Source organism: Pagrus major, chromosome 12 (assembly GCF_040436345.1).
Source record: "Pagrus major chromosome 12, Pma_NU_1.0".
Lineage (NCBI taxonomy): Eukaryota > Metazoa > Chordata > Actinopteri > Spariformes > Sparidae > Pagrus > Pagrus major.
In genome coordinates, this window is record NC_133226.1 from 21,401,508 (window position 1) to 21,545,213 (window position 143,706).

Sequence of the window (143,706 nt, forward strand, 5' to 3'; positions counted from 1 at the left end):
AGAAACCACACCACAATCCTACACACTGTACCTTTAAATGAAAACCACTCCGTGTATCTCTCACTTCTGACGATCATAAAAAAGTACACATTGGAAAAGTGTTTTTTTTCCCCCCGTTATTTAAAGTTAAACATTTGCTCACTCAGTTTTCTCGTAATTGTTATGTTATATTTCTGTAACACGAGGTGTATCTCCTCTTACTTACCATTTTCTTCTTTTTTTGTTTGTTTTTATTAATTTAATGTTTGCATATTTATTCGTTTTTATTGTCTGCTGTAAATCCCACTACCTCCCCTTAATTAAAAATAAAAAATGTACCGGAGGATGAAGTCCTCAAAGTACTCCTGTCTAACACCGCAGTGTAGAAATAAAAGAGTAACAGTACAACAGTACAATTAGTGGGAATAATCCTATTAAAGTCATGATGGTGATGTGACATTTTCTTGGAGTAAGTACCAGCAGACATGTTTTCTGACATCTGGAGAACAAGACATCCAGAGAGTACTTTACCTTTATTTAAAAAAAATGCCATTTTGATCATATATTTAAAAATAAATATATATTAGCATTGGATAATAATTTGATGCATTACTCTGTTCGTGACTTTAATATTGCAGCTGGTAAAGGTGGGGCTCATTTTAATTAATGCAGGGCAGCTTGTCAAATCCATACAGTTTAACTCAACCTGTAATAATAAACATCAGGGTTTATTATTCATCTGAATCTGCTAAATTAAGTTCAATCAAATCAAATAAATATAATTGAGTAGAAATTGCAATATGTCCCTCTGAACTGAAGTATGACTTGACAGAAAATAAAAAATACTGACGTAAAGTACTTGAGTAAATGTACTTAGTTACTTTCCACCACTGGGATGATAATGCTACTTGGTGGTGATGCTCCTGCGAGGCAGAGATCAGGGCAGTCCGCCCCGCGGCGCAGGCGTCACGGCCCGGAGCGGTCTCGTTGCGCCGCCTAGCGTCCACCAGCAGCACGCAGCGATAAGTGACACTCTGGGAGGGGAAGCAGAACAAACTGTAAGCTGCTGTCGGATCCATCTTGCTCGAAAAAGAGGCGAGGGTGAAGGCTGTTTTTTTCCTTCCAGTTTAGTATCTCAAAGACTGTATCGTTCCCCGTTAACCGCGCTGGGGAGCCCGAGGAGGGGCTGCGCCGCTGTTTGTAGGATGTCCCGACATGAGGGTGAGTTGATAAACAGGTCCACGGCGCCTGGGTCGGTGGCTACATTACCTGAGCAGCTAGCTCCCCTTAGCTAGCTTCGCTAAGTGCTTATTCAAGTCAGTGGGGGGGGGGGAGTGTTGCGTTTTTCGCGGCTTGTTTTCAGACTTGTCCCGACACACACGCATTTCCTATCTGCGGCTCCGGTGTACGCACATCGCTAGTGTGCCTTAATTTGAGGCACGATGTTGAAACTTCTCTTAACCTGCTCGCAATGATACGGCAACATTGCGGAGCTTAGCAGTTAGCCCATGCTAGGTACTGCGTTACCTTACGTTAGCTAGGGCTAGCGAGCATGCTAATGTATGCTAACATAAGAAATCGTTGCAGTAGCTGCGACTTAATGCTGACAAACGCTGACTCTCCTAACACTACTAGTTGTACGCTACCATAACAGTATGCCCGAGTTTAGCTATTAACAATATTTTGCTTATATTTTGTATTGCGTGCTGATTTAAGAGCCCCGCGATGCTAATGTTAGCGCCACACTGTCCCGTCTGGTCACATAACCTAATGTTGTTAGCGAATGCACTGTCATCAAGAAGAAGACAGAAAGTCTGAGGCCTCTGACCATAAACCAGTCACTAAGTTAGCTAGCTGGCAAGCTACTAGCTAGCTAGGGTTATGTTACGGTATGTTTTCAACAGCAAACCAGACGGAGGGTGTAAATTTGGCTCACTTCAGTCCCCACATTATGTTTAGTTGTAGCAGGCCAGACAGGAGGGTCGTCATGTTGGATCACCTCAGAAGTTGCTATGGTGTCCTGTAATGCAAACAGGAGCACAGTGCAGCCAGGTAGCCCCAGCTGGGCCGAGGAGTGGGGATACTGAAGTAGCTTGGTTTAAGGAGGACGACGAGGTACTTGTTAACTTGTTCCCTGGTGGGCAGGCTAGTTTTTGAGATGAAGACACTCAATTATTTTCGTGGAAGTGGGTTGTATGATCACGTGAGGAGGGCACACACACTTTAAATCACTCAGGGGGGGATAAATACCTCTGTGCACCCTGCTGTGGTGCAGCCAACCTTTAATCAACACTGATACCTGCCAGCTGATTTGTTTGTTCAGGCCTGGGTTCGGTTAATAAATGTTACTTTTTGTGGCAATTTTCTCTTTTTATATTTTGAAGCTTTCGGTTTCAAGGCGTCAGCTCGGTCTCAACAAAGGAAATGCCCTAAATACTTAATACTAGCCAACGTTCACCAAACAAGGCTTTTTTCCCTTTAAAGGAAATGTCAGTGAGTCAGAAGTTGGAGTATTGTGTATAATGATATAACTATGATGTCTCATAGAAAATAACCGGTTGTGTCTGCAGAGCAGTCGGCCAGTGCTTGAATAGATCTCCGCTGTAATCATGTAGCAAAGGGCAGAAAAAGCAGAACGATGCAACGATATTCGATATATGGATTTGTAACAATAGTGATAATCTATTTGGAGATTATAGAAAATCGCTGACATTTAGTCCGGTGCTTTAGTTTGTTTCAGCTCTACCTCCTGTCCCTCCTGACCGATACAGCTCATATAGATCCACATATGCTACCTGAGAAGGTGTGGACAGTGCTATTAAAGAGTAAGAAACGCTGTAATGAAAACAGCGTTCAGTTGTTTTGTGTGTTTGTGGCGTCTCTCTGAGACTTTGCCTACTGGAATGCCAGAGTTCTTCATTGCTGGCACTTGTGGGTTGGTGCCACTCCAAAACACATGCTCATGTAAGTGAGACTGGCCCGCAGATAGAGATTGCTTTCTCACAGTCGGCCTTCGCAGACGCAGTTATAAGGAATTTGTAACTTTATTGTCAAGTCCGCTCGTTTGACTTTACGTTTTCCCCTTTTTCTCTGTTGCAGGTGTGAGCTGCGATGCATGTTTAAAAGGGAACTTTAGAGGAAGGCGGTTCAAGTGTTTAATTTGCTACGACTACGACCTGTGTGCATCGTGCTACGAGAGCGGAGCTACGACGACAAGACACACCACAGAGCACCCCATGCAGTGTATATTAACCAGGGTAGACTATGGTAAGGAGCTGTCTGAAAGCCCAGACAGATACTTTTGTCTCACCATGATTGCTACATATTTCATGAGTTGACTGTCACCTGCTGTGTGATTACAAATCATTGAGTGTATTTTTAGTCCTGATTCATGTCATTTGTTGAGTTTAACTTTGTACAGAGGCTCTTATATTTGTGTTATTAGTCTAAGTATTGATTTACAATAACGGTTGCTCTGTTTACTGTGTTCTTGCAGACCTGTATTATGGAGGAGACACTTTTTCAGTAGAGCAACCCCAGTCATTCACATGTCCTTACTGTGGCAAGATGGGCTTTACAGAGACGTCCCTACAGGAGCATGTCACCTCAGAACATGCAGAGACTTCCACAGAGGTGGTGAGTATCCTGCACACATTAAGGGGATCATGATTACAGATTTTGAACAGTCATTCTGACCCAATGCCATTTCCAATTTTACCCCTACCTTTGTTTTCAAGTGCACTTTTGAGTTACATCATCAGTCATCAGTTGTCATCGATAGTGTAGAAAAGTGTTTCCTTTATACTGGCCATTTACATTAGCTAACATTAGCAACCATGCTCCTATCCTGCCAGCCTGCACTGATATTAATGGAGCAGCACAAAGTGCAGTAACCTTGCCTTCGGACTTAAGTTAAATTTCAGGCGTCATATGCCATTAAAGAGGGAGCATGCAGCATTTAACTACTTTAAAATGCTGGACTGTCGTGCACAAATCAGCAGTAACACATGTCACATTAGCTAGCTAGCAAGTTATGATGGAGCTATACTTTTTTTTACTCTCGTCTGTCGGCATCAATACAGTTCAGACTGCTTCCCAGAACACAGAGGACATTTATGGATAACTTGTTTTCAGTGCAGGATTTTTATAAGCGTTGTCCACTGCTGATAATCTGAGCAAAGCAACGCAGAGGGTCAGGCTGCTTCTGACACTGCCTGACTGGCTAGCAGGTAGATTGTGGGACAACTGCAGCTCCGCTAGCAGTGGTAGATAAAAAAAGAGACCCTTGTAGACCCAATTGGTCTGTTAGTGAAACCAAGTCGCTACAGTGAAAAGACTGTTTTGTTGGATTTTGTTGCAAAGTCAACAGCAGAGAGAGCGTCACTACTTAAAAGTGAGGGGCTTTGATGGATAAGGCTGGTGTTCCCAAACCTGTCTGCACTTGGCCCCAAGGCCATGTGTTCATACTAAGGTGTATATCTTTAAATACTTATCATGAATATATAATTTAACTTTCTAAAACAGCTGGCTGCTGTAGTTAACAGCAAATTTTACTCAAGCAGCAATAAACGGTGCATTTGTTTGGGACTATTTACAGCGATGGGATGAATACAGATGCAGTGATGAGTATTTACAGCAGCAGGATGTTGTACGTGGGATTGACTCAAAATAGAGTACAGTGGCCGTGTTCATCGTAACGTAGAAACATGCCACCCAGTGCAACAATGCTTCTCATTCATATATTTTTTAGACAAGAATAGAGCACTATGGCACAGAGGATTGGATACACAGACAGGACTTGTTACTAGGATCAGTTGATTGATGGTTTTGGCCTTTTTAATTGGATTCATTGACAGTTAAGGAAATACAGAACAATGTCATTCTTTTAATGTAGATAATTTTTCTCAAACCAAAAGTAAAAAAGCAGCTGTGAGAGAGGAAGTGTTTCTTGAACTTGCTGCTGTGCTTCTGAATGTCAGTTGAGGATGTGATGCACTGGCGTCTGTGTGCTGTGATGCAGGCTGTGTGAACAAAACGACGTGATGTGTAGTAATTAGCCTGAATGGGGTCGTTTGTGGCGAAATATTCTGTATGAATAAAGGTTGGTGGTCTGCACTGTGGTGTCTGCTGACATCTGATACAGGATGGGGTTCACTGCCTTTACAACTTTTTTCCAATGTGTTTCATTTTGAGCCGTAATTGATTTGAATTTTTGATTAATCTGACACTTATTTTCTCAATTAATTGTCTTGTTTATGTACGAAACAATGAAAAATTCCCATCATAATTTCTCACAGCCCACAGCGATGTATTCAGATTTCATCAACAGTCTAAAACGTAAAGTTATTTGTTTACTTTCATGACTGACAAAGTAAGTAGGCAGTGTTTGGTATTTCTGACCCACTACCAAAATATTTGCTGATTTAATTTTCAGTCAATCAACTGATCAACTAACTGTCCAGTCATTGAAGTACTTGTTGATTTTATTGTGTTGAGTGTTGCTGGATTTATATCCATTTATCCATCGATTTATATATACACCAGTTATCCTACTACCTCCACAGAGAGACCAGGGGCTGTACTTCTTCTTTAAGGAATTCCTCAGTCAAAATTGCTCAGCCAGAAAACATGTCCCGATTGTCCCATGTGCAGTGTATTAATTAGTACATCTGCTCATATATCGGTACATTAAGCATTACTCATGATTCATTTAGTCTTAAAGGGGAACTACACTGAGTCTACGCACCAAAGTCTGCTCCAGAGAGAGCGACATGAAGTAGATGAATTGCCTCAAGTGATGTCACTTGAGTCGGTGTTCGTTGGGTCTGAAAACTACTAAGTTGAGGGGGCTGTGGAGTTGGTAAGAAGATTGTAAGCTGTCTCAGCTCGAGGCTAGTATCAGAATCAGAAGGCAACTTAAGCAATGCACCTGAATGTCCAGTTTGTGGCTTCTCCATGCACATGTGTTGGCTCGGTTTGACCCTGTCTGACTCGGCACATCAGACCAGTGTGGCAGGGCTTTGCATTTCCATTACAACAGGACTACCTGCTTGAAGGTGTGTTTTCAGCTGATAAAGCGCTTGTCTTGCTGCTGTAATTACTCATCCTCCCTGCAGTATTACTGAACAAAGCTCTCCTAATTTGGTGATTAACACGTTTCATTTCCGATAAATTCTTTATGATAAAACTCCCCTATTTATTGAGTTATTTAAAAGCATTTACAATGGGGCAGTAAAATCAGGAAATGTTGAGTTTTCACCAGCAGAAACTTAACACAACTTCCGAAACAGCCGAAAACAAACACGGTGAAACAGTAAGGCGGGGTTGCAGTTACAAGATGTCCCGTCTCTGGTTCTGCTGCCTTGGTTTTGCTTAATTCCAATGTTGTGCTGAATTTTACGTTCCTTTGTGAGTGTGACAATGTTGTAGGAGCTGTTTTAACTGACTTTATTGGATTTTATGTAAATAGCCCTGAACAATAGCTGCTCTCAGACCTGCCTTTCGTTACAACGCTGCACACTAACGACATTTAGTGTCGGTGTAAAACGTTACTCTAAAAAAGTGACAGTGCTGCTTGGTACTTCTCTGATGTTTCACTGTAAGATCTCAAACAGAAACCTCTCTCTCATTTCAGATCTGTCCAATATGTGCTGCCCTGCCTGGAGGGGACCCCAACCACGTCACAGATGACTTTACAGCTCACCTCACACTTGAACACAGAGCGCCAAGAGATTTAATATCCTTTCTGTGTCTCCATACACTGAGTGTCTACATGAATATGTGTTTACATAGAAATGTGTATAACAAAAAAAAAAATACTGTCACATTACGGCATTTACCCTTAACAGTGCTTGTGTACGATGAGTCCAGCAGTGTTCGACACGTACGCAGGATGTTTCACCCTGGACGTGGACTCGGCGGTCCCAGAGCACGACGGACAAATATGCACTTTACTAGCGGCTCCACAGGGGGACTTTCATCCTCCTCATCACAGAGCTCCACCTACACCCCGAGTAACAGAGAAGCAATGGACCCAATCGCAGGTGAGAATCGGAGGTATACTGATGTACTCACTGGTGTACCGGAAGGCTCATCACTGCCACATGGGAAGAGTTGGATCTTTGACCAGTCCCGAAACTAATTATATACCACCAGAATCCATTTTATAGATGAATATGAACATTTTTAGCCATTTGTAGCATCACTTTTTCATAGTTGCTTTTGGTGAATTTAAGCCAAAATTGCTAAAATGTTTTGTTATAACGTAGATGACTTGTAACATATGTATTGCCAGCATTCTTATTTATTTTATTAATTAAACTACTCGGTAATGATAAGTAATGCTACAAACTACCTGTTTAACATCAGAGCTATATTTTACAGTGGCAAATGACAAAGAGTGTCAAACAAGAGGTTCAATCTAAAGTGCTTTTTGCATGGAAACTGGTCCCTTAAGTGTCGAGCAGAGTCGTTAATATACATGCAAACAGATGGACGTGTCCGACTTTACACATTTTTTTGTTGTCACCCTGTAATTACTGGGTCAAGACAGTTTTGTAAAGTCTGTGTGGAAATCATATGAATATTTGGCACTTCTTCACATGTTAAAAACAGTGACTGTATTTAATCTGTGTTTGCCAGGACAGAATTTAATATTAATAGTCTAGAATATTTTTAAAGTCAGGTTATATAATCTCTTTAAATGGGTTATGGTTCAAAGTCTAATAAATAAATGAATCTTTTCTTCTGTCTTTCTCCGACCGTCCACAGTGTCGTTTTTTTAAATCCTGACTTATTTAGAAACAGCCGTCAGTGAAGCCTGTTTTTGTTGTCTCTCCTGCAGAGTTATTGTCTCAGCTGTCAGGTGTGCGGCGTGCAGCAGGGGGGCAAATCAACTCGTCAGGGCCTTCAGCCTCCCAGCTCCAGCAGCTCCAGATGCAACTGCAGTTGGAGCGACAGCAGGCTCAGGCAGCACGACAGCAAGTGGAGACGGGACGCCACGCGACACGACGCAGCAACAACCCAGGCAACACTGGCACCACCATCCCTCCACCCAGCACAGCAACTGCCAACACTGCCACTGTGGGTGAAAGCAATCCCTCATCCTCGTCCCACAACTCCCAGTTCCTATTAGCACGGTGAGTGTGGCCAGCTGGATGGTTTCACAGTGTGGTTTACAGCACTTAGTGAACACAATTAAAGATGATGTTTACTGGGAAATCGATGATTTTTGCACATCTGTGATAGGCTTATGCAGATAGAGGATTGGGTTATTTATTGACGTTATTAAGGCGTTTTCAATTAACTAAGATGTTCGAAAAATAATCTTAAGAATATTCCCCGCATCACCTATCTCCAAATGCCTGTGCACCATAACTTTGCTCTGTCCTCTATGAGTGTAGTTACCATTATGGAAATGTTTTGGATTGTGATATTAAAGATAATTAGGGATGCACAATATATACCATACGGCAAAGTTATTGGCCCAGTATTGGAAAAATTATATTAAAAACAGAGTGGATAATACGAAGCCAAAGTGCTTTCATTGTGACGTGTCGTCATTGGGTTAAAAAATGATCTTAGAGACGGGAAAGTCTGCTCATCTTGTGACAGTTCTGTTTGTAAGTTTCTCTGTTGAGCTTAAAGGACAGTCGACGATAGTCTGAATTTTTGTAATTCTCAACAAATCCCATCCAAAGACCAAAAGCCCCTTTGGTTCCAACAGGCTGTAAATATGTGCTCACTTCTTTTATGTAAGACTGAATAATTTCCATAAACAGCTGTGAACTGTAGTTTCCAGTAGAGCATTCATTGGGGACTATTTTCAGTGCACGAGCAAGGATTTACAACAATAGGACGTTGTTTGTGGGATTGACTTAAAATAAACCACAATGTCCACGTTCATCATAATGAAGCAGCCTGTAAAACAGTGTGGTTCACTAATGTGTTTTTAATAGTCTGTGGACCACAGAGGCAGACACTATCAGGCTACGGGTAAACGGACGATACATGTCTGTGGATCAGTTCATTATGGGATTTGATCTGTTCTTTGGATTTTTTATCAATAAGAAAAGTAAAGAAAATCACCACCCTCACCCTTTTAACGTGACCTGCAATAGTAAAAGAAGGCAGGCTTACACGGTACATTTATGGGAATACAATAGAAATAGAAAGAAAAAAGGAAAAGCAACTAATAAGTGTATCATCTGAATATATTAAAATCTAATGTTTCCTCTTCTCCCAGGTTGAATGAACCTAAGATGTCCGAAGCAGAGCGTCAGTTTCTAGAAGGAGAGCGCGCAGACCGCAGCCTGTTTGTCCAGGAGCTGCTTCTGTCCACGCTGATGCACGAGGAGAGCTCCTCTTCCGACGAGGACGAGCGCCGAGACTTCGCCGACTTCGGAGCCATGGGCTGCGTGGATATCATGCCTTTAGATGTGGCGCTGGAGAACCTCCAGCTCAGAGAGCGCAGCTCCACGGGGAAGGAGCCTCCGCCGCCTCCTCTTTGATGTCCGAGCATCAAGCAGACTGTGTCCTCTCTGCTGCAACTGTCAGTGATGGGCAGCAAACAGCAGCAGTCCTCCCTGGCCTCACCCTCCTTTCTCCCTCCTCAATTTTCTGAGTTTGTTTTTTTTGTTTTATTTTTTGTTTTGTTTTTGTTGGTGATTGTAATTTCAGGCCTGTCACCATTTTTGTTACATTGTAAACAAAAATAAATGAGAGCAAGTGGGATAAATGTGCGAGTGCGCAATAGCAACTGAGTGAGCGAGCGAGAGAAGAGAAATATATAAATATATATAAAATATATATGAAGTTGATAATCAATCCACATAACTTTTCTTTATCAGGTAAATGTTACAGGCAGCTGTGGCAGACCTTTGCTTCCTGTGACATGCAAACGGCTCTCCGTATAAATACTCCACATTCAAAAGTCAAGAGGGCATAGGCTCCTCTGATGAAGCTGCTGTGTGTGTTTATGACTATTAATAAATAAAAAGTGCTTGGATGGGTTACCATAACTACTGCATGCAGTTATTTGCAGCGTGCATGACTTTTAATGACCTTGTCATTAAAACCCTTTTTTTAAAAATATCCCAAAGCTTTCAACTGTTCTTAAATGGTTCTTTCAAACATGGTTAAATAAGTACTGGAAATGTACAAATCTGACATGCAGAATTTGAACTCTAACAATATATTGTGTTAGGTTTTCGTTTGAATGATGAGAAAACGATTGGGTTCAGCAGTAGCTTCTGAGGAAAATGCTGCTGTGTGTGTCTCTCAGCTCCAGAATGCCTTTTCTCTCTGTCTGAATATGTCGATTACGACCACATGCATCAGATGAATACTAGGAACAGAAGAAGAGTTTTTCCTAGTTGTTAATGTGTAGTGATAAGCTGTTTAGGTACAGTATACTTTATAATTTATAGATAAGTACAGACGCCCAACTACAGTATGTCCATTGCTCTCTCTCACACTAGCATTCACTCTGCTTAGCGTCAGTCCACGTGCTTTAGATGGCTTGTTTTAATTTCTTTGCTGGGTAACAGGAGCTTGAGACTTTCCACACTGCAGTTTTGTTTTGTTTTTTAAGAGAAGAAATTCTTATTTTTTTTTCTGCTAAGGTTAGCACTTTCTATTTATTCATGTTTGTTTTTCTGATTCTTTTGAGCCTTGATATGAATCATGCCACCTTCATGCCTATACTTTTACCCTCTATGTAAAATACAATGAGATGTGCTATATTGAACTTGTGCGTTAACTTTCATAATGGTTCTAAGACATGGGCGGACATTTTTTTTAAAAATGTAAATTTAGAATACAATAAATATAAACTGCGCACAGCTTTTGATGAAACCAAGAGACCATCACACCGTTGCACCTTGTGTCGTTGTTGTGACTCCACAGATGTTTGTGTTCGGCTGGCTTAAAAGAACACCTGCAGCTCCTCGGCCTCTAAAATGGCTTTTTAAGCCCCGGTATTTAGCATTCATAAATATATAAACATTGAATAAATAGCTCAAATTACACTATAATGTAGTTGTGAGCCCATACAATTGTTTATCAATGTATTTGTCAACATTCATAACGCCTCCTGTGGGAATCTATAAACGGAGGCTGGCGTATAAACAAATCATTAATGAAAATATATGTTTAAAACTATATTATGGTGTCTCATAAGCCATTTAGCAAATATTTATATGCCTAAAAATGTTGGTAAAGTTTGGCTTGAATGATAAAACAAGATAAATAAAACAATTTACAGACTGAAATTAGACACTAAGACACATCATGCAGTCAGTTAGATAAAACCAGAAAAGCAAGAACATTGAAGTACACATATGCGCAGTATTAAGTCCTGCAGGGCTGTTTTTTTAATGAATAAGAGACAAAATGAGGGTTGTTGTGTTTAATCCTGGAGCAGACACACTGAAGCCTCTCTCAGAGGGCAGTAGGTGACCCCCCCACTCATGAAAGACATGAGGTAAATCTGTTGAGGAGGACGACCTTGATGGATTGACTCAGCAACTGAGTGTGGAGAGGAGCTTCTCACCAATAACATTACAAAACAAAAAACAGGTAGGTTACACACCATGCAGGATAAGAATCCCTCAGTTTATGTGTAAAAACTGTGACAATATACTTTGCCAAGAGCATCTAAGAAGCTGTTTGCATTGGTCAGTCCTGTGTGTGTGTGTGTGTGTGTGTGTCTGTCTGTCTGTCTGAGGCCATTTAGGGCAGCTGTCCGTGTCACTCCTCAGTAGTTATTGTTAGAAACAAATGGTGCCTGCGGGATACCTTTCATGACACATGTTGGATTCTTTTTAAAGTAGCCCACCACCAAAAGCAATGGAGAAACAGATTAAATGTCTATCACACCTTAACAGACAGTCTGCGTGGTGCTCAGACTGTCTAAAGCCTCCACAGGACAAGTTAACGGGTCAGTAGCTGGCTGACTGGAGCGGTCAGTCCTATAAGATGTACAAGGTCATTTATTAGTCATTATGCAACACAGGGTTATTATAGTATATCTGGTTGGAGGCCATATATTGTATAATAACCCAACAAGGCCAACTGCAAGAAAAGAAAAATAGATTATCGACTGATTATCTACCAATACATTTATTTGACACCTTTAATTACTGATTACGTCACAGATTAAGATTTTTGCACACAATAAAATACTATGCTTTTTAAAAAAATATAAATCAAGCTCATAAAATGTGAAAATGTCTGGGGGCACGAGGGGTCCCCCAATCAAACCAATGACAACAAAAGACAAAGGAAAAGATTTAAGATTAAAAGTGAGTCTCATATCCAGGTCAGTACAGACGCTCTGGCACCTTGTAACAGGACAATTATGAATGATTTAAAGGTGCATTATGTAGTTTTGGGGATGTTATTTTAATCAGATGAGAAAGATCTTCATTGACAGATTTTTTTTTTAAAACAAGCTAAATAAACAAACTCTCTTTGTTTTCATGGCTGAATAAACAAATTGACCTTAAAGGGCAACACAGTTTCATACTATTTTACTTTGTTTATATTTGGCGGACCCTGCCACAGTTGTCAGAGAGAACCACTGGTTTTATCTTTAACAATGTGTGTATATTATGAGCTCAATATGTTTTCAAATATGCACTTCACTCTGCGCAAGAAAGCATACAAGCATATTTACCAAAACGCTGAACGCTTCCTTTGAGTCGTGCATATCGAGACAAGAAGGATCGTGAGGGCACACGAGCGTATTGTAAGACATACCACCTTTATTAAATGCACAGTATCACAAGGAACATTTCCATTAATTGTGGATAAGCTACTCACATGATGCACAAAGCATTGAATTGATTGATAGAACTGGCTGATTAAAGCAGGATTAAATCTGCCAGGAGAGCACACACACACACACACACACACGCTCTGAAACACACACACACACACACTCTTGCATACGGATGTCAGCCATCTTGGCGACATTAGGCACACACACACAAACACATACGCACTCTCTCTTTGTATTCACACAGTAAGTAAAATTTGTTATCTGCACAGGAATGAAAACTGTAATCTTTTTTTCTTTTACCATATATTTACAAAAAAATCCTTAACCCCCCCTCCCCTCGAGATAGATTACATTCAAAAAAGGTCCCGACCCTTCTAGATTACATTCAAAATAATATACTATTCATGATGCAAAGTCACAGTTATTCATCTGAAAGAGGATCAAAATAGGCTACAGTCAGTCAGAGGTTGAGTGGTGGGGTTGTTCTGGCCGAGAGGCGACCTTTGGCCTCCTCGCCGCTCGGCCACACGTCTGCTGGGGGGCGCCTGTCAGCGAGGAGAGATCCTGATGTGTTTGTTTTTTTTGTTTGTTTTTTCAAATCAAATCCAGAGTCTATGGTCCTCCTGCAGACAGACAGCTTCTCAAACAGCCTCTGTGTAAGCTCCCCATCACAGTGGAGAGGACAGAGGAGATCTTTTTTCTTTTTCTTTTTTTTTTCTTCAGAGAAAAAAAAACACATTGTTCAAATCAAGTCCTCTGCAGATCAAAAGTTGCCCAAAAAAAAGGATTGTATTCTCACTGGTATCATGAACGAGCACAAAGAAATTATACAATGTAGCACAAATAAAATCGTATTTACATATAGTATGTATTGCCAGTGGCCCATAACACGTTGTCTTCAATAGATGTCACACAGTTTTGACATGATACCTGCTTTAAAACAGATTATACTATTAAACATAGCCTACTATTGATATAGACAAATATCAGAACTGTACAGAATGGACAGCGAGTTATGTACAGCAGACACGTGACTATTATACAGAACTGACAAACGCTGTAATAAAAACATAGAGGGACATTTTTATCCAGGACAGTGTGTCAGAGTTTTGCTTCGTTCATGGCCGGCGTAGCACGGGCGACATGTTTTTGTTTTGTTATTAAGTGCAGTTGAGGTCGAGGCGGAGAGTGCTGAGCACAGCCGCTCAGGTTGTGCATTTAGGGGGGTTGGGGTTGGAGGGGGGGGGGTTAGTTACGCTACAAAGTGCACTTAACTTATTGTCTCAGCAAAGAGGCGCACTGCTTTATGCCTCTATATGGAAATACATGACACTCATTATCAAGCTTAAGATTAATACAGAAGTTCGTACTAGACACTCGGACCACCAGACTTAGTTTAATATTTTAGCCTCTTTTTAATCTCAGGAAACAACACTATCGAGGATAATTTGGAAAATAAACTTCAAGGATGCATTAAAGGGCAATTCCAGTATTTTTAAACCAAGACTCTATGGTGTGTAAATGATTCATACTTACCAAAAGTTTTGGAGTCAGTCCAGTAGATCGTCTCAGCAGACAGCTGTGACACAGCTGCAAAGGCTGCAATGTAATTCTTTGGGGCAACTGCAACTGTCAAAGTTGAGAGTGTCAGACAACGTGACGGAAACTGTTCCTACAGAATTAGACCTTTTGTTAAAGAGTAACAGTGTGTTTGAGATCGCTATTCATAATAACGATGATGTGAAATTGAGTATGTAGTGCGTTTCACTGTCAGATAGCAGTTCGTTCAAGCACCACACTGGAGTTTAATTACAGTTTTGGAGTCTATTTCATCACTAACTTTGCCTTTGAGAATTTTTTACGCGAGCAATGAACTGTGTAGATTTCAAATATGGGCCATTTTATGAAAACAGATGGCGAATGGATAATATGCTCCAGCATTTTTCGGAGTTGAGAATCTCCACGAAGTGCCTGCGAGGGTAGCTAGCTAGCCAGCTGGCTAACTGCCTCGCTGGTCACCTTACAAAGATCCTTTTTGTTAACCAGAAACACAGTGTTGTTCAAGGAGAGGTGTCGCTCTGAAATCTTGCAGGGTGAGTTGATGCAGCTGTTGCCTCGGCTAGATTGTCAAAATCAGTTAAATACTCAGCCATGACTTTGGAAATAACTCCAATCAGTCTCCTCTCTCCAACTCTGACTCCCGTTTCCATCATCGTCTTCCTGCAACACCTCACCTCTTGCGAGATTTCAGAGCGGGACTCGTGTTTCTGGCTACAAAAGGATCTTAAAAAGGTCTACGTCTGTCGGAATCATTTCTGTGATATAGTCAGTCACTTACAATAACAACACTTTTAGTCGATGTAACTTTGACAGTCGAAGGGATTACAATGCAGCCGTTGGATCCCTGCTGTGTGCTGAGGTGAACTGCTGGAGCGATTCCAAAACCTTTGGTAACATTTACACTCCCAATACATTTAAATATAGGACTCAGGTTTAAAAATACCAGAATTCCACTTAAAGGTCCTCAGCCTGTACAAATGTGCTTTACCGATGCCCAAAGTGAGGAGCTGTGGGGCAGCTCAGAGCGATGAAAGCACCCCTGGGACACTTTAAGGCCAATCAGACTCTTAATTAACCCTTTTTACTGTGGTCTCTTACCCTTTTATGTAGCATTTAAGATTAGATCTTTAAAGTACACTCTTGTTATGTCAATAAATGACAAATAAACAACTTCAATACATACAAAACCAAAGTGCTGAAAACAAAGAAATCCTCAAGATTTTCGATCTACATTAGTGCACAGTAAACTGCATCGAAATGCCCTGACAATCTCTCTGAGAGAAGATCCCGAAGTTCATCTTCTCTCGTCAAACCATGAACACAATCTCATCACGACGTTTGAAAACCTGCTTCTGAAGATGCATACAAAACCACATCACTTACAGATATGGGCCACCGAACAACAACGATTTGCTAAATGGCATTGCTGGTGAATGAAAAAAACAAAACAAAACAAAAAACTGTGCTCACTTTTTTTTTTTTTTTAAGGGGGGGATAGGCACAGCTCAACACCGCCGAGTCCTCATTCTCTGTGCTTTAGATACATCAAATGAAAAGGCTGTGAGATGAGGAGAGCACTCCAACAACGTTTAAAAACACCACTTCGTTAACAAAAGTGACCTTTTGTAACAGATATTTACATAAAATATGACAAATGTTGACGTTATTGAAAAATTAAAAAAAACTCAAAAAAAGCTGTTTGCCCTTGAGTTTTTACAACCTCAACACTGATTTTACATCGGGAAGTCCTTCAGCGGACTAGAGTAGGTTATATATGACAGACAGGCATTAACGAGAATCTATCTGGGTTTCACACTGATTTTTTTTAAACATACGTGTATAATAGTCGGCCCAATTTGAGTACAAACAACATGACTTTAGTCTCTCAAATAGCACCAATTTAGCGTGCGGATGATACACCAATCGTTTCAGTTATGCATCCAAATTTCACACTTAAAAAATGAAGTTAATGGAAAGGATCGGTGTATCATCTGCAGGGAAAATTGAACTTTGACGTATGCACTGCACTTCATTTGAAAGCGTAAAGTCCTTTTATTTATATGCAGATTGACGAGACCAGTTTGATGATATTATACATGTAGGTTTAAAGTTTCCGCAGACAACTCAAAAAACAAATCAGCTGCTTGGTATGAAAACAGAAACGAGATTTATAAACACAAATATTAATCCGTGACATATAAAAGAAAAAAAGCTTGAGGAGAAACCTAATGAGTCGCTTTCTCCTCCTGCAGAATATGTTGCTCTGTGTGACAAAGAAGACGAAGCTCTATCTACAAAGTTGTGTCCATACACTGTCCATTATGGAGACACGTTATTTTCCCTTTGTTCGTTCCCAGCAGTGAGTGATTATTTTAATGCGATGACGACAGAATAACCCAGTGATCAATGTTTCTGATTATCGGGTTTCATTTCTTTTTATGCCTTTAACATATAGGAGTGTCGATGGTTTTGGATAAAGTTACATAATTCTGTATGCATTTTGGTTTCCATTTGTGAAACATGCCTCAGTTAACGTCTGCGAATGGATAAGAAACAAAAAAAAAAGCAAAAAGCAAATCACTCAAAATTTAAGGCTTTTTCTCGATGTGATGAGGACACGGACGATAGCATTTACAGTAACATTTACAGCCAGGTACTGTACACAGACGCAGGCGCTCACGCAGTCGCACGACCCTCATTTCCTCCTCTTCCCTCCGTCTCGTCATGTGCAGACAAACACACACTCTCCACATACCCAGCTCACACGCACACATGCACGCAAAGTACATACAAGAGGACCGGTGCATCAGCCCAGTATGTCCAGGTACACAGGCGAGGCCTTGGCGAGGCTCTGGAGCATGCTGTGGATCTCCTTGATGTTCAGCCTCATGTAGGGCTCCCTCTGCCAGCAGCCCAGCATCAGGTCGTACACCTCTTTAGGACAGGTGCGAGGCCGCTGCAGCACGCGGCCCTGGGTGATGCACTCGATCACCTGCAGGAGAAAGGGGGACAAAACAAAGTCTGCTGTTTGGCTAACAAAACGAAAATGATTTAAATACGATAATCATTAGGTTTTCTCATTTATGCAGTAGTAATTGGTTTTTTTTCCAGAAGAACACTGAGATAAAATAAGCTTTCAGAGCTGAGTGAAAAAAGCTGGTCCACATTATTATTTGGTTTAGACAGTTTGAAGCGTTGACATTCTGGTCTCAAACTGTTGTATCGGCATTTTTTGCTTCTTTGTTTGAATGTTAAACTATGAGAAAATGACAAAAACATTGTGGGAAGAAAGCTAACATGAGCGCTTTGATGAATATGATATAATAATGTCAGTGTAAATGGATATCATGAACTTAAGAAAGAGCCAGCGATGACCACAGTAACTGCAGAGCTCGTGTGACTCTGACCTCGTTGTTGGAGAGCTGGTACCAGGGCTGCTTGCCGTATGTGAAGATCTCCCACAGCACCACGCCGAGGCTCCACACGTCACTCTCTGTGGTGAACCGCCGGTACATGATGCTCTCTGGGGGCATCCAGCGGATTGGCAGCATCGTATGACCGCCCACCTACAGATAGAGAGGGAGAGAGAGAGAGAGAGTCTCCATCAGAGAATAAAAACATCTTCTGAACAGCCGCTGGTTGAACTGACTGTGCTTTATTTTTAGCCACATGTTAAAGTGGCACTATGTAGTTTTGGAGAAGAAATTCAAATACTACAATATCAATGAGGTAATAATACAAACTCCATAAGTGAATAAACAAGCTGTTGTCAGAGGAAAATAAGGTCACCAGAACACTGTTTGAAGCTAGAAAAGGTGGCAGGGTCCGCCACATATAAACAAATTAAAAAAGTATGAACTTGTGTTGTCCTTCAAGGTCAGTTTGTTTATTCAGTCATGAAAACAAAGAGTGTTTGTTTATTTAGTTTGTTTAGACATTAATCTCTCCTGATTAAAATTTCTTCCTTAACACTACACAGTGCACCTTTAAGCCAGCGCTCATTGATTTAAATTGGGTGGGAAAACACCTGTTTGTAGCCTATAAAACAACACATTTAAGCGAGCACACAGTTGAATCAACAATGTAAACAAATCTTAACATCATAACCGTCATACAAGGTGGATCTACTGCAGCACTGTTGTATTAAACTGCATTATTTTTTGCCTCGTGTACCTCATTAACTGGAAACTGAGTGTATACGCAGCAATTAAGTTGAGTCACCCGAGCATTCCTGTAACATGCCTGCCGTTGCTCATCCAATCAGTGTCTTTCTGTGCTCTTCCATCAGTTATTTCCTGTCTACTAAACGCATTTCCCTCCCTTCCCGTCGCCTCCTTTATCTAATCACCTTTACTGTATGTCCATCCCTTCACCACTTCACCTACATTAGCTCATATTCGACACCAATTACCCAATTTTGGAACAGAGAAGCGCAGAAACTATTGTTACGCGCTCCCTCTCTGCTGGCCAGGGTGTGTCACTGTGGCTGGTGATTGGCTTCTTGCCTTGCCAGGTGATAGCTGGCTGACTGGGAAAATCCAATAAGACGGGGTAGGGCACTAGGCTCTGGTCTCTCTCTGGCTGAGGTCTTATGTTTTTGATTTATGTTTATCTGATGGGTGCGGTAGTCCAGTTTTCGTGGCTTCATTTCAATTAGGTTTAGTTGTTCTGTTGTGTTAGGGTAGAGGGTTAGCCCCCAGTTCTGACGGCCCAGGTGGGTTGGTCTGGGAGGCTGCTCTTCTTTTGTGTATTTTGGCCAGCCCATCAGTTTGTTTTGTTTGACTGTTTAGTTTTTTTCCCCTTTTGTTTGTAATTTATTCAATAAATTGACCTTCCTTTAAAACTACAACTTGTTTGTCTCGTGTTAGACCTCATTTGGAGGGGGTCGTAACACTATATGACACTCTTTATGACCAATGACTGTAATTCTATATCCTATAATTCTAGTTTTATTCACAACTAAACTAATTGTTAACTGCAGTTATATTAGTTTTCCTGGTTGATCTAATTTACTGTAGCAGCTTACAGCAGACGAGATGGCCTCGTATTGTCAGCTGTGTGCATGCTTTTGATTTCACTTTGATAAAAACGTTTGATATCAGGAGTTGGTGACAGGCGCTGTTTATGGTGATCTTATCTGCCGCGGCAAATGCATCACTGAGATGATGTTTCTCGTGTGTGTGTTTGGATTTCTGACTCTGCTTCGGGCAGCAGAGGGCACTGTGGGATCTGAGACGGGGAATAAAATAATTCAATCTGCTCCTCAACGTGACAATTTCTTCTTCTTTTTTTATTTTATTTTATCCATCAAAGTGTGATATTTACATACAATATACTATAACTCTTCTATGGTTTAATATGATGCCGGTCATGCCGAGTGAAGGGAGGTTTAACTCATTGCCCTGGGAGAAAGAGACATGGCTGATGCATTTTTTTGCACTGTTGGCCGTTATTACCATCGAAACAGTAATTTTATGCAGATTATAGAATTTGCATTTAAATGGTATTAAAAATAGATAAAATACCTCTGGTTGAAATTGTCATTTCTGCAGCTACACAGCTATTTCAGGCCAAAACTGGAATAAAATTCTAATTACATATTTGAGACGATGTGGCCGCATTTCCATATTTCTGTGTGTATATCAGAGGGTGTGTGTGTGTGTGTGTGTGTTGCGTGAGTAAGATGAGGTGAGAATGGGGACAAAAATCAAAAATACTTTGGACTCACTCTGTAGTAATCTGTGCTGTAAACATCTCTGGACATGCCAAAGTCTCCTATCTTGACCAGCAGGTTTTCTCCTACCAGGCAGTTCCTGGTTGCCAAGTCTCTGTGGACGAAGTGCTGGGAGGCCAGGTAGACCATGCCAGCAGCAATCTGCTGGGCAATGTGCAGCATCTGGGACTGGGTGAGCTCCACCAGGATACTGTGTTGACCGTCTGCCATTAGCACTGCATCAGGACCGTGGGACCTGCACCCAGAAACACTTCGTCAGAGCTTCAATCACTGAAGAAAATGACGCATTGTGATGACCCCTTCCACTAGAAAATGCCGATTTTAAATACAACTTTCTACCATTTATATTCTGAGATTGTAAATTGAATGAAAATTGAATGAATTATCTTTGAGTTTTGTATTGTTAGTCAAATGAAACTTTGTTTCTTTCTGGTGATCCATTTTCAAGTTTTTGAAGATTTTTTTCTTCCATTAAATCAGGTGAAAAGAAAAGTTTAGGCAGGTAGAAAAAAATTTTTATATCACAATATTGGCCATCCGTAACTTCAGCTCACACTGGACGCTTCAAGGAATTTTTGGACATTTTGGAAACTAGGCTTACTCACTTTTTAGTTAGCTGAGAAGATTGACACCGCAGACAGTTATCTTAGCTTAGCATAGGGACTGAAAACAGGAGGATACAGCTAGCCTGGCTCTGTCCAACAATACTGCTGCTCCGGCATCATCTCACGTATGATCTGAGCTACTGAATTAAAGTCTCCCTTCTCCCTCACATACATCCTGTGGTGACGTTGCTGTGGTCATCCTCTCTCTGCAGATCCTCGTCAGGACATTCCTTCAGCACTCCTCTGGAACAAACACTCAGCATTTACAACCTTCAGTGTGCTTCACCGTTTTCATTGTAATAGTAAAGGATTGTAATACTTCTTCCATCAGGGGTTACCGGACAAACATGTTTACAGAGATAGTTGAAAATGCTGAGAGTTTGTTCCAGAGCAGAGCTGAAGGAATGTCCGGATGAGGATCTACAGCTGCACAGCCCAAGAGACAATGACCTCGACAGCATGCCAAGACACAGACCCGATCTTGCAAGACCAGGAGCAGAAATGCTCCCTTGCAAGGATGCTTTTCCACTCACATACTCTGCTCTGTGTGCTTGTATTGTATTATATTATGGTTTTTATGTGCGTGGGTTTTGCCACTAATTAAACATCATATCCAGTAAGTCACAGCTCGCAGCCAAGAAATGGGTTGGCAGCCACCAATCAGTCAGTTTATGACGACCTGGGAATGAGAATTAACAATCAACTATCTTTCTCAGAAATCCAAAAAACAGCCCGAACACAGCAAAATAATAAGAACGTAAGAAAGAAAATCCTGCTAAGCTAAGCTAAGCTATTAGGCTGCTCTAGCCACATATTGAACATACCGACATGTGAGCAGTGTCAGTATTCTCATCTAAGCAAGACGCATGTATCCCAAAATGTTGAACTCTTCCTTTAGCTCATGTGAAAATGAACCTACCTGAGGAACTTGTTTAGGTCACCATGTTTCATGTACTCAAACACCATGATGAGAGGGTCGCTCTCCACACACACTCCGTAGAAGGTGACGATGTGCTCGTGCTGCAGGTTGGTGAGAAGCTCGGCCTCTCTGTAGAAGTCTGCCCGGCCGCTCTCGTTGGCCTCTTTCAGAGTCTGACGAAAGGCAGAGACACAATGACAAGGGAGCCACAATCAGGAGCGTTGTCTACATTAATGTACATCTAGTCGATAGAAATCACTAACTGATTGACAAGTGCATTGATTATCTGAGAGAACGGCTTCCTGATCCGTACCTTGACTGCCACGTGGAGCTTCTCCTGGTCTGGTGTCAGGTTGTAGCACTCAGCAAGAAACACCTTCCCGAAGGCTCCCTCTCCCAGCTCCCGCTTCAGGACGATGTTGTGTCTCTTGATGTGCTGGACGACTGAAATGCAGAAATAAGACGAATTAGGCTCAAGGTCACAAGTGTCTCTTGATTATGTAGTGGGAATTTTGGTGTACGTAAAATGTCGGTCATCTTTACTGGAAGGAGTTTATATCCCTTTAAGTCTACAGGTCAAATTAAATTAGGCCAAAAATGATGAGCAATTTGATTTGGTAATTCATAAATTCACCTATAAAATATTAGGAAACAGAAAAAAAAAGCCAGACGCTGTCTTCTACAGCACAAGTGTACATCTTCAGATGGAATAATTTGTCTGATGAACAGTCCAAAACTAAAAGATATTCAAAAAAAACAAAAAAAACGACACGAAACAACTCGTTCGACTACATGGCAATAATTCTGTTGGAATTTCTTTATTACACCTTTGCAAAAACGACTTCTGGGAAGTGGCAGTAAATGTTAGCGACTGTGGGATAAATGACGCCAATCACTTTCAGATCTTGCCAGATTATTGTTCCCTTTTGGCAGGAAATTCATAAAAATGTAATCATGTATTTGGAGGCAACATCCTGTTCAGATGTGGTGCTGTAAACACGGGTGACATCTCATTTGAAGGATGGAATATCAATGATAAGACGCTGCTACAAAATACTTTCAGGCTGTCAGGGGGAAAAAAAGGGAAAAATTACTAGCTAACTGTAGCTGCAGTTAGCTAGTTGGCTCAGTTACAATGCAGCTAGCGGTTTAGACTGGAAGCTCGGGAACCAGGGGAGTGTTAGCATTTAGCACAAGAGCATTGGACCGGGCCTGGGCTAGCTGGATAGCATGCTAACTTCAGTAGATATCTCTGTAACACAACAGATAGAAACCTTAATGTCAAAACTGCTATTTATTCACATTCTCTTCATAATTTAAGTGAATTTATACATATTCGCCCTTTGAGGTCAGACTTTGAGTGAGAATATAATTAAATATATTATTTCATGGCATCTACCAGCTCGGTCTTGATTCCCTTTTCTTTTTTCATTTCCTTTTTGTTTGTAGTATCTCAGGAGAAAGCTTACTGTGTTCTATTGCTAATAATTGTGACCAGTGTTATAAAAGAAAACCTCTAGAAGAGTCAGGATGTAAAACGGATACTGAACATAATTCTACGTGGATTTATTTGCACTTGCACTGATACCATGTCAAGTGATGCATGTGAAATGAACAAAATACAAATGAAAATGTAAAAAAAAAAAAAATCACAATAAAAATAAAACAAAATCTACATATTTTAAAGGCTAAAACTAGCAAATGTTTAACATTTTTGCTCGATAAATTACTTAAACAGTTATCACAATTGCTGATTGTTATTTTTCAGCCAATCAACAAATTGAATCAGCTCCAAATAAAATTTGTCAGGAGTAAAATGAATCATGTGTGTCCGAGAATGAAAAAATATTTGATTCTACTGACTTGACCTTCTGTAAACAAGCTTGTGTGTCTGAACATCATGTGTAGGCTAAGTGTCCAGCTGCCCCCCCCCCCCCCCCAAGAGCAGGAGTCGCTATCACAATACAGCAGGATGCTGACAATAAATATGGCGTCGGGCAGTGACCCCTGCATGGATTTATCAGAAAAGGTCCGGGTTACCGGCCGTTTGCCGAGCGAGGCAGTAACTCACACGTGTCAGATTTCAGCATGCTGCCGGAGTTACGGAAGTACTGTGGGTTCTCAATGACAGGAATCTTTGTCATCCCAATGATCACTGCGTCTGGACCCATCTCCGAGGACGACGGGGTGTTGTTGCCATTGGAGACGTGATGAAGAGGGCTGGCAGAGTCATCGTCATTACTGATGACTGAGGAGGAGCCTGGGGAGCCACAGAGGAGGGGAGAGGAGAGGAGGGGAGAGGAGAGCGAAGAAGGATTGTGGTCACACAGGAGGAAGAGGAGGAGGGAGAAAAAAGAGAAAATACAAGTTGTATACAAAAACAATAATGTATCAGCAGATCACAGGCCGACTAAATCAACATGAGAACAAAATAGGACTTATAAATTCCTCTACAGTCATTGTGTCTCTGATTCAGCGGAAACTGCAATGAGCTTTGAGACAGTAGCACTTGATTTTAACCTATTTTCCACTTATAAGTACTATATAATCACTTCATTAATGGTTTAATGTAGTTGTAAGCAGACATAAGCAGACATAAGGATATTTAAGCGTTGTCATCAATGTATTTATCACATAAAACTCGCCTCATGAAGCATCCATAACTGTGCAGGATATGGCACATTTTCATTACATTAAATATCTTCATGAGTTTCGACCCCACTAAAAAGATTTTAAACCTGAGGATCAGAGGATTTCTTGACAAATCAAATGGAATATGTGCAACAAAATAACGTTAAACTATAACACACAGAATCACGGTGTGTTACATAGTCATAATTAACAAAAGAATAATTCGACATTTTGCGAAATTCTTTGTCTTGCTAAGAGTCAAATGAGAACCTTGATACCGCTCTCATGTGTATACAAGGCTGCAGCCAGCAGCTGGTTAGCTTAGCATAGCACTAAGACTGGAACTGAGCTAGCTCTTTGTGCTCAGCTAAGATAACGTCTGCTGGCTTTAGCCTCACACATATGAGAGTGTCACCTTGTAACTCTCGGCAAGAAATAAGTGATATAAGAATAGGTGTATTTCCCAAAATGTCGAACTACTCCTTTAAGAAAATTAGTTCACCTTTAATACCAAATTTGGAGTTTCTTCCATATTTCAGAATGATGACCATCAGAACGCAACCAGTCAAGGCAACTCCTGCGATTCCGACAACTACATACACCTGAAAAGACAACGAAAAGATTGTTAGAAACGTAACGGTCGACAAAACGTCCTTTAGATCAGTGGTTACTAATCTGGGGTTGGGATCCCGATAACGTGCTACAAACTAAAGGAGTAAAAAAAAACATATTTATCATACATAAAACACTAATACATATTATTTTTGGGCCTTTTTTCAAAAACAATTCAAACAAAACCAGGAAAAAGATTTATAAATAAATAAACAAGGTTTCTGTAAATGGTCAGGACTGATGAGGATCACTTACTGCGACGCTGTCATCCAAAGGAGGGAGCGGCGGGTCTGAAAAAATCAAAATCAAAATGCTTGTCAGAATATTTGAAAACAATAATAATAAAAGTTATTGATGACGAGTGCCATGTTACAGTATATATTACGGGCGGGGGGGAAATAGATACAGCATAGTATAAATGAAAAATATAAATGATTAACATTGCTGTAGGTTTTTAAGTCAATCTATCTGCTTGACATTTAGCTGCAATTAAAACTGATTGACGCGAGCGAAACAGAATGAAAATGTTATCTTATTCGATAAAACAGATGTTGACAAAGTTTTCCTACATGCGGACTTAATTTGCAGTTGAATAAAGGTAACAAATCGCAATATATCTATGAAAACAAAACAAAAGACATTTGTCGTATCAAAGCTGGCTAGTTCGGTGCGGAGTCTCTGGTGAGTGCTGAGTTCAGTCATTCACCTGAATCGTTGATGTTCATGGACGAGGTAATGTTTTAGTTTTATTCACGTTACGTTTTGTCACATTCGTGGACTTCCTTCCTCGCTCTATCCCGTAAGATATCGCGACCTTGAGTAAACTTGGAATAATGTAAGTTCACGACTTGAAGTCCTTGTCATTTTAATGCAAAGTCGTACATATTATATCTTTAGGAATTGCGATGATTTCTTATTATGAGGCTTCTGGTGATTCCCAATCCCGAGAATATATAGTGTAGATATAGTGTGAGCGCTCTAAAAGTTCAAACACCTACCTGTCGTGTCTGGGCAGAGGCGAGGTGCAAGAACAAGAACAAGAACAAGTAAGAGTTCATTTTAACTGTGTTTAAAGTTATTATAAAACTACCAAAAAGAAAAATTGCTGCTTTTAAAAAGCTGAATAATTACTTACAGTAGTAGTCAGGGTCATCTGTCAAAAAGGGGAACAAATCTATATGTTAGCTGTTGAAAGTACAAACTAGCCTCGGAAATGAACTGATTTCTAACAGAACGAATGACACCTGTATGGTCGTAAGGCGGGTCGATGAACTGGGCTGAGACCGTCTTCTCGTCACGGCCGTACTCATTTTTCGCCACCAGCCTGTACATGCCGTTGTGGATGTGCGTGGGGTTGACCAGCTGCAGGCAGCCATGGTACTCGCTCTCGGTGAACAGGTGGATCATGGTGCGGATGTAGTCCTGCTCTAGGAGAAGCTTGTTCTCGTGGTACCACTGCAGCTCAGGCTTGGGGTTCCCTGTCACGCTGAAGGGGATGCACCAGTGGTGGTCGCGCTCCGGCCCCAGCAGCTGCTGGATGGTGGGGGCAACTGACACGGAGGCAACAGTAGAGGAAGAGTAATAACGGGGTGATAGGAAAGTCAACACCAGGAGTAAAAGCCAGTAGGAAAAGCAACAGTTATGGACTTAGAAAGGAGGAGAGAGACTGATGACACAACATCTGAACACTGACATCAGGAAAACATGGATGAGGAAAATGAGGAGAAATGTGGCGGTGAACAAGCAGAGGAGTGTGGTCGGGCATGAGGAGCTTCACAGGAGGAAGAGTTATGGAAAGGAAACATGGAGAGTCAATAAGATTTCCCAAGAGACAGTAATGATAACAAACTGAGGAGCCTTGTGCTTCCACTGGAAATAACAAAGTCTTGAGGACACCATTTAAAAGATCATGAGAGGAAATTAGACGCATGCTATAGTTGGTTAACATTTACAGTCAGTGCTAACAGAAAAGTAGGAGTCCTTACAGAGAATATTGAGCTGAATTGTGGCCTCCGTCTGACCGACCATGTTCTCAGCGCTGCATATGATCACCCTGCCGTTATCATCAGGAGACAGGTCTGACAAGGTGAGGGTGCTCTTCATTTCTGAAGGATAAACCTGGAAACACAGCATCAATATTTACATTACACGTCCCATGTGTGTAAAATCGATTTGATGTTGATCTAAGAAAGTCACTAGTTCTTTTTTTTTAAAGGGTTACGCCATAATTTTACACATTAAAGTGTGTTTATAGGTCTGGGGGAGTACAACTGCATATGTGGAAAAAAGTAGTACAAAAGCCTTTGGTGGCTCCAGAGGAAGCTGCATGTAATCTGATAAATTGTCTCCAGTGATGTCACAAGTTGCATCGTGGGTAATGTAGGCACCAGGTTTTGAAAAGCAGTCAGCTGTTCATCATCATGCCCAGTTTAAAAGCAAATGATCGAAATCGATGCAACAGAACCAGAGATATCACCTTTTTTACTCCACACATTCTTCTTCCTTTTCAAAACCTGCCGCCTACATTACCCACAACCCACCACTGTCTCTAATACATGCATACAGTAAGCTACTTGCTATAACAGCCATCAACCCGAGACAGTCGTAACATATTTACACCACATATCGAGATTAAGGATACGTCTATTTTTCCTTATTGTCACAGATCCAAAAAGACCAACAATGAACTAGGCTATGTAAAGCGTGATTTTGTCAGAGGATGACGCGGTGTCGGCTACGTGGCTACGTCACGCGTGGATGTTGGACGTAAACAGAGGCTAGAGGCTAGACAAAATGGAGAGACGTCTTCAGGAATTACTCTCGATAGGGCAAGTTGTAATTGTTTTTTAGATGTCAGTCTGCATTGGCCATGTTGCATTCGGTCCGGAGACGACGAAGAAATGCAATGATTATAATGCAAGCGGTATTTGTATTTAACTTGAGTGTTTACATTTCCTGCTACTGTAAACTTGTATTTAGAGGGAAATCGCTTTTTCCTCGACTGATGTTAGGGATAAAAAAAATTCCGATATCAACATAACACCCGATATACACACACATTTTCTGCAATGATTGCTCAAATGTGGTTATCAAACACAACAAGACATTTTACAGTCTAACAATAAACTATTATTGTCTAAAATTACATCAGTGCAACAGTAAACTTCACTAAATGACCCATCCTGCACAAACAACTACTTCATATATATTTTAATGCTAATACTGTTATATAAGGATTCTTTACTTGTAACCAGTTGAGCATGATATATAGTTTAAGTAAGTAAGTAAGTACAAATTTGAGGTATTTGTATTTTACTTGAGTGATTTAATTTTATGCAACATTATGGTTGAACTATGAACTACTATCTTTAGTCACCAGGCTTCGGGAGTAACAGAATACATGTAACAGGATTGACGTTATTAGGATGCAAAAAAGGTAACAAAAAAGATGTAATTAGATTACAGATACATTCGCAGTAACTGGATTACAATTTAAGATAAACATATGCTTGGTATGGAGGTAAATCCAAAAGTAACGGAAAGTAATCGAGCTACATTACTTTTATATTGTCACACTTGGATTACGTTACCGACCACATTTTTTTAAAAGTAATTAGTAACTGTATCAGAAGACATTTTTAAAGAAAAACCCTTAAATAATAATAATAATAATAATAAAATATGAATTACAAATACATCATGATGTACCGTCAAAGGTTATGATGAGATAAAACATTATTGATCTCCAGGGTGGAAATTTACGAGGTAGTCAGCAGTGTATAAAGCAGTTAAAATTAGCTCCACCTTTACCAGCAGCAACATTAAGTGATGGACATTAATATTTATAATACAATCATTTAACAGGGAATATTCTATTCTAAAGGGGCCATTCTGCACAATGAGTACTTTATTGTAAGTATATTTTGGTGCGAGTACTTTTGTACTTTTATTCAAGGAGTTTTACCTGTAACAGAGTGTTTTTACTCTTTCTCTCAAGAAGAGGAGTAAGCGACACACACGTTCTGGTAGGATTAAGTCTGTGTTGTGGTCTTTTCGTGGGATTTGTTAGTAAAATGAAATGAAAGAACATCACCAAACCTATATTTTACACGAGTCCTAGTCTCAAGTCTACGTCTCTATCCTATCATGACCTTCATCCTATTCTAGTTCACAGCTTCGAAACTTGAGCTCCTCTCAAAAGTAATATTTCCGGCCACAGGCGTCAAATTTCCCAAGATGTTTTCCGCTCCACTCAAAGACCAATAATAAAAAATAAAAAAAACAGGAGCCCAAAGTGGTGAACCTGTACCAAAGGTTTAAAGGGGAGGCTGTGTGGTAGCCCGGCTCACCTCGTGGTGGGTAGAGAGCATATCAAGGTTCCACAGGATCTCAGGAGGAGGGGAGCCTGAGGCGGTGCACTCAGCTTCCACATTACTCCCCTGCATCTGTGTCACGTTTCTTGGGGTGACCTCTACATTGGGAACCACTGTGTGAAATGACATGAAATATCTTTACATTGATTTGTCTGCAGATTCCTTTTCCGCTTTTGTTCCGACCTCTGTTTTTCTGTCCCTCTAAATGTTCGATATCTGCTTATTATAACACGGTTTCACATTACCACAGCCGGGTGGAGTGAGCCTGACGAAGGACCTCGGCTGTCCTCTGTCGTCCAAGCATTTCAGGTCTTGGCTGTCGGGGTCTTCTAGGAGCCTCAGTTTGATCCACAAGTTCTCACAAACACAATCCAGAGGGTTTCCGGACAGAAAGAGCCTGGAAAATACAAGCACACGAGCAGCGCATGAGAAACTTGTCGTCTTTGGGCGTGCACCACCGACAGTTTCGCGTACACTTACGGGAGTGACGAGTTAAAGTTCTGAAATGTTCTCCATGACAGCGTCGATAGGTTGTTGTCTCTGAGGTTTCTGAAATGAGAAAGCAAAGCAATGGAAGTCCAAACAAGGCTGTACGCACGTGTACGTCAATGAAATAACTCCAGAGGGGATTTAAAATGTTCTCTTACACGTATTGAAGTCTCGTATTGTTGTAAAATGCATCTGATGATATAGACGTCAATCTCGTTCTCATCACTGTTCTGTTGGAAGTTAAATTGTAGAGTTATCAGTTAGTGAAATACATCGTGACTCCGTGACAGGCACAGAAAAAACAAGAGTGGATGATACTTACAGGTTTCTGAGGTTTATGTAGTGCCTCAGACTGTTGTCATTGATGTCAAACAGTCTGTTTTGATTTGCAATGTATCTGTGAACAAAAATAGAAGAAGAAAAACACGTTATGACACAGGTTCTTAGCAAAGTCATGGATTTATTTAAAGGGGCTCAAGGTAACAATTTTCATGTATTAATCACTTTTTTATCGGCCATATGCGAGGAGATAGTAATGTTACCTTCCCCGTCCCTCTCGGTTTGCCTATAAAAGTTGTTTTTAAATGGTTTGTTCGTCTCAGTGTCTCTCGCTGCTCCGCTAACAGAGAGCAACAGTAGCTAACACAGCATAAACTAACAAACAGCTTCCAGCACGACACAGAAGTTTCACAGAGCCCCTTTAATGTAAAGTTTAAAGCCGAGATGATGATGATGTCAGCTGAATAAATTGATCTGAAACACTGTGTGTGTGATATAATCTTTTTAGTTACATATTATATTGGGCAGATTTTAAATGTAGAAGGGTCAGACATTTTTAGCAGCCCTTAAAACCTTTTTTAAACTTTTGGTAATGACACATTTTAAACAAATGCAAATTAATTTAGTTAAAATTAGCAATGTTAGCATACAGTGACTTATGTGAACATGACATCTATAAGCATATTTGTGTGAGACATATATGGACATGTTATATATAAAATCTGATTATTATATTATATTATATTATATGTACAGCCCTTTGAGCCATGTTTTGTGATATCGGGCTATAATAAACTTTGACTTGATTGGACAGTCATCAATCAGTAAATGTTGATTGTATTCAATAAAATAAAAACTCTAAAGTCCAAATCTTGCAATCTTTTCCTCAGTTTTCCGGGTAGACACATAAATTCATCAGTTTATCACCTTTGAAACGCACTATTGGCGATGCATGATATTATATTTTTCAGCCGATACCGATAACTGATAATCACCTGCTTTTCATGGCCGATACAGTTAAGGTAACAAAGATAGATAATCTCACAATTTTGTATTTTAAAGTTCCTAACGTGGAGTTTATGCACACCTGAAAGTAAGAAAGGCTAAGATGTAGTGAGCAAAGATATCCCAGAGCTCTGAGAGTAAGATTTAATGTGTTAAAACTTGCTGACTTTTTTCCTTTCCTCTGTGAATCCTCGTGGATCATGTGCTGCAAATTGCAATCATGTTGTCTTCCTGTAAAGAAGTAAGTCAATGAAAGCACTTTTGCTTCACAGAATTGAACAGACACCAATAAATAGCTGATAATATACATTTCCCAGTATTGGTCTGATATATATCATGCATCCCTTCGTACAAGGGCATCACTTTGTGTCAAAAAGTGGTGGAGACGTAAGGACTCAGATTAAATTATGTTTGTTAAATAGTCTTCAACATATGTGATTTAGACGCTTCTTAAGCAAGCTACACTGTAACCTCCTGTGTAGGCTATAGTTGATCTAATTACGTACTGTAAATGACTGCAAACCCTCGGCTTTTCTAGCTAGCTTGCTATCAGCCCATCCAGTATATCATACTGTGATTCTACAGTATGCTGATCACACCTATTATCTATTATCTAATAAACAAGAGCGGTTTTCCTGCACTTGTTGTAGGCCGTTGCTTAGGATTAGTTTAGAGTGCACTGCATGTATTTATTAGGCCCTGGGTTCAAATCTTTAACATTAATATGTAACATCTTTTTCACAAACTATGCTCTAATAGTGATGGGGACAAAATCAGCCGTTTATACATAACATAGCTACAAAATGACATAAAAACTTCAGTCAAGACTGTTGAGCTTCTCAGCACCTTCCTCAAAATCTCAAAACCTCAAAATAAAGACAAATCTCCTGAAGCAGCACTGCCCCTGTTGATTTCTGAAGATACTTTATTGTACGATATTGATTTATATTGAAATTGTATTGTGATTCTACGGTATGCTGATCACACCTTTTATCTAATAAATAAGAGCAGTTTTTCTACAGTTGTTGTAGGCTGTTGCTTAGGCTTAGTTTAGAGTGTACTGCATGTACATATTAGACCGTGTTAATGTTATTTGGTCATAATTTCCCACCATTAGAAGGCTTTTTTACAAATTAAGCTTTAAAAAGTGATGTGGACGAAATCAGCCATTTCATAAAGTGGTACATGGCACCTTTGTCTACATAATATAGCTACAAAATACAATAAAAACTTCAATCAAGACTGTTGGGCATCTCCACCTAGGATTTAAAAATTCCTCTCTCCCATTTGTAATCCTTGGGAATAAAGACAAAACTCCTGAAGCAGCACTGACCCTGTAGATTTCTGAAGATACTTTTAACTTGTAATAAACAAAAGTGTCTCCTCCCCACCCATCACCAAAAATCTTAAACAAACTCCAACTTAGTGCATTGTTTTAAGGGGCAACGTCTAATCTTTCCTGATGCTGTGAAGGGTTTGTTTACTTCAGCAATGCAGTTGTACACTTGTGCGGGCTTGTAGCAGCCGACACAATCCTACACACACTGACGCAGATGAGGCTACATAACTATCGCCGGCTGTATACAACTGATGTGATCTCATGTGTAATGTGGTCATTTGGAGACGCTGGCTCTGTTTCTCGTCTCACCGCCGCCACCCCCCCTCAGCAAAAAGAGCCGAATTAACACCTCGGAGGCTGCGCTGGGGCCTAACACACATTTTTTTTTTTACTCCATCAGTGGCTCTGGAGCTGTTTTGTAAAGGAAACACCGAGTATAGTCCAAATAAGCCTGACGCGCACTCTCACCACCATTACGCACATACACACACACACATACACACACACACACACACACCGTCGTCGTTAGTCAGCCACACACACAACCACAAGTGCGCGCACATACACTAGGCTACATGATCTGACAAACCCATATGAGACTAAAATCACACGTTTTTGGGTTTGACATTAAGCGCAGAAGACAGATCTCTGTCCATCCACAAGGGTTGGACATGAAATATATGATACCAGGCCTGCTGTTATTAATATTGCTCCTGATGTTATTATTATTAGTAGTATTATTTTTAATCCCAGCCCTTGGGTATTATTGCGACCTACGATCGAAGGTAGTTCTTTACGCATTGCATCCTAATAAGTTCATACGCCGCCTGTCTGCACGATCATTTTCATACACTTACATCTCGGTGATGTTTTCCATGTCATCTAACGTGAGGACAGGGAAATCCTCGATCCCTGGTACAGAATCAATACAAACAATCCTTGAGATGCTGCAAGAGCAGGATGCGGGGCAAGCATCGCTAAATCTCCACAGCCCCATCAAAACCAAAAACAATCCAAGACGAGCCATGCCATATTCCCCCGCGCTGGAGTCCATCGCAGGTCCAATGATATCCCCCACGAATCCCCCAAAACAGAATCTGCTCAAATTGAATTAATGTTAAGATTTCCTCCCTCGCCGCCTTTATCTGGCCAAGTTAATCCTTTTCGACTCCGCAGGAAAGAAAGAAAAAAAAAAGAGAGACTACGCCGTCGGTGAGGAATGCGCAGAGCCCACGGTTTTAATATCAAGATGCCATGGACTGGCCTTCCTGTCTCCGCAGAGCTGGTATCACACTACTGCATATCGATGTCGTGAAGCAAGGTGTCAAGTGGTCCGTCCTGGTGCTGCTGCTGCTGCTGCTGCTGCTGCTGTCTCACTCCTCTATCTCGGGCACAGACTGTTCGCCTCTGCCTTGTAAAACAAATATGAGGTGTTCCAGATGTTTATAGATCAATAGGCACGGCCCCCACGAGCGATTTCTCATATGTGTGGCGATGGGGGAGAAAATAGGAGAGACTGCACAGTGGAGTAAGGATGCGTGGTGATGCTGCGTGTGTAGGGAGGAAGGCTACCTGCATGCGTCTATCGATTATCGCCGAGGACGAGCGCATCTCCCCCCAGCCATCACCGGGATTGGGTTTACAGAGGGGAGATGGTGGCGATGATGATACCCCGGAGATCTCATTTCTGACAAGTTGTATTTATAGGAATGTGTTTTAGAGAAGAAAAAAAAATTATATATATATATATTTATATTTTTAACATGCAACAAAAAAACCCAAAACATCAGATGCTGCAGTCTCATTAGGCTGCAGCTGTGGGTCAAATGCCAGCTGTTTGTGGTGGGCACAACAACAATATGGATGTAAACTCTTGTGTTGTAGTTACTCTGAAGCCATGCATTGGATGAAAGCAGCGCTTTTTTTCCCTCTCTCTCCACACCAACACTGTTGTACGGTTGGCCATTAGGCCTATAGTGTGACGTACGGTTGACGCACAAGACGGGGTGCATCTATGAAAAATAATTACCTATACTATGTCTGCAAGCTTCAAATGGGTCTCACTCCAATCACTGATCAGTGCACGATAGAGCAGGAATAAGAGGGGATCATTTAGGATAAAGATTGTATCTGTTAATTTTGACACATTACATCAACATATAAATTACAACCCACTGTAATCATTTGTAAAGGTTGTAATTGTAGCACTAAAAGGAACAGACTATGGCACATTTTGGTTTTTAATGACTCACTCATGTATATATTTTATTTTGATTGTTACATCATCAATAATTTGGACATTAATTGCAACTTACCTTTTCCGTAACAGTCTTATTGATAGTTTTTATGTCAGTAAATTATTTAAAAAATAAAGCATCTATAGAGTTGTTAGAAAGGTGCACAATTAATGCTTCAAAATGATCAAACTAAATGTCATATAATATATACGAGTATTAGGATACATCAATAATTTAGACACAAATTTCAACTTACCTTTCCCTTTAACAGTCTTATTGACAACATTATGTTACGTTATGTAGGCAAATGATTAAAAATAATGTACATCTACAGAACTCTTAGAAAGGTGCAGAATAAAAGAGACACTTTTCCGGAAAAAAAATATATGATAGTGGATTAATGTTCCAAACTAAGCAATTTAAATGTCATATAAATCCTTTATTTTTCAGTCTTTTGAGAGTTACCGTGCAGTGCTGAACATCAAGGTGGTAACATGCTTGAAAATGACCTACAAGTATTGCTCTGACATTGGCCTCCACTCACTTATACACAGTATACATATGAATAATAGGCTACATCAATAATTTAGACACTACCTGCAACTTACCTTTCCTCAAAGGTCTTACTGATAACATTTTTATGTAGGCAAATAAAGTAAAACATTTTTTTTCATCTATAGAGCTTTTAGAAAGGTGGATCAAGGTAGTAACATGCTTAAAAATAACCTGCGAGTATTGCTCTGATGTTGGTGTCCACTCACCATTACACAGCATATACTGTATATGAATTACAGGCTACATCAATAATTTAGACATTAATTTCAACTATTGATAACATGTTTTATGTAGGCTAATAATTTAAAAAATAATTCATCCGTATAGCTTTTAGAAAGGTGCCGAAATAATGCTCCAAACTGAGCAAATTAAATGCCATATAAATCTTTTATTCTGTCTTTTGAGAGTTACCGAGCAGCGCTAAACCTCAGGGTGGTAACATGCTTGCAAGTATTTTGCTCTGACGTTGGTGCCTACTCACCAATACACAGTTTATAAAGGAATAATAGGCTACATCAATAATTTAAACATTAATAATTTATACACTAATTGCAACTTACCATTTTAACAGTATTATTGATAACGTTTGTACATAGACAAATAAGTATCTTGAGAGTTACCGTGCAGTGCTAAACATCTCGGTGGTAACATGCCTGAAAATAACCTGCAATTATTGCTCTGATGTTGGCCTCCACTCACCAATATAAATATGAATAATACATCAATAATTCAAACATATATTGCAGCTTACCTTTACCCTTAATAATTTAATTGATAACATTTTATATAGACAATTTTAAAAAATATATAGAGCTTTTAGAAGGGGCAGAATAAAAGTTTCACTTTACATTAAAAAAAATGTTATGATTATGAATAAATCCCTTTATTTTTCAGTCTTTTGAGTGTTACTGTGCAGTGCTAAACATCAAGGTGGTAACAAATGATTAAATAAATCCTGTTTATTCCTAAATTTCACTCATAATGAGGAGGCATACTCAGCCAGGACACATGATCTATGACACTGCTAGGATGGTTAGTGTCTCTATGGTGACTTGCTTTTTACAAATAGCGCTGACAATGTCAAGTGTCGCTATGGTTGCAGATGAAAATATGTACGCAGGCTTATTTTTTATGAGAAACATCAAGAACTGAATTATATCTGTCTCCATGGTAACCTCAGAGTATAGGAGAGGGAAGAGAGCTCTTTATTTTGCAATAGATCCTTGCCTATATCTGAAGGAGCATGACAACACTACGAGAAGAAAGGGGGGGTGTTAAAGTGGATCAAGTGTGGACATAATTCAGAATCCTGATTTTGCAATAAGTGGGCGGTGAGGCGGAGATGTGAGATTAATACGTCTGAACTTGTGTCCTTTTCATTTTAATGTGTTTGTGTTTATTCGGGCTATACACACATATTTTTGTGTGTTTTTATGGTGCGGTCAACTTTAGGTTATCCAAACCAAAGCTCCTCAAAATGTGCTTTATCCTTGCAATATGACGAAATTACATGAAAGATCACCACAAATCAGATTTTATAGTTTAGCTTTTCTTAAATGTTTTGTTGCTTGAGACCTTCATGATCCCTGCACTGGACTAGACACAGATCAGCTGTGGAGGATGTCAGACCAAGAGATCCTCCTCCTCTTGTACATTTAGTTTGGTGCCACTTCTGCATCATCCAACTCTGCAACTCCCTCCATCTCCGCTCCTACCTCCTCCTGAACCAGCTGGTGGCAGACTTGTCTTGAACCTTGCATGCAGTGAAGCAGCCGTGACTCAGCCCACTGATCTACATCCTGTACTATCCACTCTCAGTCTCTCAGTCTGAGGATTACCAACACTGTGAACACGTCTTATCTAAGTGATCTGAGTTATCTGATACAACTAATTTTACTTATCTAAGACCGTCATATAGGATTCATCAGTTATGTTTGTTTGGGAAATCAATATTTTTTTTATCCAATTAGACAAATCATGGTTGAACTTGCCTTCATCAATGTCTGACGTGAATATCATGATGATGAAATAGACCTGGTGGTAAAACAGGTGTGTTGGGGATCAGGATTAAGGATATTCAAGTCATTTGCTAGTTGTTCATTATTGCTGTTCTGGAGCTTCAAGTTCACACATAACTGTTAAAAGGCTTTTATCATCCAGAGTTTCATGTTTAGTTACTGATAAGAAGGTTGTCTTGACCTGGAGGATTAAAGACTTACTTTTATTGAAGTGCATGTTTGTTTGGTAAGAAATTATAATAAGTCATCACTTTGCATTAATGAGGAGTATTTGACAAATCTGACAACTTTGGCAGTGACTACACTGTGTAATTACAACGTCACGTGATGAACTGGTGCCCAAATAGACTTTATCTCATAAGCCTACATTGTGAGAACGAAGCGACTGTAAAACAGTGGATGCATTTTTTTTAATAGTCGCAACCCCCCTGAAATTATTATAATTTGAGCCATTCGTTCCAATAACGTTTGGAAAGTCTAGAAGAGTCGCAAGATTAAATAATTCTACTCTATTCAAGTTAGGCAGGCACTAAACCAGAAGTTAGCCGGCTCAGTCAGCAGGCTACACAACATGGCCAAATCCAGGTAACTTTATAGCTTGGAAGTCGAGCTTTTCTGGCTTCACGTGCCGCTGAGCAGCTTTCATATGAATGGCCTGTGATGCTGTATGTGGGTTTTAGGGTAGCAGCACACTGTCAGGACCATCCCTTCATGGAGTATATATATCACAGGCCCCCTGGGATATCCATGCAACACAATACATGGACATCATAACTTCCAAACTGTTATTTCTTCGCAATCTGATGATAATTTTAGTAATTTTCCAAGTAAAATCCTTACATATTGCACCTTTTAATTTAATCACTTTTTATTTTATACTCAAAATCTGGTTAAACGTGCAGTAATAAAGCCCTGAACTGTGGGATTCAAATAAACCTTGCACATATTTTAACAGCTAACCTGACAGTCTGAATTCAGGCACACAAAAACCCCTTTTCCTCAGAGTCAGACAGTGGTTGTTTATGGGAGCGTCTGCCTAAAAGGGGGGCGGGGCTGTAGGTAGCCTGTGAGCCTGAACTCGGGATAGAAACGCCCTCGGACGTCAGTGAGCGTTTGATAAATCCATCCCGCGCGGCCGGGCGGTACATCCACTCCTCTCGGTTGAATTGAACGTGTCTTATCTCCGCCCGCCTGCGCCGACCCGACGAGCGTAAGTAACAACCCAAAGGGTTGAGCGTCGTCGACGGCTCGAGCTGTGGTGTCCTCCTCTCCATGCTGAAAACGTGCGAGCGTTTCGGGGCGAGGGAACCGTGGACGACCGCAGTGAACGTGGTTTTGCTGCAGGTTTGTGTTTTTTTTTTCCCTAACCGTGATATGTTGTTATTCCCGGCACGCAGCGTCGCCTCGTTTGACCCGTGCGTTTAGCTGCGATACGTATAACGACATTTCACCGCTGACATTAACGCCAGTGAACCGGCCGCGCTTGTGTCATTTCTCTCGGCTGCGAGTGTTTTGTACAGTCGCAACGTGTACAGTGAAAGCTGCTGGACACGCCTCGACAACAAAAAAAACAAAAAAAAAAACACACAACTGGCTAGCTTAGCAAGAGCTGTTAGCTGGAGTCACGTCAACTTAGCCCCCACAGAAGCTAGCTAACTTCTGTTCGCGAGGCAAGCCGGATCAGGTGACAAAACACGTTGTCTTTTTTTTTTTTTAATGTGTGAGGGGGAATTGCGCAGTTTCCTTAATGTACAGTTGGGCTGCTTTTGGATTCAGAAGTTACAGTACGTGACGAGCTGTCTTTTACAAATGGCTAATTTTTTTTTATTGCATCCATGAATATGTGTGTTTTCTGGAGAGCCTTTCATCCAAAGGGGGCATGAGCTGTGTGTGAGTTAAAATGGCTAATTCCTAAACTATGTAGGCGTTGACTAGCATCTCCCCAAGCTTGGAGAAGTCCAAGTGTTCACCAACAACAGTGGGCAGTGCATGTAGGTGGCGGAGCTCATGCAGGGTAGTAACACGAAGGACACTTGTGGCTTTATTCAAGGTGTTCAATCCTGGAGTCTGACTAAACCACACAGACATCATTCATGCTGCTGCTGCACACATGTGTTTGAAGAGTGATCTGATTGGATTTGCCTGCATTAACCCGACTTGTCAGCTATTACAATTTAAAAAAAAAATCAAGTAGTCGAGCAAAAGAAGAAAAATCTGCAACTAGTTGAATAATCGATTGAATACTTTCAGTCGCTCACCAAGAAAATTGTCAAACATTCTCTGTTTCTCATATTATTTAAGAATTTGCTGCTTTTCCCCATTTTATGTGATGGTAAACAGAGCAGAGGGTTGATGCCCATATCGATATATCGGCCAACAAGCACATATTATTTAAAACGATCCCTCAATTTTCAAACACTTGTGACAAAGATATATCAGGGAGGCAGATATTTTACGATTGAACAATAAACATTGTCTAAAATAAAATGACATCATGGATTATTTGTTTTGGTCTTTTTGTAATAAAAATTGTCGACGAGTGATTGGATTCACCTGCATTAACCTCACTTGTCAACTATTACAATTAGAATAAAGTAGTTGATCAAAAGAAGAAAAATCTCCAACTAGTTGAATAATCGATTAATTGCTGCAAAGGATAAATTGTCAAACATTCTCTGTAGGATTTGCTGCTTTTCTTTCATTTTATGTGATGGTAAACAGAGCTTGACCGATACTCGAATTTTGGGGTTGATGCCTTTATCAGTATTGGGGAGAAAAAAATCTGATATCGATATATATGTTGGCTGATTAAAACACATTTTTGGCATCGATCCTTCAAATGTTATTATACTGCTCTAACAAAGATATAACAGAAGCAGGAAATTGTACAGTTCAACAATAAACATTATTGTCTAAAATGACATCAGTGCACAAAACCGTAAGGTTCACTGAGAATTTAGTAATAAATTATTCCAAGCATCTGGATTTCTGCATTGTAATCTCTAAAAAACAAATGTCACATCAGACTTTTGGACTACATATAAGATGATACTAGGGCTGGGTATTGAAATTTTAAACATCTATGGCACCAAAGGAATTGCCTCGATACTATTGAGTATCAACAAATGTCTTGTCATTTGATATCATCAAATCATTGTCATTTGATATCATCACCACTAAGTATTGAGTACTAAGAGTTAAACAATAATCCCCAGCCCTAGCCGGTACTGATTTATCTGTTCAGGTCTAATGGTAAACTGAATATCTTTGGGTTTTTGTACTGTTGTTTGGATAAAACAAGCGCCAGTATTTGACGACCTGGGGATGACACTCAACAATTAACCGTCCTCTCAAGGAAGTTACATTTTGCTGCCTAATCATCGTTAGTTGTTAGATGCAGCCCAATTAAGAGCATTTGAATAAAGGTATCTTTGCATGTCTATATGTAGTCAGGCTGATTGTCTTATTGCCCCCAATCTTTTAGCAGATCCAGGGAGAGGAGCCTGTTTGCATTCCAGTGCAGGTGCTAGACAATGGAGGTGAAAATCAAAGAGCAGGACGAAGACAGCACATTCAGCAACACTGACACGAATGGTAAGATCATACGCATCTTCATTCTGATCAAGGCAAAAGCAACCATTGATGACCTTAATGTAAACTGCATGAATTAACTTAAGCATTAAGTAGAAAATGAGCTGAGCCGGTGTGCAGATATACCAGCTAATTAGTTCACTCGAGGGAGGAAAAAAGAAAAAAATTGAACATTTCTGGCTGGCAGTTCATAGCATGTGGACATGTCAGATGGTTGAGGGGTTCTCCTGTCCAGGATACTGCTGTTCAGTGGGCCCTGAGCAGATCTTCCCATGTTTTAATCCAGGAAGGGTACATGGTGGTGCTGGACATAATCCAGCATACAGTTGGCTGCTGCATGAAACTCATGCATGGGGTGGAACGTACTGTAGACCTAGCACTCGCCATGTATTTATATTTTTGACACTTCAATTAATCCTTGAGTGAGTTATGCAAATCCAGCAATATTTTATTTTTAGAAAAGTGAGATCATCGGTTGAAATATGGAAAAATTTGAAGAATCAAAGATGGCGTTTTTATGTCTCCTCATCAGCAAAAGCTGTTGCCAGAGGCATTATGTTCTCAGGTTTTTCTTGGGCCCATTGTTGTGAAGGTGATATTTCAGGAATGCCTTGAGGGAATTTCTTCAAACTTGGTATAAATGTCCACTTGGATTACAAGGTTGCATAACAAGATGATAAAAATGTGTAACTCATAGTTACATAGAACATATATGCAGTGATTTAGGCCATAAACATATACACCAATCAGCCACAACATTAAAACCATGGACAGGTAAAGTGTATAACAACCATCACCAAGAGGGTGATGATAATATGGTCGGCATCTTTACGTTAAAAGTTCATCAGGTAAACAATGTCCGTCAGTTTGAGCACCAAGCATCAATAATGTAAACACAGTCCACCTCTCCTCATCCTGCACTCTGTTTGCTCACAACGTGGTCCGAAAGTCTTGGATTTGACCTGAATCGTCTTCCCTCTCAGGTAAACGCCCAGCAGAGGACATGGATGAGGAGCAGGCCTTCAAACGTTCTCGCAACGCAGACGAGATGGTGGAGCTGCGTGTGCTGCTTCAGAGCAAAGTAAAGACCCGGTGTTAGCTGTTAGGCCATGCTAATGATATTTTTTCCTATTAATCAAAGATCTGAATTATTTCTCAAGAAAACCTGCTCTTTCTTCACAGAATGCTGGTGCTGTTATTGGAAAAGGAGGCAAGAACATAAAAGCCCTACGCACAGACGTGAGTAAACGGATAAAATGCTGCTGACCTACCTGCAGCAGAGGAGAACTGTTAGTCAAAGATCACTTGTCAATAATGATGAAACCAAGTTGGCTCATGTGGAGGAAGGCCCTCTTAGTCAGATCTTGTGGATTTGTTTCCATTCTTCAGTTTCAACCTGATTCCAGTTCCCCCTCAGTGTTGAAGCTATGTGTGACCCTGAAGTGACGACAGGTGCCTGAAAGCCTGAGTCGAACTTTTTTTTTTCTCCAGGGACGTTAATCTGTAGTGCTCAAGACTGTTTTTTTTATACTTATCTCTGTCCAGATCACACTTCCTGTTCTTCTTCACTCACCACAATTTTTCTCATATCACTTTTGGGTCAAAGTTTAGCGTGTATTCAATTAAAAATGTATTCCTTCTCCCCCTCTTCCCTTCTCCTTTACTTTTTTTGCTTTTATTTTTGGCCACCTTCCTCCGTTGCCCATGTACTGGATCGACATGCCCCTCCTGCGTTGCCCACCTTGACGTTGGCCCAACCTTCGCCCGCCCCTGAACGCCCGCCCGCCCGCCCACCTGACACTCCCGGTTGGCCCCTTCCATAAACCGTGCCCCTCCTTAAACGGGCGCCTAACTTGACATCTTGTGATTGAATGCCCCTGCCCAATGCCAACTTCCTCCACAACCACAACCACCACCACAACCACCACCACCACCACCTCGGCCCATGCAGTACAATGCCAGTGTATCAGTCCCAGACAGCAGTGGCCCAGAGCGGTATGTCCCACCAGTTATTGCCTCACTGCCTGATTAGAACAGTGAAACACATGTCTTTTGATAACCTGCCTTCTGTTTCATTTTAACATTTTTATATACATGACAGAATACTCCCCCCCTTCCCCCAAACACCCCTCCCCCTCCACTTGTAAGAGACGTGTTTTGTTCCCTTATATTTTTCTGTCCATTTGAAGCATCTCCATTGAGTTGGACTTTTTGTCATTAAAGTTTATTGTCCATGCAGAGAATCACTGACAGCCCACTACCAAGTAGTTGGTATTTTTAATGGTTAGCGACACAGCTGTTGGATGTTGTTTTCCCTTGCTGTGATATTTAGTTTTACCATGAAACTTGTGGAAAGCAGACATCTTTTTCTCGCTCTGTCCTCTGTGGCCCACCTGGCCCCCTTACCTCCGGCCTCCCCTTTCCTCCACCCTCCCTCCCCCACTGTTGTCAGCATCACTGTCCATGATTTCTGAGCGAGCACTGGTTCTTGTCTGGAGGCTCCATCCCTGTCACTCATTAATGTCATCTGTTTATGGCCCCATTCAGACCTTGTATTAACATCTGTCCTGAGTATGCCGATCACAAGTGAACAGCTGGAGGTATAGGAGTGAATGCCTCCAAGACGCATTTGAGATCTGATCACTCAGACCACATTTGGAGATGGAAGTCCCCAGATTCTCTAAATTTGCGATTGGTTGAGCGAGGAGAAACTATGAAAAGCCGTCTATGACAAACTTAAATATTTGCGCCGTCTTGTACATTTGGCAACAAGGAACCTGATAACTTAATGAGGGAACTGAGAAGTTGGAGGTGGAGGAGGTGCAGCGTGTTGCCTGCAGGTCTTCATCTAGCAGCTCCTTCTCATTCCATTACTCCCTCAGATTGTATAAAACTACACCTTGACATATTTTAAACCGATCAGCTGTTCCAGTGACTGGCCTAATTCAAAAGACAGGTTAACTTGTGTTTCACCAGTCAAATGCTTTAATGTGAAGCTTCAGCTGTAGGAAGTGTTCAGTTTTCATTAGCACTACATTAACACAGCGTTCTACAGTTAGTGAGTGAGTGAGTCTTCTATTGTAAGTGTGTACCAGGTATTACCAGTGTTGTCGCGAGCTTATTAGTCAGTGGGAACATTTCGTCACTGCGTCAACCCTAGTGGTCACTCGAGACGCATGTTAGTGGCAGGTGCGACCAGACAGAATAAGAGAGCTGTCCATTTGTAATTGGGTCACCCAGGATGGATGTTAATACCAGGTCTGAGCCGGGCCTACTTTATGTGCTTCATCTCTTCTTTTACGTTTCTGCCAGGCCACATCAGATCACAACTGTCTGCCAAACCTTTCATTAACCCCCCGCCCCCCAAACCCTCCACCTCCAGTAGTTGGTAGCCACTCACATATCCTTCCCCACCTCAATCCCTCTGCTTTGTTTTCTACTGCCCACCTCGTCTCGTCACTTCAGCCCCAAGCCCTCTCCTCCCCACCCCTCCCCTCTTCTTCCCCAACCCCTGGTCACAATGAGAAGGTGTGCTGGTGGCGCAATTGTCATGGCAAGCCATTGTTTCAGTTTTTTACGTTCCTTATCCCCAACTTGCTGGTGGTGGGATGGTAATAGAAGATCTCTCTCTCTTTCTCTCGCACCCTTCTCCCCTCCAACTCTGTGTGGCCAGTCTCAAGTTAATTTTGAGCCGTTCTGAAGTTGCCCATCCTCCCAAGGCTTCTCTTACTTTGAAAAATCTTAGAAGTGCATGTCAGCTGGTTACTTAATCTGTCTAGTTTAGCCTGAAATGTTTCGTGAGTTTGTCCGTATCTATTTGCTGGACCGCTTCTCATGTTTTGTTTTTTTTTGTCAGGATTTGCTTTGTGTTCTACTTTTTGTCCCCCTTGTAACGCCTTGCTTTTGGCCAAAATGGTTCCTGACAGGATCCTGAGTGTGAACGCCAGCATCGACACGATTGGAGAGATTCTGCTGAAAATCATACCTACTCTAGAGGAGGTAAGGCACCATGTTAATTACCTTGTTAATAATGTGTACATGAACAGGGGGCAGTCCAGAATGATTGATGACATTGCATTTTATAATGTGCTGTCCTTTTATTAACAGTTGGTGGCAGAAATGTGTCAACAGACGTAGCAATGTGCCGAACAAAGGCAGTGAAGAAGAAGGCTGTTAGCATTTAAACATGGATGTAAACAATGCAAGATTCAAAATATGAAAAAATAAAAAAAGTTGATGTTTTTTGGCGATTTTTAAACTACTCAGTCGAATCTTGGTTTCTTTAATGAGCTCAGTCTTTTCCACCACTATTCCTATAAACCATAACTGTTTCCTGTTCTTGGCAAACGCTTTAATGATTTGAAACTTTCTTGATTGCCTGATGAAACAACAATTTGAGTGACAGTTTTTTTGGGTGTCATTTTAAGTCAGTCAGTTGCTACTTTTAAAAAAATGTCTTTCCTTAATAAATGAGATCTGAAATGATATTCCTGATCAGATCTTCTAAAACCAAGGATTCAAGCAGCGTGTATCAGGCAGAAGTGTGGTGCTAATCCTGAATAAAATATGGGTTTTGATGAATCTCAATATTCTTGTTTAGATGATATTTATAGATGGTGCAATGTATTTTAGCCTAAACATGTTTTCATTTTCCTTGCACACAGTAGGATGGCCATTTTGTCTCCACTATGGCTACATAGAATATCTAGAGGCTTTGTTGATTAACAATGGGAAGAGTTTCAGGCCCTACTGTCATCACTGATCTGGCTTTGTGTTTTTTGTAGTACCAGCATTACAGTGGGATTGATTTTGACAGTGAGCTTCGCCTGCTGATCCATCAGAGCTTGGCAGGGGGCATCATTGGGGTAAAAGGTGCCAAGATAAAAGAGCTGAGAGAGGTAGGACAGAGTTCAGATTGGCAGGAACCTCGCCATGATGTTAATGATGCAGTACATGTATGATGTTTGCTGATGTCATGTTCAAAATGTTCAAAAATGTAATGTTTTCATGCACTAGAACACCCAGACCACCATCAAGTTGTTCCAGGAGTGCTGTCCACACTCCACTGACAGAGTCGTCTTGGTGGGAGGAAAGCCAGAACGTGTCATTGAATGTATAAAAGTGATCCTGGAGCTGGTGTCAGAGGTAAGGTCTTGTGAGATCTGCAGATGTAGGAATAGTTATGAGACTGGAGGCTGAAGTCCATAATTATAATTTTGGTGTAAGTTACCATCGTTAAATGTTCAGTAGTGTTATCAGTTGTGTGCCTTTACAGCTAATTTTAGCAGCTATTCCAAACAGAGCAGAGCTTCAAGTGTTTTGTTTCTTTTGCAGGCGCCAATCAAAGGTCGTGCCCAGCCATATGACCCTAATTTCTACGATGAGACGTACGACTACGGCGGTTTCACCATGTTATTCGAGGAAAGAGGCAGACGACCCATCGGTGGCTTCCCCATTCGTGTGCGTGGGGGCTTTGAGCGCATGCCCCCTGTTCGTGGCAATAGACCCATGCCTCCTTCCAGACGGGACTACGACGATATGAGCCCCCGGCGGGGTCCCCCACCACCACTAGGCAGAGGTGGAAGAGGGGGCAGCCGAGCACGTAATCTGCCTCTTCCCCCACCACCGCCACCAAGAGGAGGGTGAGGAGAAGCGTGCTTACTGTGGGGTGTTTTCACGCCTAACCTGTTTGGTTCATTGAAATGAACTCTAGTCTGCTTTTGTAATGTTTTCCTTGGTCATGAACCAAACTCCTGGTGTGAAAACACCAATAGATGCCCAGTTGTTTAGTCAGACATTTCTGTTTTATTTTTCTGACACACTTTTCCTCGTCCGTCATTGTTCGCAGGGGAGACAGGTTCTCACACGGCAGCTATCATGGCAGCATGGATGACAGACCAAGGTGAATATGGAATAGGATTGTCAGCATTTTAATTTCTCTCACAAGCAGAGCGACAGATATCAGTGAAAGTGGCTCAGTGGTAGAATGTCAACCCACCAGCCCTGATTCAGAGTCTGGTCACAGGTCATCTGTTGAGTCTGCATGTCTTTTCACACTCACAGCTTTTTAAATACCAATCTCACAGCGCTGACCTGCTTCATACTGTAGTATTAAGTGTCTTCTAGACTAGAAACTATATTAATGAATACCTCTTTGTCCGTAGTGACAGAAGAGGACGAGGAGATCGTTATGACAGCATGGTGAGTGCCATCATGTTTAAAGGTGCTGCTGTATGTTTGTAGCTGTCTGACTGTGCAGTCGCCGTTTGTGGATTATTTTTCAGATGAGGTGATTGGAATGCCTTTTTCTGAGTGTAGTACAAGCGCTGAGCAGAGGCACGGACACTGTGCTGCTTTTTCACTGTGTATGCACACTGATCTAGGCCTGTTGTTGCCTGGCAACAGTTGTCTCCTTGGTTACCACAGAGCAGCTGAGTACGTGGTCCAGAGATCGACCAGGCGAGCAGATGAAACCAACGCACCTCCTGAATAGGTTCCCTTCAGGTCTTAGCTGCAAGCAGATGCTTTTATTGTGAAGCATCATATTCAAAAATAACAATACATGGTGTTAAATATTATACAAATAATACATTATAATTAAGTAATAATTGAATAATAGGTATAATAAAATAACAACTATTAATGAAGAAAGAATTAAAAAATAAATATTACGTTACATTACATATGATCAATTAAATACCAATAGATAATAGTCAGTTATTCTTGAGATGTAAGGTTAAACATGTTGTTCTCATCCAAAAGCTTTATCATCCAACATCTGGTGTAATGTATGTGGCAATGGAAAAAGGTTGCAAAGTGATTACAAGCTCAAATAACAGAAATGTTTCTATTTATTTTGGGTTTGAGTTTGCTCTAATTAATGCTGCTCTATTAACTCTTTGTATAGTCAATGTCTTTACTGGGTCGAGGCAAATTATCACTTTGTTTTTAAATGTCCTAAATGTGAGTAAAAAAAAGTAATGTCCCAGATTGTTCCTCAGTCCCTCTTCTTTAAAAAGGGTCAAGCACTAAATAAGTTTTGATATTTTGACTCAGTTTTAAGTTTCTTCTGAGTTGCCACCTGCGTCTACTTTAATGTAAAATAGTTCAGTGACATGTTTTCCTTTTCTAACCTTCATCTTTGCCCTTTGAATTATTGTATGTTTCCTTTTTTATGGCATCTGATGCTTTATCTTGGAATAAAACAATCTGTTGCACGAGGTACCAGACATGTTTAAATGTTTTATTTTACTGGCCCTTTTATCCTTATAGCCTAATAGAAATACTGTAGTCTACAAATAATCCTAACCCCTCCTCATGGGTGCTGCCATTGTTGTGACGTCAGACAGCTGCTCCCTCTCGAAGTCAGGATCGACGGATGTGACCTGAGTTTACAAGCGTTTTGACTTCTAGTACTGTTCCATTGTACTTTTTGTAGTAGGAGGTGGTGAATCTTCAAGTTCTGTCTTGTCTGCAACGCAGCATAAATGCTGACACTTTCACGTTCTTTGCATCAATGACGGTGTGTGTCCTTGTTAGAGTGAGGTTGTGTCCACATGTTAGCTTTAAGATACTGATACTTATTTTTCATTGCTATGGTCAGATGGTGGTTCAGATTAATGATTCCAGACTGATATTGACAAAGCAGTCATTATCTGAGGATGATTCCAACGTTACTTAAGATTGTTTCAGTGTCCGTCAGACCATGTATTGTTCATATAAAGTGGAATGGGATATCTGAAGCATTAATGTTGCTGAAAAATGGGACTGCTTAATGCTGTTGAATGAGCACAGACTTGTGGAAGACTTCCAGCACTCTGCTGAATCTGTGCCTCAGATAATTCAGACTGTTCTGGATACAAAAATGATCCTGCTGAGTTCTGGCCAGGCTGTCTGTAATATAATGCAGAATGGATACAGAGTGTGTGGTTTATTATAGTGCAGAAAATATTAAAATGTTCCGATAACAAAAGTCATTTTTGGGTCAGTAAAACAGTTTTATGTTTATCCTTTTGTTTTTTTTCTCCAATCGGTCCTGAAATGCAGAGTGGAGGCGGATATGGTGAGTGTTGATGAATACCCCCTTCCTTTTAATGTAATGCTCAGCTGTTTAAAACCTGTCTGGTTGCCTGATGACACATTAAACTCTATTAAAAAAGTGTGGCTACAGGTTTCAACATGTCCCCACACCTTCAGAATCACATCAATGAATAAACATTTCTGATGTAAACACAAAAACATAATTTTCAGCACTTTTCAACAAATATATCAGTCTTGTGCCTTTGCTGCGTTGTTTCTTTACTATCACACTATCTCTTGTCTCTGTCCCTGTGGTGTGTTTTCATTTTTCACTTTCCTGTTTCCTTTCAAAGACAACAACTCTTCCTGGGAGCACTTTCAGTCTGGTGAGTGGAGACGGATCATTACTGTCCTAGTGTCTTGTTTCCTAACCTAAAGGGATTGTTTCTTCTTGTTGCATGCTTTAGTTAAAGACAAAACTCACCCTAAATGTTCTTTCTCACCTCCTTCTCTAGGTGGGAGAGGCTCATACAGTGACATTGGAGGCCCAGTCATAACAACACAGGTCACCATCCCTAAAGATGTGAGTAAGACATCTATTCACGCTCCAGAAACATGACTGTTGCAGTTAGGAATGACAGAGAGGACATTTGACTCCTGTGTGCTTGTGTTGCAGCTGGCTGGCTCCATCATCGGTAAGGGTGGCCAGAGGATCAAGCAGATCCGCCATGAGTCCGGGGCATCCATCAAGATTGATGAACCACTAGAGGGCTCTGAGGACCGCATCATCACCATCACAGGAACACAGGACCAGATCCAGAACGCTCAGTACCTGCTGCAGAACAGGCATGTGCTCCTATGATTGCCCCCAGAAAGTCATCTCACAGTAGCAGTGTGGCCTCCTCTGATGGCCTGTGTGCTTATTCACTACTGTTTTTTTTTTTCATTTGCTGCATTAAATGGTTAACTTAAATTTCAAATTTACACGAAGTGTAAATGTAAATTTGTCTTGCAGGCAGGTGAAACACTCACAGTCTGATTAATAAAATACATAAACCATATAATACGTTATAATATGTTTGTTGACCATATTATGTTATCTTTATTGCACTTTACAACATGCGCTGCATTTACTGTTACTACTACTTCCTTGGTCGACAAGGAACCTAACAATAAAACCCAGCATATCTATGTCGTATGACTTCAGATGGAGAAATGCCTCTAGGAAATGCAAGAACACACTTTAGAGAGTAGGTTAACGACTGAATATTCTCCCAAATGATTGACTGGGCTAATAATGTGGTGACCAAACGGGGCTGGTCCGACCAAATATCGCTGATGAGTCTGCAATTACACTGCAAATGGGAGCCTTTCCCAAACACAATTGAGGGACAAACGCGTCGATAAAGAAATCAGTCGTTAAGCTACTGTCTGAAGTGTGTTCTTTTCATTTTCTGAAGCTGTAAATCTTCTCTGTGCTCAGTGAAAGTTGGATTTTAAGAGCAACAAATTGTCTAGAAGCCAATCTGGGTCCAATATTCAGCATACACAAGTGTGATGTGGAAACTTGAAGCCTTCAGCCCACATACACTGAGAATGGACTTTACAGTGAAGCAGGAGACATCTTGTGTCCAGCTCTTTAACTTGTGAAATTAAAAACAAATTAATATATTCTGGAATTTGTAATGAGGGTGCAGTAACAGGTGACATTTTAAGAAGTTTAATGTGATAAGTATACTTATTTGTCCTGCTTAATCCAGGTCATCACATGTTATAGATTTTTATGTCTTAACACGTGTTGAGGGGATCTTTTAAAGCAAATACAACAAGGTTACAAGGTGCAAGGACCATATATACAGTTATTTACAGTATAAACATGTATACACACAGGAAATAATTAAAATAATTGATGGTTTCAGGTTCTCTAATGAGAGGATCTGTTGCTTTAGCTGTTTTCACCTTTTACTACTTTTTTTCACTGTTCCCCTTTGTGTCACATTTTAAAGACAAAATTATTTGAGAAACTAATTTGCAGATAAATTGATAATGAAAATAATTTGTTGTAGGCCTAAATGCAATCAAATTCATGTTGAAACCTCATATTTTACTGAAAACACTGTGGGAAAGAACTTGTATTAAAAACTGTTGTACTGTCCCACAGGACTAGTATTATTTCGGGACTTCCACAGAGGTCATGTGATGATAATAGATCCATGCTAATCGGCATGTCTGTGATTTGGGGTTGTGTTTCCCTTAAACATCAGAAATAGGCTGTTTTGACTTTAAAAAGCAGAGTAGGCAAGTAAAAGTTCTGCTCTGAAATGTACTCTAAGTATAAAAGTATCCCTCTGAAGTACATTTCTAGCGGCCATTTCTGTACAAAGCTAATATAATTCAGACTATTAAACTTGATGTTAGAATCAGTAGGATTTGTCCCAGCTGTTCGTAAACGCACCAGAAAGATAGTTAATTATTGAGTCTCATTAAACATTTTAGATTGGTGAAGCGTTCTTAGCACAGCAAAAAAAATGATAAGATAAGAAAGTCCAGGCAGAGGGCTGCAGGCTCTCTGCAGATACGAGACACTAACGAGCCTTTTCTCCCCACTCTAGTCCCCCTCTCCGTCTGTTTCTGTCTGGTTCCGTCTTTTACATCGTTTCATCTTTCATCTGCCTTGCGTAATATGCACTGATGGGTTGAAATCTGTCTTGTGATGTTGGGAAGGCGGTGTGCAATGATGCAAAATAGTAATAATTAATAATTCCCCTCAAATGCATTAAAACTAAAGAAACTAACCTGTTTCGAAAATGATAAGAGTAGAAGGTAAAGATATTTGTAGTAAAATGTAGGGAGTAAAAGTTAAAAGTTGTCAGAAAAATAAATACTCAAGCACAGATACCTGAAAAATCTACTTTACTTACTTACTCTACAGAACACTAACAATATGAGGTTGTCATATTCAAGTACAGCCACTTGTAAAACATGTAGAAAGATTGAAACACCACTCTCAACTATATTGATAATGTGGCTGTTGAAGAACAGGCGCTTCGCTTCTGAAAGTTGACGTTACACAGAGCCTTGACATTAAATCCAGGAGATAATGTCAGTAGATACTAGTAAAACACTGATTTGGCTCGTCCTTTGCGAATGCGCCACATGAAACACAAACGTGTGGTGGCAATTTCTAAATCACACGAGGTCCCCTGGTAATACTAGTGCTGTGCAAACAGGGCTCAGGGCTATAGATAAAGGTAATGTTGCACATTATGCCAGAACATACGGGTGTTGAGCCTTTTTTTCTTGCACCAGTATTTCGTCTTGAAGAGCTTTCGGTTCACAGACACATCACTAAATGACTAAGCTGGTCCCAGCAGTCAAATTGCTTCTTGCAGACATAATTTATTTTCAGCCTTGACCTTGGCATACTTTTTATGACATACTGTTGAGCTCCACATGAAAAATCTCTACCTCTAGTATTGAAAGCGTGTGACCCATGTCACGGTCCTGTTCTGATAAATATTCCTCATGTTATCATGAAATGTACTTACTTTTATCTGTCTTGTTTCAGTGTGAGGCAGTACTCTGGTCGGTTCTTCTAGAAAGAAGGAAGTGAAGAAGATGATTGAAGCCATGCTGCCAAACTGTTTGCTCCTTCTATTCAGAGCCCACATTCCTCTGGTAGATGTGCCCCCTCCCCCTCATATCACACACTACACCATCGATCTATAAATGTTTATTTTGAGGAGATATCTGAAGCTGTCAAACAGCAAAACAAGGAGTCAACAACATGTTTCTGTGCTGGTGTTCATTATTTTTCAGGATATTCTTGTGCCGTCATTGGAGTAAACTCATCTGTGTGATAACTTTCGGTGTTGTGAGCCTCCCCCGGCCTTTATCTCCCTCATTTCAGTACAGCATGCAGAATGTAATCTTTTGTAAGGAGCATTATGTGATTTTTAATTTTGTTTTCCTTTTGTCCCCTCAAATGTTTAAGCACACTCTTCAAATGAAGATGCATGCTCTTAAAGAACCAGTTTAAAAAAAAAAAACAACTCTTAATTTTTACATCCAGCGTCCTTTTCCACTGTCAAAAAAAGTGCTTTTGTAAGATGGGCTTTAATGGAGTTGGTTGACATTTCGGGAAATATGCTAATTTGTGTCTGGTGGAGAGATGTAGCTAGATGAGAACATCTGTACCACTAATAAATCTTCTCTTCTAGCTAGCTTACTCTCCGCCAGAAACTGAATAGGTGTATTTTTCTTGCTTAAAGTTGGGATAAACGTGTCAGTGTGATATAGCAACAAGAAAATTTTAAGATTTTTTTGTTTTTCATTGAAAGACAAGGAGCTGTATAAAGTTTTGTGTGTATATATTTACATAGAAACAGTAATTTCACGAGTGGTTAAATTGGCCCAGGATACTTTGTACTTTCTTGAAAAGAAATGGTGCCATAAGAAAAGTTTGGTAATCTTTTTTTTTTTCCTCTCTCTATCTTTATTTGATTTATTTTCTGCCACTCAACATGATGGACTCACTGTAAAGCAACCTTAAAGGATAAGTTCACCCAAAAATGGAAATTCATTATCTCCGTTCCCGCTCGGCCGTTAGACGTCACATTGTGATGATGTCATGGTTTTTCAGCTCAAGTAAAATTTTACAAATATAAAACCTCCGTGGGTCAAAAATGTATAATAGGGTCATAATTGACGTCCAAAGTGTCTGATCAACTGTTTTAGAGACGTCTCTTTAATAATGGCGGTCGAGAATAAAAGTTTTAAAGGCTGCAGGGGAATTTTTTGTTGCAATACTGCAAGTGGCCACCGGGCAAAATTGGAAATAACAGTAATTTTGGGATCTTTAGCCTTCAACAGACTTGTATTACGTTTTTGTTTTTTACGTTTTTAAACAAGTCCCCATCTACTTCAGTTGCTTAGGAGAACACATCAACACCGTAGTCGTAGTTATAACTGTAATATTTATATTCTAATATTTATATTGTTATAATGTGATGGAAAGAAACACGTGAAAATACCTTGATATAAGTGAAAATACCTTGATATAACAAATATAGCTTGTCATAACGTAAAAAAAAAGATAATCTTGTTTTCAATTTCAGGTGATTACGTGATATTGATCCATTTTTCTTTCTCTGGTGTGGAAGCAGATATAATGACTGAATTCTCTTTTTTGGGTGAACTTGTCCTTTAATATCTAATCTGATAAATCATTTTTTTCTATCTTCCTTTCTTTCTTTTTTAAATTTTCTTTTGCCAGTTTTGAAGCATTTTTAAAGCTGCAGTTTGACGTGAGGAGTCCACCAGTGGCGTTTTTTTTCTTTCTGTCTGCTCATACCTGTATCTCTTGTGTCTGATATCTGTAGTCCCTGCAGGTGTTGAGTAAAATAAACTCTGTGTCACAGTTCACAAGTCTTTCTTTCTTTCTTTCTTTCTTTCTTTCAGCACAAGTAGACACATTAAGAGATAAGCCATAAACAACTGGCTCGTGTTTGGACAGTAATCGGAGGTGAAGATGTGTCAGCCCTGTTGCTCAAACTGTCACATGCATCCGTGGTTTACTATATAACACCGGAAATTAGTTCCCATAATGTAATAGTGAAAGCCCACACGGTTTCCCATCAGAGCACTGCCCTCCGTCACATGCGCACTGTTGGGTTGGTTTCCACGCAGGACGGGAGGCAGCAGGACAAACAAGAGCTGGACGGCAGAGGAGGATACACGCCGAGCTTCTCCTGTAGCGACAACAAAACGTGGCTTTGGAGCAGAGTCTCTTTTTGCTCTGGAGGGAATGACTTCTGCCACTTTTTGTTATTTTGCGGCGCTTTAAAGTGAAACTCCGCCATATTCAGTCCCACCACGCCCGGAGCTTCAGCTACCAGAGGAGGGAGAGGGTGGGAGGGGGGAGGGAGAGAAAGCCTCGGCTGCTTCACTTCAAATCCACTTAAAGTTGTTGCACAAACTTAATTTCCTCTTCACAAGAGAGGAACAAGGTAATACAAACAGCCTTAGAGATTAACTTCCTTTTAAAATTTACATTTTGTTTCCAGCTCAGGAGAGACAGAGAGAGAGAGAGAAAACACAGTTGGCGTACGCAGAGGAGGGACTCAGGAGGGGTTAATGAAAATAAATTGACTTTAGGATACTCGGGGCTTTTTCCTTCCTCTGTAACCGACATTATGTATGTGTGTGTGCCCTGGAGGGGGACGTGTTATCCAGGAGGAATGACTCTGAGCTCCGTGGGGGCTTGCTGCCTCAGCCCAGAGGCCAAAGAGGCTCGCAGGATCAACGATGAGATTGAGAGGCAGCTCCGCCGGGACAAGAGGGACTCCCGACGGGAATACAAGCTCCTTCTGCTGGGTAAGAGACGACACACACCAGCCTTAATGGGAAAACGTGTCTGGTAGGAGAAATAAGCGTTTAGATCTTATATTTAAGTTTAAAAAAATAAAAAAGTAAAATCATATTCTGCCTTCATAATATGTGGACTTGTCCTTTAATTGGCTTTAAAAGTACTGGTCAGTTTGTACTTTTGTAAAAGTATTAAAGGTGCACTATGTAGAAATGCTAATCAGAAGAGAAAGTAAAATAACTAACTAACTAACTAAAAACTAAATAAACAAACTCTCTTTGTTTTCATGACTGTATAATCTGAATGAACAAACTGACCTTAAAAGGACAACACAATCTCATACTGTTTTACTTTGTTTATATGTGGCGGACCCTGCCACCCCTGACCTCATTTCCCCCCGAGAACAGCTTGTTTATGCACTTATGGGAAAAAAAAATGTATTATCATCTCATTAGTATTGTAAATATTTAAATTCTGAGTTTTAATATCCTCTCTGAAGCTACATAGTGCCCCTTTAAAGTATCTGATATTAATTTTATTCTAGTATCAAAAGTACAAGTAAAAGTAAATTATACATATTTTTGCATTTATGTATACACTGCATACTATGAGTCAGTTGATTATTGATTATCAAGTTCAATAATCAGCATTTTTCTGCTTATTGGAATCAGTGTTTTAAAAACAAATAATCAAATTGTCGATTAAACAAGTTGAATTAAATATGCGCTCATTTAGCTCTCATGCAACATGTTATCTAATAATTAACTAGTGGCTAAATTTATTAGATTAATGTAGTACTAAATACAATATTTACCTCCACAAAGTATCAGTACTTGAGTAGATGTTCTTAGTTACACTCCATCACTGCTCATAATGCATTAGAGAGCATTTTTTAGCATTTTTAATAGTAGAGTTTGAAAGTAAACTTGCTTATTTACTCAAGTACTGTACTTGAGGACAATTTTGAGGTACTTGAACTCAAGTATTTCCATTATGTGCTGCTTCACACATTTATTCCACTAGAAATCAGCGAGACTTTCTGCTCCACTTCATTTATTTCACAGCTGTAGTTACTTTAAAGGTCAAGATTTTACAATTAAAACATCACTCGATAAAATAAAATACATTATAGCTCAAACGACTCCACAGCAGTAGTGAAAGAAATATTCAGTTCCTTTTACTCAAGTAAAAATACCAACGCAACAGTACGATACTTTTACTTCTTGGTATCCTACTGTAAAAATACTGTATTCAGAAGTAAAATAAAATTATCAAACGTGTGTGGATTGATGCATTAACATGTTCATCACTTTCATGTTGAAGCTGGTAAAGGTGCTTTAACTGCTCTATTTAGTTTGGTAGCTTGTAATCAATACAGTTTTATCCTAATCTGTAATATTACGTCATAATTTATTTGTTGATACAGCTATAATTTCTAAATCTGCAAAGTAACTAGAAAATAAAGTTTTAATTAGAAAGTTGAATGATGCTGTACTTTGTTACTTTCCACCACTGATCTTGTATCATTGGATTATTGTTATTAGGGCTGGGCGATTTAATATTTTTAGATTATATTGCATTACACAATATATATTTCTATTTTAAAATCTCTTCATAGCACTTCATACATTTTAGGACAGGGCAACAAAATCAAATATCACAATATTTCAGACCAAATACCTTTGATATCAATTCTGTATTGTAGGGATGAGTGTTGTTGCTTTCACAAGATATTAACAAAATGAGATTTTTGATAAATACTATATATATATTACAATATATTAATCAGTAATGTGGATATATTGGGTAAAGACAAGTATTAGAACAGGAACAACAGTCTGATAAGTTCAGAACTTTACTGTAATGCAGCCTTTAAAACCAGGAGAAGACAACACTTGTGCCAAATCACAAATCCAAAATCCAAAATCACAAATCCAAAATCTAAGATTATATATAGTCTCATATCACAATAAGGATATAAAAACTATATATTGCCCAATCCTAGTAATTATTAATGCATCAACACATATTAGTTACTTATTGTGTACATGTATTAGTTATTTATTAGTGTAATTAGTTACTATAGCTGTAAAATGTATGTAGGGAAGTAATAAGCACAATATTTTCCTCCTTAAAGTGGGGGAGAGGAAGTATTAAACAGCAGTGAATCACTTAAGTACCCAAAAACTGTGCTTCGGTGCAGTACTTGATGTGCATACTTTCCTTCATTAGCTATAAATTAACTAAAGTAAACCCAAAAAAATGACTAAATCCTTTAGCTAATTGGAAAATGCTTGGACTGCTACAGTAAACATCCATTTTCAGAAGTGAAAGTATCCATAATGCATTAGAGTGGCCCCCGTCAGAGTCACATTACATTATAGTGTTAGCTTATTATAACTGAAGCATCAGCTTGTAAATAGTCTGACTCAGCGGATGAAGGCTGTTGTGCTGTGTGTTCAGGCTCCATTCTCCTCTTTTCTTCTTTCTGCTTTGATACTGTTTTAAAAAAAAATAACTTTATTTAATTTAGCTTTAATTTAATTGTATTTTGCAGTGATCCCTCATTTATGGATATCAAACACTTGTGACAAAGACACGTAAGGGAGGCAGGATATTTTACAGTTTAACAATAAACTTTATGGGCTAAAATGACATCAGTCGTGAATGAGTAAAACTTAATTGGGAATTTAATGATTATAAATAACTCCGAGCACCGTTTCTGCATTATATTATTTATATAATGGTGCATATCGGACAGCATATACACCGATACTGATATATGGCCAATATCAACCAAAAATATTTGCCAAGCGATACATCGGTCAAGCTCTAGTTAAGTTACTCAAGTACTGTACTTAAGGACAATTTTGAGGTACTTTGTACTCAACTTCATTAATTATTATTCTTTATTAATTTCATAGCTGTTGTTGCTTTTCAGATTGAGACTTTAGGGTTAAAACATCAGTATCAGTTGATAAAATATGATGCATTATAGCTCAAACTACCCAAGTAGTCATGTAGCTGTTCAGATCCTTGACTCAAGTAAAAATACCAATGCAACAATATAAAAGTACTCCATTACTAGTGAAAGTCCTGCATTTGAACCCTACCTCAGATGCTTCGGTTGTCAAACGGTTAAAAAATGAAGCAATGGGAGAAGTTGAAGAGAGGAAATCACCTTTGGTGGAACTGAAAACAACAAGACGACATCTGTAACAAAGCATCATATGTTATAGACAGACGATGTATCTTTTGTAGGTCAAATCTGAATCTGTGAAATATTTAGAAACTATAGCTGTCAGATTAATGTTGTTGATTAAAAATGCAGATTGTTAATATTCAGATAAAGTACAAGTCTCTCAGAATTGTACCAAAGTGCACCGCAGCGCTGAAGTAAATGTAATAATACCATACATATACTTTTACTTAACTAAGATTTTTAATACACAACTTTTCCTTTTAGTTTTTTTATTCTGTGGCAACTTTTTCTTAAGTTGGGATCTCAATACTTCAGAAATGTATTAAAAGTTCCTCACAGTAAGTAAATAAATAAATAAATAGATGTACAAATCCTTGACTTAATTGGCCTTGAAAGTACTTGAGTGTGTAATGATGTGTTTGTAGCTAAATATGAACAGTTAATGTGCGCTGTATAAATGATGCAGCTGTGTCTGGTCACAGTACAGCAAACCACAGAAAACTCCAGAGCAATATCACAGTGGGTCCAAACACATTTTAATTATTATTACCGGGAGTGTGAGAAGGACTCTGAGCCTGTACTTTAATCTGACAACACGATGTATAAATACTCCATCACAAGTTGAAGCAGTGCAGTCAAAATGCCACAAAAGTATCAGACCTATAACTACTTAAAATTTAAAGGAAAGATACTCATGCAAGATTTCTTTAACCATATTATTGATTATTATTTCTGATGCATTGATGTGTAAGTTGATTTTTCTGTTGCAGCTGGTTGAGAGGGCTCTAACTTTAATTATTTCATAAAGGCCTAGTGCTTGAAAGTTATTTTTATAGTACTTACTATAGTAATCTTAATCTTTAAAGTAACTATACAGCTGTTAGATTAATGTAGTGGAGTAAAAGTACTTTTTTTGCCAAAGCAATGTCGAACAAAATAGCAAAGAATCGAACACTCAAGTAAATCATAAGCACCTCAAGTACAGTAAATGTGCTTCCATCACTGATTATAACTACCTATTGAGCAGACGCACAATAGTCTGAACTGGTGTGGTCTAGGATGGCCACATTTTATTTGTATTACTGATCAAAGGATGCTTCAGCAATATCTGTGAGTTAAGTATAAGGTGTAGTTGCTGACATGCTGGTTATTCTGCTTTCAGAAATGATTGACTCATGCTGACTGTGTAACAGCCCTGTAAGGTTCAAAAGTCGGATGTCTAGCTTCAGTGCTCTGAAAACAATGACTGCATACTTAAAAGAAGAGTAAAATATCTAGATTTAGATCAATCAGAATAATCATATGAAGTGTAAACCCTTAAATATATCCATCTGATGTTTAAAAGTTCTCCAAATTACATACCAAAGTGACATACTTTATTTTCAGTTCGCTCTGAATGTGGCTAACGAATGCTCTCATTTCTACTTCGTCAGCCACAGGAGAGGAAATGCTGCAACTTCTAGTTCAGCTTTTTCAAGAGACATGCAGTCACTGTTTGTAAAACTTGACTCAAAGAGTAAATACAAGACCCACAGGGCCCGAGAAGAAAATAAAACCCAGACTACTGTAATAAAACTACTTCCAAGATTGCATAAGAGTGCGATGTGAAAGTACTCAACACACAGTACGACAAACACTTGTTGCTTTTGCTTTTGTTAATTTAGACAGCAGCTTACATACAATTTTTGATTTGTCTTTTTTCATGATGTTATTTCTAAGTGTATACATCTAATTAATCTAAAATGCTTGTTTGATGCTATCATATCTTATTAATAACAACACTTTCACTAACATTAGTTTGGAGACCTAATTTACCTGATGGGCCACAGGCTAAATTACAGCTTGACTTTAACCAAAACTACCAGTTTGTGTGCCGTTAGCCGCTAGCATGGCTAATAATAAAACTATTAAAAATGCATCAATGAGCCAATCCCGCACACAACATCCTGCTGCCATAGATACTGTTGCACCAAAATCTAATGAGCTGAAAATAGTCCACAACAAATACACAATCTACTTATGTTTGAGGTGTTTGCTAAAAACAGGAAGAGTTTTACAGAACTGATTGCTGCAGACATGAAAGGGAAATCGTTTAGCATTGAAGGACAGACTGATGCAGTGCTTTGTTCTTTTAATGGTATTTGTTGGCAATAAAAAAAATCCATATAATAATATCAGCCATATCCATTAAGTCAGTATGAGTCTGTACAATAATGCTCTGTTTAAAGCAACCCAATCAGCAGAAGAAATGTCTGCCACATATGTGTCAAAACTTTGTATTTCAGTTTTATGTTGTGACACCGCTGTGCTTATGATCTGGTTAGGTTTAAGCACAAAAACCACTTGGAAAGGGTTAGGAAGAGATCACGTTTTGTCTTAAAATACCTGTTTTAGTTTACACAAGGTCTCCTTAAAAATATCCAGCGGTGTCACACTTCCAAACGCAGTCTTGAACTGTGGTCATTGGTTTGGCAGCCTTCTCACCTGTAACTGTACTACCATCCCCTCCACCCCTAGACATGAAAGTCAGGACATAAACAAGCTAGCGTGACACATTTTATAGAGATGTCGATACGTCTGGGCCGTCTAAATACATCTGTGCTGTCTGTTTAGGAACTGGTGAAAGCGGGAAGAGCACTTTCATCAAGCAGATGAGGATCATCCACGGCCGTGGGTACTCTGAAGAGGACAAGAGAGGCTTCACCAGGCTGGTCTACCAGAACATCTTCACAGCCATGCAGGCCATGATCCAGGCCATGAGCACGTTACAGATCCCCTACAAGTATGAAAAGAACAAGGTAGACCAGACTGTTGTCTCTCTGTCCTTTCTTTACTGCTTCACACAGACACAATGAGTAAGAGGATTTGCCACACTCACTGTCTCTTAGAAGCACGTACACGGTTTACATGTCTCAGACACTGACAGAGCCTGCAGTGTGTATTCAGGGTGAAGCACTTCTGGTAATTTGCAACGGTGTTTAGTTTTGCAATCCCGCTGCTGGAGAGTTTTGTCTATTTACGGAAAGTACATATGATGTTACATCGCGGGCATGTGAAGACAGGTACTCCTGAGCCAAACACAAGTAAGGGACAAAAGAGGAAGGGAGACCGAGAACTCCACATTAATCATACAGGAATCTGTTCCTTTCATACCAACAGTAGGAGCTTATTAATCACACAAAGGTGCTGGTGCACACAAACACATGAGTTAAAGTACCAGGTAATGGTGACACCCCAGCAGGAGTCCACATCCTGTGTCGTGTGACAGGAGAAAGAGGGAGGCGTCATGTGGCTTTCATGGACCATTGGTGGCATTAACCAAGTCTGAGTCAGCATTTTGTTTTGTTTTGTGGAAGCTCACAGGATGACACTGTTTGTCAATGAGCATGCAGTTATAAGTGCTCAAGAGCAGAGTGCAGGGCAGAGAGGTCGAGAAGCACTTCTCTAAACCCCTCCTCAAACAGAGAGTGTGCAAGTGTTGTTATGGCCCCGCAGTGAGAGAGACACTCAGAGTTTGGAGGGTGGTGTCTCCTTGGTACGCCTTTCCAAAGAAAAGAAGATACAGGCAAAAGTGTCAGAAATTAATTAGATTGTGTGTTTATCTGCTGTAATAAAGCCTAAGCATGTTTGGCTAACAAGCTAATTGTCTATAGTAGAACATTACCAAAGTCCTTTCAGGCACATCTTGTCACTCGACAGCCATCTCGGCAGTTATTTGTCGGACCGACCAACAGAGTGACCTATAGAGCTGCAGGTTGTAGCTAAAAAGTCCTATTCACAATATCACATCCACTATGTGTTATATCTCCATTGTGTGGAAGTTTGGGGACGCTGTGTTCATCAGACACAATCGTTAGTCTTCATCCAGAAAGCTTTTTCTCGTGACGGTAACCATAAATATCATAAATCTGACCTTTGTCTCGCTTGTACAAATATGCAGGCCATGCAGCCAGACCGACCTATGCTAAAATGAAATATTTATTTTGCCTGGGCCCTGCCTCTTTTTATTCTTTTGGCATGATATCCACTTGATGACCATCGAGTAAATAAAGGATAAGTACCACTTATACAGAGTCAACTGTAAACAATACAAAAAATCTCAGTAAGGGGGACAAGGCTTAGCTAACAGTCGGTTGGATGCATTGAATATTAGAGTTAGAGGTAAGAGTGAGTGAGCTTTTAGGAAACTGCTCTGAGTGTTTTAATTGCTCTCAGAGAGCACAAAGAAAAGAGTTAAAAACGACAAACAGACACTGACACAGCAGTTTCCAAGAATCCCTTTAATTTATCCCGAGGAGAAGGGCGGGAGCATGAAAACGGTGAAGCAGGAGCCGTTAAAATCAATTGTAAAAGATACATGAAAAGGGACAGGCCTTTGAGGGTACGGCTTTCCCCATAAATGTAACAAAAAAGTAATGAAACTTCTCAGGCCGTTTGAACACACAGGCTTACAAGCTCTGGTAGCAATTTGAATCAAGCTAACAACGGAAAAACAGGAAAATTACTTCCTACTACTTCTGTACTGTGTGTATTGGCTCATGCATTCGAGGGTGGCTTCCCCATAAATGTAAAAAACAAAACCAACCAAACTTCTCAGGCTGTTTTGAACACAGGCTCACAAGCTCTGGTAGCAATCTGAATCAGCCAAAAAGCAGAATAACAGGAAAATGACTTCCCTTTACTTCCCAAACAGCTGGAGATATGACTCAACAAGCAGCTTGGCAGATAGTATTGTTTTCATGAGTTAACATTGCTGTAATAAACTGGTTTTACCAATTTACATTGTGCAAAGATCAATTTCATAATGCTGGATTTTACCACAGTATGGCAGGACTCACAATCTCTCATTTCTTATCACTACAGTCGTGGAAGAAACCATGTGGACGTGATACACAGCTGTCCATCCACAAAATGACTTGCAGTATGTCTGCAGAAGTTCCTTTTGCAATAAGGCTGTTTATTGATTAGTAAATAGACTCAGAGTAATACGCCACCCATAAAAGTCCATTTAAAGTGCTCCGAAAAGCTTGAGAAGTTTTTCCCTAAGTGTTTCCTTTTCGAGCTGATCGATTGCACTGTGGGTCCACAACTTATGCGCGGTAAGGGAAATATTTATTATTAATCAGACACAAATTAAGCAATTAAGGGCGAGATAGAGTGATTGGGAATTTCCTGGAAGACACAGGACATCCGTTTAAGAAGAGACCGACCTGAAACACACAGCAGCCTTCGTGCTTTGTTTAGCTCCTTGTGTCTATGAATCAAGTGTAAACCCACCAACACCTCACCCACTGGTTTGTGGACTCTTTAAAGGAACAATATGTAGGAATTGTAGCTAAAAACATTCAAAAATCAACTAACATTGATATCTGTGTATTAGAATGCAGAGATATCTACTAAAGTTAGCATGCTAACCAGCTAGCCCTGGCCCATCCCAGTCCAAAGTCCTGTGGTGCCCGAGCTCCCAGTCCAAACAGCTAGCTGCACAGCTAAGTGAGCTAACTTGCTATTGGCAGCTACAGTTACCGGTTACCTTGGTGGTATGCTGCCCTCTATTTGTTTTGTGTATGAATTTGACAGGTAGCCAGTTCTTACATATTGCCCCTTTAAGCCTCGAGTTTGGCATTACGGCAGTCGCCATCTTGTTTTTTTGTAGCCAGAAGTGACCATGTTTGGAAGAAAGGGTGGAGCTAGGGAGGATATTCTGATTGGATCTGACAGAGAGCGTGGTGACACACCTTGGAAAATGATTACTGAGGTTAAAAATCAGTCGAGAAGTAGGGTCATTTTATCATAAGCTTACATACCATTACCTCTTTTTGAAAGCAGTGGAGTCGCCCCCTGCTGGCCACTGGAAATAATGCAGGTTAAAGGACTTTGGAAGCTCTGTCCATATTTTATACAGTCTATGCCATGAAAGCATACGAGTAGTGACTCGGTGTAAAGTACATTATTGTTGCATTAGTTGACTGTGGGTGGCTTGTGGTCCGGGGTTATAGCAGGAGTCAAATGAATAGAGAGTGGGCACTCCCACATCATCCTAATTACACTACGCAAAAGAGGTTAGGGATATTTAAGTGACAAGTAAGCGACACATTTCATTTGACTTTTATTGCATATCCATATACATGCACCCATATCCCCATATCCCTCACTAATTTTGAGTGGCGTATTTTACCTAAAGCTTTAACCAGTAAAAGTTTACTCCAACAATGAATGATTACTTTCAACAAAGTGAGTAATCTTTTCTTGATTATTTGTTTGGTCCATAGCATTGCATTGTTTTTCGATGGACTATTTGATGTATGTATTATTAATTTGTCCCAAGATCTAAGTACAGGTCCAACCTATCGCTGTTTTTCTGTTCTGTTTCTGTAAGTGTGTAAAGTTAGTTGTATCGTTGTTTGTCATTCATGTATGAATCTCTGTGAAGTGTGCCATATTTGTACATTTAAACAGTGTGAATGGCTTTGTGATCAACTTGCTCAGTTGTTGTTTTTTTTTATCTCATCTTGTCTTATCTAACTATTATGTGCTTTTACATATGTAATGACTGGTTTGATGCGGCAGTTCCCTTAATCCAAGACAGATTTCTCCCAAGGGAGACGTTAAAGGAACCTCAAACCTCATACCTTAATTTAATCGGCGCAGCTCGAGTCTACAAATGCAAAGTGATTCGAGTGGTGCCAATGAGTCAGCAGGGAATGAGTGCTGAGAGCTCAGCGTAATCATATAAGTTACATAACATAATTTATGAACAACAACTGTTAATAAACATTCTTGGTTGGCTTCAGTCAGACTGAATGTTCTTTAAAGGCCATCTGTGAATGAGGTTAAAGTTCAAATCATTTGATCTCTCGATGCTTAAAGGATAAGTTCACCCAAAACTTAAGATTCAGTTTTGAAGTGGAGTTTCACAGCAAAACAGCGTTGCAGCATTCTCCTAACAACTGATGTAAATCATTAAATGGCTCCTTACAGCTTATTTGGCATAATCCAAGTCACTGGTAGCCCCAAGATCCCAAACTGATTACAAAGGATGTTATTTACACCTTTGAGGCATGGTTGAACTTGTGCACCCACTTGAGACGGCATGTGCGCTAACACTGTTGGCTTAACAACTACAGTGAACATCTTGGCTTTAAAAAGGGTGTTAATAACATCTTTTCAAGTCAATTTAGGATCCCATGACAACAAGTCTTCATCTACTTCAGTTGCTTAGGAGACCGGAGACTTTTGTGGACTACAAAACCAGACTTTGCATCTGTATTGGGATGACTGAATTTTCATTTTTGGTAGCACTGCTGCAAGGTTTGGCATCACCTCTCTGACCATCTCTCATCATAGGTATATTCAACTGGTGATCACATGTAGACAACCACATATTATTTGGTATGGAAGCAAACTTTCTTGTTTCTAATCACAGGTTTCCATGTTGTTCTGATGTTATTCAGGCAAACGCCAGTATTGTCAGTGCGGTTGATGTGGAGAAGGTCACAACAATGAAAAACCCTTGCGTGGACGCCATCAAGAGCCTGTGGAGTGACCCGGGCATCCAGGAATGTTACAATCGGAAGAGGGAATACCAGCTCTCCGACTCAGCCAAATAGTGAGTGTGCACAGAAACTCCTCGGACAGCGCCAAATAGTTTCCACTGTTTCATCTGCCAGTTGTCTGGTTAATGCACCCAGAGGCTTCAGGTTAAGTGTTTATTCCATTTAAGGTTGTTGATAAAAGGCTTGAAAGCAAAGAAACACCTTTTAAATTCTCACTGAAGAATCCATTATAGTGAAATGGCCGAAACAGAAGCATCCATGACTTGAATATTTTACAATAAATGTCTCTTTTGTCCCTCTCCTGGTTCTGTATCACTCTCTGTAACTGCTTTTGCTTTATTTTCCGGTCCTCTGTTTATAGCTATCTGAATGACTTGGATAGGATTGCTGATACTCGCTATCTGCCAACGCAGCAGGATGTTCTGAGGGTCAGGGTGCCCACAACAGGTATTATAGAGTACCCCTTTGACCTGGAGAATGTGGTGTTTAGGTGAGTGTTTTTATGTTGTTGTTATATTATATAATGTAATGGTTTTATTGCAGCTTGGACCATAAACATAAAAAGACGTGCTTGGGAGTTGGTGCGGCCAATATAGATAAAATCCAATATCACGGTGTATGTAGTGTCCTGATACTGATGTGCTGTGGAAATTCAGTAGATAAAGTGTTTGTCGAGGCAATGAGATGATGGGATTGTCTGTTTTTTAGCTCATACATGTAACCAAGTAACTGATAAATCAAGGCATATCATCACATCGATGCAAAAATCCCATCTGTCCCACTCATTTACTGTATGAAGTTAAAACTCTACCAGTTGTACTTTATTGTCGTGTCAGCCGACCTCCCTTCATTCCTTTAAGGATGACTAATAACGTTCCGGTCAGCCTGGACTGGACTTTGTGTTTAGTGTGCTACTAAATGTTAGCATGTTAGCATTCCTAAATGGTGAACATGATGACAGATGAGAGCTCACTGACTGTATTCCCAAATCGCATACTGTTCCTCAAATTTCCCATAACAGACTGTGACACATGTATGAGCAAGAGGGTCAAAGTTCTTAATGTCCTAATGTTATGGTGAAGTTGTATATGTCATGCAGCAGCACATATTTCGTAAGGGCAGCTGCTGTATGTACTACAAGTGAAAAGAAACAGCATGAGATTTGGAACGCAGCCCTGGTGATCATTATACCCACCAGCATGTTAGTATCGTCATATTGAATGCTAGCATTTGTCAGAGCACCGCTGTGCCCAAGTAGAGCCTTACACCGCTGCTAGCAAGGCTGCAGACTCTCGTCTCTTCCTGTGTCAGCATAGTCGTGGAAGTACAGACATTAATGGGAAGCCATTATGTCTTGTTAGTCTTGTTTGAGCACAGCCGGACCTCATTTTGCAGTTAATTGACAGAGATCCATGATCGTATTTTGCCCGGTTAGACTGTATTATCACAAGCTTCATTTGCTGTGTGATATTGGCTGATTTTGGAAGTTAAATTGGTATCATTTAAGGGATCTGAAAACATTTAAATGTCTCCTTTTTGAAACTGGGAGATTATCTGAGGAAGTGAAACTTTATTTTCCCACAATTTAACCTTGAGGCCATAAATGCAAATGCTGTTTAAGAGCTTTAAAGCACCGTACCAAACATAGACTTTAGATAATGTCAATAATACAGATAAGGCTGTGAATTGGTTTTCTTAATGTTCGGTTGAACTTGTGGCTTCAGGATGGTGGATGTAGGCGGCCAGCGTTCAGAGAGGAGGAAGTGGATTCACTGTTTCGAGAATGTCACCTCCATCATGTTCCTGGTGGCGCTCAGCGAGTACGATCAGGTCCTCGTTGAGTCCATCAATGAGGTGAGATGCCTACACAATTATATTCAACAGTCACAACATTATCTCCTTCTATAGATTTGTTAGTCTGTGCATGAGTAAAGAAAGAGGGGCTCTCTTTGGGATGATCAGGAAATCACATGGAGGGATACAAAGGGACATTGTTTCTTTTGTTTAAGGCCAAACCTGTTGGGTGGAGATGATGACCTAGATTTTTCTCCAGCACTTGTCTGCTTTCTCTCTCTCTCTCTCTCTCTCTCTCTCTCTCTCTCTCTCTTTCTTTCTCTCTGGTCACAATGATAAACCTCATCCCGACCCTCTTTTGTGGCAGTGCACGTAGTCCATCTGCAGGGGGAGCTCTTTAGTCGCTCTGTTCAGCAGAGTGCACCTCTCAGCAAGGCTTGTTCACTTCATGAGATTACCACCGATTGAATCTGCTCGCACAGACAGTCACTGTTGAAGTACTGCTGTCGAACGCTGTATCTGATTTCATATTTATGCTCATGCCCATGCTGAGGTGTTTGTGTTATGTGTTTTGTTTGTTTGTTTGTTTTAAAGAATCGCATGGAGGAAAGCATGGCCTTGTTCCGGACAATCATAACCTACAAGTGGTTCAAAGAGTCCTCAGTCATCTTGTTCCTCAACAAGATAGATTTACTGAAGGAGAAAATCATGTACTCGCATTTGGTCGACTACTTCCCTGAATATGACGGTAAGGGGACAGTGATCAAAAATGCAGCAGAGGATGATGGTGTTTAGTTTTGAAGCAACTTTATGAAGGCCTGATCAAGCAACTCGGTCTGTTGTTGGTTTATTTAGATTTGCTGCTGCCACTACATATAGTTTTAGAAGAAGAAATCACACTGGTTTTGCTAATATAGCCGACCGCTTACGGGTATGACCAGCAGCTCACATGGGCTAATGTTAACTGGTGTTAATTTAAAAAAATGCAATATGTAACATTTACACATTAACGATACCTGTGTTATATTTTGTTGAATTGTGCACTTGCATTATCCCAAATGTCCAAACCCAGAGAAATCCATTATTTTACTCAAGGTTGCGGTGCGTGTCGTTTGGTCGCCTGTCGCCTGTAACTTTCAGGGAAACATCTGATGATATGTCAGAGAGTGAGTGACTAAATATGAGGTGAATAAAACTTTTACCGTTCTGCCTGAATCACATCAGGTAGATTTTCATCTGCATTGTTAAAAATAAAGACAACAGCTCCTGTGATCTCTCGCTACTTCATGGTGTTGTCAAACCACTAGGAGTGTCACGATTTTGATACTAAATCAAAAAAATCTATGAAAATGAGCTCAAAAGCTCATCGAAATCAAAAGCGAGATTAGCGATGCATCCAGTATTTTTTTTTTATCCCTCTTGCATCCAAAGTAAAACACTTCAAAGACAACACAGTTAGCGTACTGGTAGCCTGCAGCTTTCAGACACTTATCCTGTGTGCACAAACAAAATCAACTGACTGGTACCGGAAATGACTCAGACAGCAAGAGAGACGTTGGATTTATTTTCTCTTTCAGAGATCCTTTATTGAATTTTTTTTTGTTTTTTGTTTTTGGGAAGAGGGTTTACTCAGAACAGTTTTGAGAAATTGAACTTTGTAACAAACTGAATTTCCGTATTTCTTCTTTTCGTGGTTTTGTTGAATCACTGCAGGCTGGGTGTTGTGTTGAACTCTTTAATCTTTGTTATTGGTGAATATTATTTGAACCAGCCTAAACCTAACTTTTGAAAAGCCTCCAGGATAAAGTCGAGCTGCTGCTGTAAAATACAGCCATCTTTTTGAAGTAATATTTGAAAACATAAATAAGAGTTGTCAGGAAGTAAAACCGGTGATCTGTTGATCTTTACAAATCCAGGTACGAAACAGTGGCAAAGATATCAGCGCTAAAAAATAAATACATTCTTAAATTGAATTGAATCGAATTGAATCTTGACACCCCACAATCTATGTCTTTTGTTTTGTTATTTTAATTAAGAAACCCTTAGCGGCTGTACTATAGTAGCATATATCTATACAGTTAGCTAACATTAGCCACTATAAGCTACTGGTTGTGCCAGAGCATGTCTGCCTGTATCAGCACGCATTGAACTGATCAAGGGTGTGTTTGATAGCATATGAACTGACCTTTTCATCCGTAAGAGGAAGTTGCTTTAATTTCCTCTTTCCAAACTAACCGCCTGACTTAAATGCTGTGCAACCATTTCATATCACAGCGCTCGCATGTCTTATATTCTTGAGCCTCTCTGTACCCACTGAAAATGCTACAGTGACTTTCACGTGCTGTTCTTGCCCTCTTTGTCTTTCTGCCAGGTCCCCAGCGGGATGTCGAGGCAGCAAAAGATTTCATCTTGAGTATGTTTGTCAGCCTCAATCCAAACGAGAAAAAAATCATCTACACCCAGTTCACCTGTGCCACAGACACCAACAACATTCGATTTGTCTTCCGCGCGGTGAAGGACCACATCTTGCAGGGCAACCTGGAAGTCTACAACTTGGTTTAAATCGGTGGCGTTGCCGCTGTAATTCAATCGGCTTTGTACAGCTGGCAGCCAGGGGAGCTCTGCAGTGATTCAGTTTGCCTCACACTGCTGCTGAACACTATAATCCAAAACAGGACATTGAGAAGCTACAGAGCTTGTCGCCAAATGACTGTACTACTGATGTATTTCAATTTTTCCTGTTAGGCTCTTTGAAAATGGATGTCTCCAGCTATAATGAAGTGTGTCCTGACAATTAAAGCGCTGCTTTAGTGAGGAGTCTATTACAGTATGCACTCTGAAATTTATGGAGCTCTTTGTGAACGTTTCCGAGCAGTAACAGTATAAATGCACATGGATGGATTGAGAGGGGGGAAAAAAGTATTTCTGTGGCCTCAAAAGCTTCTGAGGACTTGTAATGTACTAGGTCTCTCCTTCAGGGAATCTGTGGAAGTGAATGTAGACTAACTGCAATGCAGCACCTCACATCACTAACCCCAGTTGGTCATAGTTTTTTTTTTTTTTTATTAAGTTAAAAACTGTTTGCATCACTCAACTTAGTTTGTGTCTTGACTTAAAGGGAAACGAGTTATAACGAACACTAATGACACATTTACTATATTGCAGATGTTGATTTGCACACTGCTTTTTGTAACATTGGTTCTTGTGTTGATATTCTTTACGTGTGTATGGGTATTATCATTTACACAATCTCAATTCAAGTTGCACCAGAACTTCTCACACGTTGCATTTATCTGTGATGGCATTATTCAGTCTTAAACCACTTTTTATGACCACAGCATTAATGTACTGTTATGTCATTTAACACACATTTCAAAGGGAATGTTACTATTACCAGATTATGCTTCCTTTTTTTTAAGTCTTTATTTTGTCAAAGCTGTAGAATCAAGTGTTCAGGGACTGTTTTATTGGATTAAAGGGTAACTTCACCAATTTTACACATTAAAGGTGATATCGATAACATTCATCTGCTAAATGTGGCAGTCTGTCGCCCTCCTTCCATTTCATTCACATCACAACGCCGCTGTTGTTCGAATCATCTGCCCCCTCAAGTGGCTGCCAGTGTGTTGCACTAGCTAATGTTGGTAATGCTAGCTAGCTAACGTTAACATTGCTTACGCTAGTTAATGTTATCGTTGCTAACGCTAGCTTACGTTGCTGAAGTTTTTTTTTTCCCACAAACCAGCAACAACCAAGACTGTTGATGCTGACAAACCATAGATACTATGTGATACCAACGGCGTTATGCTATTGCCTCACAAACCTTTTTAAGAGACTGAAATCTAAATTATTATTTTTAATTATTAATTCACAATCAAAATAATGTTTTAAAGGAGAAGAGATATGTTTATTCTGCACTTTTCGACAAGCTATGTAGATGTATTAATTTAAAGAAAAAGATTTTTCTTTTGTGGCTCCAGAGGAAGCTGCATGTAATCTGATAAATTGCCTTGAGTGATGTCACTTGATGGCTAACTTGCATTGTGGGTAATGCAGGCAGCAGGTTTTGAAAGCAGTCCATTTGTCGATAATTGCACTCCTATAACACTGTTGGACTCATTATGGCCAGTTTCAAAACAAATGATCAAAATCGATCTTTTTATTCCATGCATTCGTCTTCCTTTTTTAAAAATGGGCGCCTACAGTACCCACAATGCAACTTAGCCGCCGAGTGACATCACTGGAGGCAATTTATCAGATTACATGCAGCTTCCTCTGGAGCCACAAAAAGCTTTATACTACTTTTGTCACATAGTAGGACTCCCCCCCAAAACCTGTAATCACACATTAATAATTGGTGGAGTTACCCTTTAAAAAGTTTTCTTTCTGAAAAATCATCTGCTAAAAGGGCTTTAGGACTTTCACCACTATTTATCTGAATGCATATTGTAAATATAACATGGTACAGTACGTTTTTTCACCTTTTCTTGCATCAAGGTCAGCGTTGAAAGGCTAACTGCTATAAAGAGAGAACGGTTGTGTTATATAATCTCTGAGGTATTAAACTAGTGCCTTCTCCAGCTTAATTTATATGCTGTTCAAGGGTATCAAATGCATGAATAAGAAGCTAATGAGAGTGTATCCGCAGCCCTAATGTTTACACGACCCTTCTCTTCTTGTTAGAACTAATTACAGCCTAATTTGAACGGTTTAATTTATGGTTCACTGTCACTGCGATATCTTAATGCAGTCTTAGTGTTTTTAATGTGATTGGATGAATAAACAGAGGTTTTGCCGTTCATTTGTTGTTGCTCAGTTTTTTCCATCCTTTGTCTTGTGCTTACAAATCAGCTCCAACACAGTGTTTGTTTAGCATTCAAGTGTTTGTCGTCTTGGCTGCTCCGTCGGCTCATCTGGAGCAGTGTTGGTCCCGAAATCCTCCTCTGTGGTACATCCATCTGGCTGGAGCCTGCAGCAGCACTTTTGTTAGAGGTCCATATATTTAGTGTTGTACGCAGGGACTCAGGGATATATGGAGTGGCAAAGAGTGTTTATTTTTGGAGGAGGACGGACACTGAGAGTAATAAAGCAGAAGGACGTGGCACTAGTGATGTGCAGGAGGATGAGGAGGCTGCTGGGCACACTTTGTTGGTCCCTTCCACATTTAATCAATCCAAACCAAAATCCTCCCTGAATATATCTACCAGTCTCAGTTCCAGCCAAATACATAATGCATTATATAACAGGGCTGCAACTAACAATTATTTTTATATACTACACAGACTGTGGAAACAGTTGTGTGATGGAGATTTCATCAGGGTTATCTCAGATTGGACTTCATTTAAAACTCACACTGTGTTACCATCTGGAGACAGAAAAGTTTTTAACAGTATTTCTGTCTGTTTCAGTCTGCATTTTACAGTGAAGTCATACAAAACACAGCTTACACCACCCCATCACCCCATCCCTATCAACTGAGTACAGCCATAGAGAAAATAGACAAAAAATACAATAAAAATATAGAAAAAAGAATAAAATAAATAAAGTAAAAATGAATCAATAGGGCGTTTCTCAGATAAATGTACAAGGTCATAATGTTGCCCACTCTACTGTAATGTAATCCAACATTAACATCCTGTACATTAAAGGTCTCCAGATGTCAAACATTATCCATTATCTTTACCATTCACATGTTTGACCCCATCTGGGCTCAACTACCCGCTCATGGTGGAGTGGGACATCCACTTATCGGAAGCTCGCCGGTTCGATCCGCCGGCCCCCCAGCTGCACGTTGGAGTTGAAGTGTCCTTGGGCAAGATACTGAATGCCAATTTGCTCCTGATGGCTGTTCCACCGGTGTCTGAGCCTGTGTGAATGGCTGAGTATAGAAATGTCAGATGGTACTTTGTATTGGAAGCGCTGCCATCGATGTATGAATGTGTGTATGAATAGGTGAATGTAACAAGCGTTGTAAAGTGCTTTGAGTAGTCGGTAGACTAGAAAAGCACTATATAAATGCAGGGCCATTTAACATTTCTGTAATCCACATTCCAATTCTTGGCCCGTCAACATTTTTCCAGTTAAGTTTATTTTGTATTATACACGTCTGTAAGTGTAGACTCTTTGCTTCTGTCATATTAATAATGTCTTGCCATGTGGCTGTAGGGATATCGACAATTAGCAGCCAGCGAAGGTGCAAATGAAAGAAGTTATTTAGTTGCATGATGAGACATGTACGTTCAAGTGTTTCTGGATCCTAATGCATATTCGTGAAAGTCAGGATATCTCGGCTTCTGCTGCTTCAGTCGAGCTTGTGCACACAATTCACAGGGGGTAGGGAGTAGATTTTTGGCTTAAAAAGGGTGTAAGTAACATCTTCTCAAATCAAGTTGGGATCTCGAGGCTTTCGTAGACTTGGATTATGTCAGACGAGCTGTATGGAGCCATTTTATGTTTGTTTTTTTATGTTTTCTACATCTACTTCAGTTGCTTCGGAGAGTACTGCAATGTAGAAGCTTCCCCCAAGTTTCAATCGCCTTGAGGGTGAGTAGATAATTTTTCATTCTGATTTTTCATTTCAAGGTGAACTTATCCTTTAAGGGAAGTGCAAAAAGAAATCGCTATTGTGCCCTTTGAAGTTTACTTGTCCTGTATGTAAGTCGGGCCTTTTAGAAAGCTGAGTTGGATGAGATAAAGTAGGCTATTATAAGACCCACAAAAGAATCATTAGATGTTTGGAGCAGATTAAAGTAGTATAAACAGGTTTGTTGTATATTGCACCAGGCTGTCCTCCATTATGTTTCCCCTCCTGCTCTCCACCTGGGGACGGAGTTTCAAATTCAGCAGCCCATGGGAGTTAGGACCTGTAAGCAGATACACACCAGCAGTCTCCATAAAGTCACACTGTCTCTCTGAGAGAGACTGCCCCTCCGCCCGCCTCTCCTGCACAGCAGGAATGTGGAATGCACCTGAACTGGATCCTGCAGGAGGAAGAATGACTGCTGCTCAGAGTCGGCAACACACCTGTTCCGGGACACAAGTTCCTCCAGCAGGTCCGAGAGAAATCATTACCCACTCATTTCACTGATCCCTGTCAGCTGTAGAGTAGTAAAAATCTGGTCAGCTCTGGTGCAACAATGAATGACTGCTGCCTGTCTGCTCAGGAGGCAGAGAGACTGAGGATACACAGGGAAATAGAGAGGCAACTTCGACGTGATAAAAGAGATTCTCACCGGGAACTGAAGCTGCTGCTTTTAGGTGAGTGTTTGTTAAGTTTACTTATTAACTTCAACAAGTTCACTCTGGGATTAAAATGGTTGGAAATAATTAACAATCATGAGCTCACCTGCTGAGACAATTAACACTCCTTAATAGACATTAAATAGACTATAAATGTGGATATTGTGATTTTTTAGAGCTGCAACAATTCATCTAATAAATTCATTTTGATAATTAGTTTGAGGGGTTTTTTTTATATAAAAACAAAGTTAATTTTCTCTGACTCCAGCTTCTAAAATTTGAATTATTTAATTATTTCACTTCCTTCACTCCTCTATCTTTTGGATTGTGGACCAAACAAGACATTTGGAGGCCATCTTGGACTTTGGGAAACAAAGATCCCCATTTTCCACCATTTTCTATGACTAGATCAAACAAGTCATTGAATAATCAAGAAAATAATCAACAGATTAATCATCCATGAAATTAATCATAATGGTTTCAGCCCTATATCATTTAAATCTAGACAACTGTCGGCTAATTATGCTAGGCTGTAGACTATACTAGCAGGTTAATTTAGTCTAATTACTAAAAAACAATGGTGATGAGGAGCCAGCTGTGTAAATTTGGTTTGAACTTTTAAAAAAAATACTCTTTACTCATATATATAGGCCTGTATAAAGTGGTTTAGCGATGACCTATTTTTGAAGGCTAACTTGGAAGTTAGCATCGCCCTGGTTCCCTCCCATTAGCAAGATAATCTTATATTGCTAGAAGTAAAAAGCTAATGTTAGGCTATAAACAGACTTCATGCGGTCACATGGTTTAAATGCCACCAACACTAAGCGTCTTACTACATAATTACTATACACGTTTTCTTTAAGTTGATAAATCTAAAAGTTGTAAAGACAGACTAGTGAGTAGATGAGTCTCTGCTTCGGTGTGATGCCGTTTAATGGTCGACAACCTCGTAGTCTCATTTAGCCACTTGTTAACCACCGTTGTTAAGACACGTAAATACTTCATAATTAAATTGTTGGACATTTAATGAGGTATTTTATGTCGTAGAACAAAACGTGTAAATATCTTAAGCCTGTAGTAACCACAGCTTTACTGGATGTGCGACAATGCTAACCTATTTCTGGGTTTTAGGACTATAAACTACACCACTCTACATGTTACTGTAAAGTTTAAACATTTTCCTGTAAAGGGAGAACTTACTAAATGATGATTCATCCAGTAGGCCATATTATCCAAGTGATTTATTGAGAGGAAGAAATAAAATTGCTGTAGTTTCATTGTGATATAGCCTGTTTATTGAATTTCAGAGTCTGTCTTTGTTATTTTAGAGTTTAAAAATGGGAAATTGTGACTGGTTTTTGCTAACATCAGCATGCTAATGTGAACACAATGACTATGGTGACATGCTGACGTTTAGCTTGACAGATTGTAATGTTTACCACAGTCTCCATCTAAGTTAACATGCTAACATTTACTTTATTGCAAAGCCAAGTCATGATGTCATGTCCGGGATAGCCATCGTTAGCTAGCTGTGATAACTCAATTCAATAATCATCATTTGTTCAAAAAATGAAGCATGTTTTAGGGTTTTACGGACAGACTGACATCCACAACAGCACCTGCTATTAGAAACTGAAACGTGATTTTACATCTAACAACTGCTACTTTGTGAAAATAGGAAAAAACAGTGTTATCGTAACTCGGTTTCGTCCATATCTATAATAGGCTATTCACCAAGGCTGTACTTTCAGTTAATTTTTTTTAGTGTAGTTAATCCTTTTTAATGACATTTTCTTATTTTTGAACCAGGCCTGAAAATGTATCATGATATATTGATTGTGTCCCTTTTTACTTTACTTACTTACTTTTACGATTTTGAGGGGATTTAAAGATATCTCAATATATATTGTAATGGCGAAGTGGCCTTAAATTATTGTGATATTATTTTACAGCCCAATTGTTGGCTAGAGGTTCCAGTGACACATAAAACACAGCAGAGGCTCATGGGAATGTCAGTTTTGTTCATAAAAGTATTTGACTAATCAGAATTTCGACCCGACGATGGCACGAGATGGAAAGTGAAGGGATGTGGCTTGAATGTGGGCACCAAATTTCAACGCAATCCATCCGATGCTCGTTGGAAAATTTCACTAAAAAAGAAAAACTTCATCCTTATCTTGTCGCTGAAAGAAAAGTCAAAGGGCCACCAAGGTCAGTAGGATAAACCCTCTGGGCACGAATGTCTGCTCAATATTTAATTAAAATCTATTGAATAATTGTCGACACATTTCACTAAAACCAAAAATATCATCCTCTGGGGACCATGATCCATGTAAAAGTGTTGCAGATATTTCAGTCTGAGCCAAAGACATCCAATGAGCGGCACCCAAAATATGCCAAACACTCATCAGGAGTGCCTGGGTGGGGATAGACAATCAGCAGACATTGGAACAAAGTAGTTTTCAATGCAAACTAGTTATTATTTAGGATTGCAGAAAGAAAAGACTGCATTTTTTGCCTTCCTGAAGTCAAGTGCCACTGAGCTCTGATCGATAGATAGCAAGGCTTTGGTATTTGACAGGTTACATTCTTTGGTGAAACCTCGATGAACCAACACCTGATAAGCTACATAGTTAGGTTAGTGTGTGTTGAGGTTTTTACGTGCTGGTGCTTGGTTTGGACGTTTTTCTCACAACAATAATGCTTCATTCCAAAAGTCATTACAACACAGGCAGTCTGTTTTCTTATTGTTTTGTTTCGCTGCTTTTGTCTGAATTGAATGTGCCAAATAAATGACAGGTGAGTTAAAAGTGCAGAGAGCAGAACATAAAAAGAGAATAAATCTGTCACACAGTGCAGAGCAGCATTTTGACAACCATGATGATGGGTAAACACCAGTCAAATGAAATTTATTACAGCTTCTATAAATCTTACGAGGCCTGTTTATTTCCCATAGAACTATCAAAATAGCCCCACTTATAAAAGATGACTGCTGGTCATGTTGGAAACAATGCATTACACATGAACTGACTGGAGTATGCTCCTGTAAAGGTCAGTCTCATGGTCAACATTTTTTAGGCATTTTAGGCGCTTAGCTGTCGCTCTTATCAAGAGTAATTTACAACCAGGGACAGGAAGCGGTTCACTGTTTCGCTCAAGGGCACATGGCTGTTGACAGGCACTCACACAAACCTCCAGTTTCGCTCAGAGTTAAGTAGAAACACATAACAGGCATAAACAGCAGTGGAGAAATAAGGAAATAACGAACACTTTATCTTTATTGTAATGCATGTTTCAATTATCTTTCTTTTTAATGTTTGATTTGTTTGTTCTTTATCTGTGTTATACTGTTTTTTGTAAGTGAACTGTGAGCTTGTCTGCTGTTATACTTGCATACTTGAGTAATAACATTAGTAATGGTGCGTTTTTATGGAACCAAATAAAAGGTTGGCAGCTTTCACACACCTGAAGAAATCAAGTATATACGCTCCCACTCATGTACAGATACTCGTACTCGTATCTTCTAATATTCTTTCACGCAGCCTTTTTTTTGTTGTTGCTGAAATCCTCTTTAGCCACAACCGATTGATGCTCAGATTATCATTATTTTTGTCCTTTTCCTTCATTGCTTTGATCTCGTCCCATTTCTCATCCTTCAGTCTTATTCATCTCATTTGCCTAGGGACGGGTGAAAGTGGGAAGAGCACTTTTATCAAACAGATGAGGATCATCCATGGCCGCGGATACAGTGAAGCTGACAAGAAGAGTTTCACTCGGCTGGTGTTTCAGAACATCGTCACAGCCATCCAGGCGCTGATTCACGCCATGAAGTCTCTACAAATCGAATACATCGACGACCAGAACATTGTGAGAAACTGTACACATTCTGAAAAATATTTTTTAAAATGCCAATTTCCAATCTTTGATTCAAAGTGATTTTCTGCCTTGTGAGACTTTTATGTTGGTATATGAGAAGTCTTCTGTCACAAAGCCTTTAGAAAGTCAGGTGGCATGGTATAAAGATGGACAAAGCAAAATCGCGCTGGAAAAATGAATCTTACATGTGACTTCCATTTGGACGATGGGAGCTTGTGTCCCGTCTGTTGTTAGGTGTTTTGGATTTTTACTTTTACACTTAGTGGATGGATTGTTTTCAGGTATTTAAAAGAATATTTTTGGGTTTTTCCGTTTGGTTAGGTTTAGGCAACAACATTACTCAGTTCAGGCACCAAAATTACTTGGTTAGGTTTAGGCACCAAAACTACTTGGTTAGGTTTAGGCACCAAAACTACTTGGTTAGGTTTAGGCACCAAAACTACTTAGTTAGGTTTAGGCACCAAAACTACTTGGTTAGGTTTAGGCTGAGTGACTTTATGTATGTACCGTTGACTTCTGGATTCACACTGGACACAAACAGCAGTCTCCTGAATGAAAGGCATGTGCTTCTTTCACCCGACTGTCCATCCCCGAGCTCCTCCCTATACTACTTCTCCTCACTTCCTCCTTTGCAGCTGTAAAAATAATATATATATATTTTTTTTTATGATGAAGACAGGCTCTAAATAAAGGTTCTGGACCAATTTGGCCTGATTAAGGCATTGCAGGGAAAGTTTAGGGATCGCAAAAGTTGTTACACTTTACCACCAAATGTCATGGCAGTCCATCCAATAGTTTTGGGTCAAAACTACAAATTTCAACCTCTTTGGAGGCAAAGCCGGGGGTCATAAGGATTTTTCATCTCTGGACCATGAATGTCTCTACAGGTTTGTTCTGATAGTTGTTGAGATATATCAGCCTAGATCTATGTGGTGGCTCGACTGACCAACCAACCAACCAACAGTGGCACCCATAGAGCCACTAACGAGGCTAAAAATGAGTTTCTGTCAACCAGAGTTTTTTGTTGGTGTCCATAAAGTCCACCTATTTCTAGATGAAGTTGCAGTTCTCATCCTCCTAATGGTCTATTAATAGGTGAGTCAAAGATTGAAAGTTTGTGCTTAGAAAAATCCCTCTTGGATGTTTTGTGTGTTTTAGAGCCACGCAGAGAAGCTGAGCCAAGTGGAGGCAGACCAGGTGTCCACTTTGGAGGCTTGGCAGGCGGATGCCATTAAGCGAGTGTGGAATGACCACGGTGTTCAAAGGTGCTATGACCGCAGGAGGGAATTCCAGTTATCTGACTCTGCCAAATAGTAAGACTTTAATATATCTCTGATCATTTACAGAAACCCACGGCTCTTCCAGAGAAGCGTATTAATGCTTATAAAACTTTATGTCAGGATATTAAACTGGATGCATTTTTGTTGTCTTTTCAGTTACCTGAGCGATTTGGACAGACTCACAGCTCTATCTTACATCCCCACCCTGCAGGACATCTTGAGGGTCAGGGTGCCCACCACAGGCATCATAGAGTACCCCTTTGACCTCTCAAAAGTTATCTTCAGGTAGGGTACTGTGCTTTTATTGCCTTCAACCACAAAATATATAAGGAAAGTGAAAGAATTTATTGAAAATTTGGCAGGTTTTCTGAGTAAAGAAGTGTACCCCTGATTTGGTTTTAGCATCCAGCGGTTGGGGATTGATTGAAACTATTCGGCACAATAACAAATTCAGAGAGCACGAATGTTAGAGCAATAGTTTGACATTTTGCTTTCCTGCCAAGAGATGAGAAGATTGATGCTGCTCTCACCTTTGTATGGTAAATATGTCGCTAAAGTCAGCAGGTTTAGCTTAGCATGTAGACTGAAAACGGGGGAAACCTCTTTTTTCGTTTTGCGTTTTTTTGCAAACAAAAGTGTATAAAAGACAAGTTGTGGTATTTCTAGGGAGTTACCGTATACCCTGTAAAGCCACAATTTGTGGTTCTTACATTTCTGTTTCTGTTTTGGATTTTGAAAATGAGCTATTACATGTTAATTGGTGAGCTTGAGAGATGCCAGTAGATCTTTGGACAGTTACGCTAGCTGTTCCCCCATTTCTAGCTTTTATGCTAAGCTAATCTATAGCTACATATTTAGCATCTTCTCATCTAACTCACGGCAAGAGAGCGCGTAAGAGTATTTCTCAACTTACCAAATTATTCCAGTTTATTTATTTTATATTGCAATCTAGTGACTTTTATATTTTTCACTTGAATCAATGGTCGTGTGTCTCTAGGATGGTGGATGTGGGCGGTCAGCGTTCAGAGAGGAGAAAATGGATCCACTGTTTTGAGCACGTCACTTCCATCATATTTCTGGCGGCCCTCAGCGAGTACGATCAAGTCCTTTACGAGAGTAAGAATGATGTAAGGTCAAAAGCCTTTAAATCACTGGAACTGCAAAATGTTCAGCACTTGCTCAGTGATTCTTCCTTTATTTACTCTCCAGCTTTAAAAAAGCTTTTATTTTTGCACATCAGTATTTTGTCTGAGACTATTCTCACCTCCTTCCTCAGAATCGTCTGACTGAGAGCCTCGCCTTGTTCAAGACCATCCTCTCATACGCTTGGTTCCAGGAGTCCTCCATCATCCTCTTCCTGAACAAAACAGACTTGCTACAAGAGAAAATCACACAGTCTCACCTGGCAACCTACTTCCCGAACTACACTGGTAAAGCATGTGACCTCCTTTTGCTCTGCATTTGTGAAATAGCATTCATAGCTGTGTCCGAAGTCGCTTCCTGTTCACCATTTAGTGCACCAAGTTTGCTGTCGGCCGTTTTATTTCCGTGTTCGTTTTAGTATCCTGATGAGAGCTGCAATGATTGATTGATTAATCCATCAGCAGAAAATAAATCAACTAATGAATTAATCATTAGTTGCAGCATTAATTCTTAGTTTTCGAAAGCAAAGGAGCAGAACTGTGTTGTCCTTGACGTGCAACAATCATCTGAAATCTGTCTTTACTGCTCGGTATAGAGAAACTATATAACTCAGAATTAAATCTCCGCAAAAAACAGGTTCCCTCTGACTTTGACCACTTTCGCCTCCACAGGGCCTCAGTGCGACGCGGAATCAGCGAAAAAGTTCATCTTGCAAATGTTCAGCCAGCAACACGGCCAGCGCCACAAACCCCTTTACCAACACTTTACCTGTGCCACAGACACGGAGAACATCCGGGTCGTCTTCAAAGCCGTCAAAGATACGCTCTTCATCGATAACCTGCATAACTTCAACCTGGAATAGGGAGGTTGGAGGACAAAGAGATGGTTCTCGTTCAGGCCGTCATACAGTCACATGTTGTAACACTTTTATGGACTTTTTATCTGTTTTGTGCTGTCGGTCGCAGCCTGTTCAAAAACATCAGAGAGACAGCAGCGGCAGGTAATTCACATTTATGTCAGCACTGTAAAAAACATGTGCCATTTCTTGCAACACAAACAGCATATTTTCTATTTCTACAAGACTGTAATGTCAATTAATTGTTTTACTGAACTGTTACAGACAACCTCCTATTATATGATCACTGCTCGTCAGACAATCGTTCAAACGTGTCAAACCGGTTTGACAAAATTTTAGGATTACAAGCTCTGGGAGGAGGAAAGGAAATAGCCTGCGGGGAACTACAGTGCTTTACTTGTTGTTCATCCTAATGTTTGTATGTGTGCAACAACTATGTCGCCTATGAAACGATTGTTTTTATTTCACTTACTTAAGAATATAAATATTAAAGTTTTGAAAAGAACTGCATTCTGTGCTGTTCCATATCCTTCTCGTCTCCTTGCACAGAACTTTATTTTGACATAAAAAAGGGGTAGATTTATAGTTAATTCAACTTTAGTTAACAGTTATTTCACAAAAATGACAGAAGCCGCGGAAGGAGTGATTCCCTAGAAACCTAGCTGCTATTCAGTCTGCCACCGGGCTCTCGCAGAAGATGAAGGTCACATTTCTGTCATTGTGCAACCAAAAACAGGAAGAGACATTTTTTTGTGTTCAGGTTACCCTTGTAATAATTGGAGTAACTGTGGAAACTCTGCACTGCAAAAGAAAAAGAGCCTCGCTGATGGAGGAGGCGAAGAATGTGAACTGACGGGTATTCGATGGCCCTCCGGTGTTGTGTTCCCGCACACATACTGTATGTATTTACCCGGATCAGAACCAGCTTTCTTTCTACTAGATCAGTGAGTTACAAAATCTGCCAACTTATTAATACGACCAAGTGTTTTACTCTGCCTTTTCATACAGCAGCACTGTATTCCCCCCTCTGTCTGAAACGCTCTGTTTTAGCTCCCGTCTCTTTAAGCCCCTCCCCCTCCTAAATACCCAGTCTGCTCTGATTGGTCGGTTCACACACGCCTGATCCAGCACTGCTCACCGTGTCTCCTTTCAGCTTCGAGTGAGCTTCACTTCTACCGTGAGTATCGGCATAAATTATGCAAGTACGTGACATGCTGATGTGGTGTGATGTCACAAAGTTGCGGGACAACTGACGAGGCATTTCAGGAGCAGTGTTTTGTGTGGGAAAGAGGAGCTTCTTGGAAGGTAAAAAAACACAAGTCTCCTTTTAAGGCTGTTTGTTTTGCTTTTGACAGTAGCCATGTTGCTAATGCTACCAGTAAGTAACGCTGGGAGGGGGAATTTAAAAAGCTGTCTATTTCCACTTTAAGCAGTTGTTTATTGTAAAGTTGTAACCGGTGTTTATAAAACTTGAAATGGTTAATAAATACTGTGTAGTTAATCTACAAACATGATTTGGTTGGCCATTATAAAGCTGTTTATAAACCTTTACAATTGCACAATAAATTGCTTATAAAGCATTTCATTGTTCAACGGTTAACTAAAGTGTAATTATCTATAAACTCACCTTTTATTAAAGCAACATTATGTGTAAATTGGCATTTTGTACAAATCCCAGGTCTGTAACAGTTTGTCAGACGTAATGTAGGTGCTAACTACAAACAAAACTCATTAACAATGTCATGTGTTGAAGTAAACGTGTGTAACGCTGTGATCCTCCCCTCTTACTGAAGTTACATCGTGCAGAAACGTGATAGGGGGCAGAGTGGCTGAGACAGTGACACCATTCACCCTATTACAAGACACCGTACCATCAACATGGCCTTGAAGATGTTATTTTAAGGTAAAAGTTACATAATGTTGCTTTAATGATGTTTATCATAAAGTTTTACCAAATATGTAAATGAGAAATAGGTTTCAGAAATGTGTGACCCATCTCCTGATATATAACTGCGGCTGCATGACACTGATTAACCAAAGGCTGTTTTGGCGCGTCCCTACTCCAGGCGTGGTCCCAACCTTTGTACTAACAGCGGTCCACAATGTGTAAAGGTCTGACAGGCTGCTCTGTCTTCCTGTCTTAACTGTTGGGACTGAGCAGTGGTAAGTGAAAAGAGGCATTCAGCGAGGTTAGACCTGAGCTGAGAACAATGCCTGTTTCCACACGGAAGCAGAGACTGTCTAGGTACTATTGATTTTATCTGCTTTGTGGCTGCGTGTTGCTTGTTTAAGGGTTGAAAAGTTCAGTGCTGGTGCAGGATATAAAGGACACATTTGAAGTTGCCCTATAGACAGTGGAATGGTAAGCATTAGATGTTTGCTTTGGATCAGTCACCGTGGTTTTTTTTTTTTACCAGCGTGTGGTACACCGTGTGAATATTATCAGCACATGAAGCTGGCAATGTTCTCGTTTCTGATTGTTATTGCTCTTTTCTTTACCCCGAGGGCTAATAAAATGTAGCTGCACAGCCAGGCGCACTAAATCTACTGTCAGGCTTTAATAGTAGTCCCACATTCCTCGTGGGTAGTAATAACACAACAGCAGTTCACACATACACACAGAGTTTATCCCCTCCAGTTGAGGATAATAATGACACACAAACACCCTCCTATAGCCCCATTCACTTGCACTGCCTGAGGAAGCTGCTGTGGCAGAGAGCTGTTATAGCAGGTGATCGCCCTTATTTGGTAATGGCCCAGATCATGTGACCACAAAATGGTGGAAGCTGTGAGCTGTTTGTAAGCTGAGCATCTCCACCGAGAGGCTGGGAGCAGGAAATAAGGCAGGGAACTTGGAAGCACATCCATGCTCTGAGACGTGAGAGGACAGAGATTCCCGAGCCCCAGCAGCGGTGAGTAGATGGATGTTATAGTGTGGAGATAAAAAGAAGAGAAAGAGGGATATGTTCTTGTGTTTTTTTCCCCCTCACAGCCAGCAGACAGGAAGCAAGAGGGAGGGAGGGGCTGCTGTCATCAGCACTGTGCTGTGGAAGTGGATGTGAAGCAGCTCAGCATCCTCCATGGAGGCTGCACATAACAGCTGATGCTGATTTTCTTATTCTGCAATTGTAGCAGCGTGTGTCATTTTATGTTTGTTATCCGTGTGTGTGTGCGTGTGCACATACTGTACATATTTCTGTGGCACATAATCATGACAGTCATCGCCACTGTAAAGGAAACACCCATTCAGCTTGTTTTTTTTGTTTTTTTTTTCTGTTGCAGCTGCTAATGCAATCACATCTTCCTTGTTCCGGGCAGAGTGTGCCGAGGAGGAACGAGGATGTTTCTTTTTTTCATGCGAATGGCCGCACGTGACTCACTGTGAATTTGCATCTCTGCCCAATCTGTGCTCAGGCGAGCGTGCAGTCATTCGCTTTGAATCAGCACTAGAGAAAAGACAGCGAGGAGGGGGGGGAATGAGCTTGTCATGATGTAACGAGCCCTGTTCCTCCCCCCTCAGCATCCTCCCCCCTCCTCCTCCAGTTCGAATGGGAGGATTATTCACAGGGGAAGATGACCTTTAACCTCGAAATCTTTCCCAATTACCACCTCCTTCTATTCTCCTGATTCCCCTTACCACCTTAGCAGTCTTCATCTCCCTGTTTGCAGACAACTGTGGAAGTCTATCTTCAAAAATAGATTAAAATCGGTTTATTGATGAAATGAAATCAATACACGGTGCGTTAACACATTCTGGTGCTTGGGGGGCCTCTGCCTCTTGTACTTATGCTTTCTAGTACAGCCCAACCAATACTGGAGCTTTTGAGAACAATGCTTGTGTTGATATTTTGGGGTTGAAAAAAATGTATCGGTCGATGGTGATTTTCAACAGAAACAATGTTTGTGCAGCTATCTTGAGATCATGACCTAATTATTTTGATATCTGAAGAAAACAAGTTTTATTATCTTGACAAGATGACAATTTAGTTTCTGTTCCAGATATAGTGAAGCTTATCAAGTGGAGCTTATTTTTACTACTTCATTTCCTGTAGGGTAGTTTAATTTGTAAGAAGTCACAAAAACAGTAGTATATGTCAATTTGAATCTGTTGGAAAGCTTCACAGCAAAACAGCGTTGCAACATTCTCCTAAACAAGTGAAACCGATGGGAACTTGTTTTAAAAAGTAAAAATATATATAAAATGGCTTGTCCAGCGTAATCCAAGTCTCTGGAAGCCCCTGACCCCAAATTCATTTGAAAAGACAGTATTAAGTCGAGCTCGTGCACCCACTTCAGACAGGTTGTGCGCTAACGCTTTTAGCTTAGCAGCTACAGTGCTACTAAGCTAGATGATACAGATTTCGGCTCAAAAAACTTCTTTTCGACTTGGGATCTCAGGGCTTCTGAAGACTTGGATAATGACAGATGAGCTGCAAGGAGCTTTTTATTTTTCAGTAATTTTTTTGCCTCCCCATCTGCTTCAGTTGTTTAGAAGAATGCTGCAACGCTGTTTTGCTGTGAAGCTCCAGAAATGTTTTGTGGACTGTGAAGCTTCACCCAACTTTCCATTGGCATAGAGGCAGTAGATAATGACTGATTTACATTTTTGGATGAACTGTTCCTTTTAAAGTTTGGCATAAATTGTCATTTTGATTTAATAAGCGGTGTACTCCACTTAACACTTAGATTAACACTCTTGTCTGTAGATCATTAAATGTTGATTAATTACAGGCGATGACTCTGGTTAATCTGTTTTTTTGTATCATCGTTTAATTACTGAGAGTATCTTCTCGTAGGTCCTCCTGCGGATGGACCTGGCATCAGAGAGCAAAATGAACTCTGAGGGGGGCGAAGGCAGGCCAGGTGAGATTGAGTGCAACCATGCTTGGATTCAAAACAAACCAACAGTTATTCAAAAGTGAATATAAAGAAATTGTTTTTGATGTTAAAAACTGTGTTTATGTCCTGTTTTCTCTAGTCCCTCCTACCTCTCTGCCTCTGCAAGGAGGTGCTACTCAAAGAAAAAAGCTGTCCGCGCCTCGTATCAGCCTGTCACTGGACCAGAGCGAGGATGACTTGGGGGAGACGCCAGATGATCTCGACATTAACGTCGACGACCTGGATACTCCAGATGAGGGAGATTACCTCGACTACACGGACCATGAAATGGACTGGGAAGGTGGGTCATTCAGAATAAACGCAATGCCAGTATGCCCCTATAATCCTGAATCATCGTGGTGCTTTATACAGTTTATAAGACAAAGATCACAGATTTTCTAGCTAATCTCCCACTTTTTGTGCTATCAAGACGGGTGTAAATATTAAAATATAACTCATTGTTTGGTCCTTTCTCACATCAGACCCCAATGCGGCCAATAGGAGTGGACCAAGTGAGCCTTATGATCCAATCCCGACATACAGCGCTGAGGAGGAGCGCCAGGACGGCAAACTGTGGAGGACTGTCATCATCGGGGAGCAGGAGCACCGCATCAACATGAAGATCATTGAACCCTACATGAGAGTCATCTCCCACGGAGGTGAATAAAAAACAGCCATTTTCCATAGTAGTAAAGATGTTATGGCCATCTTGAATATTTCCAGTCACTAAACTTCAAATGGGAAAAGCTTTAAGTTAGTCAGAATGGTAATATGCTCATCTGAGTTGCCTTTAGCATCACCTTGTTCCACAGCAAATTACTTTTTTTTGCCTCAGGTGAGCCCTCTCAGACTGGAATATTTTCTTGCTGGCACGTTGCTGGGGCTGTACCTTCAGACTCTACTCAGGGCTGGGAAAACATGCCATCGACCTGTTAGGCATTTTATAACATAGTATCACACCAATTTGTTTGGACAGGAATTTGAAAAAGGATCTCTTTTCAGCACGTATGGACAGAAGTAACAGTTACAGCAACCAAAAACTGTTTCAAATTACATATACAAGTGTTGTTTTAAGATTAACCAGAAAGAAATGTGAACCTATCCTTTAATACACTTCCTACAATACCCAGTATTAATTGTAAATGATGTTATATGCATGTTTGTGATGCTGGTTAATCACTAGATTAGATAAGACCAGAAAAGATCAAACTAAATAAACATCCGATTTGAAAAAATATCCCAGCATTAATATAAATACTTAGAGTTTGAGCACAGTAAACATTTTCTAGTTTCCTGCTTCAGTTCTCAGTTGGCCTGGATATCTGATTGCAGAAGTAACACCGTGTTATGAAAGTCTTAATCTTTGATGCACAGACTCACAATGACTTATTGTTTGTGAGCTGGCTTCCGCCACCTCTCAGATAACTAGATGGCAGAATGATGTCTCGTTTGGAAATGCCTCCTCTCACCGTGGAGGTGGGCCAACACCAGAATGAGAAAACACAGGCTGTAGCTGAAGCCAGGTGATGAGTTTTACATCATCCTGTTGGCATCGGAGAGGAAACTCTCAGAATTTTTACATCCTCTTCACTTTAGAAGAGGACTCAGGTGGAAAATTGGCAAAGTGGCAACTTGACAATAATATGACTTGTGTGTTTAATGAACTGTCGCTGCCGGTATGAAAACAAGTGTTGAGTTAAAGGAAAAACCCAAATAAACAAGTGGAGATGATGTGAATCGTGCGTTGTAACTTCAAAAAATATGATTCAACCCAACTGAACACTTGTGGGACTGTGTTAGCGATTATTTTAAGTCTGTTAGAGCTTCCCCCTTCCAGCTCGAGTCGACAGTCGACATTACAACACATAATCACCTCCTTGGATTGCTGCTGCAGTCGGGTTGATAAACAGGAGTGAAGATAAATCAACTTTTTAATCCCAAAATTTAAAAAGTAATCTCTCCTGTCGCTGAACGGTTCCAGATCAGAACAGAATCCAGGATGACTTTGAGTGTCTCTGCACCTGACTCTCTCCTCCAGCAATGACTGTACCGCTACACCACCCCCCCGATTGAGTGACTATCGAAACCAAAGCAATTTCTTTTTTTGTTAATTCAACTAATTGATTAATTGAGAGCTCTTCACAACACCAAATGAAGAAATAGGTATTTTCCCGTGAAAGCCCAACCCTTACTAAACCAGTAGAAGTTAATCTCATCTTTATTACCCATTTATAGCTGCATTAAGACTGCTGTGGGACCTGGGTCATAAACTGAGGCCAGGCACAGAGTCACACTATATTAGTTTCACAGGCAGGGGCCCCATCTCTCTCTCTCTCTCTTCCCTCTCTGTGGGGCCCTATAAGACCCCAGGACTGTGGGCTTTCTCTCTAGTGAGCCTGTGGCTTATATAAGCACTGGCCATATTACCATTATTAGTGGAAATCAGACCCGTAACCATAGTAGGTAGTGCATTTTCCTCCCACTGTGCTGTGGGTTTAATTGAAACCCAGCCGTCCCATGGAAACAGAGACGTCTGTCACCGAACATTCAATATTAGAAGCGCTGTCATTTAGATAAAAGACCCTCTGTCTGAGTGACACCAAATCTGGTGATGAATGGGTTTTTGAATAAAAGGAAATTACATTAATCTGAAAAGTAGTGCGGAGAAACAGGACGGAGCGACTGTCAGACAAAGGGGACGCAGATTGGTGGATAAACTGAACAAAAAAGAGGAAAATATGGGAGCAATCAAATTATGAAAACTATGCTAATTAAGGTAAGAGCTCACCAACAATGGAACGAGGTCAAGTTAACTCTTATTACTTTTATTTTCATGTGTTTTTGCTCAGGCTACTATAGCAATGGAGTGAATGCCATCATAGTGTTCGCAGCCTGTTTCCTGCCAGACAGCAACAGAGAGGACTACCATGAAATAATGGAGAACCTCTTCCTGTGAGTATCACACTTCAGTGACGAACACGCACTTAATGTAATTTAATTTTCCAGTTTGTTTTACACTCGCTCGCTCTTTAATTTTCAGCAATTTGTCCAATTTTGGTATTAAGGAAATGTTAGTGTTTGCTTCTCAGCCGCAATAGTGACATGATCATTCAATCCACCACTTTGGTCTTGACTGATATTGTGGCCAAAACGATGAAACTAGTAGTAATAGTATATGTTGATCTCAGTCATCCAGGTAATCTTAGTGATGTATCGTAGGCAATTGGACTTGTTTCAGTTTCTTGAAGGTGTTTCACCTCTCATCCGAGAAGCTAATAGCATAGTGGCTTTGTTAGGCTGTATCGCTTCGGGCTAAATGCTAACATCAGCATGCTAACATGCTCACAAAACACACTGATGTTTAGCAGGTACGATGTTCACCATCTTAGTGTGTCAACATTGGTGAGTTTGCACCAAACAAAAAGCAGCTGAGAGGAATTTCGTTGGCTTTGCGGTTAATTTTTCTTAAATCAAATGATTGGAGGATGAGAAAGTTAAAGAATCAACAAAGTGATAATGTTCATCCCGCGAGGAACACGAATGAATCAAATTTCATGGCAATTCATCCAATAGTTGGTGAGACATTTCAATCAAAACCCTGAATGTCAACCTTAAGGTGGTGCCACAAATAAGTCAGGGGATCTCCCAAGTCGGTTGGATTCATCCTCTGGGAACCATGATATCTGAGCGGTGTGCCGACAAAGTGACTGACCTTTATTGCCATCTCTGTGTACCATAACACTAGCATGGCTTAAGACTATGTTGGATTGCCATTTTGTACAGTCATTCATGGTCCCAAGAGGACAAAGCCTTGAGTCTGGTGATCCTTTTGGTTTTCATCTAGCAACATTTTTAGCCTTTGTCTCCAACACCTGAAAAAAACTTGCATTCCCATCAGCCATCAGCAAAACTTTGCATGCGAACGCACTAAATTAAGACGATGAATATGCCTGCTGAACGCCAGCGTTGTCACTGAGCATGTTAGCATCTTGAAATTGCATTTAGCTCAAGGTAACACAGTGCCTACAGTCTCATAGAGCTGCCTGCTTTGCTGTAGACTCATATAAAGACATATCTCTGGTTTTAATTTCATTTTAAGACAGTCCTTTTTGAATTTCAACTAAGCGAGCCACAGCCCCTCCGAGCAAGAAAAGCTATCTAAATAAAGTGATCGGAATAAAGTGATAGCCCATCTTGTGTGCCGAGACTTCCCATGTTGATGTCTTCACTGTTTTGCTGGCACAGTTGCATTTCGTGCTTGGACAGTGCGGTTGGGATCCCACAGGCTGTTCTGTGAAAGATATTGAGTAAGCTGGCATATCTGAGAGTTTTGGATAGAAATGAAAGGAGGTAAACCGTAGTGTCTGCAGTTTCGGATGCCAGATGGCTTGAGGTCTGAATCCTTGCGAGGAGGAGTTAGCTATAGCTGGGTGGTCATTGGTATGCAGCTTGATGTCAGTGGGAGATGATCACAATAGTCACGAAACAGAGTGGACCAGCGGTGTTGGTTTGTAAGCTGGAAAATGACATTGGATCGGGAGGAGCGGAGAGTCAGACTGAGCCCAAAGTCATTGAAGTTAGAGAAGTTATTGTGGAAACTAGAAGGACTATGTTAGCCGAGAATATTGTTAACTTTATATTCACAGGAGGTGACAAAGTTCCCTGCTGACTGAGAAGAAGGAGAGGAGATAGAGGGGGAGGGGAGGGTTGTGGAGAGAAATGAGAAAGAGAGATAACAGTTTCTGTTGGTTTGAATCAGAGTATTGGATTTTTGAAAGGTAAAAGTCTGATTGAGCTGCTGAGATGGATGCAGAGAAGAGGAGAAAAGAAGAAATTCAAAGCAAAACAGCTCATCCATGGAGCAACATTTGTACCAATTTTTCAAAGCCGACATCAGAGGAGAGGTTTTTTTCTCAAAATGCTGCTGGTTTTTGAAATACAGAGCAACACAGTACATGTCTTGTATTTCCTCATATTGTTGCCAAACATGGTTCTGCATTTCTTGCTCATGCATTTCACCATTTTGATAAGGTTACGCAAAACTGGGGAGTGTCTGGAAGAGGCACTTTGATGAAATGAGAAGTTATAATGTCTTGTTTATGTTTTCGTTAGTTAATTTATGTACAGCATAAGAACTACAATGATATTATCCAAGTTGATCTATTAGGGTTTTGTCTGGATCGTCTTCAAATTTGGGCCAGACATTGACTATACTCACACGGCGGCCATTTCCTCTTACTCATGGTGTACAAATGGCGTACGGCTGTGTTCCAGGTAGCAAGTCGTATAAACACAGGTGACAAAATGTTATAATTTATAATATAATAGATGACGGTTAGTGAAATTTTGTAGGGAGGTGGAGTCATATTTCAGCATAAAACAAAATTTGCTCACCTGTTTAGACAACAGCTAACATTCAACTGCTTCCTAAGTATCGTTACCATTTGATAGTTACATGATATGATAGGAAAGACTATAATATCAGGCTACATGTTGGACAAATGTATTTCAACCTGGAAGTGAAACGCACCGTATATAATGGTAATGCTAATAAGAAAGTGGCTAACGTTGCTAATGGGTTATCGAATATGTTGTTTAACTTTGAAATATGGCCTGATGTCCCTCCAGATTTTCACTACCCATCATCTTTTCAGAAGTGGTGAAATGAAAACAATTTAAGATTCCCCACGTTCAACACAGCAGCAGAACATTATCCCAGCATGAGCCGGAGAAAAATTGCTACTTATGGTCCATTAATTTCCCCCTCAGAATTAAATTAAAATTTTGTTTTGACTTGTTATGACCAAATAAGGACAGCCTCAGCTGGACATTGTGTTTAAGCTAATTAGAAAATGTTAGCATGCTAACAGGCTACAATGTGAACATGGTAAATATTATATTAGAAACAGTGTTCTGGGGACCTCATTAACCTGAGAACAGCTTGTTCATTTAGTTATGGAAGAAATACATATTTCTGAGTTTGTATTATCACCTTATTAATATTGTTAATACTTATTCTGAGTTTGAATTTCTTCCACTTTAGAAGGCTAGCCTATGTGCAGAGTATACATGGAGTCTGTGGTATTCCACAAAAGAAAATATTAACTAATTCTTTCTAAGATAGAAGTCAACATCATTGGGCTTTTAAGTGTTTAACTTTGCATGTGTTTGTCTCCAGTTACGTGATCAGCACGCTGGAGCTGATGGTGGCGGAGGACTACATGATTGTGTACCTGAATGGAGCCACGCCGCACAGAAGAATGCCTGGCCTCGGCTGGCTGAAGAAATGCTATCAGATGATTGACAGAAGGTCTGCTCCTATCCCCTACACCTGTTATCTGATAAGACAATGGTTTCTCATGACTCTCAAAGATTTGTATCACAAGTGAAAGTGAAAATGAGCTCCAACGTGGACATACCTAACATGTGATATATTGTGTTGTCTTCAGGCTCAGGAAGAATTTGAAATCCTTCATTATTCTTCACCCGTCATGGTTTATCAGGACCGTTCTAGCCATTACCAAGCCCTTCATCAGGTACGATTATCCTGTTTTTACTTGCCATGCTAGCTATTTGCAAAGGGGTGTCCAGAGGATGGATTTTAAAAAGTTTGGTGATCTCTAGCACGACCATTTGATATTTTTGGTTTTAGTGAAATATCTGAACCAGTGCTATCAGATTTGTTTCAGACATTCACATGAAGTTTTTATATGTCCGATACTTTTGTTTATCACTTAACACCTGCAGAACTAATTGTATGATTCTCATTATCTGTCAGTGCTAATTAGCTAATGTGGGCATGTAAACACACTAAGCTAAGCTTTACAGGTGCTAAACATTTGCACATCTGCATTGAAAGTGTTAGCATGCTGATGTTAGCTTTTAGCTCAAAGCATTGCTGTGTCCAAAGTTTGCAAGCATGGCTGTAACCTCTTGCGTGACGTGTTCGTTGGACTACTGTAGCATTACTACTATTAAACTATTGTAGTTTTACTTTTAAAATAAAAACAGACAGGAATGGAGTGCTATAGGGATGACCTACATGATGTTTGTAGGCTAACCCAGAAGTTGGCACCATCCTGGTTCCCTTGGCAAAAAGCCATTGGGAGGATTGTTGTTTTCTTCTTATGCGAAGCCGGTTCTCTTCACTGAGCTTTTACTTGTACCTCTTTTAATGTGTCATCACAGCGCCAAGTTCAGCAGTAAGATACAGTATGTGGCCAGTTTGGATGAGCTGCAGAAACTCATCCCCATGGACAGCATCCAGATCCCAGAGTGCATCATTAGGTGAGTCCCTCGAAGCCCCCGAACACTGCCGCACCACCTCCGCCTCCTCAGAGACCCGAATTGTTTTTTAAAATGCCTTCTTATTCATCTTGTCATTTGAACTCTCACCTCTAGACTTGACAAGGAACTGAAGGAAGCAGCCGAGCACTCAAAGTAAGCATCGACTCTCCTGCCTCTCATTACTCCCCCTCTGTGGAGGCAGTGGCCCCTGCCTCAGTTTTATCCTTGGCTGGAGCGCTCATTTATCAGATGGCTCACTTTTAGATCACAGGGACTTTTCTGCTGGATGAGGACCAATTGGATTTGGCTATGCTTGCAATTACAGGAAGGAGACAGAAAAAAAAAAGTTGCTAAAGATGCTAAATGCATCTCTTTATCTCATTTATCATTACGGTAAAATAAATGAGCCAGTCTTTATTGCGGAGTGATCTATTACACTGATAATAAATGCAGGAACAAAACTGTAGGATTCACACATTAATCTCCGAATGACAAATTGTGTATTGAATCATAAGTTGCACGTCTTTAAATTCACTAAATATCAGTGCATTGCAACAATCAATTCTGCTCTAACAACCACTCAACTTTTTTTCCCCCCCTTCATTCAAGAGTGAATAGTTTTCTGCTGGGACCGGAGCCAACAGCAGCAGGCAGAACAGAGTAAGTCCTCTTAGACGTTTAAGTTCACACATGGAAGAGAAATGGCCTCGTGTCAGCAGTCTGTCACCCATACATAAACATACCCGTCTTTTAATGCCTCTGTTTTGTTCTTTCCAGCAGACCAGACGCGGCCGGTGCCAGCAGCTCTTAAACTCAAACATCCTAAATGGATGGGTCACCTCGATGTTCAGAAGTCACTGTTGTATTTTACGGATTGGAGCTGCAAAACAAAGGAAAAGGCTTTTTAAGCTACTGTGTGTGTGTGTGTGTGTGTGTGTGTCAGTGTTTGTCAATTAGACACTGGAGTTTAATATGAAAACACAACTTACGATGTTTCCCGTAAACACTCAGATCTCATTCTTTATGGCTGCTGTAGCACCTACTGTATCTTCCACCTGCAGTCCGGAGAGCTGAATAGTCAAGTGTGACGCTTGGCAGCACTTGCAGAGTAGCATCATTGTTCACGGTAGGGTAGGAAACGCAATTACACACCAGTGCACTGCGCAAATCCATTCGTAGAGTCTGTAGTGTTGTAGTTGTGTGTGCATGAGAAGCAGTGAAGCAATAATATCACCCTTTATTGGTCACACTCTCAGTATTTCAGATAAATAAGTGACTAGTGTGTCAGCAATCTATAATAATGGCTCAAGGTTTTAGCCAGAGAATACCCTCGTGCCATAGATGATCACCAACTACTGCATTTAAGTCCTTAATACTTGTTCTAAAACTGGAAATTAAATATTTAAATAGATATTTTAACTTTATAGAGTCTATCTGAGAGCGAGGAGGAATTAGTTAAAGGTGCAATATGTAAGAATTTAAGTGGAAAACTGTTGAATAAAGAACAGTTTGGACAGTTCTGATGTTTCTGTACACCGTTGCAGAGATATTTGCTGAAGTAAGTTAGCGTGCTAACCAAAGATCCTGCGCTAGCGGTGTTAACATCAACATTTCTCTCCCAGTCTTGACCACTAGCTGCATGGCTAACTGAGCTAACTGAGTTAACGACAGCAGTAAGGGTTACTCTCGTGATATTCGAGTATGTAAATCTTACATATTGCACCTTTTTATAAATATGAAACCAAGTTATCAGTGCAATGTGAGAGCATGTCCTTTCTAGCTCTGCAAATGTGTGTTAGTGTGTGCGTGTGAGTGTGTGTTTTCAGTCAAATCCATACACATAAAGTGGGAATCATGTCTTCAGCTTCTCCTGGATCGACAGGAACAAACCTCAGAAGAAAATAAAAATGGGATTTCTGTAAAGCACAATATCTTCTGTGTGTGTGTGTGAGTGTGTGTTGTGCATCAGTGCATGTCCCCTCATACATAACTGATGTTCCTCTTACACATGAGTCCTCTACTTTGGTGTATTGAGGCTGTGCAAAGCAATCATGGATCACTGTCTAGTAATTCAATAAAAATGGAGTCAAGTCTGAACGTTGTTTCCAGTCGTGTTTGTTAGTTGTTGCAAAATGACAAATCAGTCAGTTTTTCTGAATTGTGAAGTCACGAATTACTTGTTCTCCGATGCATTTTTTTTTTTTTAAAGACTTTATTTAAACAGAACCACATTTTCAAAATGACAAGCAAACACTTGGGAATAAAGAAAAGCAAAGGAAAAACAGTGATTAATTCAATTTAAACTTTTAATCCAACACCACAACAATTTAAAAGATGAATAATATGATTAAAGAAACTGTCAAAACTAGTAACTGATCATGATAAATTATGTTATATATATATGCGGGAATTCATTATACTCCAAACTAAGTCTAGAAAATCAACCTTAATTATGTAAAAACTCTAAGGATGCAAAACAATGTAGGATTGTCTGCAGCACATTTCATTTTGTGAATGGATAGCGATTGTAAAATGTAGCTCAGTATAAATAGCTTCTCATGTCTCATTTGCTTCAACTCATATCCACTGAAGGGTCTGTCCCTCGGGGCAGGAGGAGATAAACAGCACAGAGGGAGGAAGAGGAGTGAGGAAGAGAAGAGAAAGAAGTGTTTCCATAGAGAGATTCTTATGCTTCATCTGAACGTGTAGCTCTCATCATCGTACTCCAACTCGTCCTCGTTGTCCTCTCCCAGCTGTCCGTACCGGAACTTTCTGTAGACGGTGCCGTCCTGGCCCATGTAAACAATGTCCTCGTCTTCATCGTCATCGTCGTCATCATCCTTACTCCCCAGGCGACGTTCACCAATGTCAACCAACTCAGCCTCCTTGAACCGACCGCCGGAGGAGCTGGCGCGGCCGCTGTAGCCCGCGGAGGAAGAAGAGCTGTAGCCGCCGAATCTGCTGCCACCCCCGTAGCCCCCGCCAGAGCCCAGCTTCTCATAGCCTCGGGGGGTGATGTCCGGGGGCGCACTCTTGGAGCGGGAGTGTCTGACGAGGAAGACGACAGCCACCAGTCCAAACACCAACAGGATGCAGGCGATGATGAAGACTGCCAGGTTACCTCCGGCCTCCTCTTCCTCCTCGTTCCTGAAAGCCAAGTTGGTGCTGAGGACGCACACTCCTGGAAATCCCACAAAGACAGGAAGTTTAGACACCAATGTCCTAGTTACAGTGCTGTCTAAGCATTTCTTTTGCTTGACTAGTCTTGAGTCATTCATTGCTGTGATGTGCTACTTTGGCTCTAGTTGTAACTAAAGTAATCATAAATGTAGTGGAGTAAAAGGTAAAATATTTGCCTGCAAGATATGTGATATAGTACAACTACCTCAAAATTGTACTGAAGTATAGTACTTGAGTTATTCTAAGTGCTGTATCGTAGGCAACTGGACATGTTTCAGTTTGTTGAAGACGTCTCACCTCTCATCCAAGAGGCTTCTTCACTTCTAACTAACTGGAGGGGAGTTGCAGGCTTTTAAACTCTGTGTGGGAGTGTCCTTACAGAGTCATTACCGGTGTGAGCTCTGAGTTTCAGAGTCGTCAGGACCACTTGTGAGTCGTTGACCCAACCGGCCTTCATGTGGGTTGCTAGGGCTAGGTGAGCCCAGGTGTGAATGGTTGTTATGCTGTCTGGGGAGGGAACTCAGTACTGCATTGTAGGTGGGTGATAATAAGTAATGTCGTAGGCCACCTCCTCTGTTCAAAGACGGTCGTTCCAGTTTGACATAGATGGATTTAACCGGTTGGGTCAACGACCCACAGGTGGCCCTAACGACTCTGTGAGGACACTCCCACACAGAGTTTAAAGTCCGCGACTCCCCTCCAGTTAGTGAGAACTGAAGAAGCGTCTTGGATGAGAGGTGAGACGTCTTCAAGAAACGGAAACAAGTCCAGTTGCCTACGATACAGCACTTATGTGTACCGTGACCTGGATGACTGAAAACCTTCATCAACAGTACTTGAGTAAATATACGTAGTTACATTCCATATCTAACCCTTTCCCCTGGGTTTTGCCTCTCAGGCTACATGTGACTTATTGCTGCTGAGACAAACCAAGCAATGTGAACGCCTTGCCCTTAAACTTTGGGAAATTATGACAGCCGTTTTTTCTGTTCTCTGGCATTTTACAGACTACTTGATCAATCAAATAATTATACATTTAATCTGATTTATCAACAATGAATGAGTTAATTAGTTCCAGCTCCAGTTTCTGTCACTTTTCCAGCGATATATAATCAACACAGAGAAGTTAAACCGACAGATCAGCCCTCTGCACAACCAGAAAATATGATAAAACTTTTCTCAATGTCAGCGTTGACCTGAAAAAGCAGAATTCTGACACTTAATCCCAGTCACGACCTACAGCCTACCTCGAGTCTCAGTGCAGTTACAACAGTCCTGCTGCTGTGTCGAGGCCTCCTCCTGCTCCTCTTCCTCCTCATGGCGGCAACAAAGCAGACAGCGCCCTCCAGCTTCTAAGATGGCCTGAGATGGACACACGGTGCAGTTGGCTGGACCGGGCCCCCGACACTCCAGACAGGAGCTGTCGCAGTCTTCGCAAGCGTGGCCTGAACCCTAATGAGGGGCCGGAGAAAGGACTGATATTGAAAAGACGACATACCCAGACACACAGCAACAGCAGGAATCTTACTTCACAACCGTTGATTCTCCGCTTCTAAAGACATGCAAAACTTCCATTTCTAAAAGTAGTCTGTTTAAGAGATGCACTGCCTTTCAGCTTAATCAATTAATATGCATCTACCTGCCAGACAGTTTCAATTAGTTGCCTCACAGCATGAGCCAGGAGATTTATTTAGGAATCGTGACACAGTAATCATTTTCAGTCTGCGCTTTGAGATTTCTCCTGGTGCAGTAATAAGTTAGTCTAAATTACATTATATGATACCCGGGGCCAAAACATTATTAATAATTATTTTGGCGAAGCAAGGACACGGCGAGGACTTTTTAAATAAAAGTTAATATTTGTGAAATTAAAAACTAAGTGTGGTTACCTTCATTACAGGGTACCGGCCGACATCGCACATGGACTCACACATGCCATCTGAGAGCAGGTATCCAGGGTAGCAGGAGTCACATGACTGGGAGTCTTTTCCTGCAGATAGATGAGAAGTTAAAGCGTCTGCGTAAGTCTGGTGGTATTCTGCATTTTAGAATATCAAAATCAACTTAATCAAGTTTTGTCCGATATGTATGAACCACACCGCTGCACTCGGTGACATGTTTTCTGCTGGAAATATTATCTGGTACGCTAAATGCGAGACTGAAAATACTCCCCGACAAATACACCATTTATTACTGTTTGAGTAATTTACTAACATCTTTACTTTTTCTTACCTTTACTTTAAATTTACTGACAAATGTTTGGCAACTTAATAAAAATGAGGGCATATATGTAGACTTGTTTTTAAAGAGTCCCGGTGCTGCCATAGAGAGAAGAAATATATGCCTGTATCGACACCACGTTTTTCGTTCAGTCAACAAAAATACAAACACAACACCTTTTGTTTTTCTCCCAATTTTCATGCAGTATTCATGCCGTTTAATCAGCATCTTGATATGCTACACGTGTCAGGTGGATGGATTATCTTCGCAACGAAGAAGTTCTCACTAACACCTCTGCTTTGCAACAATTTCAAATCAAAACTTGAGAGAAATAAGCCTTTTGTGTGCACAGAAACTTCAACTTGTGAAAAAAGGAGAGCAAGAACTTAACTGTGTACATTGAGAGCACGTTGAATAAGTGTTTTTATATGTTATTAAAACTTTTCCCAGCGTCAGGTCACGCCGCTTTTTTCATTTGACTGACGGTAAATGCAAATTCCAACAGCTTTGCCAATTTATTAGCATAAAATAAGAACACCTTGTCGCTTTTTAGCTCTCAGGAGCCAACATCCTATGGCCAGTCAGGCAGAAAATAACTCTATATTGCTGTTGATCTACGTTCAGCGTAATTATATCAAAACAAAGACATCAGGGTTGATAAGTGTGCTTTCAGTCTGCCTACATTAAAGTGGACTAACCTGACATCGGTCATTTATTCTGTCATTAAGACTTTATTTAGCTGTTTTGGTACTCCCTCCAATGTGACGTTACTGTAAACTAATTACATCGCTGAAGCGGACGACTGTCGCTACTTTAATAGTTGTGTGACCTTTTACTATGAGCCAAGAGAAGTAGCCTAGAAAAACATGCAGGTTTTAGCCCCACTTCCACTTTATTTAATGCCGTCTGAGGTTCATTATTGACTGGCATTAACATTAAAATACTCTCTGCTCCTGGCGGCCTTTCGAGTGGACAGACAAGTGAACCAAACTCCGTTCTGAAAACAGGTGTTTTATGGTCGGGCCATATTTTTCACAGTAAAAAATGTAGTTAGTGTTACGGCCCAAGAGCCGTCAGTGGTTGTGTGTGGGTTCGGCTGCTCTCTTCTGTGTGCTCCTGTGTCCTCCAGGTGCTGCCCTCCCCCGGTGATTGTGCATGGCTGTCTCCAGTTTCTAATCAGGGGAAAGATTTAAGCTGGGGCCAGTGGGTCATCCAGCAGCGTCCACGCTGTGTGTGTTTTCAGAAGACGAGAGCAGCGTCGACAGACTGAATTGTTTTCCTGTGTTTTCGGTCAACTGTGTTAGGAGAAACTGGTTGTGTGGTGCAACCGGCAGTTTGTATTATAATTTTGTGTTCTTGTAGAGGAAACCTCTGTTTTTCTGATTTGCTTTGACCTACAGACACAATCTGCACAAATGGTATTTACTCAGTAACATCTTTAACTAATGAATGAACTGATGATTGAGTGTTTCGCACAGACGGACACGCTATTGACGTGCCAGGTCCCAAATTTTCCCTTCTTTTTTTTTTTTTACTGTCATTAATGCTTTGGGGACGTACACCGAAGAAAACATAGGCATGGTGGGACTAGTTTTTTCAATTTGGTGGAGACATTTTCATGACGCTTTTCACCCAAAAGCCAGGGAGATGGACCAACACATTGTTGCTTCTGGTCTTTCCTTGAGAATTGTTGACGATAACACAAATATAGAATACTGCCAGCCTTGTTCTTTAACTTTAGATTAGATAAATAATCTTTAATTGTTAATTGTTCACATAATTATTCCAATATTGTTGAAATTAATGCCCTCTTGAAGGACATTCAGGACACATGAACCTGTGCTATAACATAACACAGTCTGAGCAGTCCACCGCTTTCAAATCTGCGGTCCGTGGAGAAAACAGAAACATCAATATCTCATCGCCTTCATGTAATCTGCACGTGTGTTCATCTGCATCACACGAGATAACTGCTGAGTGGACACTCGTACCTGAGCACGCCCTGCAGCTGGCGTGGCAGGGCTCGCAGGTCCTGTGCGCTGCGTCGTGGTAGAATCCCTGCGGGCACGAGGGGAGGCACCGGCCTTCTTTCCGCAAGTAGATGAGACCCATGGCGCAGCTCAGGCAGCTGTCCTCCCCACCCCCGATGCACTCGCCGCAACTCGGGTCACACTTCTCACACATCCTCGAGCCCGCGTTTCCATAGTGACTATCGGATGGATGGCGAGAGAAAGTTATGATAGATTACATTCAATTAAATTAGACGAGATTAGATGAGATTCTGTTTGTCCTCAAAGGAGATTCCTTCCCACAGCTACTCAGTCACATATAGCTATAAACAACAGTAACTACTCAGACACCATGAGAAGGGGAGTGCAGGCAAAACAAAACACTTCAGACCGGCACAGGCTCTGCATGATAAAATCAAACTGATATTCTCTTTTTCACTGTGTGCTGAAAGTATCGAGGGTGGCACGTCACAGGAATAAAATGCCTTTGTATCCCTTTCCTGTTTTCTCTTGAGTATTTAACTGCACCTCAATTTAACGGCACATTAATTTAACACTCTCAATCACTGCACCCCAAATAAAATCAAGTCTAATTAGCATTTTACAGGCCACATGAACGGCTATTTAAATCTCAGGCTAAATTAGCTTCTACTTCCAGAATGCACCCCTGTCCAGCTAACTAAAGGCAAGCAATGCTTTAGTGTCTACAGTGACATTATGTGACTAGGCAGATCTTTTATTAATGACAACCTCGCGCGACCGCACTTAATGTGATGGATGAGCGGCACAGCTGGACGGTGAGCAGGTTAAACTACCTGTGCTGGCAGGTCTCCACACACTCTTTGCCCTCACGGAATAGGTGGGTTTTGCATGCGAGGCACTCGTGGCTGTGCTCTCCGACGCAGGACTGACAGGAAGGGTGGCACGGCTCGCATTTCTGCCCCGACTCGTCCTCGTAGTAGCCGGTGGGGCATTCTGCCACACAGGTGCCATCTGTACCAACAGACACACATGAATATAATGCGGCTACACAAACAACAAACCATCCACAGAGGCCTGAAGAGCTGTCCAGGACACGCAGGCTTCAGAGGATTCACAAACTCGACTCACTGAGCAGGAGATGTCTCTGGTTGCAGCTCAGGCAGTGAGATTTGCCGGGACCTGAGCACCTGTGGCAGTATTTGTGACACGGATGGCACTCCCCGTCCCGGTCCGCGTACTGGTGAGGAGAGCACTTGTTGGCTGATGGGAGACAATGGCTGTGGCCGTCTAGCTTCTGATCGTCTCTGCAGCTGGTGCAGGAGCCAGCGTGGGGCCCGGAGCAGGTAAGACAAGAGGCATCACAGTCTAGAAATAAAAAGTTATCACACCTTCAGTGAAGCAAACCAAGAAGAATCAATATTTTCTTTTATGTAGTAGTTAATAGTTTATCTGATACAGTTACTAATAATCTGGTGATGGAATGTAACTAAGTACATTTACTCAACTACTGTACTTAAGTACAATTTTGAGGTACTTGACTTCACTCCACTACATTTTGGAGGCAAATATTGTACTTTTAACTCCACTACATGTATCTGATTACTTTAGTTAGTAGTTACTCTGTAGATTACATGCTGCATCAGAGCCAAAGCCACTTACTATTTATTTAATAAATGTATTTTATCTGCAATTGGGTAAATACAACACGGACTCCATTAATCAGAAACGTGCTAAATACTGGATCTGATAGTCCGCCAGTCCAATAATCACTCAACCAGATATAATTTACTGTATAATTTACTTTTGCTTGCTTTTTTGCTTAAGTACGTTTATTGCCAGAAAATTTCTAAAGTATGTTTACGGTCAGATATTCAAAACTTATACTCAAGTCCTCTTTGTATAGGTGGCTTTCACTTTCACCAAAGTAATATTTTTACATGATGTCGCTACTTTTACTCAAGTATGACCTTTGGGTACTTTTTACAAGGCTGTAGTTAGCTGTAGTCAGTAATCTAATCCAAGTATCACAATATAAAAGTAATGTAAGCTACTATTAATTGTATCCTATTTATGTAATCCTGTAACATGTATTCTGTTACTCTACAAGCATGCTGATAATAAACATTTACCGTCCTAGGTAAAAGACTTGAATAACATATTTTTTTTCTATTTTTTCTATAATAAAACGCCTTACCTGGTAGTTTCCACCTATTTGCTTTTATTGTTTTTACTCTGTGTGCTTTTGTTTGCTTGTTTTTATTGTTTTTTTATGGCCTCTTTCTGCTTTTCCCTGTGTTATCTGTGAAGCACTTTGCCTTCGGGTATGAAATGTGCTATATAAACACATTTTCCTTGCCCAGGAATGCCGATTAGGTTATCAAAGTGTGATCCGTGAAAACATTGTCTGCAGCCTATGTTCAGCTCAGATGAAAATAAATATTAAAACCCCCCTCTGTCCATTCTCAGTACAACAATGTTCTTCCCTTTAAATGTCTTACTGCTGGCAGCTACTGTATGTAGCAACAAAAGTGGGCATCGCCTACAACATTTTCCTGGGAGAAACACACCACGCTTTGTGTTTTTGAATAACAAAACTAGAGCGATGTGTCTTTCTCTAGGGAACTGTCTTTGCCGTCGCTGTTTTGTTTTCAAGGTTTGACAGCTGCCTGTTACCCGTCTGAAAAGAGATGCTATTTTAGTCTGAGTCAGGAAACACACTCCGGCATAGTAGAGAATATAATTGAGAAGATGCATGAAGGACGCTCTACAGGACAGAATATGTTGCATCGGCGAGGAGAAAATGAAGTTTTAGGAGAAACTGATCATCTCTGAATTTTTCACACGCCTAAAAGAGCAGGAGTTCTGAATGTATAATAAGAAAAAAGTCAACTAATATTTACAAAATCACTGAATCTCAACTTAGTTTTCATCAGAGGAGTGCATTTCTGCCTCTCAAATTATTCCTGAGTTAACAAAACTTGTGCTTTATGTTGCTGCTGTACCTTTACACTCTCCTGTTAAAGCGTCTCTATAGGTATGAGACGGGCAGGCTGCCAGACATGCTCCATTATGCAGAGTGGCCTCTGGGTCCGTACAGGCATCACAGTCATTGCTGTTCGGGCCGTCGCACAAAGCGCAGTCGGGGTGGCAACGCAAACACTCCCTTTGCTCGTTGTCCTCAAAGAACCTCTCGGGACAGTCTAGCACACACAGGCCCTCGTGGAGAAAGTGATACTCCTCACAGCCTGCACAAAGAACAGCTTTTAGTACTGAATGGAAGAACAATTTAGTACAACTCTTTGAAACTATACCCTAAAGTCTTAGTGAGGAATGCAAGAGGAAGAAAAGTCTACTGCACACGGTAGTTGGAGGAAAAAAAATCTGACTTTGTTATAAAGACACACAACAGATGACCACAATGCAAAGTGCCAGAAAATCACAGGGAGGTCAGGGGACGGTTTATTTGTCACACTTTCACCCAGACGACTATAGTTTGGGTCCCACTCGAGGCGATGACCGTTCAGTGGCGACTGTTTCGAGTAAGCAAAACTCGCCCTGAGCGTGATGTCAGATGAAAATGGCTGCCATGTGAATATGGTCTATTAGGATACATTGTCAGGGTACTATGAATGCCCCGTACATTGAGACATTTCAGTTGGGATCAAAATGGTGGACTGACCAACTGGCACGCCTAGAGCCATGTCGCTACTGCGGCTAAAAATATCAAACGCCACACTTACAGGTCATAGTAACACAATCTGCAGAGAGCTATAGAGATGTACCAGCACATTCTGGATTAAACAGAACCAGCTCCAGCAGCTGAGTTTGTTCCTATCTGCATTGTGTGTCAGTACCTGTGCACTGCCCGAGTGGGCTGCACTCCTGACAGGCCGAGGGGCAGTGTTGGCACTCCCTGTCCCGCACAGTGTGCGCTGGAGGACACTCATCCACACACTGGTGCTTGTGTAGGAGGAGAGGTTCTTCACAGCTGAGGCAGTGCGTGGCGTTCTTCACACATGACGCGCAGCCCGCCGCACAGCTCCGACACACCTGGCCCGCAGGATAACCCCTATGAGGTGCCAGACAGAGATCAGTAGACACACAGATACAGGTACACTGGGGTTGTTATGCATGTTCACTGCTAGATCTACACATCTAGATTCTGTTGAAATCACATCAAGCTGCTTAACAGACATAAATTAGACGCACCACTAAACTGATACATTGCTAGTTAAGACCATGGCAAGTATAAACCTGACATGTGTCAAGTTGGACTGGATATATCTTTTATTTTTTATCTAATATGCTGTCATGAATTTGTGCTGCTGCTGCTGCTGCTGGGGTAAACAAGACAACTGACATTTTGCTCTGCTCTGCTCCGTGCTTCTGTCTACAGAGGACTGCCAATAATTAATCCAGACAATCACGTAGTTATAAAGTATCGCTCAAAAACTGCTCCATAGTCGGCAGCAAATATAAAATTAAAAAAGGGCCCTCATGGCCAAAAACTTAAAGTGGTCGTCTCGGCGCTAATGGAGCATGAAGGACCTCTTCTTTCAATATCAAGGATGCCACAATTTAATGGCGCATAAACATCAAGTAGGAAATGTCAAAATCATGGCCGTCAAAGACACCTCTTAACGTTTTGCTTTTGGCTCTTCAGAGATCGTGCCTCAACACGAGTTTGCAAGCAGGGTTAAATTTCCCAGCATTGTTTTACCATGGATGTATTATTCTTTTTTTTTTATATCCACAGAATATTCTTGCATTTTTATTTCATTTTATATCTATTCCAGTGATATTTTAAACGTCATTTTGTCTGTTCTTTGTCATTACTATGGAAGCCCAGAGGGGCAAGTGAGAAAAAAATATTTTTCAGGAGAAAGAAAAAATTCTTGCGTGCATTTTTTGACAAAAAATTTCTCCATATGTGAAACTGAGTGAAAAACCTGTGAAATAATTTTAAAAAAAATTCAATTGCCAACACCCCCTATTTTTTTCACCACTTCTCAAGTCAAAACAATTTAGATCAGACTTGCGATCAGCAGAAGAAAAAAATAACTTGCCTTGAGGGCTTCTGTACATACCATTACCACTTTCATTCTTTATTTATTTCATTTCATTTTATTCTATTTGATTTTTTATTCTGTACTCGGGTCTAAATCATAAATGAGATCTCCACTTCCTGATTAAATAATGTACATAACTATGAAACGAAAAACAACAGTGACAGGATGAACCCCTCACCTGACACACTCTTGGACACACTGTCCATCCTGCAGGAAAAACTGAGCTTTACGAGTGCTCTGACAGCGAGTGCAGCGCTGAGCGTCCACACACTGTAAACAGCCTGGAGGGCAGGCCTCACAAACACCGCTCAGCCGGCTGGCAAAGAAACCCCCCGGACACTTTGACACACATGTTTGCTGTATGGTCAGAAACCGGCCTGGAGGAGGAATAAAGAGCAAACATCATCACTGCTGCGGTGTAACCAGGAAAATATTAAACTGCTGTCGCGGGCTTCATAAGTGACTGACAGACCTTGTGCACATTTTGTACACTGATTCTTCTCGTCTCCAGAGCAGGACTCACAGGACGGGTGGCAGTCCTCACACGCTCCATCATCTGGAGGTTAAATAAATGACACAGTCGTAACAGCAAGACACGGCAAGAGGGAAACCTGCCCCTGATCCAGGATCATTGTAGTACGCATCACTGTACAGGCTAACAATGGCACACATTCTCTCCATCCATCCATAATAAAGCAGGAAAAAACTGTTACTGGACGATATATTGCAACAATAGTGCTAATAGTCCAATTCATACAGCCAATAGTTTAACATTTTTAGAAACAAATTGTCAAGAGTGAGCTGAGAAGACTGATACTACTCTCATGTTTGGAAGCTAAATACGAAGCTAGAGCTAGCAGGCAATTAGCTAGCTTAGCCTGGCCACAAACACCTTTAAACGGTACCTATTAACACATTATATCTTATTTGTTTTTAAGTTAAGTCCTTCTTTTGGCCTTTTATTTTGACATACATTTTTATGTCTGATCTAGAAAGTTGCTTTATTAATAATTTCTTACTTATTTACTTACAGAAATGTACAAAAGACAAGTTGTGGTTTTTTACGAGGGTTATATCTGTGACAGTAGGAACTGTTGTTCGGGTGTATGTTGCAGTGGGCCTGTTTTGTGGTTGCACTTAGAGGGATCAGGGAGGAACACGTAATGTGAACACACGTGCCTGAAAATGTAATAAAACTATGATCCGGTTGGGTGAAAATAATGAAAAAGACATTAGCATTCAACAATATGTGCTGGAACTATTTCCTCCATTAGTCTTGCCGAGCAACCTTGAACTTTGGACAGAGCTCGGCTAGCTGTTTCCCCCTTTTTTTCAATAGCCTGCTAGCATACAGAAACAAGAGTTACTTTACATTTACCTGACACAGATTCTTCCACCTTGTAAGTAAGAGGATTCAGTTTGTATTCTCAACTTTCCTCACATTAACGATGCACAAGTGACTGAAATATTGAGTCATGATGTATTTCAGGAACCATTTCAGCATCAAATAAGTGTGGATTTATGTCTTGAACAACAGCAATTAAAAAACCAACAAGTAGGAATAGTATGTAAACCCATCTTCACAATCTAAATCAACTTAACACGGAGGCCCAGTTGCATCCCGCAGCATGTTGCTGTTCAAAGTTTCAAAGCTTGAGACTTAAGGTTAAGTTCCTGAGATTCAAAGTTTAAGAATAACTTTACTTGTGTGTGTTCATTTTCAACCTTTGTATTAACCTATGTACTTTTCTCTGAGTTATTTTAGTTCCTATAATTAAGATGTCTAGCTTCACACTAATTACCATATGTTGTTTAAAGGTCTGTCCAACTAATTCCACGGAGGAGCTAAATGTTCAGCATATACAATCAATTATTTCAAAGTCCGTATCTGGCTGGCGTTCAGTAGTTCTGACCGTTTTGAGTACTTAAGTTGGTACAGGGTTCAGGGACGGTGGCACACAGACCAATTACCCTCCAAGATTTCTTTTCTGCCCCTGTGAAAGTGCCCAAATCCCTGATTCATTATGGGCAGACAGTTGGATTAGTGGAATACATAAGTATTAGTCTCACCGCTGCGAAAGGTCTTAATGGGACAGACCTCATGGTCAGACACACACTCTCCGTTTTCCAGCGTCTTCGCCTCCTCACAGGACAGGCAGTCATCGCCCTCTGGGCCGCTACATGTCACACAGCCTGGGTGACACTCCTCGCAGTCATTGGTGTCTTCGTCGCCATAGAAACCATCAGGACACTCTGAAACACAACTCCCCTCTGGGGAAAATAAGAGAAGTTTCTCTGGTTTCTGGAGATCTATGTTGTATGTAGTCCACTTAGCAGGGCAAGTTCACAATTCGAAGTACGTGTACTTTACCTGAAGTATATTTCCACCGATTTTCACATCAAAGTACTACTGCATTAACGCTCCTCAGCTCTACTTGAGGTCAGCGGCTTTACATTAGACGCTACCAGCAGAACAATGGAAACTTAAGCAGAACTGTCTGCAGTCTAGTTGCATTGTGGGTAATGTAGGTCAAGGACAATAAAGTAAAATGTATGGAATGAATAAGACAACATCTCTGGTTGTGCTGCTTTATACTTATAATTAACAACATATTAGAGAGAAATGTTGCACTTTTACTCCACTATGTTTATTCGACAGCCACAGTCAAGGCTGTATGACCAATTGAGGATCTGCCCCGGGGCTCCAAAGACTTTACCACGAGGCATTTACTATTTAGTGGTTTGATTAATTGCAGTTTTGTTTGGTAATGTGCACCACTAAAGCACAATATGAACTGAAATGACAAGAGCTTACAGCGGTGTCTGCATTTTAATTTGAGGTCCTCTCTGGTCCTCCTCTCTTGTACAGCTGTCAAAATCCAGTTGAATCCAGTTTTAATACCTCAAATCTGTGGTTTCCACACAGCAAAGGGCGAGCCGAAATCTCAAGGCACACCTGTATTTACATCCGTGCAAAATAGCCTCTATAACTCATGTTATCTAATCACCCTGTAAATATACATATTAATGGACTAATTCTCCCCTAAAACTACATAGTGCACCTTTAAATAAATCTGTTAATATCATGCTTACAAGGTGTATGTCAGTGTGTAATCTTTCTACTCTAAGTGAAGGATCTGAATACGTCTCCCACCTCTGTAATTAATACACCATGCCTTCACGTCTTGGGTCAAGGGGGGGGCAGTTTTACCTGATAAGAAAAGGTCGGTCTCACACCAGTAGCACTCATGTTCATCACAGCTCACACAGTTGTCATCACATGGAACGCAGGTCATCTCCTCTTCCACGCTGTACGTCTTAGCCGGGCAGTTTTTGTAGCAGCCATCCTGAAAACTGATAACAAAAGCAGCAGTCTATATACCTGCAGTTTCCCCTCACACACACACACACACACACACACACAAACACACTGTACTCTCACAGCGAAAAAAAGGGCCCTTTTTCATTCTAGCATGGCAGTGAACTGAAAGGCAGAGCGGGTGCAGAGAGGCGAGATCACACATGGAGACAGTGAGGCACACAGCCTTACTTGTAAAAGCCCTCAGTGCAGGACAGGCAATGCCTGGGGTTATCTGTTGAAAGCAGACAAAAAAACTCAGCTCTCCTGTTAAACAGCAACTACCAGGAAAAACTCCTGAACACGGTCGGCGACACACTGGGAGGAGAGCTCGCTCTACTGTGGGCAGCGTTCGTTTGGGCCTCTGAGCCGTGACTTACACAGGACGCACTTCTTGCAGCCCTCCTCGCAGGACATGCAGTCGTCGTAATCTGGATCCTCAACCTCCCCTGAGAGAAAAGAGGAAATGCGAGTGTCAAAGAAAGAGAGAAACATTTAGAAATAGAGGGTGAGAGGGCGAGTGATCTCTGGTGTGACTAAAACGCTTTACAAGGTCATTTTTGACACTTATAGTGCATTAATGTGGCGTCGGAATAACCAGAAAATTCCCCAGGGGGGAACTGGGAGAATTCGTGTGAACACACCCTCAAGTCAGAACAACAAATCAGAAAGTCAGCAAAACTATGAAACCTCACCTGACTTTCCATCAGTTGATAATGACTGAACTGTAATTTTTGGTTGAATTTATCCTTTAATAAGCTCACAACATGATAAATGGGTTCATCCCAGCAGCATGTGGATTTAGGGAGAGCTCCTAAATGACGCTGTGAGCCTGTTTACCTTCTCCACACTCCAGCTTCGCGCACACTCCGTCGGAGACGTAGTAGGACGAGTTACACTTGAGGCAGTGAGTTGGGCTCGTGCAGAGCCGGCAGTGGTCCGAGCAGCGCTCACAGCTCCTCTCTTTGGTGTGGTAGAAGGCCTCGGGGCAGGCGTCCAAACACTGGCCTTTGTACAGGTAACGCTCCAATCCAAACTTATCTGGAGGAGAAACAGCATATCATGGTGTGAAGAGCGGTGATGTTGAACTTTCGCTGAACTTTGGCTTCTTCAACTTCCCAGCACCAAACAGCAGGCAGCACCAAAGTCATCCAGCAGCCGGTGAACAGAGTGGAGCATTTAAAGCTAAAGAGACAAATATTTCATCAGAAGTTAGTGGAGACCAGATCAGAGACAGCCATAGAGTAAATATTGGTATTTGATGTGCTGCTCTCGACTGTCTCCTGTCTCCTGTCTCTGGTGCATTTCTGATGCCGAACTTGACAGACAGGAAAAAAAAAAAAAGAATAGAAAGTCAAACTCTTCTGGCAATTGGAAAGGAGATGATCACCTACTTTTAGCAGGTTAACCTGTCTTTAAAAAACCTGCATATGTACGCAAATGTTGGTGTGAAAGTGTTACACACACAAACAAACAAACAGTTTATACTGTATACGTGCTTGTTCAGGCCTCACCGGTGTCACAGCTGGTACAGTTGGCAGCTCCTGCATCCACACAGGCGGCACAGGTGTGGTCACACAGGTGACACCGGCCACCTGACCGGAACTTGCCCTTGGCACATTCCTCGACGCAGCGGCCGTCATCCAGAGCCCTGCAGCCGACAACAACGTAAAAAAAACAACACTTTTTCAGCTGCGACACCACAAAATCAACAGACATGAATTATGTCTATGCAAATGAGCTGAACTCATTTACATCCCAGCAGGTAACATATGGCAGAGTTACACAGATGAAGCTGAGCGTGTTGACACAGGCAGAGCGGAGGGAGGGTTGGCGATGGTTCGTTAAACTGAGAGGCAATGTGGGACTTTTAGATACTGATGCTGATTAGTTGAAATTCTGTACTGCATACATATGCATGCATCTATACATCCACACAGATATAAACAGTAGCAAAAACCCTAATCTATTCCAATTACTAACTATATACAGTAAATTAGTGTGTCTTTTGTCATAGATTGTTAACTGGTTCAATTTTCTTGGCAATGGCAATTTTTAAATGTCTGAATAAAAGTCCAGAAAATGATGCATGACAAAGAAAAGCTCTCTCATCTTGAGAAGTTGGAACCACAGACTGCTTGTTTTTTATTTCAAAAAACAATTTTGTGGAACAATTAATTCATTATCGTAACAGATGTCGACAGTGTTGGGGAGTAACAGATTACTTAGTTATAGATTACTGTAATAATAATACGCTTCCCAGCAACGAGCAGTGCAAGGGTTTACAATTTCAAAATGTAACTATAGTAACTTCTCTTACTATAATAAGTAACGCAGTGTTACTGGGTCGCCAGAACGAAATTTGGGGGTATTACTTATGTAAAAGTAATTTAACAAGTAAAGTAACAAATTGCTTTTGATACCAAGTGTGAGGTAAAGTTATGTTATTACTTTCTAATAAGTACAGAGTAACTTATTACACTTCCTGAGTAACTTGCCCAACACTGGTTGTCGATTAGGACTCATCAGTTAAAGGACCAGTGTGGGGTATTTAGTGACATCTAGTGGTGAAGTTGGAGACTGCAATCAACTGAGCACCCCTCATCCCAACCTCCCCTACGATGGCCCTCTTTAGGGCAGCGTTTGGTTTGTCCTATCTGGGCTATTGTAGAAATACGGAGGTGCAACATGGGGGAGTCCATGGAAAAGGGGCCGCTCCCTCTGTAGAAATAAAAGATTCACTCCAAGATGAAAACATAATTATGAATATTATATTCCTTTTCTGCAAGACAAGACAAGACTCTGGCTTTTATAATTATTTTATATCAAATTCGAGTTTGATGGTAAAAATATGTCTGATACATCATTATTTGTTCTCTGCACACTGGTGAGACACCATTTTCTCCTCCTCCGAGAAACAGCGGGATGTATTCATTTCCTCTCTGACCCTGAATCTGAAAAGTCAAGACCAACTCACCGTGAAGAAACACAGCTGATGCAGTCTCCTCTTTGCGGCCCTGTGCACTTCAGACACGTTGCATCGCACGCGTGGCACTTTCCGTTACTGTCATGGTACTCTCCTGATGGACATGGAGTGAGAGTGTGATGCTGACTGAGAAATGAGTAACCATCTGAGGCGCAGAGGTGGGTTTAATGTCAAATGGCACATATACAACACATATACACACAAACCCTGACTAATAAATATACATAGATAGATATAAAACAGCCTTCATACTCTCATCAAAACATTAGCAGCTGTTGTGTACATATGATATTAATTCAGTTAAAGAAAATAATTGTATTTGTGATGATACAGAAGTTTATTATTATTATTATTATATTATTTATTGGACAGCAGTGAGCCAACGCGTAATAGAGAAAGAAGATGGTTGACTGACCGTCTGTGCACTCAGTGTTAACAACACACACTCCATCCTGCAGGCTGTGACCGCTGGAACAGCTGCTGCAGTTCCCCCGGCTCGGCCCCACACAGGTGAGACAGCTGGCGTCACACCTGAAGAGGAGAGCACCGAGACTGAACACATGCGCACACAAACACACGTACTGACCGTAAAAGAAATAAAATAAAAAAAATCACAGAGAGGAAAAAAACATCCATACAGGCGCTCAAAAACAAATACAAGCTTGAAAACAAGCACAGAAGCCAACCACCAGAATAAGGCCTGCCATCAGCAGATAAACAAACCACCCACACCTGAACACACACCAGTGAGCTCACCTCCTACATATCCTGTGCCCATCAGCTATCTCTGGGTTTGGCTCTGTGGCGTAGAAGCCAGCACTGCAGGAGGGCACACACCTCCACTCCTCCATCAAGTAGCCTTCTGCACAACGATTGCATGCTTCAACACCTGCACCTGATGGCGCAGTGAGGCAGAAGCAAACATGTTTTTAAACGGATGAAGGACACAAAGCTGGACCGAAAACAGCTCCATGTCGTAAGTTTTAAAGTTTTCATACACTTCTGGACCCCCCGACCCTTGACCTGTGCTCTCACCTGCACAGGTAGCGCAGGCCTTGTGACAGGGCAGGCATGTGCCTTCCTGCTGTTCATGGTAGAATCCCGCCGCGCAGCTCTGCTGGCACCGATTCCCCTGCAGACTGGAGAGGGCGAGAGAGCATGTGGCACCGTGACACACACACACAGCCAATCATGTGACACCGTCAAGATGACTCATTGCCTTTTAGACCGCAGACTCAGTTTTCCAACCCACAGCACACCACCACAAGTACTTGGCAAACTGAGTCACAGTACTCCGGAAACTTCTTACTTCTAACAATGTGGTGAATCTGACAGAGCTGTTTTGTCCTTTTCCCGTGATGATATTGCAAAATGGAAATGAAGATCCATTTTTCTTTTGCAGGCAGGAAAAGGGAAGGCTGACACATTCTTTTTTAAATGCAGAGTTGAAAAGATATTGTAGCTTTTTCTAATTGTTAAGATGCTGCAGAGGGTCTGTGTTTGCACAGGGGAGAATCAGTATTCTCAGCGGCTGGAGGAGAAGTAGCAGTGTTTACCGAGCAGTTAATTCAAGCATCATCAGAGAATTTGCCTCACCTTGTGTCTGGTTTGCATTCTGTGCAGATGCTGTAGGAGGTGCACTTCAAGCAGTTTTCACTGCACTTTCTACACATATTTGCATCTGTGGGGGAAATCAAACAATACACACGGAATACACATCAGAGCGATTAATCAATCTTACTCACACACCGCTCAACTGCAGTTACATCAACTGACTATTCATTAGCAGGCTCATGTGCAGCTGGCTCCAAACAATAGACCCTTAAAGGTTCACTCGAGGATATTCCGTCTGTCTCGTTAAATACAATTACAAACAAATATGACAAAACACTCCGAGATTGAAAAAGGCAGACCGTGGTCGAGGTAGAAGTTATCCCCACAGTGGGCTGTGCAGGTGTTGGTCCCCTCGGTCAGGTAATGACCAGGTATACAGGAAGTACACTGGTCACTGCGACTCCCAGTGCAGCTCACACAGGAGGAGAAGCACCTCTTACAACGCCGACGGTCACCCCAGAATCCCCTGGGACACTCTGATACGCACATCCTATTGGACAGACACGGACCAAAGCACATAGAGGACAGGAGGTGTCACTCTCTACATGAGTGGGAGGGTGGAGAGAAATTCTCACCACCATAATGTGAAACCATGGTCAATGACACTTTTGGTCTTCTAAGAAATTAACAGTAAACAACAGCTGATTGTTTGCATTTGCAATATGTGTGAGCCATATGCTCTGCAGCAACAGGATACACAAATACTGTACAATGAATTCTGGGTCTCCTGACTCTACTCTATGCTGTGTAATCATGCTAACCTTGTGTTGTTCTTGAACTTGAGAAAAAAGTGTAAACACGTGACACACTGCTGCGGGCTGGGCCCCTCACAACCATCGTCACTGCATTCTGGGTCGCAGGGTCCTGGAAGGGCAAACGCAAAGTCACAGCTCCATCAGGGCAACAACAGGGAAGTTATTCAGATTTTTGATACTAGTTCCTTATTTACATTAAAGAATGCCTTAACTGCACTCCACTGTAAATCTGCATTCAAGTGCATTTAGCTGCTGTGAGAGAAGGGACAGCTTAATAAATGACTCACCACTGTATTCTTCAGTGAGGTCACTGTCCATCGGCATCTCGGCCGATCGGGCTCGCTTGCGATGAACGGGATACGGCTGCTCTGCGGTGCCGTAAATCACCAGGGACCACTCCTTTACCATCCCTATGGCAAAAAAAAAAAAAAAAGAAAAAAAGGGGGGCAAGATAAGAGGTCTCTCCCGGGAGGCCTGCACTGTATTTCAGCTGCCGTACTAGCTGAACTTTAATGTGTTTCATAATACTGAAATGTTACAGAGAGAATGAGCAGACCTAGTTCAGCGCTGTCTCTCTTCAGGGAGGGAGTATCCTTGATTTTCAAAGTCCACTCCCCTGCTGCCTGCTCCCCCCAGCAGTGAGCCGTCATGAATTCCCAGTTCTGAAATCCCTCAGTGGAGTCGTCAAGAGGCCTAAACCACAACACTGCATAATCATCATCATCATCATCATACTACTTCTACTACTTCTACTACTACTACTACTACTACTACTGCTACTGCTGCTTGTGTTGCTACTACTACTACCACCATACTACTACTACTATGACTACCACCATACTACTACTACTACTGCTACTACTACTACTACTACTACTGCTGCTTGTGTTGCTGTTACTACACTACTATTACTAGTACTTCCACCATTACTACACCTACTACTACCATTACTACTACTACTACTACAGTAACTACTACCATTACTACTACTACTACTACTACAGTAACTACCACCATTACTACTACTACTACTACTACCAACTACTATGCTTCTACTGCTTCTAATACTAATACTACTACTACTGCTGCTGCTTGTGTTGCTACTACTACTACTACTACTACTGCTGCTTGTGTTGCTACTACTACTACTACTACTAGTGCTGCTGCTGCTTGTGTTGCTACTACTACTACTACTACTACTGCTGCCTGTGTTGCTACTACTACTACTACTACTGCTGCCTGTGTTGCTACTACTACTACTACTACTGCTGCCTGTGTTGCTACTACTACTGCTGCTGCTGCTTGTGTAGCTACTACTACTACTACTACTACTACTGCTGCTTGTGTTGCTACTACTGCTGCTGCTGCTGCTTGTATAGCTACTACTACTACTACTACTACTACTGCTGCTTGTGTTGCTACTACTGCTGCTGCTACTACTACTACTGCTACTGCTACTGCTACTACTACTACTACTACTACTAACACTACTACTACTACTACTACTGCTGCTTGTGTTGCTACTACTACTACTACTACTGCTGCCTGTGTTGCTACTACTACTACTACTGCTGCTGCCTGTGTTGCTACTAATACTACTACTACTGCTGCCTGTGTTGCTACTACTACTACTACTACTGCTGCTGCTTGTGTTGCTACTACTACTGCTGCTGCTGCTTGTGTAGCTACTACTACTACTACTACTACTACTGCTGCTTGTGTTGCTACTACTGCTGCTGCTGCTGCTTGTGTAGCTACTACTACTACTACTACTACTACTGCTGCTTGTGTTGCTACTACTGCTGCTGCTACTACTACTACTGCTACTGCTACTGCTACTACTACTACTACTACTACTACTAACACTACTACTACTACTACTACTGCGGCCTGTGTAGCTATTACTACTACTACTGCTGCCTGTGTTGCTACTACTACTACTACTGCTACTACTACTACTACTACCACCACAACTACTACCATTACTACTACCACAACTACTACCATTACTACTACTACCACTACCATTACTACGACTACTACTACTACTACTACTACTACCACTACTACTACTACTACTACTACTACTACCACTACTACTAAGCCACTACTAGTACTACCACTACCGCTTATTACCACGAAAAGTAATAAGTAACAGTTCATCACATGATACTAAGGTGTAGGTCTGTCACTATGATACTATGACGACTTTCACATGGTACACAGAAATTTCACTTAATTTCAGTAAATGTGAAATTATGGATAGAACTTAACTTTAATCGACACTCAGAGGCTCTCTGGTTGCTAATTTGCAGCGTATTTTTAGAATTGCAGAGTTGGCCTAAAGTAAGACACTGCATGCAGCAGAAATTTGCCAGATATTAATTTTGCCAGAAACTTGCCCAAATACCAGTTCTCTGATCCCCTGCGATTTTCTAGTAGTGATTGCCAGAATCCACATTTTTTCCCCTAATGCAACAAGGTGCCAGGCTGATGAAATTTAGCACTGTGCTTTGCTCCAAATGAAAAAGTGTGGCCCACAGATTGCTGCTGCACGTAGTAACCATGAGGTAAAGCCAGAGGGGGAGTGTTGTAATATTCTAGTTTCCACACATCCTGTTCTTGATTGAGCATTGCTCTTAGTTACCTGTTTGCCAGCAGCTGCGACACGGTGCCTGAAGGTGATGTGAGCGTAATGGAAAGGTCGCCGCGATGCCCGTGAGTGATGGTAACACGGACGACGACATGCTCCACATAAACAACGTGCTGCAGGGGCCTGCCGGAGCAGCCTGCGCTCTCATGCACAGACGTCAGCACGGAGCCGGGATGAATAGCTCTGTGAGGAGACGGGGAGAATAAAGAGACGCAGTGAGCAGCAGAGATGAGAGAGGAGGCAGAAAACAAGGGAGAGATATAAGCAGAGGAGCAATAAAGAAAATGACACCCATTAAAGTGTGTGAGAGAAAGCCGTGCGAGAGCTGAGACAGAAATAGATAAAGTGTGATAAAAGCGGAGGAATCAAGGGAAGCCCCGGCTCAAAGCGGAGATCTCTCGCAGTGCGGCTGGTCTGATACCTTCTCAACTGGATGGGGGCCTCCTCCACGCACTCATGCTGCGAGGGAACTTGTTTCCAGCGCTCAGCCTCCTTCACCATGCTCTCAGCATCCAGCAGGCCAAAGCCATATAGGTGGCTCACTGACACACACACACACACACATATACACCACAATAGCTGGGGCATAAAAAGCGCTGTAACTTATAAAAGACATCACACTCTCCTGAGACTTTGTGGGCGTTTATTACTGTTCTTCTCACAGTATCTCATTAGTTTGCATGCACGCTGTTTGATAGTTTCCCTAAAAAGAGCTGAGAGAACATTTACCAAAATATGCTTATCAAGCTTAACTTATCTTCTTTATTATTATACGTTTTGGGAGGATTGCCATTAAAAGACATCATGCAATTATTCATTTCCTCCAAACTACTTGCAACTACTGAAATAGAAAACAGCTTGGAATTAGAAATTTAGCTGAAACCTAGTGGGAATACCTTTGTATCCAGCTCCATTAACGTGCCAGTCAGGAGCAATAAGAGGATGAGATTTTGATGTTCGGACGATAATGTGCTGCACATCCCTCCAGGTTAGCAGAGGGCTGAGAAAAGGTCAAACGGACAATCATTATCCGATCATTACCCGGTCATACCTGTTAACTCTGCCTGCATGTATGGATTTTGTATGTGGGGGAGATGCTTACTTGGCGTCCAGAGTGAGAGCGATGATGCCTGCGGCCACGGAGGAGGAGAGGGAGGTCTCAGATTTAGCCCGGCTGCAGCTCTGCCGTGGACCCAGCGTTGCCTGTCGAGGACACCAGATCTGTTCAGCTTTAATAATTAACAGTATTCACCTGCGGTTATACAGGACTGTGCCTTTCTCTGCTGGGTGGCTCCAATAAAGGAGGCCACACAAGACTTTTATACAGCAGAGTGTTATGATATATACCATCTACCATAATGTTATATCCTTTTGTCAAGCATTAAAAGGTCCCATAAGTAGTGCTAGGTGCTATATAAATACTGCGCAAGTATGAAGTATGAAAAAATATTCCCCCCAGTGTATTGCCATAAACTGTAATCCCATTACAAAATGACGTATACTATGATCCAGATCTAGTGAACTGGCTGGACATTAGCACATTATTTGCTATTCGACGCCATTAACTTTACATAAAACCATGTTTTGTTTATTTTCAAAATGTTCAAGCTTGAATTTCCTCCTTTCATTTTTGATTCTTTTTGCCATCTGGCCGAACACCATTAGGTTTCTTTTTTATCATATTTTTATTACCTCCACCTTGTGTTTTCAGCCATGTCCATTAATGGGTTGGTTTGTTGGCTGGTTGGTTTTTTTCAGCAGGATTACACAAAAACTACTTAACAGATTTCTATGAAACTTGCATGGAGGATGGGTCTCGACTCAGAATAGACCCCATTAACTTTTGGTGCATATCCGGATAAATAGACGGAACCAGGAGGGTTTTCTCACTTTCTTTAGCATTGCGAAATGGGCATTTTTGTTAATATCTCAGGGAATAATGCATTGATCTTGATGAAGTAGATCAGGCGTATTTAGGTGGCTGGTATCTTAGATCTGGTGAGTGTAAATTATGGTTGAGCAGTTATGTGTGGTTTCAGATTTAGAGTGATGGGCTGTGGGATGGATTAAAGGAAACTGACATTTGTTCCCAGCTGGTTTAAGTTTAAGATGGTTTATTAAACTCAACTCATCACACTACTGTGTCACTTTCTTTGTTTTGGATTAGTTTAAATCCAACAGTACCTGTGGGTACTCTGCGTGTACTGCTGCAGCCTGTACTTTTACGCTTCGAGTCTGCTCTTCTGCGTTTTTTTGTTTTATTCTACTATTAATCTTAATTCATACACTTTCATGGTGCCACCTGACCTTCCTGACTTTTTTAAATGACAAATTACACATCAAGTACTTTAAGAGATAGCGTTGTATTGCCAGGTTTGCATATTTGTGGTGTGTGCATGTTGTCAGGTGTGCTAAACAGGAGATTTTGCAGAAAGAAAACACAAGTGGAAAAGCCCTCAGTGAGCCCTGAGGCCAGAGGAGTAGCTCTCAGTGTTCATCCAATTAACTCTAATGAGGCGCCTAACTCTGTTTAACCATGACCCCGGCAAATTACCTGAAGTGAGGTAAGTATCTGCCATCTGACTCCATACCACACATTTATTAAAAAACAAAATTCTGTCTGACGGGGATGTGATTTACATCAACACACAGTCTACTGAAATAAATACAGTATCTGGAGACAACGTGCTGGTGTTGCTCTTTCATTGATACCGTTTCCCAACAGCCACGTAATTACATACTGCATAATTAGTCTTTCTCTGGTGCGCTGCCACGCAAAAACACAAAACTTGCTAATCAATCAGGCAAAAAAAGTAGAAGTAGGACGGATTCCATAGGGAAATCTATTTAAAGAAGATTGTCATTTGGCCATATTGTCTATGCTGGCATGCTACTGTAAGCCTCCTGTGTCTAAGTTTAGCCTCAAGGATGTTTACAAAGGTTCCTACTGTATAATTAAAAGAGCTTCATCTGCCGACGTGCCTTACAACACAGTTCCTCTGACGGCTTTAAGTGTAAATAAACTATGGCTCCAAAAATAGTCGGCATCTGTTGAAGTGAATGGAACAAATACTGTACCACGCGAGGTTATAGAAAAACAACAGCGGGGTCGAACTAGTTAATTTCACTTCTTCTTGTGTCTTGTGAATTTAAAAGTTGTCATTTTACCAGAAAGAAAGTTCATATGGAGCACGTCTGGGGCGTATTTGTTTGATTGACAGGTGTCTCAGACCATCACACTCAACTGCAGAAGTTGTCGCGCTTGATCGCCCAAAACACGGCTCCCCCTCAGCCTGCGTCTCGTTTCCCAAATGTGTTTTTTCTGGCTTTAAGCAGCTGGCATCTCTTCGAGTTCAACCAAAGTTAGAAGTGTCGTCATTAAATATGATGTAAAAAGGGATTTTCAGATGTGTTGTTAAATCAAAAGAGAGAACAAACATGTTTGCAAATATGTCATAAATGCTCCTCCAGCCTCCGAACTTCTGGAAGGGGGTGGCTGTTATGTCTTCAGAGGCTTGAAGGCAACAAAACGAATATCAAAACAGAGCACAGAAGTCAGTTCTTTCGTAATCTCTGTCAACTCGACTGCGGCAAAAGCATTTTATTCTCAGTTTTAAATACGTTTGTAGTTGGAGTTACATGTGAGATGTCGGTAGCTTCAAATATTTCATATTTCATATTGAAATACTTTATTTTATGAGTTTTCTTGAAAAGAACGATACAGGTTGAGACGAATTAAAGGGAAAACAGGAAGTCCTTGGGGTGGAAAGCTCCAGTTAAACACAAGCAAATAAAAATGAGTTATTTTTTATTTCGTTATTTATTATTTTTGGAAACATTTTTTTTCCATTAATGTGCAATTGTGTGCTTGTGTGTTGACAATTTCTACCTTTCTACCTGATTGAGGAGGACCTATTGGCAGAAAAGGAATATAATAGTTTCAAGGTTTTTTTTTAAAATTATTATTCACTCATGAAAACATAATGATGACTAAGAATCGCTGTGTTTTTGTTACCTTAACATGAGACTTTTATATCTACTCAGTGAGCAGGTCCTCTTCCATGGAGTAAGCCATGGTGCACCGCTGTGTTTCTACAGTAGCCCAGAACGAACTAACCAAACACTGGCTCTGGAGGGGGACTTTTTTTTACCAAGAGGGGAATTCAGTTGGTTGTAATCTGCAACCTCACCGCTAATCCTACATACTGGTCCTTTAAAGACTCTCCGGTTTACCTTGATTGTTAAGAGGACACTTACTAGCAGAACACTGTCTATTTTCCTTATTAGAAGTACTGAATTGTATAGTTTACTTTTTCAAGAAAATTCATCTTTTATCTTATCATTATTTTGTGTGTGTCTGTGTGTCTTCATTGATAGGACAGCTGAAGACACGACAGGAAGAGAGATCTGGGACAACGTGCAGCAAAGGGCTGCGGGTCGGCATCAAACCGCCACTGCTTAGCTGCTGTTAAGGATTCAGGCTTTGTACATGAGGCCTGTGCTCTACCAGGTAAGCTAGGTGCCCCAGGAACATTAGATAGAAATTACACACCTACAATGCTATACATACATACCCATCTCAGCACAACTTATATCTTCTGGTACTAAACCAAGACACTGAAGATGTTCCTCGTGTGACTCACAGCCTCCACTCACCATTTCCTCCGGCTCCCCACCAGTGAAAGCTGTCGTCAGTGTGGAGGAGCACTGCTCCAGGTAATCTGGCTGGCTGCCCCGCTGAGTGCTGCTGCTGACAGAGATAGTGTAGATACTGCTGCAGTAGCCGTCACATGAGCAATGGTCACCTCTTAGCCCTCCGCTCCCTGACGCCCAGACGAAAACAGAGCCCCTCCCGTGCCGGCCCTGAGATGAATTGGGGAAGCAGACAGAGGTCTTTAATTCATCAATGATATTTACACATCGATAAGGAGAAAAGATGAAGTACACATAAACAAATATCAAGCGCTTATTCTCGCTCTCTCTCACTGTTTTGACGCCATTTTGTAAAGCAAGACGAGTCAGAGGTCCAGGTCCCTCCAAAGTGGCCCCGTCATCTTCTGGCCCCCAGCTGGCTAAGTAGATATCAATACGCTGTGGTCTGAAGCTCAGTGACTGGGCCTCTGCGATGTCGGTCACATCTCCATCCAGCATACGGATACCTAAGGGCGAAGGGGACAGAAGAGTTATGATAATGTTAAAAAACTTTGACCTCTATTAGTCCTTCGGTTTACGCGCCGTCACATGGACTCACCGCCTATCCGTGCCTGGAAAGAGACTCCAACCGTGCAGTGAGAGTAATCTGCAGCCGCAGCAACCATCCCTGCACACTGAGTCCCATGGCTTGGAAGGAAGGAGGAGAACATCAGAACATGGGGTTAGATGCATATGCATGAGGAGAAAGACGTGCTATTTCCGTTACATCAAACCAGTGAGAAGACTGAATTCAGACTGGGGAATTTGCATATCCATATATGCATGTAATGACTGAAAAATGGAAAGAAAAGCATGCATTAATTAAAAAGGAATAGAAACCGCTAAACAGGTGCAAAGGGAAATCAAGAAATATGGAAGTACTCACTAGTTAGAAGCATCGCTGGAATAATTCGGAGAGGGATCGCGGTCTTGTCCATTCACATCATAACTGGCGAGAGGATCCTGAATCAGATGGATAGTAAGTAGCAGCGCATAATAAGACGCCAGCGGCTATCTGTCTCTGTTTTCATCAGACAAATCACAAAGAGCATTATTCACCAGTCCACTCGACAGTTAAGTGGATCAGACGTTAAATGTCCATTCCAATACTCTTGGCCGGCCTTTCCAAACCTTTGGCCCAAAAGCTCTGCTTGCAATATCTGTCCCAGCTCTGCGCTCTTACACTTAAGAGCTCTGCCAAATTGCTTATGATTAATGTCCCCTTCCCGAGAACGGCGTCCCATCCCAGGGCACTTACATAATTTGGCTCAAGATCCGGATGCTCCCTCTCAATGCCATCATCTAGGACAGACACCACCACACCCTTCCCAGTGTACCCTCTCCTCCAGGCCTCCGCAATGTTCATACGAGACGGGCAGCCTTTGGACTCGCTGCAGTGCTGTGGAGCAAATAGTGGGACATCAAATTCAGCCCTTAGGAGTAAAGAATAAATCAGGCTCTATTTTGGGCTCTGTCTGTCTGGGTTTGTGTGTCTGTGTTTCAGACTTGAGCTCTGTAAAGGGAAAAAAAAATAAAAAGATCTGACTCACATTGTGCCAGAGGCTGTTCCACATTGAGTCATTGTAGTGCAGCGTCCGGGTGCGGCTGGACTGAGGAGGAGCGGTGGGAAGGTGTTTGGTCTTTGGGCCAATAGAGTAGATGGTACTGGTTCTGGGGTTCCTCTTTGTTCTTCTCTGGATAACCTGCTGTTGGAGCCATTCCACCTTAAAAAAGGAACACACGGGGTACTTGTACAGATGTCCACCACTTTGGCTCACGTCTCAGCAACTACAGGATGGATCGCCATGACATTTTTGTTCAGACATGCACGTTCGTCTGAAGATGAATCCTAAAGCTTTGGTGATCCTCTGACTTTTAATCTAGCGCCACCAACAGGTCACATTTTTCACTTCTCTGGTAAAATCTTCCTTAGTAGATGAACTCTTATGACTTTGTTGATCCTCTTCTTTTACTGTGGCGCCCACAAGGTTCACAAATCTTTAATTTGTCCAATATTTCCCTTAATGTCCAAATGCCTTGACATTCACCAACATTCTCACAGGCCTCACCGTTAATCTTGTTTGCAACTTTAAGGAAAATTCTGGTTTGTAGAATCTTGTGTGTACATCTTTTTTTCATAGTTAAGGCCATTATCTCTATGATAATATTTTACTTGCTAAAGTAACTGCTGACATGTGGGAAAATGGGGACATTGCTACAACAAAATCCAACAGGAATTGAAGTAATCTAATTATTTTTTTTGAGAAAAAACCCAAAGTATGCACACCCAAAACAATGGTAGTAGTCTGTAATGGACCGTTTGTTAGCCTCCTGTTTGTCATCCTCGCAGAGGACATATTGTTATGTTGATAAAAGTGTCAGATTTACCATTTTTATTCATTTTTTAAATATGGGATCTTGCTTGCAGAAAAAAAGCAGCGTTCTCATGGTCCGTCTGTCAAATTCTGGCGTCTGAAATTGCTGGCAGATGTGAGCTGTAGCTAGCTAGACTTAGTGGAACAAAAATATAAGATCCAACTTATAAACTGCGATTATCTTTAAATCTGGTGTGTGATATCGGGCATTATGTTGGACATCTTCATCTTCTTTGTGAGGCCGCGATGTGCAGAGTTGAGTATGTAGAAGAGGCCGGTACATGAACATGTGTGTGTGCTTCTGTGTTTGCAGGCAGGGAGGGAACATGCAGCTGATTAATAATCCAGCAGATCCTTCCAATATCCCTTTACCATACCTTGGTCTCCTTGGCGATGCGAGCAGTCACTTCTTCGTTGGGCACATTGGACCTCTTCGCTGTCCCGTGGTGCCGAAATCTGTAATAACTCTTCAGGCCTCCGATCTGGTGCAAAACAGACATCAAACCCTCTAAATTAATTTGTTTTCAGGTAAAGGTGTGCTGTTCATCCTGCTCTGCCACTGTGCTAAACAGCTGTTAAATTATGAAACTGCCTTTGGTGTCTTTCATTAAGGCAGCTACCTTACACCTGTGATAGTTTTTCAGGCGATGGCAACCTGAGCCACGAGACTCCAGCCACACTGCCGCTCATGCGTGTCCACAATGCCGTGACGTAAACAGAGCTTTTTTAATATATAAGAAGAGATCCGCTGGCAATTTGTGTTTGATAACAACGTGTCATAGCTCGGCCTTTTTCTGTGGCTGACAAGAATAAATCGTAGTGCTGATTTATTCTCCGATGTCTCCGTTCTGAAATTTACTTTTGACTTCTGACCTCAGCAATATAAAGCAAAGTGTCTTTCCAGTTTCAAAGGGTTCTCGTTCATATCACGTGTAGCGAAACATGGACTCCACACCTGCAACTTTCATTACACCACCTATCCCCGGGGAGTACATGTGTTGAATTTTATTGGCCTGGGCTCGATAACTCACTCTGTTTTATTTATTTGCTTTATTATTTATTGATTTTTGCTTTTATTTGCTCATTCTCTGGGTGCATCGACGTGTCCTGTCTGATTGATTTCTGTTTCTTTCCCTTTCGTGCACATGAGTGCTGACAACTTCTTTGTGACCCTTATTAAAATGGCAATAAAGTCCTGCATCTTGGTTCTTGGAGGTTTAACTGTTTGGATAATTAATATTTTAAGGTCAGGGTTAGAATAATGCAATGAAGGTGAGAGGTGAGAGAACAAATTAGATTTTTTTGGCATCTTGGTATCCATCTCACACCCACGAACATCCCGACAGGCTTGTAATGTGATGTGTAATGAGCAGCTGCTGACTCCTGATAGAAAAAGTTCTGCAGGACTCCACAAAATTAAAATTCAACAGTCTATATGATTAAGCTAATATTTTAACTTCATCGTGCAGTGCTTAGTGGAAGTTTAGCCCTACTTCTACCGGTTATATTTATCACATTTAGCACATTAATCATCTACTGCGGCTATAAAAGCTACACTTGAACAGTCAAATATGATCAAGTTGAACAGAAATTAAACATATGGGCACTTTTAGTTTCTGCCTGGCAGATGGTGGACAATGGATTCCAAACACAAAGGAATTAAAGGAGCTATGTGTGAGAACTTTACTTAAAACATTCAAAACTTCACTCAAGTTAAACAGAAGAAATAACACATTAAATATGTCTATTCTCCGTTTGCACAGTGTAGTGTGAAGTATATTTGCTTTACGAACTGCACGTCCTTTTGCTTTAGGTGCTAACTCTACAGCATACGTCTAAAGTTATCTCAGTGCCTTTGTCATCCATAACTTGGTGCAAAAACTTGCTTCAAAAAGCTCTGAATATAAACACAAGGCCGCCGTATCAGTCCATCAGAAAAGCAGACATTACTTCTGTGAGGGTTTATAGTTTTGCAGGCAGAGCACAGCTGGTCTTGTGAGAACTGTGGACAGGCCGGCTCTGCCCGCAGCTGACCCGCCACCCGGCCTGTTCGCTCAAGATAGGAACCCAGAGACACAATAACTATCACATCGGCTGAAATGAAACTTCAGTATCGTGATAGACTTAGCCATACCGCCCAGGCCTATTATAATAAAATATTATAATACAATTTATCCTAGTACTTGATTTGGATATTTACATATGTGGCAGTCTGATGACACTATTAGCCTTGATCATTATTAAAAATCGACATCATTTAGTGACAATGGTGGGTTGTTGGGTTTTTTTAGATTCAAGACATTAGTTTGCCGTTTTGCTGTAGATCAACCTGTTCAGTGGGATGAGGCCTAGCTTGAGGCTTGATGACTAAAGGCGTTCACACTCTGAGCTTCACTGTATATCTACGTAGACTTAGACAGAGTGAGAAATTAAACAACTTAAACAAAAATTCAGGTCATGACTGCAAATGCTCGGCACAGAATGCCCCTGTATGGACTTTCTTCTACAGGCCTACAGCATGTTTGATCACACCTACCTGACCCATGTTAGTAAATCCATATTTCTCTGCTATCCTGTTGACAGTCTCCCGGTCAGCTCTTATTCTGATCGCCCAGTCGTTGGTGTAAATCGTCGCATGACAGAAGTGGAGGAGAGTTCCCATCCACAGCGCGTAAAAACGCACCATCACTGCAGAGATACAGAGGCTTCCACTAATTAGACGGTGCCAAGGTGTTTTACGCGTCGTCCCTGCACACTGTTCTCCTGAGGAAAGTGTTTCTCATTGCAGAAAGTTTTACAAATTAAGTCGCAAAGGAGCCAGTTTCACGAGATGCTGCGCAGAAACGCAAGGATCGTCTCTGCTGAAGCTGTCAAGACTTGACTCTCCTTCACAGGGAACAAGCAGCTATCAAGTTACTGCTTCAACATGGGAGCCTGGGATCAGCTGTAGTGTGTCCATTGTTAGGATCCGACCTGTTGCTGCAGCCCACACCGTCCATATGGGACAGCTTCCTGTTTATGTTGCACTCTGATTAAACAGACCAGACAGGCTTCACTCCTCATGAAGAGCCCTGTGATCCCTGTCAAGCCAGTGTTGTAAAAACTACTTCAAGTAAGTAAAAAGTAAAAAGTAAAAAAAAAAGTGACTTTCTGTCTCATATGTTTTACTTTTATCTTATATTTTTGACTTTTTATCTCATATGTATGACTTTTTATCTCATAATTTTAACTTTTATATCATAATTTTGTCTTTTTATCTCATACTTTGAACTTTTATCTCATAATTTTGACTTTTTATCTCATACTTTGAACTTTTATCTCATATTTATTGCTTTTTTATCTCATCATTTTAACTTTTTATCTCATAATTTTGACTTTTTATCTCATATTTATTACTTTTTATCTCATAATTTTAACTTTTTAACTCATAATTTTGACTTTTATCTCATACTTTGAACTTTTATCTCATATTTATTACTTTTTATCTCATCATTTTAACTTTTTATCTAATAATTTTGACTTTTATCTCATACTTTGAACTTTTATCTCATATTTATTACTTTTTATCTCATAATTTTAACTTTTTATCTCATATTTATTACTTTTTATCTAATAATTTTGACTTTTATCTCATAATTTTGACTTTTTATCTCATAATTTTGACTTTTTATCTCATACTTTGAACTTTTATCTCATATTTATTACTTTTTATCTCATAATTTTTACTTTTTATCTAATAATTTTGACTTTTATCTCATACTTTGAACTTTTATCTCATATTTATTACTTTTTATCTCATAATTTTAACTTTTTATCTCATATTTATTACTTTTTATCTAATAATTTTGACTTTTATCTCATAATTTTGACTTTTTATCTCATAATTTTGACTTTTTATCTCATACTTTGAACTTTTATCTCATATTTATTACTTTTTATCTCATATTTATTACTTTTAATCTCATAATTTTAACTTTTTATCTTATATTTATTACTTTTTATCTAATAATTTTGACTTTTTATCTCATATTTATTACTTTTTATCTCATATTTATTACTTTTAATCTCATAATTTTAACTTTTTATCTTATATTTATTACTTTTTATCTAATAATTTTGACTTTTATCTCATAATTTTGACTTTTTATCTCATACTTTGAACTTTTATCTCATATTTATGACTTTTTTTTATATCTCAGATTGAGTACAGATTTTCAGAACTGAAAGTGATGGGGACAAATTGGCCATTTTAAAATGTGGTAGGGACGTGTCCCCAGTGGAAGTGACACCTACTATAGCCATATTATACTTCAATAGCCTGCAATTTTGAAGCACTTATTTCCATTTTTTGCTACTTTATACTGTACTTCTACATCACGACATTTCAGAGGGAAATATCGTGCTGTTACTCTGCCATTTTAACAACTGTAGTTACTGTAGTTACCTTTCAGATTAAAGTAAGAGGAGCTTATAAAATACAACACATTATTAAAGATCAAAATGGTTGTATATGTCTTGCCAGCCCTTTAAAAAAGGCACGTGTAGTTGGGGCCCCTTTGTCGCATGTTTCAGCTCAAGATTTCTTATCAAAACTTCTGAGTTGGTTTCATTTAAATAAGTTTTTCAGGCCCAAAGTGGTCAAATCATTCAACACTTCACACAAAAGGAGAAAAGGCAGAACATGAATACAGATTTATGTAGCAGAACTTTAGTTTCTTAGTCCCATCAGTCATCTCACTACCCCCCTGATTTCTCTTGAGACCCTTTGGAGGAGCTCAAGCCTCAGGTTAGGAAACACTGGACCGAGGCTGACTGTATATAAAGTCGGCACACAGTCACATCGATGCATCAAAACTTAAAATCTAATAATATCACAGGTAACAGCAGCCAAATATTTTACTGATAATGCTTCAGTACTTTTACTTAAGTAGGATTTTGAATGCAGGACTTGTACTTGTAATGGAGTATTTTTAGACTATTGTATTGGTACTTTTACCTAAGTAGGCTTAAGGCTTAAGGCTCGCTTTGCCAATGTGACCACTCTGCTATAATTTGAGCCACATACATAATGAGATTCTCAGTCATGTAGTCACTGTGTAAACTGATCGTATATATGGCCTGTGTGTTTGCAGTTGAAAGCCTCATCCTGAGCCCAGAGGATGTGTTAAGCATTTTTGGGGGGAGGATAATATTTGCCTGCAGGCGATGGATTTTTTAAATTCTTTTTTTGGCCAAATGCCTTTCCCCTTGGCACCACAGCAGTCTGTGCATTGTGAAGTGATATCCCTGCATATAAAAATTCACTGCTTTAACTGGGTCAATCTGAAGCAATCAGAATGAGAAATCCTTCATGCTGTACAATACCACCATCAAGATATTCCTACATTTGAATGTTCTAATTGTACAGATGGGAAAAACTAGAAACTTGAATGGTGATTTATTGCAGCGAGTGTATTGAGAAACCACCCACAGCACATGGCTATGTACTGAACCGTAACAATGCAAATCTGTGGGCTGTTGGCTCTAGCACATGCATGATTTCTAACAACACTGAGTAGTTTAAATGAATAAGTACCAATGCACTCATACACTGTGGTGGAAAGTTAGCTGAGAAGATTGATGCCACACTCACCAATCTCTCTCTGTCTCTCTCTATGTACTCTACGGTTAGCTTAGCTTAGCAAAAGAGCCTGACTCTGCCCAAAGTGTCCCTAAAGCTTGTTAATTAACAGAGACAGGGGCCAGGACCCTCCTCAAGTAAATGTACAAAACCGACCGTTAAAAAATTTAATTTTTGTTTTTATACTTTTTTCTTTTCTACCAAAACAAAAAAATATGAAAAAGGCCTGTCTTGCCCTCGGCTTCACCGGTTCAACGATGAAGCCAAAGTGTGTTTTGTGTCTCGAAATATTAGCTTGTGGATTATTGTTGTGTCTTTCAACTCTGATAACCCATGGTAACCTTGTGTTTAATTTTACAACACTATGAACTGTGGGTAATTCCTTTAGTCAAACTCAGACAGAAACGCAGACTTACCCATAGTGGCCACAAAGGGCTCAAAATGAGAGCCCTCACGCACTTGACGATGAGACAGTGGACCCATCTTAAACCCTTGCTGACTTACCGGCAGTCTGTGAGTCTGTGAGTGACGACATTGGGACTGGGCCAGTCTTCACCAAGACGCTTGTATATTGCAGATGTTACGTGAGCAAAATCCAGGGCGCAAAACAGTCTGATACACTTGTGATTTGCTATATAATATTAACAGCATTAACATACTTTCAGGCGGTGTTGCAGTGAGACTGTTAAGGTGCATTTGCTATATAAAGAGCTGTATTGAAAACCTGAGGAGAAACTGGAAAAGATGAACTAAATGAAATCCTTTGTATTTTCTACAAAGCTTAAGGGCTGTTTCATCATTTAATACTGTCGCAGCCGGTGTTAAATTCTCACCCAGTGCCAAATCACCTTATTAGTGCGTGTTTCTTACGCTACAATAGTGTATTACATGGAGAAATGCAGATGGCTGGAGTTGATGGGAATTTGTGGATTACCAGAATATGTGATGCAACATGCTCCAGTATGTTAATTTTAGTTGTGCATTATTTCGGAAGAACGGTCGCCTGTTTTGCATCACATCAGCCTGCTGAATATGATCGTCCTGGCAGTGTAACTTATTCAGCAGTGCTGCTGTATATTCACGTCTCTTATAATGTTATTTAATCATATTTATACAAAGTCATCAGTACAAATTACTGTTATCTTACTGATTTAATTGCAGGGATGCAGTGTATTGATAGACTGGACAGATCATGATTTTCATTTCCATAATGCTGTCTTTCCTCTTCGTCTGGTTCATTGTACACTTTATATACTTTGACATAACTTAACAGGCTCCGGGCCCAAACATCTAAGACGTACTTCTATAATATCTACTGATGCTGATCTTCAGGGACAGTAATTCCAATTAATGCCACAGCGCTAGTCATATAATTATGTACCCAGAGACCTGCAGGTAGATGAGGTTCATAATGTGATGTATATTACATGTTGTTGGAGGATCCTCCGCTAATTAAGAGGAGTTGAAGGCAGCAGACTCTTGTTGCTGATTTGATGCTGTGGGAAATAAAAGTCAGCACAACAGCTATCACTTCTGATAAGGCAGCAGCTGGTCTTCTGTCAGACTTTACATCAAAATATATGCAAAGCAATCAAGGTTCATTTATTTGTCGTTCTGCAACACATGGCTGTGCAACGAGACGTAAGTTTCCCTTTATGCAACTAGATTTAAAACTCTGTTCACTGTGGAGGAGGTGAGTCTCAGTGGAGGGTTACATGTCGTGACTTCTTGAGGTGAAATATAATGTGTTAATTAACGAGCTTTAGACGTGTGGTAGATAGTTCTAGTTACCTTTTGTTTTTTCCCTTAGTCCTCAGTTGTTCAAAATGTTTTTGATCCATTAAAATTGACACACACATAACACATAATTTAATATCACTTAGACGCAACCTTTGTTCACAACAAGGACAGTCTGGGGAACTTTTTATCAGGTAGTGTTTTAGGGAAAAGCAGGATATTGATTGCAATGACCACTTCTGAGCTTAATTGTTCCAGAGGACTCGCAGGACAACACCGTTCCGACAAAGCAGCCAAGGACTTTCCCTGTGAACCGTGGATCTGAAAGAAAATCAGCATTTTCTTGGACGAGCTCTCTGTTGTGAATCAGGAAAATTAAGAGCCTTAAAGAAATAATGTTCCTGAAGCATTTTCTAATTAGCAGGATAAATGTGCAATGGAGCCAGAAATAAAATGAAGAAAATCATTGAAAATATAATAACTCTGTCTGTTGTTTCATCACATACCAATTCATGGCAATGTCTGAATGAGAATAAGAAGAACCTCTCAGAGCTTCTTGCTTGGATACCAACCTGTCAGAATATTTTGGCATTTATAGTCATGTTCAATGTCCAACGAGTCCTTGAATTGTTAATTACAAAGAACAGGTTCATGATGCAATATGCACTCACAGTTTTTATCATCTACTCCACAATGGAGTAGAAAACAAACCCGCTGAACAAAACAAAGGGAAAGCACCTCTCGGCAAAGCAGTCACAGGACTTTGAAGTTATCTAACATGTCTTCAGAGAGACTGACTTTGATGTTCAGAGCACTCCTCTCAAACAGTGACACATTCCCCTGAAAATAATTGTCAAACGTGTTCCTGAGCACATTGACTGCCCTGCAGGCAGCACAGGCATGAACTCTTGTTTATTCTTTGTTCAAAATGTCTTTTGACTGTTTCATAAACTCTCATCGTTCGGTGTCGGGAGTTTTGCTGCGTGACATTTAGCGGCCTTGTTGATTTTATTTTCTTTTGCTTGTGAGCTGTCACATCTTTTACTTTTGCACAACAATATCAAATACATACTACCGCGTAACCAGTCTCCAAGAGGTTGTTAATCTAGAGATATAGTTACGCGATAACGTCGATATTTCTGTGATCATACACGGTGAAAAGTGATACGCAAGGGCATCACTTTGTGTTGAAAAGTAGTGGAAACGTAAGGGGCTCCGATGAAAAAAACTGTTGTTTTGTTTTGTTTAAACGGTCTTCCACATATGTGATATTAGGCAGTGTAATGACGGGATTGTATGAGGTCAGAGTAGATGATGACAGCGGGAAACCACTGCAGTGCATGAAAAGGGAAGGCTACTACAGAGCCAACGATAAAAAAATACTCACAACAACATCGCCCGACAACATCACATATATATCCAATATCCAATATCACTGCCTTAAACTGTGACAGAATACAAACAACCAAAGTGATATTGTTAACAATATTAGCTAAAGATGTTACGGGGGAGGCAACAGCCAGTTTGAGCAGATGCTAATGGCGCAATAATTTCTTGGTGCAAGCGATGTTTCAGAATATTTTAGTCGATTATGCCTTCGCAAAGTGGTGGCGCCCCGGGCGTAAATGTGTTACGTCTTGTGAAACAGCAGCTCCTGGGTGCAAACAAAGAGCACCAGGTAGTACTTGAACAGAGCTATTGTTTTTATTGTTGTGCTCAAATTTCACTGCCTGTCCCCAAATCCACTCCCCTTTGTGTAAACAGCGAGAATATTAATTGTTACATTGATTGCATTCAAGGCAATCACACATTTCATAAAAAGATTAAATTCAGAACAGCAAACTTATTAACTTATTTTGCAAATAAACCTAATGAGAAGTAAAAAGAAACTGCTCTTGAGAAAGGAATGGAGCCATAAGATTACAGCTGTAATTCCCATCATGAGTCACAAGCTGAATCATGCTGGTTGTTTCTTTATATTTTTGCATAAAACTTTTAAATTGCTGCCATAAAATACCTTTTTTCTGATCTGTTTCTACCAGGAATGTGTGCTTCCTAAATTTCATTGGCCACTGCTGTGTTTTGCCGGATGGCGCCGCATCCTGTTGTGCAAAAGTGTTGCCGCCATGCTGTGTCAATGGGCGGCCATGTTCCAAAAAGCTAAAATCAGTCAGACCACGACCTAATTCAACCTTCAACAGTTGATCCAACTTCTTTCGGAAAGCGGGTTTTGAATGGAGAAGGAAAAAGTTAAGTATAAAAGAATCAACCGTGTGAATGTGGAATGACCCCAGTGCAGAGAAGCGTGTTTCAGCCTTCCTTAAACTGATGTATGAGTGCATCTGAGGTCTAAACAGTCCACTGCTGCTCACATATCTTAATAAAAACATGTAACAGAAATCATTACAAGGGAAGAAATGAGCACACAGTCAAAACTTTGCTCAAAACTTCTGTGCTGATATTCCTCCTGAAGCTCCAGCCATATACATTTGGGAAGATCTTCTGATTCTTCTGAACCTCCTCCAACATCACAGATTCATTCCGGGCCCTCGTCGAATATATCATCCCACTCTTTCTCTTAAAATCTTTGCTTTGAAGTTTTTCTGTGAAGGCAAAATGTCCAAAACTAATCAAAACTTATGTAGTTTATTGACAGATTGTGAACACTGGAACGACTCCTCTGGCCAGTCAGCCAGAGAACCCCTCTAGAAAGAAGTGTTGCCGCTCTCCATGTAGGAAGCCGATCGCATCTCTCGCCTCGCTAGGAGAACCCCGGTGTCGCAGGTCTGCCGTGTTTCTGTGTGCTCGGCAGCTCCGTCGTGATTGTATTTACATTTCATTGCCCATTTTTGCATCAGTGACAGCAGTGGCAGGGGAGAATTTAGCTCATATTTTATTAAACCAATCTGCAGCTATCGCAGTTGACTCAGAAACTTGGCAGGTCGTGTGGAAATGGGTACTTTTTAATTCATTATTTACCACGTCCCAGTGACACACACACACACACACACATACATAGCTGCAGTGCTACACATGTAGATGTGATTGGGATGCAGTGTGTATGTGTGTGTGATTCCTCTGAAATCTAGAGACGTGCCAGAGGAGGTGCCCAAGCATTGTGTGTGTGTGTGTGTGTGTGTGTGTGTGTGCGTATGTGGGTGTATTTTTAATTTGGATCCCCTGGTCCACATTCAATCCATTTTTTTCTTTTATTTGGTCACTAATGAGGCTCCTATCTCAGTTCAAAGAAAAGGAATTTCTTTCAAGTATCATTGCAACTTTGGGGCTTGTTTATCAGCATCATTATGAAGTCCGCGAGAAAAAGACACAGTTTATGTTGAAACATTTATGGCATTAGGCTTCAGATACGATTATTTCGCTGCCGGACACGCGGACAGGTTACTACGTCTCCGGCACCTCCGACTCTCCCCGGTCTGATTGACTGTGAAATGACCTCTTTAGTTGTAATGTGGTAAAGTGAAACATAATATCTCTATAGCAGCCTAAGCTCAATGACTCATGCAGCATTAGCTCTGCTGCTTCCTCTCAGCATGCACAGGCACTTGTAGTTGTTTTCACATGCCCATTATGCATGCTTGTTGATGCCTCGAGACATGGTTATTTTTTTCCTCCTTCATTTTTCAGCCCGAGCTTCGACTGATGTTGCGCTGAATTGCGTGAGCCAACTTTGACCCTTGATGTTTCTTTGAAGAGGCCTCTAAATAGGCTCGTTCCTCTCTCTTTCTCTGCAGGCCTCTGTGCTTCCTCCAGAGCGCCATAATGGCCGTCCTGGACCGGAGCCAATTTACCTGATGTGTCAGTGTGACACACTGGCGGCCCAGCTTGCTTTCCATGTACAGCTTTTCTCCCTTTTGTGCGTGCCAGCATTCTTGAATAGCACTGCAGCATTGCTGACAAAATAGTTACCTACCTCACCCCTGAATCCCTTCACACACACACACACACACACACACACACACACACACACGTCCTTTCTCTTTATGGATTCAAAGCCAGTCTTCTCCGGCTCCTTTGTTCCCCACTCCAGGCTGGGCTCAGATCCTCTCTGCTCTCTGTAAGCCCGCTCTGCTCTGTCATCAGGATTACAGGCTGTGCTGTAGCAGATTAATGACTGACAACTCTACACTCCTCTCAGCATTGCGAGGCACACACAGAGCTACGAGGAGGAAGCGTGCGCCTGGTTGTGAGGGAGAGAGGAACAACTGCGGGGGAGATAATGCATTGTGTTGGTCTGAGAACAATATGTTAGCTGTGAGATTGCGTGTGTGCGTGTCAAGTGGAATCGTGTGAGAGTGTGTGCGTGCGTGTGCCTAGCAGGGTTTGTGTGCGAATGTGGCAGCAGAAGGTTTTTTTTTCACTTCCACACCTGAGTGCAGCTCTGCAGGAGTTAAGACGGTGAACACGGAGGCCTCAGTTGAACAGTTTCGCGTGTGTGCTCTTGTCTCGAGAGCCCAGCAAGTCCGGTACATGTTCCCTCCAACAAACCTTCCCAGCAAAAAACAAAAAAAAAAAAAAAACGATTCTGTTTCTAACCGTTTTTTTGTTTGAGGCAAAGCGGAAGCTGGCAGCAGTCGTACAAATCCAAACAAGCCGGCAAACAAACTGAGAGCTAACACTTTCCGAAGTTTCGAATAAATTAGGCCAGGATCTCATACCACCTCAGAGCCTCATACAAGCAGCTTATGTGTGTCATGAATTACTAAGTAGTAATATTTGGGGCTTCTCACAGCCATCAAACAGCTGAGGCTTAATTTCCTGAGACTTGCCCTGGAGTGTCCAGGAAAGTGGGCTGTCTGAGCCGCCATCTGAGGACTGAGAGGCGTCTGTCCCTTTCATGTGATTGTGATTAGAAATGTATGTTTTCTGTTATAGATCCACAGTCATTTATCTACCCTACTGTGCTAAATAATAATAAACTTATGCCCTTGTGCTATATTATACTTTACACTCATACTTCAGAGGGAAATATTGGACCTCACAGGATTTACATAACAGCTGGAGTTGGTAGTTACTACATTTTACATATAAAAAGATATGATGTAATTTATAAAATAAGGATTAAACCAGTGCTTTTTGACTTATCGCAAAAAAGCTGTTTCTACTTGAAGCCTCTCGTCACGATTCAGAGGTCAAAGAGTCGTTAGCAGGTCCAGCAACGAGAGATTCCCTCGAAACTTCTCAGATGGTTTCACGTAGATAACTGTCGAACGTCCGCAAAGGTAAAATTAAACGACATAAAAAGAAAATACTAGAGAGAGAAAAATAGCACAACCTCTTTTTTATTCTCACCTAAAGACGTTATGACCCGTCCGATTTATCTTGTGACCCTTTGGGCGTCTTTGTAACTGTTTATAAAGTATTTAAAAAACTATTCCACCTCAGTCAGCTATAGCAGGAACTACTTACACATCAGTATCAATATACTAAACATCTATTGATTAAGATTGGTAACACTTTGTAATCAGCATGTATTAATCTATTATAAAGGTTTATCATTTTTCAATTTGAGAAAGTCACAGTTTGTCATAAAACTAATGAAATATGAGACTGTGAAAATAAGTAATTACAGCCAATGGACACATGAATGACTTTGTCTTGTTAAACGCTCCCGTGAGGCATACGGAGGAGGCGGGACTTCACCTCTCTATAAAGATACAGATCATTTAGTTGGGTCAAACAGGTACCGATACAGATAATCGTTTACTTACTCATCCCTACTAAAAACTATAAATCCATTATTAATTTTTTCTAAAAACAGCTGCCTGCTGTGGCTTAAAACAGTGCTATTAGAGGGATGGGAGTGAACCAATCAAAATAATGAGCCGAAACTCTCTTTTAAGCTCCATAAAGCCGAGGGGAGCTGCAGAATCAGGTGATAACTCTCTGTATACGAGGACACCCTTTCACATTGTCATTTGATGCATTGTTATTATAAAAGCATCAATTATAGCTGCTTTACGTAAAGGGTGAAAATATTTCTTCCACTATGGCTTAAACCCAGAATGAAAAAAAGAAAAAACACACACAACCAGCTGTGGTAAAATACTTTTATAGAGCAGTAATCCATATCTGAAATATAGCATCCAAGCAGAATAGCTCTGTTATGTACAGAACTCAACTCACTCATTTTCTCGATTTATATATGCTTTTTTTCTGTAAATATGTTCATGTGTTTAAGTGTGTGATTGTGTATGTATGTGCTGTATGTGCATGTAGACACGTGTAGTAGCTTTTCATCAATTACAGTATATTAAAAGTTTTAAATACAGGTCATAATAATTCTTTTTAAATGTCTCTGGATATAAAAGCTGGTGTTCTGACCCTCATTAGTCCATTAATGAAGATGAATCCTCCCTTTCTGTCTTCTTCTCTCTTTATAAACTCTGTTCATTTCATCTTTTATAAATATTCTGCTGTATTGCCTCTTGTACTTTGCTCCTTGCCCCCTTCCACCCTCTGTACAAGTTTATTCTCTTTCTATCTCCTAATTGCTTCCTAACTGTGAGTCATATTGTGGACTGAACTTTTGCTTTTATTTGACTTCAGCACTTTTACTTTCCTGCGCCAGTATCAAACCTATAAGTGCTGAAGAGGCATTTTAAGAGCAGTAACAACATGTGCGCCCCGATCAAATCATTCCCATCAACTCCAACGGCAGCAGCTAAAACCATAACCTTTGTAACTCCTTCTCCTCCCACAGTTTTGTGTTTGCATTTTAATTCTCCGGTTCATTCCACGCTTGTTTTTTAATCGGATCTCCATCATTTCGTGGTTTTTCTAAGAAGGGTACGCAGTGCATTACAGTATCAAAACGTCTTTTGCTCCGTCCTCCAGCGCTCAGAGGAACCAGAAGCATTTCTTCCTGTTCTTCTTGGTGGTGGCAGGGGGTCGCACTGGTTGGGGGGAGTCTTGTTGGTGAGGTGTGGTGGGCTGGGGCGTGGCGGGCTGTGGCATGCCCTCGGGAGGGTCTCCCACCTTCCATGTGCGTACCACCTGGCCTTCCTGCAGACGGAAGTCATGCTCTACACTGGAAAGAGAAAGAGAGAAAGAGACAATGCGGGAAAAGGTCAGTGATTTGAGTTTAAACCAGTAAAAACTGATTTTGACTTTGGGACAGCATAAACAAGTTGTAAACACAACACTGACATGCTGTATCTGATATCACCATGTTGGTGTTGTTCCTGGTACATCAAGATTGCTGCAGCAGTAGGACCATCATTGCAACCGACCATCGCGCTGTTGTGATGTCATAGCTTTGCAACTAGGACCGTCATTTCAACTTACGACAAAGCAAGTCCACCTCTGAAGCAAGTGAGCTCTCACCAGTAAATTTTCATAACCAACAGATCCACAGATAATGCCATATCCACTGCCCTTCACTCAGTCTTCACACACCTTGAGAGTGCTCAACACCGGAGCCCCCCATGGCTGTGTGCTCAGCAGCCTCCTGTTTACATTGTACACCCATGACTGCACTCCCAGAGAACTCTGTTGTGAAGTACGCGGATGACACCACCATCATTATAAACAACAATGAGAGTTCATATCTGGAGGAAATCAACCATCTTTGGTGGTGTGCAGAGAAAAAACTACTGCTTAACGTCAGCGAATCCAAGGAGCTGATTGTTGATTTTGGAAAAAAGAAAGTGAAGACACACACCCATGTCTACATCAGTTGACTTGGTAAGGTTTAGGAAAACATGATGTGGGTTAAAAATATAGCCTTTCACAAAATGAAACTTGTGTTTGAAAGGATAACTTCTCCCATGTGTGTTATTTCCTAGTCGTAGTCCGAGTCTATGACATTACTGAAGCGTGATTGGTCTGTTGCAATAATGTTCCAGGAACAACACCAACATGGCGATATTGTGCACACTGACATAAAGTATCATCACCTTCTTAGCCAAACAGTTGCCTATTTACATGCCAGCACTAATGGTTTATCAAACAATTGCAGTCGTTTCTGGCCAAGTGATGAATAAAGGTACATTTTCACCCTCTTTTAGCTCCATTTTTGTCCTCCTCCAATTCCTGAAGGAAATATCTGGCTCTTTAGCTGCTAAATGCTCCACTGTGTTCACCAGCTATAGTAGCCAACTGTGTCTGTTTGCCATTTTGTGCTGACCATGTACAATGGGTTTTAAGCATCACAGAGAAGTAGTGAAGTCTCCCGCATCTGCCACTTCCTAGTGGACAATAATGAAGCTGTTGACAAAGTGAATCAAGCTCTAAAATGCTGAGTATCACAGAAATGTTGCAGCGCAATCCCAGGACTGCAGTTGACATACACACACCACAAACGGAAAGTCAGCAAAGGTGCATTGTCAGTCACATGACAGTATAGCTCAGGGGCTTCGCTGCCGAAATGAGATGTGAACTCTGATGCACCCCTGCAGAAGCTATAGGTAAAGGTAAGCAATAATAAATGAATGCATCTGCAATAAAAGGAATAAAGACAATATTTGCTTGGTGAATTACTTTTGTCAGCAGTTACACATTGGGTAAGCTTTCCCCTCGTGAACTGATCCCCCCCCCCTTTTCTTTTTTTTTATTCATTTTACTTTGCTGCTATTCTTGCTTATTATGCAGTGGCCTAGTTAGCTGGTGTTTCTCATCACGGCACAGATGCTGGAAATAAAGAGGACTCCCTCGGTTGAGGATACGAGGAGAGAAGTGCTGCAGAGGAAACAAGGAGGACTGAGCTCAGCAGCAGCAGCAGCAGCAGGGCCTGGAGAAGAACAATGAGGACTCTCACATTCATATCCATCTGACTTCATACCTCCCACTCCCTCAGTCACTTAAATACTTCACGCTGGATGCCCACTAGTTATCTAAAAAAACAGGTGAAACATCAAACTCCAGACAGGAGCACAGTGCAGGTAACGGTCAGAGTAAACAGCGAAAAAGTGAGTGGGTGCAAAGAGCAGTGGAGAGGATTTCTTCCCTCCGCAATATTTACAGCAGGTAGGAGAAAAACGCCACTTCAACTAAACCTCTTTGTGGCAGCTGGGACTGCTTCACAGCTTGAAACAAACCTCCAAAGCTGTGTAAAATGAGGCACTAGTCAGTAGCAAACTAAGTGATAGAGTCGGTCGCTGCTGTTCTACCTCCCTGAAATGAATAGAGTAAATAAAGTCCTCCGTTCCCCCATCTTCACAGCCTCCCTATTTGTGCCACCATACAGCCTCCTATAGAGCTCCCCAGTGGCTCTTGCCCTGCGTCCGCTGTGTTCCCTCTTTGTGAAAATGAATAGCCCCGGTCCACAGCTCTGTGTGATGAAGGCACATTGGCGCTGTAGGGAGCTGTCCACCCTCAACCTTAATTATCTGCACACTGAGCCCACAAACTGTGGCAGGCAGGATGCTGTGAACCTAACACCGCTCTTTCCGCTGCTCTTCCTCTGTTCTCTGCTCACATCTATGCTTTTTTGGCTCCAGGCTGTGCCCCACCTCGGGTCCTGCCTCTGGGCAAATTAGGTGTGTTTTACAGATGATGCAGGCCATAATACAGGTTTCAGAGAGAGATGATGGTGCTAGTGTGTTGACCTGAGCTCATAGGTGGCCGTTGCAAGCCCATTCTACCCAGAAGTGGAACTAAAGCTGAAAGGAATGTGTTTTCGCAGGAGTTGTTGTGCGTACTTGGATGTTTGACCTTTACTTTGCAGAATGATGGATGTGTAGAGTGTGACACTAGAAGGCTGTTTGCGCATTAATCTGCTCAAGGTTATATGATAGTGTGGAAGTCAATCACGATCCAATATGCAACAAGAGAGAAGATGACAGCATTTTAGTATTGGGGCTTGACTACACTTTCTTAAGGCAAGTTCAGTGTCATTAACACATCCAACACCGGAGTTTATCACAGTCTCAACATTAGAAAAAGTTCAGAGCATACATCATTTTTACTCAGGTGTGTTTTCTTTAGATCAAGAGATCATAAAACTATAACACAAATGTTTAGATGTCTCAATAACAAGGTTTAAAGAAGACAAACTGAAAATAAGGTACACAAGGTCGACCACATGTTAAATTCTGGATCTCTGGGCTTCTGGAGATTTAGATTAGATTATTTTTTGGGGGTTTGTTTAGTTTTAAAGCAATTCCACATCTACTCGAGCTGCTTAGGAGAATGCTAGGAAAGTCCTCCGACTTTCCATCACTCACCAGCGGGTGAGTAGATAATAACTGAATTTTCATTTTTGGGTGAAGTGAAGCTAATGTTTTTGAGAAAGAACCATATCAGACAACTGATTATTAAAAGCATCTGAAAACATGTCTGGACGGGATCCCTCCTGTATTTAATTTAGAGCTGCAACGATCAACCAGTTCTGAATGATTAAATTAATGGCAGACTATTCTGATTATCGATTAATCGGTTTAAATAATTTTTTAAGGAGGAAAAAGTTATGTTATAAATGTGAATACTTTGTTTTTTTTGTTTTACTCCTCTGTGACAGTAAACTGAAGTCTTTGGGTGGTGGACAAAATGAGAAACACTGATTGAATTTATTGAGATTTTTCACCATTTTCTGACATTTCATAAACCAAACAGCTAGTTGATCAATTGGGAAAATAATCAACCCATTAATTGACAGTGAAAATAACTGTCAGTCGCTGCCGTAATCTGATTGTATTATACCTCCATGACCTCAGAGTTTACACATCAAAGTCAACACACCTGCAGGAAAAGTTGGTATTTCTTGCGGTAAAGCTTGTGTCAGTACACTATCCATTCCCGCTGTGTGACCTTACTTATTCCATCCTCAGAGATTTACTGTTCAAATCTCTTTTTTTTAATCATTCCGAATTGGGAGACAGTGACCTTGCCCAAGAGCACTACTCCAGCGCATCTCTAGAGGGGGTTGAATCAGCAGATTTGTAGTTGCAACATTATTTGCCTGGAACTCAAGGTTATCCACGACTGTCAGTTAAAACAAGAGGAGAAAATGAACGGTAAAATTTGAGGGAATATTGTGAATATTACCGGCACTTCTTGTGCGTATAGCACTTTTATTTAGTTATTTATTTATTTTTTTACTGCAGTCAGATGACACATAAGTGCTGATGGTCAGAAGAAAGAGCACGGTATTGCACTCTCTGTAGATGAGGGTATTAAGTGCAGTCAGATTGGATTCAGGCGAAAAGTTTGACAAGCTGAAAACAATATTCTAAACCAGTATTTTAAAATAATAAAAGTATGGAGGTTGAGAGGGGCTTCATCTCTATTTCATC

At 40.8% G+C, this 143,706-nt stretch overlaps 7 protein-coding genes across 15 annotated transcripts; 5 read left to right on the forward strand and 2 right to left on the reverse strand.

The window, feature by feature from the left end:
* The first annotated feature begins 992 nt into the window (after window positions 1-992).
* Window positions 993-10,837, forward strand: kcmf1 (potassium channel modulatory factor 1). The gene is made up of 7 exons (XM_073478581.1): window positions 993-1,200; window positions 3,079-3,246; window positions 3,476-3,615; window positions 6,614-6,715; window positions 6,839-7,022; window positions 7,823-8,117; window positions 9,224-10,837. Exons 1-7 carry the CDS (start codon window positions 1,185-1,187, stop codon window positions 9,486-9,488), a joined length of 1,170 nt encoding a protein of 389 aa, XP_073334682.1. The 5' UTR covers window positions 993-1,184; the 3' UTR covers window positions 9,489-10,837.
* Window positions 10,838-17,126: 6,289 nt separating this feature from the next.
* ntrk2b (neurotrophic tyrosine kinase, receptor, type 2b) lies at window positions 17,127-33,376 on the reverse strand. Of its 2 annotated transcripts, XM_073477356.1 has the most exons (18): window positions 33,164-33,376; window positions 30,006-30,080; window positions 29,842-29,913; window positions 29,675-29,743; window positions 29,440-29,591; window positions 29,171-29,307; window positions 26,807-26,939; window positions 26,066-26,371; window positions 25,957-25,974; window positions 25,820-25,828; window positions 25,077-25,111; window positions 24,712-24,811; window positions 23,650-23,838; window positions 21,892-22,022; window positions 21,579-21,751; window positions 20,049-20,289; window positions 17,728-17,886; window positions 17,127-17,312 (listed from the first exon to the last, which is right to left on the reverse strand). In XM_073477356.1, the coding sequence occupies exons 1-18, from the start codon at window positions 33,358-33,360 to the stop codon at window positions 17,127-17,129; spliced, it is 2,382 nt and encodes a 793-aa protein (XP_073333457.1). In that variant the 5' UTR covers window positions 33,361-33,376. The 2 variants fall into 2 exon arrangements, with proteins under 2 accessions (XP_073333457.1, XP_073333456.1); XM_073477355.1 differs by lacking the exons at window positions 25,820-25,828; window positions 25,957-25,974 and having other exon boundaries at window positions 26,024-26,371.
* Window positions 33,377-38,371: 4,995 nt separating this feature from the next.
* hnrpkl (heterogeneous nuclear ribonucleoprotein K, like) lies at window positions 38,372-54,153 on the forward strand. 4 transcript variants are annotated; one of them, XM_073477900.1, is made up of 16 exons: window positions 38,372-38,460; window positions 40,601-40,710; window positions 41,691-41,788; window positions 41,890-41,946; window positions 42,659-42,702; window positions 44,634-44,706; window positions 45,492-45,605; window positions 45,724-45,852; window positions 46,042-46,349; window positions 46,556-46,609; window positions 46,872-46,908; window positions 48,754-48,769; window positions 49,080-49,112; window positions 49,242-49,309; window positions 49,403-49,572; window positions 52,295-54,153. In XM_073477900.1, exons 2-16 carry the CDS (start codon window positions 40,650-40,652, stop codon window positions 52,323-52,325), a joined length of 1,293 nt encoding a protein of 430 aa, XP_073334001.1. In that variant the 5' UTR covers window positions 38,372-38,460; window positions 40,601-40,649; the 3' UTR covers window positions 52,326-54,153. The 4 variants fall into 4 exon arrangements, with proteins under 4 accessions (XP_073334001.1, XP_073334003.1, XP_073334002.1 ...); XM_073477902.1 differs by having other exon boundaries at window positions 38,424-38,460; window positions 40,604-40,710; XM_073477901.1 differs by lacking the exon at window positions 38,372-38,460 and adding an exon at window positions 38,597-38,800.
* Window positions 54,154-54,456: 303 nt separating this feature from the next.
* Window positions 54,457-72,444, forward strand: LOC141006498 (guanine nucleotide-binding protein G(q) subunit alpha-like). Of its 2 annotated transcripts, XM_073478717.1 has the most exons (8): window positions 54,457-54,734; window positions 54,944-55,101; window positions 60,909-61,093; window positions 65,750-65,904; window positions 66,213-66,341; window positions 67,576-67,705; window positions 68,240-68,393; window positions 70,017-72,444. In XM_073478717.1, the coding sequence occupies exons 2-8, from the start codon at window positions 54,966-54,968 to the stop codon at window positions 70,205-70,207; spliced, it is 1,080 nt and encodes a 359-aa protein (XP_073334818.1). In that variant the 5' UTR covers window positions 54,457-54,734; window positions 54,944-54,965; the 3' UTR covers window positions 70,208-72,444. The 2 variants fall into 2 exon arrangements, with proteins under 2 accessions (XP_073334818.1, XP_073334817.1); XM_073478716.1 differs by lacking the exon at window positions 54,457-54,734 and having other exon boundaries at window positions 54,741-55,101.
* Window positions 72,445-74,657: 2,213 nt separating this feature from the next.
* Window positions 74,658-82,549, forward strand: LOC141006499 (guanine nucleotide-binding protein subunit alpha-14-like). Its single transcript, XM_073478718.1, has 7 exons — window positions 74,658-74,902; window positions 78,567-78,751; window positions 79,919-80,073; window positions 80,197-80,325; window positions 81,038-81,167; window positions 81,317-81,470; window positions 81,855-82,549. The coding sequence occupies exons 1-7, from the start codon at window positions 74,782-74,784 to the stop codon at window positions 82,043-82,045; spliced, it is 1,065 nt and encodes a 354-aa protein (XP_073334819.1). The 5' UTR covers window positions 74,658-74,781; the 3' UTR covers window positions 82,046-82,549.
* A 1,606-nt stretch (window positions 82,550-84,155) lies between these two features.
* prune2 (prune homolog 2 with BCH domain) lies at window positions 84,156-96,301 on the forward strand. 4 transcript variants are annotated; one of them, XM_073478258.1, is made up of 11 exons: window positions 84,156-84,202; window positions 86,836-86,902; window positions 87,018-87,218; window positions 87,400-87,576; window positions 89,767-89,869; window positions 93,096-93,227; window positions 93,367-93,453; window positions 94,106-94,204; window positions 94,319-94,357; window positions 94,814-94,864; window positions 94,982-96,301. In XM_073478258.1, exons 2-11 carry the CDS (start codon window positions 86,848-86,850, stop codon window positions 95,013-95,015), a joined length of 978 nt encoding a protein of 325 aa, XP_073334359.1. In that variant the 5' UTR covers window positions 84,156-84,202; window positions 86,836-86,847; the 3' UTR covers window positions 95,016-96,301. The 4 variants fall into 4 exon arrangements, with proteins under 4 accessions (XP_073334359.1, XP_073334357.1, XP_073334360.1 ...); XM_073478256.1 differs by lacking the exon at window positions 84,156-84,202 and adding an exon at window positions 84,249-84,401 and having other exon boundaries at window positions 94,985-96,301; XM_073478259.1 differs by lacking the exon at window positions 84,156-84,202 and adding an exon at window positions 84,261-84,284.
* A 260-nt stretch (window positions 96,302-96,561) lies between these two features.
* Window positions 96,562-127,993, reverse strand: pcsk5a (proprotein convertase subtilisin/kexin type 5a). Its single transcript, XM_073478021.1, has 37 exons — window positions 127,634-127,993; window positions 125,475-125,579; window positions 124,273-124,446; window positions 123,981-124,121; window positions 123,609-123,685; window positions 123,282-123,370; window positions 123,017-123,189; window positions 122,687-122,893; window positions 119,133-119,233; window positions 118,927-119,030; window positions 118,452-118,572; window positions 118,025-118,213; window positions 115,934-116,070; window positions 115,665-115,787; window positions 115,384-115,486; window positions 114,922-115,112; window positions 114,605-114,689; window positions 114,044-114,147; window positions 113,765-113,903; window positions 113,424-113,539; window positions 113,000-113,102; window positions 111,537-111,673; window positions 110,863-111,063; window positions 110,403-110,471; window positions 110,215-110,257; window positions 109,876-110,018; window positions 108,735-108,935; window positions 107,137-107,220; window positions 106,843-107,041; window positions 105,450-105,664; window positions 104,598-104,840; window positions 102,724-102,960; window positions 102,429-102,606; window positions 101,596-101,813; window positions 99,274-99,374; window positions 98,632-98,836; window positions 96,562-97,385 (listed from the first exon to the last, which is right to left on the reverse strand). Exons 1-37 carry the CDS (start codon window positions 127,781-127,783, stop codon window positions 96,898-96,900), a joined length of 5,694 nt encoding a protein of 1,897 aa, XP_073334122.1. The 5' UTR covers window positions 127,784-127,993; the 3' UTR covers window positions 96,562-96,897.
* Window positions 127,994-143,706: the final 15,713 nt, after the last annotated feature.

Coding starts and splice junctions, on each gene's coding strand:
- kcmf1 (XM_073478581.1), top strand. Junction 3,247..3,475: donor ATTAACCAGGGTAGACTATG/GTAAGGAGCTGT, acceptor GTGTTCTTGCAG/ACCTGTATTATGGAGGAGAC. Junction 7,023..7,822: donor AGCAATGGACCCAATCGCAG/GTGAGAATCGGA, acceptor TCTCTCCTGCAG/AGTTATTGTCTCAGCTGTCA.
- ntrk2b (XM_073477355.1), bottom strand. CDS start 33,360: ATGGACTCCAGCGCGGGGGAATATGGCATGGCTCGTCTTGGATTGTTT. Junction 29,914..30,005: donor TACATAAACCTCAGAAACCT/GTAAGTATCATC, acceptor AACTTCCAACAG/AACAGTGATGAGAACGAGAT. Junction 17,313..17,727: donor ACCAGCTCTCCAACAACGAG/GTCAGAGTCACA, acceptor TTTCTCCTGCAG/GTGATCGAGTGCATCACCCA.
- hnrpkl (XM_073477900.1), top strand. CDS start 40,650: ATGGAGGTGAAAATCAAAGAGCAGGACGAAGACAGCACATTCAGCAAC. Junction 40,711..41,690: donor CAGCAACACTGACACGAATG/GTAAGATCATAC, acceptor CTTCCCTCTCAG/GTAAACGCCCAGCAGAGGAC. Junction 46,350..46,555: donor CCACCGCCACCAAGAGGAGG/GTGAGGAGAAGC, acceptor CATTGTTCGCAG/GGGAGACAGGTTCTCACACG.
- LOC141006498 (XM_073478716.1), top strand. CDS start 54,921: ATGTATGTGTGTGTGCCCTGGAGGGGGACGTGTTATCCAGGAGGAATG. Junction 61,094..65,749: donor ACAAGTATGAAAAGAACAAG/GTAGACCAGACT, acceptor GATGTTATTCAG/GCAAACGCCAGTATTGTCAG. Junction 66,342..67,575: donor CTGGAGAATGTGGTGTTTAG/GTGAGTGTTTTT, acceptor TTGTGGCTTCAG/GATGGTGGATGTAGGCGGCC.
- LOC141006499 (XM_073478718.1), top strand. CDS start 74,782: ATGAATGACTGCTGCCTGTCTGCTCAGGAGGCAGAGAGACTGAGGATA. Junction 78,752..79,918: donor ACATCGACGACCAGAACATT/GTGAGAAACTGT, acceptor TGTGTGTTTTAG/AGCCACGCAGAGAAGCTGAG. Junction 80,074..80,196: donor TTATCTGACTCTGCCAAATA/GTAAGACTTTAA, acceptor TTGTCTTTTCAG/TTACCTGAGCGATTTGGACA.
- prune2 (XM_073478256.1), top strand. Junction 89,870..93,095: donor ATAATGGAGAACCTCTTCCT/GTGAGTATCACA, acceptor GTTTGTCTCCAG/TTACGTGATCAGCACGCTGG. Junction 94,205..94,318: donor ATCCCAGAGTGCATCATTAG/GTGAGTCCCTCG, acceptor TCTCACCTCTAG/ACTTGACAAGGAACTGAAGG.
- pcsk5a (XM_073478021.1), bottom strand. CDS start 127,783: ATGGTGCGTTTTTACGCGCTGTGGATGGGAACTCTCCTCCACTTCTGT. Junction 114,690..114,921: donor TAACTTCTACCTCGACCACG/GTCTGCCTTTTT, acceptor TTTCCCCCACAG/ATGCAAATATGTGTAGAAAG. Junction 107,221..108,734: donor CATTAAGACCTTTCGCAGCG/GTGAGACTAATA, acceptor TTTAACCTCCAG/ATGATGGAGCGTGTGAGGAC.